General features: G+C 40.3%; 17 protein-coding genes across 23 annotated transcripts; 10 read left to right on the top strand and 7 right to left on the bottom strand.

Annotated features, from left to right (window-relative positions):
• The first annotated feature begins 576 nt into the window (after window positions 1–576).
• pde4a (phosphodiesterase 4A, cAMP-specific) lies at window positions 577–19,273 on the top strand. 2 transcript variants are annotated; one of them, XM_053338775.1, is made up of 15 exons: window positions 577–1,475; window positions 3,087–3,272; window positions 3,613–3,649; window positions 3,812–3,882; window positions 4,664–4,713; window positions 5,598–5,710; window positions 10,967–11,060; window positions 11,177–11,340; window positions 11,798–11,896; window positions 11,986–12,150; window positions 12,320–12,419; window positions 13,384–13,538; window positions 13,637–13,759; window positions 14,799–14,981; window positions 15,184–19,273. In XM_053338775.1, exons 1-15 carry the CDS (start codon window positions 1,285–1,287, stop codon window positions 15,700–15,702), a joined length of 2,250 nt encoding a protein of 749 aa, XP_053194750.1. In that variant the 5' UTR covers window positions 577–1,284; the 3' UTR covers window positions 15,703–19,273. The 2 variants fall into 2 exon arrangements, with proteins under 2 accessions (XP_053194750.1, XP_053194751.1); XM_053338776.1 differs by lacking the exons at window positions 577–1,475; window positions 3,087–3,272; window positions 3,613–3,649; ... (1 more) ...; window positions 4,664–4,713; window positions 5,598–5,710 and adding an exon at window positions 8,480–8,582.
• Window positions 19,274–20,534: 1,261 nt separating this feature from the next.
• Window positions 20,535–28,626, top strand: prkcsh (protein kinase C substrate 80K-H). The gene is made up of 18 exons (XM_053338778.1): window positions 20,535–20,592; window positions 20,858–21,018; window positions 21,948–22,064; window positions 22,256–22,351; window positions 22,441–22,498; window positions 22,632–22,749; window positions 23,100–23,229; window positions 23,461–23,545; window positions 24,449–24,527; window positions 24,672–24,755; window positions 24,834–24,992; window positions 25,082–25,175; window positions 25,666–25,735; window positions 25,910–25,999; window positions 26,101–26,175; window positions 26,269–26,368; window positions 26,489–26,648; window positions 28,408–28,626. The coding sequence occupies exons 2-17, from the start codon at window positions 20,928–20,930 to the stop codon at window positions 26,633–26,635; spliced, it is 1,593 nt and encodes a 530-aa protein (XP_053194753.1). The 5' UTR covers window positions 20,535–20,592; window positions 20,858–20,927; the 3' UTR covers window positions 26,636–26,648; window positions 28,408–28,626.
• Window positions 28,627–34,482: 5,856 nt separating this feature from the next.
• elavl3 (ELAV like neuron-specific RNA binding protein 3) lies at window positions 34,483–47,405 on the bottom strand. 6 transcript variants are annotated; one of them, XM_053337999.1, is made up of 7 exons: window positions 47,397–47,405; window positions 40,279–40,495; window positions 40,088–40,191; window positions 37,742–37,895; window positions 37,341–37,569; window positions 35,569–35,607; window positions 34,483–34,831 (listed from the first exon to the last, which is right to left on the bottom strand). In XM_053337999.1, the coding sequence occupies exons 1-7, from the start codon at window positions 47,403–47,405 to the stop codon at window positions 34,483–34,485; spliced, it is 1,101 nt and encodes a 366-aa protein (XP_053193974.1). The 6 variants fall into 6 exon arrangements, with proteins under 6 accessions (XP_053193974.1, XP_053193975.1, XP_053193979.1 ...); XM_053338000.1 differs by having other exon boundaries at window positions 34,483–34,810; XM_053338004.1 differs by lacking the exon at window positions 47,397–47,405 and adding an exon at window positions 35,018–35,020 and having other exon boundaries at window positions 34,483–34,810; window positions 37,341–37,566; window positions 40,279–40,492.
• An 8,619-nt stretch (window positions 47,406–56,024) lies between these two features.
• Window positions 56,025–81,129, top strand: LOC128378229 (dedicator of cytokinesis protein 7-like). The gene is made up of 50 exons (XM_053337673.1): window positions 56,025–56,177; window positions 58,227–58,314; window positions 59,420–59,601; window positions 59,819–59,887; window positions 60,041–60,167; window positions 60,635–60,847; window positions 61,453–61,538; window positions 61,650–61,716; window positions 61,984–62,133; window positions 62,356–62,436; window positions 62,674–62,830; window positions 62,982–63,112; window positions 63,576–63,669; window positions 63,791–63,953; window positions 66,987–67,104; window positions 68,431–68,501; window positions 68,614–68,752; window positions 68,869–68,970; window positions 69,074–69,160; window positions 69,596–69,827; window positions 70,248–70,412; window positions 70,540–70,712; window positions 71,458–71,559; window positions 71,948–72,034; window positions 72,500–72,595; window positions 72,756–72,896; window positions 73,046–73,159; window positions 73,262–73,432; window positions 73,660–73,799; window positions 73,979–74,148; window positions 74,272–74,423; window positions 74,739–74,921; window positions 75,200–75,326; window positions 75,511–75,595; window positions 75,755–75,851; window positions 75,980–76,114; window positions 76,702–76,854; window positions 77,019–77,177; window positions 77,279–77,379; window positions 77,480–77,672; window positions 77,862–78,005; window positions 78,133–78,264; window positions 78,364–78,378; window positions 78,938–79,063; window positions 79,150–79,239; window positions 79,335–79,571; window positions 79,686–79,829; window positions 79,986–80,092; window positions 80,187–80,360; window positions 81,017–81,129. The coding sequence occupies exons 1-50, from the start codon at window positions 56,128–56,130 to the stop codon at window positions 81,057–81,059; spliced, it is 6,363 nt and encodes a 2,120-aa protein (XP_053193648.1). The 5' UTR covers window positions 56,025–56,127; the 3' UTR covers window positions 81,060–81,129.
• On the bottom strand, window positions 64,154–66,139 carry angptl8 (angiopoietin like 8). The gene is made up of 4 exons (XM_053337672.1): window positions 65,637–66,139; window positions 64,977–65,126; window positions 64,674–64,784; window positions 64,154–64,588 (listed from the first exon to the last, which is right to left on the bottom strand). The coding sequence occupies exons 1-4, from the start codon at window positions 65,940–65,942 to the stop codon at window positions 64,571–64,573; spliced, it is 585 nt and encodes a 194-aa protein (XP_053193647.1). The 5' UTR covers window positions 65,943–66,139; the 3' UTR covers window positions 64,154–64,570.
• A 4,149-nt stretch (window positions 81,130–85,278) lies between the features above and the next one.
• kank2 (KN motif and ankyrin repeat domains 2) lies at window positions 85,279–103,963 on the top strand. The gene is made up of 13 exons (XM_053338460.1): window positions 85,279–85,299; window positions 91,569–91,653; window positions 94,694–94,776; window positions 95,087–96,430; window positions 96,783–96,983; window positions 97,068–97,176; window positions 97,706–98,338; window positions 98,463–98,550; window positions 100,051–100,270; window positions 101,315–101,457; window positions 101,720–101,920; window positions 102,021–102,119; window positions 102,466–103,963. Exons 3-13 carry the CDS (start codon window positions 94,740–94,742, stop codon window positions 102,520–102,522), a joined length of 3,132 nt encoding a protein of 1,043 aa, XP_053194435.1. The 5' UTR covers window positions 85,279–85,299; window positions 91,569–91,653; window positions 94,694–94,739; the 3' UTR covers window positions 102,523–103,963.
• A 5,354-nt stretch (window positions 103,964–109,317) lies between these two features.
• LOC128379618 (hemoglobin embryonic subunit alpha-like) lies at window positions 109,318–110,211 on the top strand. The gene is made up of 3 exons (XM_053339305.1): window positions 109,318–109,439; window positions 109,528–109,735; window positions 110,014–110,211. The coding sequence occupies exons 1-3, from the start codon at window positions 109,342–109,344 to the stop codon at window positions 110,140–110,142; spliced, it is 435 nt and encodes a 144-aa protein (XP_053195280.1). The 5' UTR covers window positions 109,318–109,341; the 3' UTR covers window positions 110,143–110,211.
• A 5,617-nt stretch (window positions 110,212–115,828) lies between these two features.
• Window positions 115,829–116,570, bottom strand: LOC128379620 (hemoglobin subunit beta-like). Its single transcript, XM_053339308.1, has 3 exons — window positions 116,469–116,570; window positions 116,080–116,302; window positions 115,829–115,983 (listed from the first exon to the last, which is right to left on the bottom strand). The coding sequence occupies exons 1-3, from the start codon at window positions 116,558–116,560 to the stop codon at window positions 115,855–115,857; spliced, it is 444 nt and encodes a 147-aa protein (XP_053195283.1). The 5' UTR covers window positions 116,561–116,570; the 3' UTR covers window positions 115,829–115,854.
• Window positions 116,571–117,632: 1,062 nt separating this feature from the next.
• Window positions 117,633–118,457, top strand: LOC128379619 (hemoglobin embryonic subunit alpha-like). The gene is made up of 3 exons (XM_053339307.1): window positions 117,633–117,730; window positions 117,815–118,022; window positions 118,298–118,457. The coding sequence occupies exons 1-3, from the start codon at window positions 117,633–117,635 to the stop codon at window positions 118,424–118,426; spliced, it is 435 nt and encodes a 144-aa protein (XP_053195282.1). The 3' UTR covers window positions 118,427–118,457.
• A 1,144-nt stretch (window positions 118,458–119,601) lies between these two features.
• On the bottom strand, window positions 119,602–120,342 carry LOC128378264 (hemoglobin subunit beta-like). The gene is made up of 3 exons (XM_053337718.1): window positions 120,242–120,342; window positions 119,853–120,075; window positions 119,602–119,756 (listed from the first exon to the last, which is right to left on the bottom strand). Exons 1-3 carry the CDS (start codon window positions 120,331–120,333, stop codon window positions 119,628–119,630), a joined length of 444 nt encoding a protein of 147 aa, XP_053193693.1. The 5' UTR covers window positions 120,334–120,342; the 3' UTR covers window positions 119,602–119,627.
• Window positions 120,343–121,392: 1,050 nt separating this feature from the next.
• Window positions 121,393–122,232, top strand: LOC128378189 (hemoglobin embryonic subunit alpha-like). The gene is made up of 3 exons (XM_053337632.1): window positions 121,393–121,490; window positions 121,575–121,782; window positions 122,061–122,232. The coding sequence occupies exons 1-3, from the start codon at window positions 121,393–121,395 to the stop codon at window positions 122,187–122,189; spliced, it is 435 nt and encodes a 144-aa protein (XP_053193607.1). The 3' UTR covers window positions 122,190–122,232.
• A 1,132-nt stretch (window positions 122,233–123,364) lies between these two features.
• On the bottom strand, window positions 123,365–124,105 carry LOC128378265 (hemoglobin subunit beta-like). Its single transcript, XM_053337719.1, has 3 exons — window positions 124,005–124,105; window positions 123,616–123,838; window positions 123,365–123,519 (listed from the first exon to the last, which is right to left on the bottom strand). The coding sequence occupies exons 1-3, from the start codon at window positions 124,094–124,096 to the stop codon at window positions 123,391–123,393; spliced, it is 444 nt and encodes a 147-aa protein (XP_053193694.1). The 5' UTR covers window positions 124,097–124,105; the 3' UTR covers window positions 123,365–123,390.
• A 1,050-nt stretch (window positions 124,106–125,155) lies between these two features.
• LOC128378188 (hemoglobin embryonic subunit alpha-like) lies at window positions 125,156–125,967 on the top strand. Its single transcript, XM_053337631.1, has 3 exons — window positions 125,156–125,253; window positions 125,338–125,545; window positions 125,839–125,967. Exons 1-3 carry the CDS (start codon window positions 125,156–125,158, stop codon window positions 125,965–125,967), a joined length of 435 nt encoding a protein of 144 aa, XP_053193606.1.
• A 1,176-nt stretch (window positions 125,968–127,143) lies between these two features.
• Window positions 127,144–127,884, bottom strand: LOC128378262 (hemoglobin subunit beta). The gene is made up of 3 exons (XM_053337717.1): window positions 127,784–127,884; window positions 127,395–127,617; window positions 127,144–127,298 (listed from the first exon to the last, which is right to left on the bottom strand). The coding sequence occupies exons 1-3, from the start codon at window positions 127,873–127,875 to the stop codon at window positions 127,170–127,172; spliced, it is 444 nt and encodes a 147-aa protein (XP_053193692.1). The 5' UTR covers window positions 127,876–127,884; the 3' UTR covers window positions 127,144–127,169.
• A 1,052-nt stretch (window positions 127,885–128,936) lies between these two features.
• On the top strand, window positions 128,937–129,754 carry LOC128378190 (hemoglobin embryonic subunit alpha-like). The gene is made up of 3 exons (XM_053337633.1): window positions 128,937–129,034; window positions 129,119–129,326; window positions 129,605–129,754. The coding sequence occupies exons 1-3, from the start codon at window positions 128,937–128,939 to the stop codon at window positions 129,731–129,733; spliced, it is 435 nt and encodes a 144-aa protein (XP_053193608.1). The 3' UTR covers window positions 129,734–129,754.
• Window positions 129,755–130,935: 1,181 nt separating this feature from the next.
• LOC128378238 (hemoglobin subunit beta-like) lies at window positions 130,936–131,641 on the bottom strand. The gene is made up of 3 exons (XM_053337680.1): window positions 131,550–131,641; window positions 131,161–131,383; window positions 130,936–131,064 (listed from the first exon to the last, which is right to left on the bottom strand). Exons 1-3 carry the CDS (start codon window positions 131,639–131,641, stop codon window positions 130,936–130,938), a joined length of 444 nt encoding a protein of 147 aa, XP_053193655.1.
• Window positions 131,642–132,653: 1,012 nt separating this feature from the next.
• On the top strand, window positions 132,654–133,467 carry LOC128378191 (hemoglobin embryonic subunit alpha-like). The gene is made up of 3 exons (XM_053337634.1): window positions 132,654–132,751; window positions 132,836–133,043; window positions 133,319–133,467. The coding sequence occupies exons 1-3, from the start codon at window positions 132,654–132,656 to the stop codon at window positions 133,445–133,447; spliced, it is 435 nt and encodes a 144-aa protein (XP_053193609.1). The 3' UTR covers window positions 133,448–133,467.
• The last annotated feature ends 4,972 nt before the right edge of the window (window positions 133,468–138,439 follow it).

Here is a 138,439-nt window from a genome sequence, read left to right as displayed (position 1 = left end):
GAACTAGCTTTTAGTATGACTGTAAAAAAAAAAAAAACGTTAATGCTTGTATGTATGTTTTGAGGAAGCATGTACGTGTAAAAAAAAAACTGTTGCTTGAGGCTGTCTAACATTGCTGTCTCCGATGTCATCACTGAATTAGTTGTGGTTGACCTAATGCACCTTGTTTGAAAGCTATTTCATGGTCTAATTGTTGCTCATGGAGAGCATTAAGGTAGCTCTGTGTCTGTTCACATCTAAAGGGCAAGGAAAGTGCTGTTGGTGAGCGAGGCTGTTGATGTCAAAACACAAAATGTTTTGGGCACAAGCCTCCATGCTCTTTAGTGGAACGTGTAAACATTTACACAGGAGTATGAGTCAACCCCTTTCCCCCTGACTTTTTTTCCCTCTTTTTTTCTCCTCCTCAAACTGGGTTGTTTTCAGTCGCCTCTTCAAATCCCCGTTACACAGGCTCTGTGTGTTGCTCTATTCTGGCGCCTGTGGTCTGTTACTCTTACTTATCAGCCTTCCTGTTGCTGCAGAGGAACTGTGAGCAGCGAGAAAGGATAGTGAGAGCACATGCTTGCTGTAGGGGAGGTGGGGGAAGGAGAGAAAAAGTCACAGATACAACAACGTGAAGGGCGAAAAGCTGGCTAATTAGGAAATTAAGAGAGATCATCACAGGTCCCTTGGTTGTTCCTGCAGCTTGGGTATCCCTGAGGGATGTAAATGTGAGACGGCAGCCATGGCAACGTGAATACCAGAAGAGCACAAAGGTCCAGTTTGGGCTGGCCGGTCCCAGCAGCACCATTGGGAGTCAAGCGGAGCTGAGGTGGTGAAATATCAGAGGAGCTCTTCTCTGTGGGGCTTGCTCAGACACGAAGAGGTTGCAGAAAAGACAAACCTCTAACAAACCTGCACAGGCAAGGATTAAGTAGACCTGCATAAATCCTGGGAACAAATTGAGGATGTGAAAAGAAAGGGGACTGGAGTTTGAGGATCACAACACAGAATATGCATGTTGATGGATTTTGACTCTACTGGCATGAAGCATGTGGGAGAGCAGGACTAAAGGGAGGATCAGGCCTTGTTATTAGATCCCTTCTTTAGATTGAGGACAGTTTGCGCCACATACGGCAGGTGCTGTGCTTGTCTGCCTGAGACGTGAATCAACGTGCTAAAAAGTAGATGAGGGGGACTGCGTGGGAAGGAGACAGCCACGCAGAGCGAGACAACCAGTTTTAAGTGGAGTCTGGGGGAGTTTTCTTTAACTGGTCAGCTATACTGGGGCCAGAGCTTGCAGCGATGAGTCAGAGGAAGCTGACACGACAGCTGAGGTTGTGGGAGAGTCATGAGGGTCCACCTCCTGCGCCCTGCCTCACCTCACCTGTGTCACCGGGCGATCAGTCTCGTGAACACGGGGGCTCTGCTTTTTTTCGGCGTATGAAACTGAACCGCAGTATTCAGCACAGACGCTCATCTCACTGTAAATGCAGGTACAGCCACTGATCTTTAATTTGGCCCACAGTTCTCACTAACCTGTCTTTGTTCCATTAAGCAAGCAGCTGTAGTGATTTGAAATTGTTCACAAACAGCTCAGGTGAGGTGTGAGTATTAAAACCATTTGTGTAATTTGACTGTAATGCGATTTACTGAAAAGATTTTGTAGTGAATTATTCCATGTACATGCTCGACAGATGGATTAGGTTTTAGAAAGTGCTGAATTCAGAATACTGAAGTCTCATAATTACTCTCAAAGTTTGCAGAAAAATAGGGATTAGCACATGCAGCTTGTGGAGCATCCGCCTAGCAGACATTTTTGATGTGTTTTTTCATTACTTGGGGAACTTGTACAATGATAATTAGATCTGTATCCACATTCACAAAGCCTTGTGGAGAAAGAAATGGCTTCCTAATTGGCCAATTTAGAAATTCTAAAAATATCACACTTCACACTCAATTTTAGAAGTTAAGCTGAAAGCCATACATGACTGTGTTGACAACAAAAGTTTGAGAAGTGGAGAGGAGTTGTGGAGATAAAGGTTATCCTACATTAAAAATAGATGCAGCAGCTAAAGCCAATCTGTTTCCTTATCTGTCCTTGCCATCCCAACATTTGACTGCAGCCTGAAAGTGGAAGCGTTGTAGTTGTTTTAGTGTCTAACAAACCTGATAACAATTCAAGCAGAATACTTTACATAAGTATTGTCAGATAAATTGGTATCCATGTGTACTGCCACAATAGAATTGCCTATAATATTCTTATTATATAATGCTGGCCTTTAAACCCCGTTTTCAATCAATACTGACTTCATCTCTTAGCTGCAAGATGCTGCAAATTTTTCTCTCATCAGAACAGACAAAGTCGGTCGGAGTAGCTTTTTCAAGGGCTGTGTAGCTGCCTCATGATTGCGGGTGTTGGGGGGGGAAAAAGAGAGGAGTGCAACCTGAGAAGTGTGTTGCTGTGTCCCCTTTGGCGAAGCGCGCCTTTGAATGGAACTGGCAGATTAGTTTCAGCCTCATGTTTTGGGTGTAATGTATATCAGCAATGTGCCTGCTTGATGCAGTGCAGAGAGATGCTGTGCCTGACTCTCAAACTGAGAGAAAAAGACAGATATTGATTAACAGGACTATAAAATGTCTGAAGTTCAATCCTTATCACTGCAACAATATTTTCTGTTTGGGATATTACATATCTAGTGTCCACTTTGTTTCTTTTTCTTTTCTTCTTGCTGATAATAACTGTAAGGAGATGATAATGTGCAGGCTTGGTCGTCTTAATCAGTTAAAATTTAGTTTTAATCCTTTGGGTCTAAAAGAGATCTGAATCTGACTTGTCAGTAAAGTGTAATTCTCAGGGCAGCCCGGTGGCAGTCTGCCAATCCAACAGCACCGCAGAGTCACATGCTGTAGCCTCTGTCACATCGCTCTTCCTTCAACTTCCTCTCTAAAAAACCAGATACACTAAAATAGGGCTGACTGTTTGGGCGTGTATACTTAACTTTTTGGTGTCACTAACAGATAATAACAGCAGCTATGCAAACATGTAAACTCAATGTATGACGTGTAAAACTATCTTCCTCCCTGTTTTCTCTTCAACCTTTCAGCTTCGATTCAGAGAATGGTCCCTCGCCAGGCCGCAGTCCCATGGATTCGCAGGCGAGTCCTGGGTTGGTGCTCCACCCTTCTTTCCCCCAGAGCCAGCGCAGGGAGTCCTTCCTGTACCGCTCAGACTCCGACTATGACACATCCCCCAAAACCATGTCACGCAACTCCTCCATCAACAGTGAGGGGTAAGTATGGAGACATAACCCTCCCCAGTAACTGCACATTATCCCAATCATCACATCAACGGTTATGATTGTAATTATGCAAGCATCATGCTAATTAAATCATGATGAATCCTCTGTTGTGCTCTGTTTCCTGGCTTGTCTTTCGGTTATCAACCTCCCAAAACCTTCCATTAGTGAATTTCATGACTATTTCTCTGTTTAGATCCACATAGGTCTTCTGTAAACATCCAGCTCACAGATACAGCCTCTCATATAAACTGTGATACTGAGAGCCTCAGCTGCCTGAAACACTCACATTTATCTCACTCTCCACTTGTTGTTTTCACCTTTTATCCTGCAGGCACGCTGAAGACATGATTGTCACCCCTTTCGCTCAGGTATGTTTTCCTTGCGCGTGTCGTCTGACATGTCTAATTGCTGTAAATGACTAGAAAAGGTTGCTAATTAGTGCAGTGAACTTGTCCCCCCGCTCCCTCCTTCCCTCCCTCGCTCCTCCTCCCCCCTCCCTCCTCCTCCTACGCTGTCCATCTATCCCCCAGGTGTTGGCCAGCCTACGAACTGTAAGAAGCAACTTCACCATCCTCGCCAATGTCACAACACCCACTAACAAGTCAGTATCATACTGTCATGACACCCCTCCCCCCCACTTACACTCGTCATGACTGCCTGCTTAGTTTGCAGTGTGTGTTTGCTAATGTCTCCTTTTCCTTTCCCCCATGGGGGAAAACATTTGCCATCATAATTAACCAGTTCATGATTATCAGACTATGCTCAAGGAAAATATGATATTTCTCCAGCTTGTTTTGCTGACTGAGTGCAGAGAAAAACTGTGCCTCAGATGTATCCACTCTGTATCCAGACGATGGAGATGGTCAATAACACTAAAATTATTCTCCTTTGTAATGCAGTAGACAGAGGGAGCTTGAGTTGGCAAGCTTTTAGCTCCACATCAATATGATATATAAAGCAATGCACCACTGAATTATCAGCATCTATAATTATGCAGTGTTGTGCCCTGAAAATGCCTCCCTCACTGCACAATTATGAAGCTATGAAGGCTATTCGAAAGAAGAGCAGAGCTCAGGCTTTGTCTCTGACTATTTTTGGATACTTGAATATTTGAAGGGAAACAGAGGAATTTTTAAGCACTTAAAAAAATTCACACATTGCAAGGTTATTCAATATTCAAAGACATTCCAATACAGTCATGCACTCCTCCATTTTTCACTCTTTAGGGGCGTATAAATGAATAACATATATAAAAATAGTTATATCCCCTATGTGAGCCAAGCCTTTTGTTGCCTCGTGCTGTAATGCTGAGTATGCTCAACCCCAGCAGGGGGCAGCAGCGTGTCGTTCTCTCTCTGATGTAATAATGTGTTTGTCCACAGGAGGTCACCAGTGACAAGCCAACCCACTGTTCCCCAAGCTACACTCTCTGGTATGTTTCAGCTAATTAAAACTCTGAGTCCCTCCCTCCCAGTCTCCTCTCAAGGCTTTAAGGTCAGAAAGGCTCCCACACTCCCCAAATCCAACAGCAGTAATAAAAACGTCTGAAGAATATCACAGAAAAATCATGTGCCTATTATCGAGGAATTATTTCATTAACATGTATTTCATGGGACTGGATAGATGTTAGATAATGAAACTACTTAGCATACAATGCTCAAGCTACAATAGATATGAGGATCAAGAAAATACAAAGCTCATGAGAAGAAAGTTTAATCTCTTTTATACACCAATGCATAAAATACATATGTGAAAAGCTGAGAGGAAATGCAACCTGCTTTGTATTTGTAGAGGGCATGATGACCAGCAATTTATTCTGTAGGCTTTGATGTTTAAAAGTGCCTAGCATCCACATTTAGTTTCTCACCAAACATTTTTAATATTAAAGGCCCTGTCAGTAATTCTTTGACCATAAGTATAAATTAGAAGTGAAAGACTAAATATTTGAATTTCTGTTACTCACTTGATTATGATTCAAAATATTAGCCTGTTTTACAAATATTACCGATATACAAGAATGAGAAATGCCCCAGAAAACACATATTGTCATAAAAACTGGCCGTTATAATCTGTACAGCATAAAATATTCTCTATTCCACTATGGAAAAACTGCTGCCAAAAAAATTTTAATGGGGGGAAAAAAGGAAGAAACAGCAACAAAGGTGGGATACTACTTCCTTTTAACTCTAAGTATGTAAATTACAGTTAGTGTCTGCGTACTGAGCTACAGGACGGCACCTTAACAACCACTAATCACTTTAAATACCTTTTCTCTACTGCAGGTTAATATTTTGTCTATGTGTGTGTCCTTCCCAGAGGAGACATACCAGCAGATGGCTCGGGAGACTCTGGAGGAGTTGGACTGGTGTCTGGACCAGCTGGAGACCATTCAGACCCACCGCTCAGTCAGCGAGATGGCCTCCAACAAGGTACACACCTGTTCGCACACAAACATGTGCATTCACTTTTCTTCTACCCCAACATTAACTCAATATGGATCCAACTTTCTTGATGGATTACATATTAACTGTGTATTTCATGGTTCACAAGGACGACTCATCACACCATGAGAATTTATAACTTTTGGGGTGTAACTGTACAACACAGCGTAGAAAATTCACCATTGTGTCTGATGTTGTGTCAAAGCTTCGGCTCTTGAGGAAACAATGCAGCTCTGTACAGGTGAATTATTGGATTGAAGATCTCTATGTGAGATCTACTCTTATAGGTTTAAGAAAAAAGCATTTGTGTTCTGAAAGCCCACACTGGGCTTCTCTAATACCTGTCACATGTAAACTTCACATTATATTGTGAAATCATCATCTGCTGAAGACAGTTGTGAAAAAGAGGCTTAGAATATTTCTTTACTGCGTTTTTTTTGCAATCCTGTGGTAATTGTATCGATAAATCATTATTGTGGGCTCCACCTCATATGTGGTGAACCACCTCTTTGGGTTTTTATGGAATTTCTTAAGCTAAACTGACATGCATTATTGATGTGTAGTTAAGCGTTTGTGTGTATAACTACAAGAGATGCAGCTGGGTTGCATTGAATTGTGGTCTAGTGTGCATTTTTTATTACTACATTTCTATGCCTGTATATGTGCACATGGGCAGGCTTCTTAAGCATGCATGCATTTCTATTTGTGGGGGAACGGGACAGAGAGAGATAGGGAGAGAGAAGGGAGGGAGGGTGATGGTCTGTGGGTGGGGAGGACATGAGAGGGAGGGGGTACGGGTCCTGATGCTGATGTCTCTGCTGTAACCTTGGTTGCTATCGAACAGCAGCAGGGTCTGCCCATCCCTTTTAGTCATTGGCTTGCCACTCTGACCACAAGCCATGTGGTTTGGGCAACAACCAATGAAAGAGAGGCAATGCTCCTTTAATAGTGTTCTGTCTTAAAGAGACAGCACCATGTACCTTCTTTGTTTTATTCCAGAAATTCCTCCCATGTTGCACTTCACTGTTAATTAATTGACAGAGTTCTTCATGTTTATAATCAGTCAAGCTTATGATGAAAGGACTGAGAGAAAGATAACAGGAGAGTGCAGCAACGACATCATTTGTGTGTGTATATCTATGTGTGAATGTACAATGTGCAGAGAGAAGTCTCCTGGGGTAAGGAGAGTCTCAGTGAATATGTTGCTGCCTTTTATCAGCCGCAGCTAAGCTACAGAAATCCTCCACACTGTGCCAACATGGAGGTACACGCATGAATATTCCCACTCAGTCTCTCACCCTTACTCACACCCTCGCTCACACACATTTTCGACAGACGTACATGCTGTCTTGATGCACATGCGCACTCAGGCTTCGAGCTGAAGCAAGCACAGGCACACACACACTCATGCACGCGCCTGCAGCCACACTGCCTGATTAGCTTGCGAGAGCTGTCTACAGCATCCAGGGAAATGGCGCAAGAGGCAGAGCATTGGAGGAGGAATGGCAGCCTAAAGCGGCAGAATTAGACCTCTGGCATTTTGGCCAGCCAAGGCATGGATTGACTTGGAGCAGGGGACTGGGCTACGGAGCTATCAGGAGGCTGTCTGACTGACTGTGGACTGAGTGTGTGTTGCTGGGATCAGTGTGAGACGGCGCAGACGGGCTGATGCATCGGTAGGACTGGGCCGGGCCTCTGGATCTGTACCGTGGGGGAGGGGCAGCCGACGCAGGGAGAAGGAGCCTGTTTTTCCAGACCACGGCTCTGGTGTGATTCTTCAGCCTGACTGTCTGCCACAGGCCTGCCTGCATCCCTCTCTGTCTCTTTCTCTCTCTCCCTCTCTCTTCTTCTCCATCCTTGTTTTTCTCTTGCCGTTATCAGCTCTTTCCCCATTTCCCTTCCCCAATGTTCCTGCTGTCATCCAAGCTCCCTTTACTTCCATCGTTTAATACTACGGTCATCCTTCTGTCCTGCCGTCACCATCTCTCCATTCCTCTCAACTCCGTCATCTAAATTTTTTATTTCTGTGTGTCAAGCAGCTCAGCTCTCACAGCAACATTTTTTCGTTTACATCTCTCTCACATTCTCACTCATCTCCTCAATAGGCTCCTCTCTGTGCCCTTCAGACAGTCCCTCGCTCTCTCTCCCTCTCTGTTTCCCTCCATCTTCCCTCTTTCGGCTCCCTTCTACCTCTGCCCTGCAGTGACTGTAGATTTGGGTCAGTCTGCTCAGCAAATGGGATGAGATGTAGTCTCCACAGCTGCCAGATCCAGGGGGCTCCTGGTCTGCCCATCACGGGGACCCACATCTTTGGACCAAACTGAGGCTGGAGCCTTACTCTGGACTGACTGGGTGGCCTGCTTTGGGGTGCTGCATGTAGGCAAGGACAGTCTGCACCAGCAACCCCTTCCCTCACCCCCTTCCCCCATTCCTTTGCCCCCCTCTTGGGGCAGCTGTCACTCTGGAGTGTCCCGGCTTGGCTGGCTGTGGCCTCTCCCCACACACCCTGACGACGCCCTCATGCCACTGGGGCAACTGCAGTGCCCCCACCCCGCTCCACTACCGCACCTCCTGCCTGTGCCACCGGCCCAAACCCCCTGTCACCCTCAACATGGGTGTGGTGGAGGCCATTGACCCCGTGCCGTCCCCCTGCCCCTCGCCTGTACCAGGGGGCTACAGGCTGCCCCGCTCCTCCAGCTACAGCCCCCTGCAGGGGAGGGCAGGGGCAGAGCTGGACCTTGGTGCGGCTGCTGGAGGGGTTCTGGAGGGGGGTGGGACGGCGGCAGAGCGCAGGACACCCTTTGTGGACCTGTTCTGTGAGACCTGCTCCAGGCCCTGGCTCATCGGTTGGTGGGACCAGGTAGGGTTCGGGGAGCTTGCAGAGGGCAAACAAGGCCTGGCAGTGGCCATCTTGGATAGATGCTGTGGACTCTTCAAGTGTTACTGTTACATCTATGCATGTATTAACAACTCATCTACTGCTAACTCCATGTTCTTATGAGTGTTTTTGTCATCCCACAGTGGTAGTGTAAGTGTGTGAATGTTATGTGTTTATAAGCTACAATTTTACAATGTGTTACATGTAGATTACGTATATGTATGATTGTGGTGGAGGAAGGTGTTGTGGATTTAACAGTGGCTTTGCAAGAAAATGTAAGGCACATTATTGTTGTGTGTTTATGTTTTCTGTTCCTCTACATAACTTATACACAAATCCACTGAAGGGGAATGTGATGAAGGCACAGAGTTTAACTTGCAGCAGCACTTGTAAACAAAGAGACGATATCACTCATATTCTTCAGCCTTCCATACCTAGTCTACATTTATGTCCTTAGAGAATATAGCTAGATGCCTAACATTTAAGAAATAGCTTTGTGATAAGCAGTCTAGTCGTCTTTACTGCAGGTACTTTGCAGTGTCACATAATGTCCGTTTCTATCCTCCACACCTGCGTCCCACATCCCTGTTTCTCTGATCTGCTTCCCTGAGGCTGGCCTCAACACACACACACACACACACACACACACACACACACACACACACACACACACACAGGGAAGTCAAATGTATTGCCAGTGAAGGACAATGCTTATTGTCTCAGCACTGTTTCCTTTTGTTCCAGTTTTCTTCAGGTGTGCCAACATTACAAATCCATCCTTCCCATGTGTTGGGAAAACATATTTTTCTTTACTGTTAAAAAAAAAATCTAACAATATTAAGCTTAATATGATTTACTGCTGTCATGTTTTCAGTTTGATTCAATTAAATGTACAGGTTCAGTTCAGTGGAAGGTTGCATTTTGCACGTGTGGGTGCATTTTTATTTGTGCTACTCATGATCATAGACAGTTAGGAGAGATAATGCCTTCCTGGATCCATCACACATGCAGGTGTATGTGATTGTGTGTGTGTTCATGGTCATGTCTGTGCGGCGTTTGCATGTTTGTCTCATTAGTCAGTGTCAGAGGAAGAGTGTTGTTTGTCCTGGCACTCGGACTGGCACCGTGGAAGTGTTGGTTGGCAGCTATGACTCAGCGTTACAGCATTAGGGAAGGAAAGAATGAGAGAAAACAAGAGTAAGAGGAGGAGGTTTCGGCCGAGCCTGCTTCCTAAGTGTGCCACTGGGCTTGACTAGCTTTCCTGATTCCTGATGACAGATTCTGCCTGACTGCTTCTACAATTTGCTGTCAGAGTACCTATTTGCTTGGCCTATCATTTAGCAAGTGCCTTGCTGGATGGGATGGGTGGCAAAAAGGAAACATTTGAGAGTGAAAGATGGTGGAAATGCATGTGTGTGAAATAAATGGGAGGCAAAGTGAAACCTGTGAGAGAGGAGGATTTTGGAGCTGGAGGGCAGTAGTGGAGAGTGTTGTTTACCTCGAGAGGGAGGGAGGAGCAGATATAAGCAAGAGAGAGAGGTAGAGAGGGAGACAGCAGAGGAGGGGAGGGTTGACCTTGGTAAAGGTCAGAGACACCTGCCTACTCCCTCAGATTGTCACCCAAGCAGCCACCGCTCTCACATCAAGCTGAAGGACTGACTGTGAGGAGGCAGTTGCTACGGCAACTGCTCCGGTTGCCATGGAGATTGTTATGTGTGAAAGATCAGTCAGTAGGACACAGACTGAGGAGTCTTGTCCGAATTGCACATGACTACCGAGGTTTGGTGTCTTTACATCCCAAAGAAACCCTCTAAATCTTTGTAAATAAGCAATTACATGAAACTGAGAGGACAGTGGGAACAGTGCCTGTTTTCTGTCTGCATGGATGATGCATATGTGTGCGACTTAAACACATCCGTCTGTGTATATGAGGAACCTGCAGAGCAGCAGATCGCTGCATAACATGTGACTGTAGCAGCAAAGTGGATAAACCTGCCATATTACTGCAGCATATCAATACATGACACTTAAAATGCAAGCACACTGAATTGTGGTATTGAACAGTATGTTCTCATCTGAGAAAAAGAAGAGGCATGATTCATAATTGATTTTCTCACCCTTTAGTGAATGAAGCCAGATTGAGGGTGATAATCTATTTTCTCATATTTGACTCACAGGAATGTTTTCTTGTTATGTATCAGTGAAAATGCAATCAAAAAGACAATGTTAAAAATTCTGGAGGTTTATGAGACTGCAGTACCCACATTTAGATATGTATGTATTTTTTGATATGTCAGTGACCTTCATCTGCTTTAGAACTACTAATTAAGTTATTCACTTTCTGTTCCTGTCTGTCCTCCCTACAGTTCAAGAGGATGTTGAACAGGGAGCTGTCCCATTTGTCAGAGATGAGTCGCTCAGGGAACCAGGTGTCAGAATACATCTCCACTACCTTTCTAGGTAAAACAAACCTGCCATCCAGTTATGACTAACCACTACAGCTTTGACCCAGTTCAAGAACAACTTTTAATAGAGCTCCATCTCTGTCTGACCTTTGACTGTTGACCCTTCCCCAGATAAGCAGAACGAGGTGGAGATCCCGTCCCCGACCTTGAGGGAGAGGGAGAAGCCCATGTGTCACATCAGTGGTGTGAAGAAGCTCACGCACAGTTCCAGCCTTTCCAACTCCACCTTGCCTCGCTTCGGCGTCAAGACTGAACACGAGGATGCATTAGCCAGGGTAAACAGATGGAAAAGCAGCTCCAAGATGCAACCTACTGCACATATATGAACACAATCACGAGAGAACAGACTACATGTATTTCCTGTCACTGCTCTCTAAATATTTGACATTCTTCTTACATTTTTTATACATTTCTGGAGCTTTGCTCTGCCATCTGTATTTCCCTGATTTTTGATGTGGTAATACAACTATAAACAAGTCTGAAAGCAGAAAGCATTTTGTTTTTGAGATTGGTCCCTCAGAATCAGAGCAAAGATGTATTGCATAAGAGGAAAAGCCTGTTTCTCTACAGCCTATGTTACATGATGCAAGTTTTTTGACTAATCTCACAATTTTAATCAAAAGAAAACACAGTTATAATATCAAGCACCTTTGTGGGTGGAATTAAGATGGGGGATGAACTTTTAGATTGTTGCACTGACGTGTGTTGTAATGCTGTGTGCTGTGCCTTCAGGAGCTGAACGACTTGAACAAGTGGGGCCTTAATATCTTTCGTGTGGCAGAGTTCTCTAATAATCGACCCCTCAGCTGCATTATGTTTGCCATCTTCCAGGTGAGAGAGGGAGAGACTCTACTTCAATAATGGGATTATATAGCATGAGTTATTTGTGACCCTGACCCACTGTGAACTGTCTGCGGCAGGAAAGAGATCTACTGAAGACCTTTCGGATCCCTGTGGATACATTTGTCACTTATGTGATGACCCTGGAGGACCACTACCATGCCAATGTGGCCTACCACAACAGCCTCCACGCTGCAGATGTCACTCAATCTACTCATGTACTACTGTCCACACCAGCTCTAGATGTAAGTACCTCTTTAAAGCATTACTGCAAATACCATACAAATTTTTAAAGACCTCGTTATATATCACACATGCTTTCTGCAGAGAAGACAGATGTCGACGGTGTGTTGTACGCTCTAGTTTAACTGATAACAGATTTTTTCCCTCTTCTCTTTCAACACTCTCTGACAGGCTGTGTTCACTGATCTAGAAATACTAGCTGCGTTATTTGCCGCTGCCATCCATGATGTGGACCACCCAGGAGTGTCCAACCAATTCCTCATCAACACCAGTGAGTCGAGACAAGATTAAGAATCACACTGGCATTAAGTTACAAGGATCAGCATAGCCTATGAATTATTAAAAAACTCTAAGTAGCTTTCAACACAAAACATTACAACATAAAAGAATGAAACATAAGAGCATCATCAGGTAAAACAATATAAATAAAACAAAGAGCCTTAGAGCAGAGTATCAACAAGGTTTATAATGTATCAAAGTTAGTTCTTAAAGCAATGGAAGGCCAGAGGGGGGATGCAAGGAAAGGTTAAATGTTCTTGTCTTTCTTTGCTGCAGTTAAGATCCTAGCCGTGGAGTATTACAGTAGACAAGAAGCTGAAAACATTAAAATGATTTTTTTCTAAAGCCAGTACACAGCGCACTACAGTTGACAAGACATGAAGTGATGAATGCACGAATGGCAGTGACCAGGTTGAAATCAAATACAGAGGACCAAGACATTACATAATGAGAAATAGTCAGGATCTCTGTTTTGTTTGTATTTAACAGCACGACATTTGGAGACATCCATGTAACAGCATCTTCAAAGCAGTTTATGAAGGTGTTAATTTCCCTAAGGTCATTAACAAGATCACAGCTGAGGTATACCTGTGAATCATCCGCATAAAAATGGAAGCTGACATTATGACTATGAACAAGATGTCCCGAAGGCAGCATTTAGATAAAGAATAAAACCTGGCCAAGCACTGAACCTTGCGGCACACAAAAAGTGTCAAATCTGCAGTAACCAATGCCCACAGAAAATGTCTAGTTAAGATATAAATTATTCAAAAGTAAATGATGACAGATGTTGTCTTTTGCCAACTCTGTATGTAAAAGTACTGTAACTATTCATCAATTAGCAAAGTACTGGAGGAAACATTTTAGGTAACAATACTACACAGCCTATTAAGGATTGAGATACATCTAATGATTTGGATATCTGAGATGACTGTATTATTTTTTGGTTCCCTTAGACTCAGAACTAGCCCTGATGTATAATGACGAGTCGGTGTTGGAGAACCATCACCTGGCTGTGGGCTTCAAGCTGCTTCACGAGGACAACTGTGACATCTTTCAAAACCTCAGCAAGAGGCAGAGACAGAGCCTGAGGAAACTTGTTATTGATATGGTGAGTCTTTGTCAACATGCTGCTTCTGTATGACGAACATATCTTCGTTCCTCACTTCTTCACGTCACTAATGATGTTAATTTCAATTTCCTTTCCAGGTTTTAGCAACAGATATGTCAAAACACATGAGTTTGCTGGCAGACCTCAAGACTATGGTGGAAACCAAGAAAGTGACAAGTTCTGGAGTATTGCTGCTTGACCATTACACTGATCGGATACAGGTAAGACTTTGGGCCCCACATTGCGGTCGGTGCACAGCGGATGGCAGGCGTGGCGCATGTGTCTTTGTCAGTTTCCCCCGGCACAGTTGTCATTTTCTCGCCCTGCGCCCACATTGTTTAAAAAGCAAATGCACTTGCACCAGTCTGTACGCCTATGGGCTTGTTGGTCTCAAAATGAGGTGTGGTCAGCAGATTGGTGCCGTGTTGCTATTAAAGGGAATGGGAGATGACACTCTGATTGGTGTACCACGTGTTACGCCAAAAATACGCCTATTATTAATGAGGGGACTTAAGTCCGACCCTTTTAGTCTATGCGCCTGGTGCAGTGACCATTTTTCCACCGTTAAAATAGCAAAAGTGGATAGGCCCAAAAGGCACTTGCGCCACACGATTCACGCCATGTGCTTAATCATCAATTTTGCCATTTAGCAAAACAACTGAACACTGCACAAGGACTGGAGAGCATATTTAGTTAATTCAAAGTGCTGAAAGCAGTAATGCATTGTCATAGTGCGTATGAACTGATTTAAATAATTGCTTTGACACTGATCAGTCGTTATTGACATTAGTGGGGTGAAGTGTTCTTGTGCATTGGGGTAAATAGTAGTGGTGACCTAAAGGTATACAGAAATGATGACATTGACAAGAGAGCCACAGGATGGTGTTTATAGTGCAGGATGTCACTGCACTAAAAGATTAACAATTTTAGCATCTTGTCATGGGGAGAACAGAGAAAGAATTTCTGCCAGAGACAATTTTACAGTTTTGGAATATAATAAACTTCTTTGTGAAAGTGAGAAAATTGTGATCAGAAATGTAAAAGGGGAAGTTCTGTAGTTTTAGTGGCAGGGGACTGGATTTTTGGAGATAATATAAGTGAAAGAGGTCATCAGAAGGCTAGGTTTGCAATTCAAAGTGACGGGTCAGATGACCAGTAGGACATATTAAAGGCAGATCCTAATGCATGTGCTAATTGAATATGGCGTTTACAACGTTGCATGCACAGGTGAGGGTTAAATGTGACTGTGTGTTTGTGCAGGTGTTGAGGAACATGGTGCACTGTGCTGACCTGAGCAATCCAACGAAGCCCTTGGCTGTGTATCGACAATGGACGGAGAGAATCATGGAGGAGTTCTTCAGGCAAGGAGACAAAGAAAGAGAGCGAGGGATGGAGATCAGTCCCATGTGCGATAAACACACAGCATCTGTGGAAAAGAGTCAGGTAAATGATCAGCACTGATGTATGGATATGGTTTTGTACACAACTGGACTGCTGTAGATGGGGTGATAACTACAGTGCAGGGAGTGATCTGTCGTCTCTGATCACAGCAGTCATCATACATTTTTAATGCTAATTTGTAGGGAGATGACACCACTGTGCTTGTTTATATGATGTCAGTCATACTCTTCTCTTCTGACCATAGGTGGGCTTTATTGACTATATTGTCCATCCGTTGTGGGAGACATGGGGCGACCTGGTGCACCCCGATGCCCAGGACATCCTGGACACTCTGGAGGACAACAGGGACTGGTACCAGAGCACTATCCCACAAAGCCCCTCGCCTCCTCCACTGAGCCAGGACAAGGAACTGAATGCCTGTATGGACAAGTTTCAGTTTGAGCTTACCCTCGAAGACAGCTCTCAGAGAGAACAGGGAGATGAAGGCGACAAGCCCACGCCAAACCATGTTGCACAGGACTGCAGTCAGGGGGAAGATGAGGAGGGTAAAAAGGAGGAAGAGGAAGACATAATGGCAGAGGAGGAAAATGAGGACATTATAGAGGAGGAAGATGAAGTGGCAATGGAGGAGGAGGGGGTGGAGGAGGACCAAGAGGAGCAGCTGAAAGATCAGTTGGAGGTGAGCTCTGACAAGGAGAGACTTTCTGACACAAGTCCTGTAGAGGAAGAGGAAGATTCTTCTTCACAAGCTGAAGATACATGAGTTCTACTCCTGTATCTCCCTCCTCACTTGCACGCATTATCTTGTTCATTCTTTCAATGGCCAAACCAAGAACAAATAAGACTGCAATGACAATACAGACCTTTAAATATATTTTTCAAAAAGGGAATAAATTAAAATCACTTAAAAGAGAAGTTAATTACACAGCAACTGTAGATTTGGAGTAGTGAGGAGTCCTTCGACGGATTTCACGATGAACTTTAGTCTAAGAGGAATTTAGGAGAGCGTTAATGATGGGCAACTGAAGACAGCGTAGCACTCTGGGACTGGAATGCACACACATAAACACACACGAAGTGGCACACAAACACTTGGGAGTAAGTCATGTAGAATACACTAATGCAATGTGTGTACATGCATGCATCTGTCATGCAGTACAGTATGACTGCATATGTACCCCACTCCTTTCTTGCAAATGCACAAGCAGACACACACACAGACACACTTGACTGTATGTTTGTATGTGTGCATTTACATGAGGGAAATTGATCAGTAATGAATCTCTTTGGAAAAAGCCATCTCTTAATGGAGTATTAACTAGTGTTCAGTCAGTATTAGTAATTCATGTTTAATAGAATCTCAACAGATACTGTTCTCCTCAGAAAAGCTACATGTTCGGGTGACCTTTTTTCCATTTCTGTCGGAAAGAAAAATAAGAAAATCCACAGAGTCGGAGGGGGAGAGAGGAAGATTTCGAAGGAAAGGAAGATGCTGCGATGAAGGGACCGCTTGGTCCCATACCCCTTTTTCCCTTTACGAGGAGAGTGCTACTGGTGCAAGATGGCTCGGTGCCTTTCTGAAACACCAGCTTCCTGAATGGAGCTGTCGTGAAGCAATGCATTGTGGGACAGGAGTGTCTGATTTTGTTGTCATTTTTGATTGTCTCTTGTTAAAGATCTCTCTTTACTGTTCATGGTATTGTGGTGTGTATCTCACACGTACAGTTTCTGTGGTGATATGTTTTAAGCTGTAAGTCTTCCTTTGTTGCTCTTCTGGTAATATAATAACTCAGAACTCTAGACGCAGAGCAATCACAACCGCCACCACAACCACCAGTGGACTCTTTCCAGTTTATGTTTTTTTCTTATTAGAATGATTTTTTTAAACTTTCTGAGAATAAGCCATGTGATGCTTTGAAGCATATGTTTTGCCTATTTTCTAATTAACAGTTGCTAAATACTTTTGACGGGATACAGAATTATTTCATCGGCTGAACAAATTTTCACTCGCCATCTCACACCCACTTGCACTGTGTGTTTATGTCTCCTCATACACAACAATTCTCACCAAAGTACATGATAAGAAACTTCAGTGGGTGAAGTGATTTGAAGGAACACAGATGAATAAGAAAATCAGGGAGGCAGAATGTCAGGGGAAAGTGTGACTTGGCCAAAAGGTGGTCTGGCAGTCCCTAATCATCTTTGTTATCTTTGATGCTTTTTTGCCTTAATGTCAGATGCAGGATAAATACCTGCCAGTATGTAGATTTATAAGATATATAATAGATATCCTAGTATATTTATATCACGTCTGTATGCTTATTTCTGTGAGTATCAGTGTGTCTATACACAATATATCAAGCATTGCATTTGGAGGGGAAAGGGAAACATTGCTGCCAATTAGATGTTATGTTGTTTCTGTGGTCTGACCAACATAAAGAATGTGTTGTTTTTTTAATCAGGAGGGTAAAAATATTCTTATAGCTAGGAATAAGCAAAGGGAGTTAAGATTTTGCAGGAAATTAGAATTATTAAGGAATTAAACTTTTTATTTTATTTATTTTTTTTAAATAATCTGACCAGATACTGATTTGCTGACACGATGGGAGTTTATTGGAGTGCATGTGTTGTACGATGTGTTTGTCTGCCTGGCTGATTGTGTGGCCACGAGTAAGCGAGTGAGTAAACAGAAAGAAGGGAAAGGATGCTAAAGATGTCTTCATATGTGTCATTGTCCACTCACTGGCATCACCACATTTTGTTGAATGGTGTTCAGGATTTGATCAGTACAGCTTAAATAGGTCACAGTTTGTTTAGGTCTTTGTTTTTCACAGGGTAAAAAAAATATATAAATAAAAGAACATGTCTGTGGTTGTTTTGAAAGGTAAGAGCAAGTTTCTGCAGGTCAGTAACTGAGCTTATCTGAAGACACCACAGCTCGGTGCAACGGGAGCCTGTGTGTTTGACCTGCTCTGTCGCTGGATGGAGCAGAGCTGCGGGGCCACCACACAGGCTTTCATCTGGTGGAATGGGAATCCAGGATTACTATTGCAGTTACATAAATAAAGGTTCCCATATGCATTGGCCTTTTACTTTAAATATCTTGCTTTGTTTTTGTGGCTTCTTGTTATGTCATAAGCTATAAAAACATTAATATTTAATTGCCATACAAACACAATACTGTAGCAATTGTTTCTTATTAAGAAAATTATTCAATTGTTTGATTGCTGCCATTCTTTTTAAATGATGAAAAGAAAACCATGGGAAGTGTTTTCTTTGAACAGTTTGTGTACAGTTTATTTTTATATCATTCTGGTGGATGGTCTGGAAAATGAATCACGTATTGATGATATAGCTATAAGCATTACCACTCTTGTAAATAATGTAATATTGGATTGTAAATGATAAATTTATCCATAATGATTGATAAATAACCACTTACGGTTGTTAAGTGAACCATTGAGGCACTGCAGGCCACATCCTCACCGTTTCATTCTGATTATGTTCTTGCTTGCTTGTGCTAACATTTTGTCACATTTTTTTCATTGTCCACATGTATTGATAAAAATCAAATATATTTGTACCAGCACTTTATTTCGTCAGGTTTTGAAGCAGACAGTGTGTTTCGAGTCGTGTACAGTCTGTGCTGGTGGTTTGGTCTTTGGCAGTCACCTGTTGATTATAATCCATTGGGCCAAATCACAAACCCTCATTGTGCAGTTGTCAAAGTTAACCCCTAATAATCAAACAAACTAGTCATTCTCTATTACTAGTCCATGTGAGATTGAATTTATTTGACTTGTAAAGTCAAATGTAAGCTCATATTGTCACACAGGATGTGACACGTTCAAAGGAAATAAATGTGTCCTTATCTATCTTGGCCATTTTAGTACTATCACCACCTCTCTTTCTTAGTAACTTTAATCAGCCTGATAGCCTAATTGTCCCTCTCATGGTGGCCAAACTTGCTGGTTCCCATCGTGAGTTGCTGTCAGGTTACGTTGTCACAGACTGACTCCCTCTGAGAATAGTTTTTTCTGGGCTTTAATTCATGTGTTGTTCACAAGTACGGATGATTATTCAAGGGAAAAAAAACAACATGAAATGATTGTAATATTTGTAAATGATCTTGCTGTAATGTGTAAAATGTGTCCAAGTTATTTTTTATTATATTATTTTTATGAAAGTTTTTCCTCTTGACAGAGCTGAGGTGTCATTTTGTGAATAAATGCATTTAATAAGCAAACATCTATATATAAAACAATATTATAGTATATCAGTATATTTTTCTTTTATTTCACTGTTCGGTACTGTAAAGTGTGTTAAAAATACAAATAAAGTAAGATTTTTATATTAAATGCTACACTATTGTCATGTTTGCTGTCATTACAATGTCCTTGTATGCTGGTGTTTTAGGGGGTCTGGTAGCAAATTGTTAACCTTAATATTATTAATTTATCAGTAAAGGGTCTGGTAGTGTCATCTTATAATTAGGAAACTGGGGGGCCCAAAAGGTCTACCCTTGAAGCTCTGTTGTGAAGAAGATACATTTGAACTCATTATTTTCTACAGCAGGTTGTACCAAGATGCATACATCCTAGTTTAAGTGTTAAGTGTATAATTGTGAGGCTAATACTTTATGTGAAATTTAGCACAAAAATGTATTTCTGAAATAAACAACTTGATTAGCTATACATCATATATGATCTGATTAAAGGATAGCTTCACAATTTTTGAGTATAGTCAAAACAACAGTCAGGCACCACCTGAAAGAGGTTGTCCTTGTAATCATTCCTCTTGCCCATAATGGCTATTAAAATATCTCCTTCAAATGTGTTTCCAATGTAAGTGATATGGATCAAAATCCTCAGTGTGTCCACACAGTCATTTTGTGCAAAACTGCATTCAAAAGTTTATCTGAAGCTTGTATGAGGCTTCAACAGTCTGAATTAGTGATTTCAAGCAGATATCTGCAACATTTACAGTCTGCTTAGCAACAAATTCTCTCTGTGTTTTTCTATTGAGCTAAAAAAAAAGTTGGAAAGTTGAATGATATGGAACCTGAAGCTTCATGTTAGCTTCTGATAAACTTTTAAATACGTTTTTTGCAGTAGAATTGTGGGTTTTAGCCAGAATCACTCCACACACGAATAAGGCACGATTATTATGTTAATTTAGGCACATGACTTTTGTTTTAAGACAGACTTTAAAAATTGTGAACCTGCTCCTTTAATGATAAACCATGCTCGCAGATCATGCATGAAGGTTATTAGACATTTAGGCTAATTTGGAGGCACGTTTTGCATGATTATTGCAGTACTTAAAACAGTATCCGTTCAGTTGCACTTATTTATATTCTTATTTTTACATTCATGTTAAATATAGTGTATAAGGCACGCTGAGATAACAGTGATGAGTACCTGCACTTCTCTAGCATGAGATGGCTGCATCGTCAAGTACACCTACAAATCGCCACCACAGCTCTCCACCAATCAGAATAGAGAAAAAACGTGTTGTCCAATCAGAGCGAAACAAAACAGAGAGGGGCGGGAACATAGGCATGCGCCTTGTGGACAAGGAAGTAGGCGGTGTATGGTAATGACCGGTAATGATTAGCTTCTAGCTTGTTATCCTAAGAAGAAGAAGGAGAAAGGTACACAAATTACGTAGTAGAGGTGCTTTGGTGCTTTTGACATGTAATTTAAGTACGTTTGGTATTTTTGCTTACCGCTACGTCTTAGTTTGTTGCTTACAGCTTGCCTATTTGGCTAAATAGCGTCATTTTGTTAGCTAGGAGCTAACCAACTAGCTCGTTGTACTATATACGCTACGTCGACTTTTATACTATTTATCAGCCCTATCGTGTCACGTTTAATGTGTTTTCTTGTGTTCATGTATAGCTGTCCTGTGTTTGACAGGCGGTTTCCCTGCAGCTGATCCTCGTTTAAAGTCTGAGCCCAGTGTGTGTCTACTAGTTTTACCTTCACAATGACCTGTCAGCACTTCGTCCTGCTGCTGCTGCTGAGTGTCGGAGTCTCAGCGGTGGAAGTCCAACGACCTCGGGGTGTCCCTCTATCGAGTGAGTATTTAGGATAATAAATACAGCATATAAGATCAATGAGTACAGGTGTGTGTTCTCTGTAGTTTTGGAGCTGTCATACAGAAAATGTACTCAAGTATTGCACCCAAGTACCATTTTGAGGTACTCTTACTTTGCTATTTTATATTTCCACTCCATTACACAACAGACAGAAATATTGCACTTTCTACTTCACTACATTTATTTGACAGCTATAGTTACTTTTCAGATGAAGATTTGGCACAGTGGATAATATAACAAGCTTTTAAAATACAACACATTGTTAAAGATTGAACCCGTGATTTCCATCCTTTTGGGATTTTGACATCTTACCAAACGCAGTGTGTAGTTAGGGTCACATTTCAGATGTCTATGAGTTGTTAACTATACAGTGATTTTTCTCTCTAAACTTCTCACATGGTTTAATTTCAATAAATGTTCAAATGATTCAATATTTCACCAAAAATCAAATATTAGAGAAAAATCAGAAAACTGAAAACAGATTAGTGTATCAGAGCTTTATTTTGTCTTCTCTCCTCTTCAATATAATCATCTCACAACCGGTCAGATTTAAATGGTGACCTTTTTGAAGAGTGTCCTCCCCTAGGTTGGGAACAATTGGACTAAACTAGCTAACTGTATATAAAGTAGCTCCATCTCCAACAGATACAACAGTAACATGCTGCTTATACACTGATACTTCAGTCAAAGGGACCAAACCACTGCTTTCACTTTAATACTTTATGCACTTTTTAATGCTAAAACTTATGTAATTTTGCTATAGTAGGATTTCTCATGCAGGCCTTTTAATTGTAATGGAGTATTTTTACATTGCTGTATTGGTACTTTTCCTTAAGTAAAGGGTCTGAACATTTCTTCCACCACTGCTGTCATGGCACTGACTCATTTCCACTGTTCAACCTCTACAGAACGGGAGTTCTATGAAGAGGGAAAACCTTTTACCTGCCTGGATGGCTCTCGCTCAATTTCCTTTGACAGAGTAAACGATGACTACTGTGACTGCCAGGATGGTTCTGATGAGCCAGGTGTGTATATCCAGCATGCTGTGCTCTTTTTAAGTCTAGTTTCACTGTTTGTGCACTGGAGGCCTCAAGTTTCCACCTCACACTCTTGTAAGTTAAACATTGGACCAGAATTGGCTTTGAAACTAGCTGTGATGTCACAAATCATACTCATTGTCCCATCTAGTGTCAAACTCTCACCTATTTACTTGCAGGTACTGCTGCTTGTCCCAACGGCAGCTTCCACTGCACCAATGCAGGTTTCCGACCAGCCTTCATCCCTTCATCACGCATCAATGACGGAATATGTGGTGAGACCTTTTCCTTAGTGTTAACAGTGTTAAAATATGTATATGTAGTGTGGCCAGGATTGTATTTAATGTCAGTGTTTTCTCTACAGACTGCTGTGACACAACAGATGAGTACAACAGTGGGGCTACCTGTCAAAACACCTGCAGGTAGGAACGTTTTTGGATTATACACATTTGTAGCCCGATTTCTCTTCCACAGAAGCTTTAAATAACAAACTTTTTTTTTTGTAACATAAATGTAGAAGCCTATTAATTGAAACATTTCATGTGTGGTTTGCAGGGAGATGGGGCGTAAAGAGAGAGAAAGCCTCCAAAAGATGGCAGAGATCGCTAAGGAAGGTTTCCTGCTTAAACAACAACTTATCCAGGAGGCCAAGAGGGGCCTAGAGGACAAGAAGGTGTGAATGATAAGAAAACCTTTGATGCTGTTATTGAAGAGAGAACCTGTTTAAACACTGAGATGAGCATTTTAGATTTTTGATCAGATGGCTACTACCACCCCAAATTAAGCTACTTTAGAAGGGAGAAGATGTTAGGTCTTTCAAATGCCAGTGAGGTTGTTGGTGACCCACATTTGTTCATTGGACAGTGTAAGGCCCTTTTACTTTCCTAGTACCCTTGGTCAATTATGCTATATGCGCATTAACTCTGTCAAGTGTTGTTGCTTTATTGTGGTGACGTCTGACAGCAGTTTTTCTCTGGAGTAAGCCCTTTGTAATTTAGTTAAATTCTTCTTTTGTCTCATCAGGGTAAAATTTCAGACCTTCAGCTTAATAAGAAGGAATTGGAAGACAAGGTTGAGGCTCTGAGAACTGTGAAGGAGACCGCAGAGCAGCCAGAGAAAGAAGCTAAAGAGCGCCATCTGAAGGCCTGGGAAGGTAATTTAATATCTGAAAGTATATCACTCCCTATGGTTTGTCCTGCATTACAGTTTGTATTTTATCTGAATATCACATACACTAGTAGTACTTAGGAAGAAAAAATGTCGACGTTTGACACAAAGTTTCAATTCTGTCAATAATGTAACACTTTGTGTGTGTGAGAGAGTGATCGAAATCACTGATAATGTAACAGAAAGAGGTAATTAAATTACATTTTTTTTGTTCCAGATCAAAAAGCTGTGATTCGCATGGAGAAGGACAAGGTTAAAATGACTGAGGTGTTTCTTGAGCTGGATGATGATGCAGATGGCTTGTGAGTATCAGCAACCCCCACAATTATTATCACTCATAGTAGAGTAAAGCTTACCAGTGTTTTGCTGCACAGTATTTTATTAATTGGGGGCTGTTGATTAGAGCTGAATGATATTTTGATTGTGATATGAGTCATGAGTTTAGTGGGAATGTTAATTTTTACATTTCATTTTCACGTAAAAAATAGAAAAATGGTGATGCTGGGGTCTGTACCAAATAAACATGTCCCCCTCTATCTGGAGAATATGATTCATAGGCGGGGACATCTCTGTAGCCCAACAATGCTTCATTTATAATGACATGTTGTGACACATTTTACCTTTTATCAAAAAATTGTGGCTCCTGCAATTTGAATATTGCACTTTACCATATTGTGATTTAGATAATATTTCAATTAATTGTCCGGCCTCAGCCATGACTCAAATTGAGTTTTTCTACACTACACGCCAGAGCAAAGAAAAATAAGTACTTTATCTGTTGGAGGTTAGCTGGTTGTCTAAAGCTCATCATCACACATCATCCTCACTTTACTATTTCGAACAGTGTGGGCTCATGGGGAGTGCTGCCTTAAAGAGACAAGAGCAAAAACTGCCTGTTAGACACAGAGGCTGAACTGACGGGCTTCCTAAAGGACCAATATAAGATAAATAAGGATTTTTTTGAACTGTGACTGATGAAAAGCTACTCTAGTGGATTCCCAGAACAAAAATATATAGCTGCTAATGAGCATGATAGATCCCTATTTGAAGAACTGTACATCCATAGCGACACCTTTTCTCTGCAAAGCATGTTTTTTGAGAGTATATTCTCCCTAATTAAAAAGATGGTGTCGTATATCCAGTGGCTGATCATTATGACAGTAGTTATTGTAATTGAGTGAATTATGTGTTCTTGTTTATTTCAGTGTCTCTGCGGCTGAACTTCTGACCCATTCTGAGCTCGATCCAGATTCAGATGGTTCATTCACAGAAGCAGATGCTCAGGTTGGTTGTCTTTTTGTAATGTCTCTGTAGAAACACTGCTGTTTAGGTGTAGTTGTATTTAAATGCAAGTGTTTCAAATATTGTCACAGCTCCTAATTAGGTAAAGAAATCAAAATGTGAACACTGTCTTTGGGTTTTTTTAAGGGACTTTTGGGTGGAGTGGACAAAGTGGATACAATAGCATTTGAGGCAGTTTGGAATAACCTCAAAGAAAAATACATATCTGAGGTAAGAACCTGACTATTCTTCTGGTTATCTCCATGTGTAAAAGCCTTAGCTCTAAATTTGAGTCTTTCTTGGCACCAGGCCAAAGTACCAGCACCAGTGGAGACTCCACAGGAGGAGATGAGGGAGCCAGTTCCCGACAATGACTCTGAGCAGTACCCAGAAGATGATATCCCAGAGGAAGAAGAGGAAGATGATGAAGAGGAGGAGGATGATGATGCAGATGATGCAGACTATAAGGTGATCCCACTGAGTTTCTTTGTTAAAACTATCTGGATGACTCTCAAGTTTATTTTAGTGAGTCACCCTATCTGTGTTTTGATATGCAGAGTCCTCCTACGATGCAGACTCAAGAAAAGAAGGATGAGGATGATGAGGGGACTATGCCACCCTACGATCAAGAAACGCAGAACCTCATTGATGGTAAGTGTGTGTGAACATGTCTTTTTATCTTTGAGATAACCAATAAACCAGCGTTGTTGGGACATCTTAGAGCAGTCTTTATGTACAAGACCGATTGACGTAGCCAGTCCTCAATTATGGGTAAGTGAGTCATGCTGTGAAATACCAGGAAAAAAAGTGACTGCATACCTATGCAATGTTAATGTTTTAACTTAAAACTCATCACTCATTTTGGTTGTTTAAATAAATGATTAATCACAAGAACTAAGTAATTCTTTGGCTGCTGGGTTGTTTTTATGTTTTACTGAATATCGTGATAATTTGGTGGAGGTGGTTTTTTAATATTTTTATTATTTCCATATTACATTTTACAGACCAAATGATTTATCAAGAAAATGGTTGCAGATTAATAGATAAAGAAGAAGTATGTGTGTGTGTAAGACATATATTTATGGGTGTGGACTGAATCTACTGTCAGGGTATATTTTAACTGAGTGCATCTGATTCCCAGCTGCTCAGAAAACCAGGGATCAATTTGACGAGGCTGAGAGAGCTCTCCGGGAAGTGGATGATCAGATCGGGTAAGTACTCAGTCTGAATAAAAGGCGCTTCTTTGCTAGTAATGTAATCTGGGTTTGTTACACAACTACAGTCTAACAGCTTCAGTGGATGATTTTGTTGTTCAGTCAGTGTGTTATTTGATCAAGACTGAAGTATAAATCAGACAACATTTTGGACTTGCTTTTTGTCCCCAGGAACCTTGATAAGGAAGTCTCCTTTGACTTTGGACCTGATGCTGAGTTTGCCTACCTCTATAGCCAGTGTTATGATCTAACTACTAGCGAGTATGTGCACACTCTTTTGGGAGAAAATGGTTTGCATTTCTCAGTTATCATTTGATATAAGCTCCCACTTTGGAAGTACTAAGTTCATCTTTTGTTTACAGGTACATCTACAGGCTCTGTCCATTCAACAGAGTAACCCAGAAACCCAAGTATGGTGGATCAGAAACTAACCTGGGGTAAGAGAATATCTGTGTTTTTGTCTGTTTTGTACTGTTTTAGATGCATATTTGACAGATTCCTTTCAAGTAATGGATATTTGCTCTCTGTAGAACATGGGGGAAATGGGCAGGTCCTGAGAGTAACATCTACGCTGTTATGAAGTATGAACATGGAACAGGATGCTGGCAAGGCCCCAACAGATCCACCACGGTCAGTCTCAGCCAGCTGTAACCACGCCTTTTTCTATGCCTGTTTTTTTTTTCACATCATGAATGATTTTGATAAATGAGTCAACAAAACACTGGAAAATATATAATATTTGTCTTTCAGATTAAGTTAACATGTGGAAAGGAGACGGTTGTGACATCTACCTCAGAGCCTAGTCGCTGTGAGTACCTGATGGAGTTCATCACCCCTGCTGTCTGCCAGGAGCCCCTGAACCCAGATCTAGAACATAATCCACACGAAGAACTCTAGATCCACTTGATTTGTGAGTAACTGCAACGTTTCTTTTCTTTTCTTTTTTTTTTTTTGGCAGACCTTAATGATATGAGACAATCACTGATAAATCACTCTTCTTGGCTTTTTACCCGCACTGGTTTTATTGCACTTACAGTAACATAATGAGTTGTCGTCAACTCTCAAACCCTCCACTACTGTCTGTCTCTCCTCTGCTGCGTCATTGCACACATGGGAAGAGGAAAGAAGCAGCTAGACAGTGACTATAAATGACAGTGAAATGCTGTAGAGACTGTCTTTTTTATGTTATGTTTACCAAATTTATGTGTACTTGTTTCATTTCAGCTCAATGTGAGAGTCTCTACTGTGTTTTGCTGTCATTTATGGTTGTGCTACTCTCCTATGCTCTTCACTGTGGGCAGAGCTGAGCTCTCTCTATGTGCTACACACACAGTGAATGATTTTTGGAGACAGAAAGATCAGATATCATCTAGAAGTCACCAAAAGTGTCTAAACTATGCATTGGAGGGATATATTAATCATTTTATTGTTGAGAAGGACAATTAAAAAGCTTCAATTACAAGCCAAAATGTACAGGTCCCAGTGCAAACGTGATAAACCGCATCTCGTTGCCATCACCATCTCAGACAACATTGTTGAAATCAAAGTGTCACTGAAGTTAAGGTTTTTGGCTCAGAATATGAGAAAAATATAACGGCCTTTTTACCATCTTTACCAAGAGTGTCTCTCCTTTAGTTTGGTGCTACAGTATTTACATTGGATCATTCAGCAGTTTCTTTCCAGCAAAGTGACAATATCAATATATATACAATGTTGACTTACTTTAGAACAGACGTAGACATCCTTGTTATCCTTGGTCTACTGCATAACTTTATCCAAAGAAGACACTTTTCTCGGTTGAGATGTGGCTTAATAAAGGGTAAAAAATACACCCCGTCGCCCATCCTCTCAGGATACTGTGTGTCAGAGTTGCATGTACCCCATGAAATCTCAGAAAAACCTCATAAAACCTCATAAAACCGACTTACTGCAATGCATTTCAATGGACGTGCAGGCAGAGAATATCTGAGTGTATGGGAATGGCTATGCGCACTGTGATTGGCTCATCTCGTTTGAGGCCGGAACTTAGCCATATATCAATTGTTGCAACCATATCTTTTCCTCTTGGGTTCTTGAATTGGTTCTATGGCCAACATTGCTCAGGGTTATGTGTTTGAGTGTAAAAATACTGCCCTTACAGTCTACAGCTGATCACTATTCCTACATGAGGCTTACTGAAGCAAAGTCATAGATGTATAATATGAAAGTATAGCGTGTGACAATTTGCTGCGAGGAGAAATAATTTGTGCAGTTACAGCTTCATCGTAGAAGAAGAGCAGGACAGAGAGGACAAAGAGGAAGGTAATGGCATCGTAATTCGAGTTCACTGTAGTCGTTAAGTTAATAGAGGATAAAGAATTATTGAATGGTAAGAATTTAATGGTATGGTATATGAGTGGAACCTGTACATACTATTGTATTGTGTTGGTTTTATTTTTTTTGATTCAGTATCTATAAACTGGCAACAATATTGTGATATGTTGTACTGCAGTGCATTCTATCTTTAGTGCAGATATCGTAACTCTTTGTTCACTGGTAAATGCTGAGTCTTCGGAAATAAAACCTACCGGGGTTAATTGCAGATAATGGCCCTTCCTTCTAACAGCTAGGAAGTCATGACTTAAACAAACAAGCCTTTGAAATGAACATGTTTGTGCTCACTCTTGCAGGTTGTTCTTGAGGGACCACAGTCACTGCAGCGACGTGAAGTTGCCATGCTGTGAGCTGCACCACCTTGGTGGTTAATCGAGGCTAAACGATGGAAATTCCAAGAGTAGTTTGGTCGTCTACACTTCCAACTTCCTCTGCTACTTGTTGTACTGTTTCACTAATGTGTGTCTAACGTAATGTCATTCCACGGTTTTCAAATAAATTTCCTTTTAATCATATTTCAAATTATTGTGTTCAGTTTTTACTCTGTTGTTGCAGTCCAGTACAGCCATTTAGTTATTACTAAGCTGTCAATACATTCATTAATTATTTCATTAAACCTTGTAGTTGAATTTGCTTCAAAACATGAGTACTGGGAAATAACACATTTCCACAGAATTATTTTAACATTAATATATAGATTTCATACTTATTTAATGGATAAAAAAAACAACCTTTAAATTGAAATCAAGACATTTGCATTTTATCATTGTTTCCTTCAAGTAATCTTAGTGCATGTGGATACATCATAAGTGAAAATTACCTACTTAAGTCATAAAAATCAAAATATTGTTTTGACAGTCAATAAAAATTGGGTCACTCATATTTGTAACTTTTATTTTATTTTTTTCTGGCATGTAAAGTACAAATAATTAAACAATTCCATGAAAAAGTCTTCAAGCGTCTTCAGCTGAAATCCCAGTAATAAATATCCTAGACTAAACTGAAAGGTTTTTTTTTCCTTTGTTAAATTTTGTCATTGTTCATTTGGTCATGTTTGGAAGTATGAGATTTTGTATTTCATCCGCTGACATTGGTGTCAGCAGAACTGTTTTGATCATTTTCACCTTTGATTTGTTCTACCATTCCAGGAAAATGTAAGAAAAACATCACTAAGTTACTGCGTCCCCTCTTCTAAATAAATAGACACAAAATACAGTTGGTTGAGAAACAGAAGGACCACTCGCCCCTTTTACTACCCTAGAGACTCGCAAGAAAACCTTCCTGCAGCTTTTCTGAGCTCTGTAATATTTTGCTGGAGCTCTTGGTCGATTTTCCAAACACATCTTTGCCTTAAAGAACATCTTTGTTTCAATAGCATAAATTGATATGTAATTGATACAGATGATCTCAGTATGCTTTTACAGAAACAGAACCCTTAATATGTGTTTTTTTGTTTTTGTTTTTTTTTGTTTAATGAATCAGCCCATCAGCATCAACAGGAAAGCATCTTGCGAGCATATCAAACCTAGGACATCCCCTTTGTTCCTGGCTGGGCCTCAAATGGGCCAAAGCCTCACTAGAGGGGCTGTCCTCATGTCTCAGGGGTTCACAGAGTGGTTGAAAAAACAAGACTGTGATTAGATTAAATAATTAAAAGATTTTCATTTAACAAGACAAACAGAACACAGGCAGTAAAGGCATAACATCTAGCACACAGCATGTATGTTTATACACTTCAATTAGTTAAATATAGCAGTGCATTCTTTGACTATGGAGAACGTTTCCAAATCGTACTTCTAAAGCTGTTTTTCTATTTGTCCCCCTTTTAAGAAACGAAATGGTGTAACCACAATTTTGGCAAACTTAAAATCTTTTAAACTTGCAAATATAATGAAATAAACCATAAATATACACAAAACATACTTTATACGAGGCAATAATAATAATCATAATAAATAGTTTTTAAGTTAACAATAAGTTAAAACTACAAGCTTAAAGTCGCCCAAATAATACAAGTTTGTTGGCGCTATTTTGAATTTTTTCTGTTTAAATTATTTTATGTTGCAACAAAAGCTACCACAGACTTTTACAAACACAATCGAACACAGTTTGATTGAAATAAAAAAATCTAACTAAGTCTAAAATCTGCATACACTGTAAAAACTGCAATTAATTAAATAATGGAAGAAAAATAACAAACTGTACCCAATCAATGCAACCAAACATAATCTTTGACCCATGTGTGTTCTCTATGGCAACATCAACAACACAAATACGCTAATTCAACAAGTGAGTCTTGATATGTAAATGAAATCAATAAATTACAGGAAAAATAAATGATATTTGAAATTGACATGGGCTAAAACTGATGATATATTAGACAGTATTCCTTTCAAGGTCATTGAGAATTGCTCTATTAAGTCAGCTTTCATGCAGTTTGTTTGAGCTTGCATGGTCAGAGCACAAATTAGGGGCTGAGGAAGTGATTATGGAAAATTATAGATCACAGCTCTCATTGCTTGTTTGATTTTCTTAATGAGTCTGCTCGTTTTAATGTTTTTGTCTGAGCTTTTGTTCCTTTCACTATTCCGCAAACCTTTTCAGTGTGACGTTTAATTTCTTTTTTAAAAAATATATATCATTTGTTCTCAGTCAATATAAAAACAAAGCACATTGCACTTACTGTTCCATAGGAAAGTTTTTTTGTCTTTTTAAATGATTATTGTTGTTGCTCAAGCAGTGTAGTACTGTTTCCTGCCATGGTCCTTTGCTCTCTACTGTACATCAGGTGAAGGTCTTGGTATAGACTGTGTATGTAAGGTCGTTTCGGGCTGCGGGTTTGGTTTGTGGGTTGACTGTACTACATCGGACATGACTGGGTTAAACAACTCCAGCTGCAGTTCAACGTGGACTGTTATCTCGGTTGTTCCTAACGTCTATCACTGGTCTCATCAAGTGCTCGATCCGACTGTGCTTGATCTTACTAACTCTTGCAAATTGCTCGACCCAAAATAGCTAGATTTGTCCTCTTATGTGGTCAGCTCTGAAAACGCCAGCAACAATCATTCAGAGTATTTTGGGGAATGAAACAGTATGAGTAAGATCGAAAGGTGCCAGAATAAGTATTTGAAGTGGTGCAATGTTAACAAGTTTTAAAGGATTAAATTTGTCACGAGACAAAGCAGATGATATAAATGTTGGGGGAAATATATTATATGGATGCATAGGATTTTTCCTTTTTCAAGAGGTGAGTTAATTCATCAATATAACTGATATGCCTTTGTTTTGTCATTCGGTGTCTGCATGAAATGTGTGCAAATGGGATCGCTTGCAACTGTTTCATTTTAGCATTTGGTTTTGTGGTTTTAGGATTTACAAATGCAAACTGATATGCGCAACTTAGATATTCAAAAGTAATGATAACTGAAATTGTAGAGGGTCCTTTTTCAATAAATAACATAGATTTGTACAGCAATTACTCGGGGTATAAGATAGTTAGTCTTAATTTATCCTTCTTGGTACTGACTTGCAAAGCAATTCTTTGGCAAAAATCAAATCTATCTAATCATAAAGAATCATGCTCAATGTTCATTATGAATCTGCGTTTTACCTTTTTTTTTTAAATTTGCAAGCAGCAATTCAGTTTTTCAGCTGGGCAATGAGCCGGTCTCACAGCAGCTTTGTCTGGGATTCTCAAGTCAAAGAACTTCACTTCACTGCACCACCATTGAAGCAACATTGTACACAACTTCAGGACAAGAGATGTGAGTGTGTATAAGCACTCAAAAGTATAGATGTGTCTGTCAGGTTATACCCCCAACTGTTTAGTTTCACTTTTGTTTTTGTTTTTTTTACATCAGATTTGTTTTCGTCAAGTTCGTTTTTAAAATTTTTGATATGGTTGAATGGTTAAGTTTGTATGAGATACAATGTTCCTTCGCCCCCTCCCTAAATCCCCACCCATACACCGCATGCTTGTTCCCCCTTGCTCTGCAAAGATCAGAGGGTTTAAAATAAAGCCATGCGATGTCCCAATTTTTCCAAGCTTAAGAATCTGTAAAAATTCAGCACAAGGTCTTGTTCCTTTGTATGTATAAAAATAGATTTATCTCTAATGTAATCCTTTCAAAGAGATCGTCCTCTTTGGCTAACACAGCGTCATTTAGAAAAGCAAAAGCAAAAATGTCTTGAATATAGTTGACCTTATTTAATCTATTATCATGTGCAGATGTCTTCATATTGAAAGACATTAGCTCTCCCCATGGTAAATCTTAAGTCTGGTCTGTAACAGACATTTCAGCTAGACAGGTTGGCCTTAATGTTTCATCAAGGGTGCCATAAATAATTCTCATGCAATTGGGTTGTTGGGGATATTTTGAGAAACGCTTTTTTTGTGGTAGTGCCAAACAGATCTGAAGCAAATAATTAATAATAATACCTTTCTGTGTTAAAACAGAAGTATAATTATGACACTTATTTGCAGGCTTGATGTTGTTCAGTTGTCTTTTGAGAGGGCAGAAGTTCAAAGTTTCTGGGAAGCTTTTAAGAGAATAGAGGGGTTGAAAATAAAACTGAGGAGCATTTGGCAAAACTGGAGGAACTGGTAATCTTTCTCCTCAAAGGATCTGTGATAATTTTAGCATTGCCAGATATAATCGCTCACACATGTGACTAAGTCAGTTTTAAATGTTCAGTCATTTGGAACTGCAGTTCTCTTAATCTGCTCTATGCATGTTGCTACTTTAGAGCCCATGTATTCTGCTGAATGGTAAAACTTTTAGCTCAAGGAGCTTCTATCTGTGCACTAGAGTCTAGACTGAAGAATAATACCGGTGCTCTTCAGTTTTGGCTCATCTGTGTTATTTCTCTGCAGACCTGGCTAGACCATTAGTCAGTCAATGGGGTGTGTTTTTTTTGACATTTTCTCAGAGTTGCAGCTACCTGGAGCATAGCCATATTGAAACTATTAAATCCCCTGCTTTCATTTTCTGTATCAATCTGAGGATATAAACCTGTCTTGAGTACAGTAACATTAAAATTAATGCATGCCAACAAGAACGATATCATTTGGGTGTCTTTCATGTTTTGTTGGATTTTTCTCTTAACCTCTTGATACTAGGTGAACGTTCAGTTAAAGGCAACTCGCACCAAGTCATGGCTGACAAAGCTGTGCAACGTAAAATGGCCTGTTGATAAAGTAAAATACAGGTGCAATGAAAGAATGATGCAAAAAGTGAAAAGACACCGGTATTTTCCTTTTACGTGGCTGTGTTATGGTGAAACAGTTGTCCCCTCACTCGTCGCTCTCTAGCCTACCAGAGAATTACTAATGAACACTGCCACTCTGCTCTAAGTTCACAGAGAGTCTGCTTGTGATGAATCCATCCTGAGGATAGATAAGAAAATTACAGGAACTTGTTTTGTTTTAGTGGACTAAATATGTGTATATCTTCTAGTAAGTAATTATTGAACTGTGTTTATGTGATACATAAGTGTACTATTGTGTTGTTTGGTGTGAGACTGTGAGGGAAAGAGTGATTCTGATGGCCTTCGGACTACTCTTTTCTGTGACCAGTATTCATTAGTTTACCTAAATCATATTGGGTCTGAGCTACAAGCTCACATAGGGTAGAGAAACTGCCTTTACACTAGGCACCACCTAATGCAGGTCAGGAAACAGTAGTCAAAGTTTCTAGAAAATGCTTACATACTCGGCTATTATAACCACCTTAAATATTGAATATATAGTTATATTTTAATAGACGTATATAAGAGAACACTGTTTTTTAATTTAATTTTCTTTGATCTAAAAAAATCGCTGATTCAAAATGCCCAAGTGTAAAAAAGTGACTACATCCTCTCCAGCAAGATAATGGGAGAGATGGTGGGGTAAGAGTTTGGGTAAATTGCACATATTTGTTCATTTAAATTTTTGATCGTTTTGTTCATCAGTTGTCATTATTTGCCTGAATTCAATCAAAGCACTCAGCGCACATTCTTTGTCACATTCGTTAGACTGTCTCCTAAATAGATAGCTCTCACCCTTACCCAACAAACCAGCTATGTACCCCTTCTAATTCAATCCAGGCAAATATAGGGAAGGACTAGCATGTTGTGTAAAGAGAAAAGAAAAACTCCACTAGTGTGTTTGTTTGAAACTCTGACTTGTATATGCTTGCGTATGAATATGTTTTGTTATGTGTGTGTGTGTGTGTGTGAATCTGCATGTCTGTGTTTGTGATTATATATTATGAATTTGTGTGACAATGTGTCAGAGAGAGACTCAGTCCAGGCCCATATAGAGTGATGGCACAGGGAGCTCAGGTTGCTCTCCCTGCAGGTCGAAGGAGCTGGTACCAGCAGCCTCTCTCTCAGGCCTTGTGCTGCTTGCTGGTCTTGAAGGAAACCTGCAGCACGCGGTCACCCAGGCGGTAGCCATTGAGGCTAGCAATAGCCATGGCGGCTTCATCGTAGTTGGTCATGGTGACAAAGCCAAAGCCCTTACATTTGTTGGTGGTGAAGTCACGGATGACCTTGACGTTGGTGACAGCACCGAAAGGCCCAAAGAGCTGCCACAGGACACTCTCGTCCGCCTCAGGGGACAGGTTGTAGACAAAGATGCACCAGCCGGCTCCAGTTGGACCAGTAAGGTTGACCCCAGCCAGGCTGGTCATGCTGTCAATGGTGATCGGCGAGAATCTGGGGAAGAGAGTGGGAGAGCTACCATGGGTGTCATTCTGAAGTTCCACACAACATTTCAATTCTCTACACTGTCTCTTATGGGCAAGTATCTGTGAGAAATGATAAAGCTTGTAGTCAGCTATGGAGTCGGGGGACCCCATCTCCATCCCCTCTGCTGTACAGTAAGTGGATAAACGTGTGGGCACCACAGTGGCTCCAAACTACCTGCTTTCATACAAAATGACACTGTGTGCCCTGAGACACAAACACCCACAAAATTTGCATATTTTCTCATTTTCTCTGCTGACCAAAGCCTCTGGAAGAATTAAACACATGAATCACAATGTTCAACTGAAATCACAGTATTGAACAAAACACAGAAACCTAGAGAGGGATGAAAAGCAAATTGGAATCAAATCATACAAAAACTGGAGCAAACAGAGGAGACGCAAACGGAATCTGGTATGTCCATGCTGGTGAAAAAAAGGGGACATTAAAGCAACTGAAACTGACAATGTTAGTTCATAAATAAATACATAGAAATTATTTCTATTAATTAAAATAAAAGAACAAAAAGATTAAACAAAGCCATGCCAGAATACCCTGCTGTTAGAGGCTGCATCATTGCTTATTACAGTTACTGATAGTATTTTGTTGTCTGGATTATGGCCATTATATCTGATTTCGAGATGACGTCAGCAGGTGGTATTCCGGGCACTTTGTTTGAGTTTTTATTTTGGCATGGATGCTTTTGAAAGTACACCTTTAGCATTTACCTCTTGACTCCGTAGCTGGCGTTTAGTAAATTGTCGAGTCTGCAACGCAAGAGGGAGAATGAAGGGGATGCAAAAGTTAGTTATGCGATCTACAAGGAAGGGGGGCTTTCAGTTAACATGTAGCTCCTTCACCAGCTGGCCTCCAGAGGGCATCCTTCACTGCAACGCAGTCCCAAACCATCCAACCATAAACTAATAAGGTATTAAATAGTCTTGGGATTATGTGTCTCAGCTGGTATTTATTGTTCATTGTAAATTCAGTTGTTTAAGCTCCAAAATAGATTGCCCTTCAAAAGTTTAATTGTAAAATAAACAAATCCTGTATTCTCATTTCACATCTGCTAATTCAACAAAATTATCCATACTGAGCAGAGAGCATTCTGAACTTAAATAGGTATTTTTTTTGCAGGCATTACATTGCCCTTAAATAACTTACTATTTACAATTGTTTGTAAGTTTCAATGAAAATATTGTACCCATACCCTTTGATTTGCAAACCTTTTGAACCCTTATTCAAAATTACACATATATGTGGCCAGAGTCTGGCAATTTCTTTATGATGCCTATAATGCCTATGGAGCATAAGCAGAATTTAAAGATTCAGTATGATTCTTCGAAAAACCAAGAATTATGTAGCTTTAGGTTTTTATTGTACTTGGAAAAATCTGGTCTCTTACATTGGTTTTGAGCTGTTATTTGGATCTGGTCCCTTTCCAAGTGAAGGGATCACGCTGCAGTTTAAAAGAAAGTCAGAGAAAAAGAGTGAGAAGGAGGGGTAATGCCATATTGCTAATTCCTTCTGTAGTATAAGGAATTCATATTACTTAAATGAGTAGTATACTAATTAGTTGTGTTAATATTGACAAAAAATGTTTTTTAATGTTCTTGGCCACCAAATTGTTCTTATAATAACACTAGACCACATTTGCTGTTGGGGTGTGCCACTTCATCTAGTTGATACATATTTTTGAACATAGCCACTGATATTCTAACAATTCTGCAGTGTAATTGAGGCTTGATAATTGTCAAAAAGGTTACTTGAATCTGTTGACTCAAAAATGATATTCCATGTCATAGTAAAACAATTAAATGTTGACACACCTAACACTGGCATCATAAAATAGTGGGATGTTGAGTTTGCTTAAAAGAGTACTCCACCGATTTACCATTGCTCTCTAACATTGTTTAACTCACAATGGCCTTTTTTTTTTTTTTTAAAGGATCAAAATCGATGCAGCCTAGCTAGAGATACCATCTTTTTTATTCCAATCATTCTTTCTCCAGATCAGTGTCCTTACCCTGCCGATTCACTCAATTATACAAATTTGGATGTCTTGTGCTAGTAGTGGCTAATGTTGTCTCAAGCTGCTAGCCTTATGCAGAGATGAGAAGCAGGCTACAGAGTTCTGGTATCCTCACTTCTTTCTAGATTTTTTAATTTCCAAACCTGTAGTCTTCAGCACCAACAGATGTTGCCTTAAGTGACATCGATTGAGACAATTTATCAGATTTTGCAAAGCTCCATCTGGAGCCACAAATGGCTTTATACAACATTTTTCACATATGCAGTATGTATTCAGTAGTCCTCAAGACCTGTAAACAGACGATGTGTAAAATCGATGGAGTTCCCCTTTAAGCAGACTAATTTTGCTTAAGCAAGGCAACACAGCAGGGTGACCTGTGATTTGGTCTTGGAATCGTAACTTTTTACAGACTATCTGTTGGTTAGTGATGATCTCAAAAGTGATGTGAGGTTGGTAAAGGTTCAGTACCTGAAACGCTGAGTCTGGTGGTGCAGAGGCCCTGTGTAGCGGCGGGCAGCAGTCTGGTACAGCTGAGTCAGTAAGGCCTGGCCTGTCTTCTGGCTGGGATTGTTGGCGAACTTGACAGTGATGGGCTCGGCAGCACCCAAAGGCTTTTGTCCATTCAGACCTTTGATGGCCTCCTCTGCTTCATTTCGCTTGTCAAACCGGATGAAACCCACTCCTCGTGATATGCCTGCTCCGAATAAGAAAACAGACCAATGTTACTACCTTGGCATCAAGGACTGTTGCTGCTTACCAGTCTCATTGGCCTGACTCAGACTAGATAGAGTTCATCAAAAAAAAAAGTGAAAAGAAATAAATAGCACTTCATACTAAATCACTTCATAAAAAATTAAAAAAGACGATACCTGTGACTTGGTCCACTAGGATGCGGGATGTGATAATGCGCCCATATTGGGAGAAGAGCTGTTCCATGTCCTTCTGGCTCATGGTCTTGGGCAGCCCGCTCACGTAGAGGTTGGCATCACGAATAGAAGCCGAGCTTGGCCGGGCATATGATACCTATAAAACCCAAAGGCATTAATCAGTCAAGTGCATTTTCTATATACTCAGAAATCACATTTATCTTGGAGTACTTAAATTTGAGAAAAACAAGCACTTCAACTTAAGACATGTGTTATAAAACTCTGAAGTAAATTGACTGAGTTTGAGAGGAATAACAATATACATTTTTTACTAAGAAGTCTTTATTTTCACCCCTGCTGATTTCTCCTTATTTGCCATCTCTACAAACCCAACTGTCTCTTTGCTATCTGTGGCATTAATCAGTGCCTTTAAGCTCACACTGAGCCACAGTAAGACTGTCACAAACACTGTGATGAGTGTAACCATTACCCAATCTGATACCAATCATCAGTTAACAAGCCAAGTTTCAGCTTTGTTTTGCACTAAAAAACATCAGCCTTAGTTGACGTATTTTCTTGAATTCACCAGTGACTTAATTAGTGCAAGGCCATTTTTGGTGCGTCTGTGTCTATATCCCTTATGGTTTTCTGTTGGTCTACTTTCATAATATTTTACATCTTGCACTGCAGAGGAATATCTGGTTGATTGTAAATGTCATTCATGTTATCTTGTTTATGTTTTTATGGGACAATGTGAACATGTATGATAGATTGTTCATTTCAGCGCATTGTAGTGAGTGTTGTGTATGTGTGTAATAGAGAGACAGAGTGAGTGTTGTCTGAGATAGGCAGAGCAGTCTTCCCTGTCCTGCCTCTTTCCTTTGTCTCTATCCTCTGGGGGAGAACAGCCCTACTGGCAAACAGCAAACAATGTAAATGCATCACAAGACCTGCAGGATCCTTGACAACTTCACAAAACACATAAACACTGGTTTTAGAGATGTTATGTCTAAGATTGGTGTCATAAATGGAAAATGTTAAATTACTTTTTAATAAATATTAAAAATAGTTGTAGCATTGAAATAAATTTTACTTTGCTTAAACAAAAAAGCTCTGATGTGAATGAAAAGAACTTGTAAATTATCTTTTAAATGAATACAGGTGTTCTGATTTCATCGATCAGCAGTGAGCACCAGTGTCTATTGTGTACACAGACGGACTGTATGAGCAGGAGGGTTGTGTGGTGCAGTGATTAGGGTGTTCTGGACGAGTCAGGGGGGAGTTGCTGCGTTTGGGGAGCAGAGGCTGCCCTATAATTAACCCTCTCCCTGTCGCTCCCACAGTACAGATGGTGCCTGAAGCCCATATGGCCTCTAATCCTGTCATTGGCATTCTGCTCTCCGATCTACTCCCTACCCTTCTACTGCTGGCCCCTTCATCACAGCCTCACCCCTCTCTATTGATGCCTTCTGCAAAATCTGGGAGAGAAAACTATTGACTATAGGCGCCATGTTTTAAGAATTAAGAAATAAATGATTGAGAACTTACGAACTGAATCTATGAATAGACCCATCAAATTATTAATGAATGTCATAACATGAGTAGAATAATTTAACAAGTTTAACACTCGTACTACAATGTTTTTCAGTGTATTAAGTTTTAACTTGTTTATCTTGTCTCTCAAAGCTTATAAAATTATATACAAATCTATAAATATTTGTTCTTCAAAAGGAACCAAAGTGGTCTGGAACCAAGTACTCAGCCTTTCCTGCTTATAGCTTGTTATTTGATCAGTCATAAGTCAGAATTAATGTCCTTATTTGTGGACAGCTGTTGGACGATCACCTGCTCTGCTCTGTCAGAGATTCAATTTCTCAATACTGCAGTTTGTCTCAGTAATCTTTGATCTACTTTGATCAGTTTGGGGGGATGGAGGGAGGTAGTGTTTAATAATACGCTGCCTCTTTCCCTCATCTGATTTCGGGACAAAGAAGGCCCCTAATTAGCCTAGATTGGAGGCAGATGGGGTAACCTGGACTGACCCTTGTGCACCACAGTCAGCCTTCCTAATTACATTTCCATCACAATAACCTCTGCATGCTGTCCGCCCCTTGCTTTCTGACCTCCACTCTCTCCTACTCTTTTCACTCTTTTCCTCACTTCCTTTGTTCTACCCACTGCTCCCTTCTGCCTCCTCCTCCCCGTTTTCCTCCCCTCCCTCTGTCACGTCTGTCGCCACCTCTCTCAACCCCCCCTTGACAAAATCTCCACTTCCTTTCTTTTTGTCTACCAAGCTGTCAAGAATAAATAAAAAATAGCAGATATTTCAGAGGGTAGAGGTCTGCTTACCTTGATTGTTTTAGTCTGCAGTTTGAGACCATTGAGTGTGTTGATGGCCTTGTCTGCATCGTTTGGATCCACATAGTTTACAAAGCCATATCCCAAACTCTGACCTGGAGACAAAGAAAGAGGCATGGTATCAGTGATTCTGAAAAAAAAATAAATCAATAATATTTTGTTCAGTGCAGACAAAGTTGTACCTGTTATCTTGTCTCTGACTAGCTTGCAAGACTCGATCTCTCCAATGCTACCAAACAAACTTTTGAACTCTTCCTGGGTCATGTTCTGAGGCAGATAGTTGACGATCAGGTTGGTTTTGCTGTCGTCTGTTGAGCCATTGGTGCTAATGACAGGACCGTTTGGCAGACTGGTTCCGCTTGGACCGTTGGACACCTGGGTTTCCATGGTGCTGATTATCTGCTGAGGAAGAGGGTGGCGTTAGATTCACAATTCACAAAGAAACATATGGCTGTATCAATGTGTATGTCTGATATTTAACATAGAATACATCGACAAATATTAACTATACACACAGCCACGCACACAGTCTGTCCACTTTGTCATTGTCTAAAGGATAGGTCAGGAATCAGCATTGCTAAAATGGAGATGGATACAAGGCCTGATTTATCATATCCCCTCCCCCCATTTCACCCCATATTTCCTCCTCTCTCGCTCCCTGCCTCTGGTCCTGCAGATGTCACAGTCCCCTTTTCCTTACTCCTCCCCTCCCCCTACTCTCTTCCAGGGTCAAACACCATTACATCATTATACAGGGATGGATAATAGTGATGTTGGTGTGTGTGTGTGTCTGTGTCTGTGTGTTGGTGGGGGTGGGGGTGGGGGTGGGTGGGGTGGAGGTGTATGGGTGGCCAGGGTCCAGAAGACGGACAAAAGGGAGAGTGACAATGTTAAATGGATTTAATGCTACAATAAATGGGAAATATCACGGTTTGGTAAAGAAATAGGTTAGGATTACATGTTTGCCCTGTTTGACTTTGATAAGGATTATTTGTGGTCAACTTACTGTAAATGGAGTAAGGGTGTGGGTTAGTGCACAGAATAGTGTTTGTGTCTCTTGTGTTGCTCCGGACTACTCTATGTTGCTTAATTTGATCCACAGAGGATTCTCAGGGAACATCTGTGTGGTCAGAAACAAAACTTCCTGCTCCACTTTGCCTCCCCTTTCTTCAACACCTAGTCTCTCTCTGGATCATTAATCTATATAGAGACCCACTGCAAACTCTGACAAAAAAAGGTTCCTTTTGTTGCAGTGTGTGTATTTCTAGTGTTTAAAATAGGTATAAGAAACAAGTGCTAAAAACCTGCTACAGTTTCAGGCTAATTTAATCTATTTAAACTTTGTATCCCACTTTACAAAGCTCATATTGACAATAATTCCATGCAAAATATCTAATCGTACAAATGATCTTTTACATGTGTTATTTTTGTGTTGTGTCTGTTTTAACAGAGTTTTGTGTCAGTCAAACAGCTTTAGATGAAATCTTTCATTCATTTCACTTTAAGTAAACTCATGCAACTGAAATTAGCCTCAATAAGATTTTGCATTACCTTTTTGAGTGTCCTATTGGAATAATTTGTGCAGTCCAGTGCCTGCATTCCTTGTTACAATTACGTGTCTTGATAAAAAGTTTTAATGAATGTACATGGTGTGGTAGTAGGGCCAACATGTAAATTATGTCAGATTGTGGGTCCACACTGTTGCATATCACTGACTGGTGGGTGTTATGTATGTCAATAGAGCTAAACGAGTCTCCTCTAAAGCTCTTGGGGTCCTACAATGTAGTCCAAAGCAACAAAGGGACTTAATTAATGAATCTTCTATGGCAGAATTATTTCAGAATGATATTCAGGAAATTTCCTGACTTGGATGGATAAATACGAGTCCCTGAAACAAACATAATTATTTATATATATAACAAATATTTACTTGGCAATTAGTCCCTCCAGCTTTTTGGACTTTAACTCGCTAATAACACATAACCAGCTTTATTTTTTTTCTTTACTTTATGCCCCCTGAAGTCTTTTTTCTTTATTGGTAACCAAAGAATGATCACAGACAGAGTAAGAGTAATGGATGAAATTAAGGAATTTCATCTAGAGTGAAAATGTGGACTTTCACAGTCCACTGTTTCTTTTATATCCACCTACTTTTTGTATTTGTCTGTTTCTATGTTACAATAACTTAAAGAATGGGTTCCTGTCTTGTGCTTTCTCTTCTTTTCTAACATCTACGAATAGGTCTGTAACCTGCTGTCTTGCTTTGAGCCTCACCTCGACCAGGTTGCCCAGGTAACAGCCCCTCAAAGACTGCATTGTTTCAAAAGGCTGGATGGCTTTCTTACTTTAAGCTGTGTGTGTGTGTGTGTGTGTGTGTGTGTGTATGTATGCATCTGTGTATATTAGGAGCAGCTGCATGGATGTCAAACATTTTTCCTCCATGTATTAATATGATGTGGCTTTGCAGAAATAGGGAATATTTGTAAGTCAGATTGATGATGACAAAGGGAAAGCATCACAAAGGAAAAGGAGCACAGTGACGGAGTAAAGACAGCCTAAAATAAAATACTTCAAACGCACATACACGGACAAAGGCAGTGCAACGTGGAATAGCAACACCCTGTCACGTAAAGATTTAGACAGACAGCTAAAATGCTGTTTGTCTTTAACATGACTTACAAATGTTGACAAAAAAGGTGAAATCAAGATCTTATGTTATATTTATTGTAATATGAACCAAGTGCATTGTGATCATACTGTGATGTGATGTGTCTGACTAACAGAAATGTGAGCAACTGAATGTGTCCCAAATATGACAAAGGCATTTTAAAGGAAAAAAAACCCATATTAGGGCAAATTTGACTCGCCAGCTGAAATAACCCTCAGCGTGGCAGAACACACATCCCCAGTGAACAGTGTGAAGTTATATAATTCACAGACCCACCGAGTAGGGGCTGGGCACTGAGATTGGCTGACACAAGCAGCAACTGAGATTAAGATTTTATACAGAAATAGAGAGAAACAGCATGCTTTGTAGTTATTTGAAACCAAAAACAGAGTATTATTTAATCTTTAGGGTGTCATATCTCATATTTTACTCCAACAGCACAAATCAAATCATATGGAGTTCAGTAAAGAGACAATAAATCAGTGTAACGTACGAATGCCTAGAGCAGCATGAATAATCACAATATGCTTAGTATAGATCTACTCCAGCTACAGGCTCCAGACACTTTCAACTGCAATAGACAATAAAAATGTTCAATTCAGGGGTACCATGTCACCATCAATTCCTGAGTGTGAATATGTTGCATATCACCGCCTCTTCTCTCTTAACATGTTTCTTTTATCTATTTAATAAAGACAAAAACATGCCATAAAAATAATCTTTCTAAGATTAGATTCCAGTTGTTAGGGCAGCGCTGTGTCCCACACTGCTTTTTTCTATTTTGGGGGTCTGCGAGATCTCCCTTAATATTTAATGTACTGCATCAGCATCGCCTACACATGGTCCCAGACTCGCACGCAAACAAGAGCCCTGCCTCCTCTGCCAAACACATGAACCCAGACTTGCACGCAAACAAGAGCCCTGCCTCCACTGCCAAGCACATGTACCACCTACACTGTACACTATTAAATTACAAAACACAGCATTACATGACTAAATGTAAATGCAGCCATGTTATCTGTCTATCTAGTACATACAGACAGCTTTCCCAATTCATTTCTGCTCCAAATACAGTACTTCACTGCAGGCTGTACTGTACAGAAGACTTACTGTTTCCTAGTTTGTCATTACATGATATATTCTATGTTATATCTTACAGTACATTAAGAATAACCAGAAGTGTAATTTAAATGTCTGTTAGATATACATGACAAATATTTTGTTCTATCCTGCAGTTTCAGCAAAAAAGGAAAGATAACTTGAGCTTTAGCGTAGATTTAAATGCACTTGATGTATGTATGTGTGTGTGTGTGTGTGTGTGTGTGTGTGTGTTTTTCTTTTTGTTGAAAAAAAAAATCTTGAATCAAAACGGACATATAAAAAGTCCATCTGGATATATCACCAACAATTACAGCAATGATGCTAACAACGATTTATCTCATTTAATATATAACCTTGCCTCTTGTCCACATTATTACGTATTGTATATATATATTTTTTTCTTTTCTTTTCTGGAAGGCATGAATCAAAACTGAATGCTAGGCTGAAGTGTAAATGAGGCTTCTAAATAACACAGATTACAGGATTATCCCAAACAAAGGGCATTAGCCACACTCTCTGCAGCTTAAGGGATCATGGTGGCAGCTGTAAAACAACAGGACGACAGGAGTCACAGCTCATGTCAGCCATGCACTGAGGCTCCCTTCTATTCTCCGCTCCGCAGACTAAGATTTCTAAAAGATTTCAGCCCCACTGAGTATGTGGCGCTTTGATAAGATGGGAGCAGACAACGTCAAAGGCTCGGGGAGACAAATCTGTCTCGCAAGTCCTTGTAGCATGCGGAGCGCTATCCAGCGTGCTGAAAAAGGGAGTGGCCTTCGGACGGACCCATTTGAGGCCACAGAGGCCCGTGAAACCAGCAAGAACCACCGAGCTGTTTAATTTATTTATTATTTACCTTTTTTATATTAGATTTTAAAACATTTTAATTCGAGTAATTAAAATAAAAGATGCGCGGCTATTTATATATAACAGAACCCCCTCCGATTTCTCCATGCTTCTTATTTACTCCCTTTTTAAAAGGCAAGACTTGTGAGCTCTGCAGGCATTCATGAACCGGAGCGCCTTTTTGCTGAATAAACGTATTGAAACGACCAAACAAAAGAGCCACCCGTTCCTCCTCTTCTCCCTCGCAGAGGCTATGGCAGCACTATGAATATTAATGTAAACAGTGGCGCTTTGTGTCGTGGCCAGGGGCTGCAGGACGCTCCGGGAACAATGATTGTTACAGTTGCCAGCTCCAAGTCAAAAACGCCATGCTGGGTCAAATATAGAAAAATAAAAACAGAAATCCTTGATATTCTGATGATTTTCTTTTCTCTACCAGAAAAAGCAGTCTTATATTTAGTTGTAAATTCAATATTAATTTGGCGTAAAGGGCGAATGACAAGAACCGTCAATAAAGATTAAAATCGCCATATTTTCATACAATTATCAATTAATAATAACACACCTTTGCAATAAAGGTAAATTATCAGTATTTGTTGTCTAAAAAGATTATTGTTAGGAAAAAGTAACCCAAGATATTCATTTTGCAGTCTCAGTGATGATTCCCTACCTCATTCTTCCCTACAGGCTTTATATTTGTGGTATAATTATATGAAGTCATAGGCAACAGGAGGTAAATCAACCTTACATAACATAATTGCATTCAACGTCTCATAAGTTAGACAGGCCATATCTTGATTGTTAAAATGTAACATGATAAATGTTGTTCAATTTTTTGTTTTTTTTAACAGTCTAAAATGACCTCTAACCTTTTAAATCACTAGCTAAAAAAAGATGTATAGGCCCAACACTTTTTTACTTAACATCAAAGAACTGTTCAGATTGGTTTACAGTGATGGCCTCGGCTGTCCTTGTCCTTGAATTGTGTAAGTGCCTTGCAAAGGTTGTCTGACTCAACGCTTTTATTTGCTTGGCACTGCGGTACAGGCATGGAGGACTGCGGACCATGTGGAGGGGAGCCACAGCCTCTGTCAGCGTGTGACACTGTCTAGGCCTGTGAGGGACAATAGGTAATGTACAACAAAGAGAAAATAAAACTGGGGTTGAAAACATGTCAAGTGGACAGCTTGAGGCTCACAGATAATGAAACAACATGCTGTCCACTTCTATTTTGCGCAATGTTTCAAACAATATCTCTGACCATTTTAAATTCAGTGAGATTAGACCTCAGAGTTCTTAATGGCTCTAAATTCAATTCCGTGGACCAACTCCATCTCTCCCCTTCCTGCCTTTAATAATTTATTGTCTGCTACAGTCTCATAATTTCTAGATATTATTAGAAATGATAATTTGATCATTCCCAAACAGTAGATGAATAAAATGATATAGTAATTTATTATGTTTCACTTTAATGAGCAGGTTTGTTTTTCCAAATCTGCACGTAATTTAAAGTTGGATCATGAGCAGCATCCACGCTGTTTCCACATTTCTTACTCATTTCCCAGCTTCTATAATTTCATGCAAATGTGTCTAGGTTTAATTGATCCTCTTATGTAAACTATCGACTGTCAAGCGTAGGGCATGTCAAGAGGTAAAGCGGAGTAGGCCGTTTGAGGCTTTAAGGCCCTCGTTTGGTGTGCTCAAGTCCAGCAGAGACACGCCCAATCCAGCCGTCGGCACAGAGCAAAGCTAATTTATCACTGCTCACATCTCCTTTTATCCGACAGGCGTAGTGCAAGCATGGCCATCTTGTACGTATGTGATGTGATACTTGGAGAAATGCACTTAAAATGGAGATGTCCGTGCGCGTCCTTACTGTCGCGGCCTCTGAGATTTCCATCCCATTTACTCGGTTGCATCGCAACGAAACCCTGAGGAATTTGGACTTTGTCTGATTCAATGCAAACCAACGGATGCGTAATCTCCCTCCTCCCCCTCCCCCTCCCGGAGTGACTCGACCCTTTTTTTCCTTCGCCTTGCTGGATGGACCCTCAGCCTCCGAGGCATCATGTTTTGTCTCACAAAACCGTCTCCAGCATCCTTGTGCTGCACCAGCCAAAGAAAGCCAGTCCTCCCCCCACTGAACCCTGCGCCTCATCGTCTTTCTCTTTCTCCATCACTACCGTCGTGCGGAATGCCTAGATCCTGACTCCTGCATCATTAAAAAATCTATTCAGAGCTGCGACATTTAGGTAGTCGGAACGGCTGTTTTACAAACAAGCTGTGCTATCTAAAATGGAAGGATAAAGACTTTATCCATCGCCGAGGATGACTGCAGGCTGGAGCGCAGCCTTGCATGGCGCATCTCTCAGTGTGAGACTGCTAATTGCCACTATCGATCGTTAATCTTATCATAATAATATGGCAAAGCATATTGGATAAAAACACTAATCCCAAAGATCCGCTATGTTTTGGCGTGTGGGCATAGCAATGGAGCTCTTTTTAAAACAATCTCCACTAAACATGTATCAGCAAGTAAGATGTGAATTGAACCTGTGTATGGCTACATCACATGTGTACATGTATTGTGCATAACAAATAAAATACAAAGGGTATGACATACAATGCAGGCATGCAGGTGCAACATCCCCTTTACAAATATAAGAGAAATAGAGTCATACGTACAGTAACCATTCTTGACGTACAATGAAAGAAATCTAGGTCCTTCTTTGCACTGGTCTTGAAGCTGAAGGCTGAGTCTGTATATGCTCTTCGGCCTTCAATATATATGGCCCTTCTGTTCTGTCAGGAGTCCAAATTAAAAGAAAAAAAAAGAAAAAAAGGAAAAAAAATACAATCTTCGACAGGGGATCTCAGCCCTTTGAGATTGTAGGTGTCCTCTATAGGATGAAATTGAGGAGAAAGGGGTTTTCTACTAGATGGTGATGAGGGAGAGCGTTCTCTCCGAGTGGCGTGGGCGATGGTTCAGAAAAAAAGAGAAGCAGTGATCCTCAGCAGGGTGTGTCCAGGGGAGGGTGTTCTGGTTCTGCTGTTTTTGTGTGTATAATTCCCTGCTCCTCTCGCAGTCTCCTTCTGTGCCTCTGCTGCAATGTTCTTCTTTTATGCGTCCTCCTGGCTGGCAGAGCGCGCTGCTGATTGGCTAATTGTGCAGGGAGGGTACTACATGGCAGCCATTGCAATGCGCTCCTCTCCCATTATCCCCTTCAGCAGGAGAGATCACCAAGAGCCCCCCCCCCCTCCCTCTTCCATCCCTGCCCTTCCATCTCTCCACTCCCTCCTTCTCGCTGCCCTTCCTTTCTTCCTGCCCCCCTCTTCACACACACACGCAGAGCGGAGTGAATAGGACTCCACCTGCACTTTCAGAACAGATGGGTGCAGCAGAAGACAGCAGACTTGTCTCTCATTCCCCACACTTTGCACTCACTTCTCCCCCAGCACAACCCCTTCTTTTTTCTCTCATTCTCCATTTAGGCCTATTTGAAACCATAGCAAACAACTTCACTCTTTAGGCCTTTTGTTCTTTGCAAATAAAAGCAATTTTGAGTATAGAGTCGGCAGACTTTCCAAGTCCACATTCTTTGCTGATGATCACGCTGTTAAAGCAGTGAGAGAAAAGACACAAAATATGCCATAATTGTGTGTGAATGGCAGCTAGAAACAAAGAAGTAAATCCATAATAAGACCAATGAGTGGATGATTTTTGGACCTCTCATATGCAAGGCAGATGGCTGGCTATAGGGTCAGGTGCAGATATGAGAATAACAAATTAGATACTCTCTGAATTAATTAATGTATATTCAATGTAAAGTTGAGAAAGGTGCAGTTGTAGTTCTCTCAGAGCTCTGTTGTGAATAATGACTCTTTCTTTGCTCTATGGGCACAAATGTAGCCAGCAGTGATTTTTTTTTTGTCTTTACTTTACGACATCCCAGTATCCCCTTCCTGAGGAGTTCTCTTCCCTATCTGCCCACCTCCTGCTGCTCACTCCTGTGTCCCTAGCTGTGTGGTGAGTGCTCACTGAGACATGCTGTTTGGTCTCATCTATAATGCATCCCCTGCCCCGGGACATCATGTGTGACAAATGACCTATTTCTGCGCAGACCCCCATAGGGCCTTGACCTGGGGGGGTGGGTGTGCATGCGTAAATCAGTGTATGTTTGTTTATTTGTGTATGAGTATAAGGTTGCTGTTCATGTGTGGGAGTGAGATAGTGAAGCAGAGATGTGCTTTGTATAGAAATAATGCCTCCTGAGTGTATTTTTTGTGTTGGTGAGTGGAAAAGTGGTGCTGAAGTGAGACCTCCTGCAACAACAGTCACTTCTTCAGCTTTGCTCTCCTTACCTGACCTTGACGAGTCCTCAGATGCCTGTAAGGAAGGATGATGCAAGCAAGGAAACTGTTTGCATTATTGACACTGGCCACTTGCCTGCAGTGGATCTGTGGATGGATGTTTGTCCTTACTCAGATGAAGATATAACACAGGACATACAAGTCAACCATTTTCCCTCTCTCTTATTGTTTCCACCCATGCTCCAGTCCCTTCCTTCTCAATCACTCCTGTATACCCATTTTTCCTTTCTGTCATTGTCCTGCAGCTCTCTTCCAGTCAGATTCTGAACATGGGCCCTGTCTGATATTTTACATAATTGCCTTACATAAGTAGAAAGCTCGGCTCTGAGCTTGGATGATATTAGTGGAGATGAATATTGCATGAGGAAAGCACTCGTTAAGCGTTAATAAGAGGATAGAGATGGAGCCCCACTGTCAGTCTGTCTTAAACCCGCCCCCACCGTTCTGTCAAGCAGTGACTCAACTCAGCCTGGATGCGTTGGAGCCTTTGAGTCAGTTTGTTAGAGAGGGAGGAAGAGTGTGTGTCTGTGTGTGCATGCGCACGTGTGTGCTTCTGCCGGTGTGTATGGACGTCTGAGAAGAGACGACGAGGTTCGGTTATTAGGTGCTTGTGTTTTTTCCGTCTTTGTTGGCTGAATAAAAGCGGCTCTTGTAACACAAAGGCACCCAGGTCCGTCAACTGACTGCAGCCCCACTTACAGTTCACACTTAATGTGAATAAATGGGCTTAATTGTGGCCCCTCATTAGAGCCCTGGTTAGTAGCACGGCAGCTGAATCCTCTATGTGGGTAAGAGGGCATTTGAAGCACCTATTGTACATTACTGAATCAAAGGATCAAGCATTGGTTTTGTTTAAAAGCCTTTTTGTTATTCTACTGATTATTTTCTTATTGTTAAGGGTTCCTCCACTAGTGGTGATTAGAAGTCTTGTTGCAATGGTCCTTTTCTCCTGGCATATCGTGGAATGCTTCTTGGTGCCAGAAGGATGAACTCTAAGCATTTACAAAATTAGTTAACTGATGTTGAAGTTCATCAGCCCCCAGATTAAACACACTAAGTACTGCTAATTGTGCAGTTACTGTAGAGAATACAGAAGAAGGAGCTGAGAAATGCATGTTTTAAATGGCATCTTAAATTATATCTATACAACACTACCATAACATCAATATGCAATCCATTGTGTATTTGAAATCTGGATAGTAAATATGTAATAATATGTGACTTTGTAAATTGCGAAAACCCTTTAGGTCTGAATCCTTTAGCCTGACCTTTTCTATTTCTCATCTCTATTATTCTTACAGTATTACGTCAAAAATGAATGCCTGTTGCCATTGCCCTGCGGTAAGGTAGTGGCCTTGTGTGTGTTAGAGAGAGAGGGGGAGAGAGAGGGAGAATGAGAGAGTGACACTATGACACTGTATCTGGGGGATGGGGAAGATGATTCAGCCTCAGGTCTGGTTAATTCAGTGGTCTATCCACTAGGCCTGGCTCTTGGCAAATCAGGGGTTTGTGGCAGCAGCAGTGAAGCAGTTATTGCTTTCAGGAAAGGATCCAAAATTAAATTAGCCTCTTTTTAAAAGGACATTTGTTGATAATGGCAACTGGCCTAATTCAACCCTTTATGTATTATTTGGCAGTTTTCTTGTGGTCTCCCTCATGGGTTCACTCTTGCACTTTCTCTCTTTCTCTCTCCTTGGTTTTTCTCTATATCTTTCTCTCCCTGTGTCTGTCTGGATGTGTTGTCTCTGGGCTATTATTAGAGTAGACAGGCTGGTGGGAGGAAGTAGACGCTCTTGTCATCTTTTTATTTATGGATTATATTCTGTTTTCCATGTGCCTGTTTAATTCTTTGTATACAGTTATCTGTCTTTTATGTGCATGTGTTTTGTGTAAAATGTTATGTTTCATATTTTGAGGCAGTGTGTGTGTTTCACACTCATTATTTGATTAAAGGAAACATCACATGCATATAAATACATGTTAATCATAGTGTTATCTGTGATGAGGTTGGCTTAAACAGGACTAACCTCCTTAACAGAGACCATGATATACTTTACCTTTTTAAATATAAAGCGTAGTTATTAATTTTTCATTTTGTCCTGTCTGCCTTGGTATCTAGGGAGAGACCTTAAATACACAAAGCTCTTAGACATTCTCTTTGTTTTTCTCTCACTCCTTTTCCTGCTGCTCTCTGACTGAACATAAGTGACAGACATAAAACAAATAGTAGAGGTGCAAGTATGTCTGTTCCTGTTTAGCTGAGCTGTTTTTAGCTTCATGAAGTGTGTTAATGCCCTGACTTTTAATAAATGATAAATAATATAAAACACATTTCCTGCCTCAACATGAATTGTTCTCATTGTGCATTCATGTAGAATTTGCTCGCATTTACTTGACAGCGGAGAAATAGATAAATAGATAGACAAGCCGTCCATCTGGAATATGATAATGTTTCCCAGAAAGACACTGGACTGGTTTAGCCACTGCACTCTATTTCCTCTCCCTCCATCTTCCTTATTTCTTCTCTCTTCTTTCAATCTCTAGCTCTCACTCCCTGTAGTCCAGCTCTCTCCCCCTCATGGCCCTCCCTCGTTTCAGTAATAGGAGACTTGAAATCAATAGCACATTAGTCTGGCCGGAAACTCTTGCGGAATTAAATATGAATGACTGAGATTGCAGCTCTACCTGCTGCTGAGAGAGATGCATGATGGCTCTTGGGAATATGGGAGGTTTTTTTTTTTCGTTCCTCCCTCCAGTAAACAGTCAGGCCATTTTGTGCTGTTCTTACAGCTTACTGGATCCCTGGGCTACCTTGTTTTGTCGGAGATCAGTATGCAGCACTGTGGACATTGATAGGTACGGGGTTGTCATGTCGGCATTTAACAGTGACCAGTCAGATAGCATAATTTGATAGAGCAAATGGGATCGAGGACGTCACAAAGCCGCGACAGCTCAGAAGGCAAGAAGAATCAACCGGCCACACCCATCCTCCAAACACAGCAGCACCACCATTTGAATATGAAAGAGATCTCTGGTTATTAGCAGATTGCATCTTACTTTTTTTCCTCAAGATACAATATGCGCTTTCTCTTTCATTAAGCTTTCAGGTTCGCTGCTCTATACATTAATTCTGGAACTTTTTACATGCAAATTTCATTACTTGGTAGTCTTCCATTTTCATTAATTGGTTCACTGTGTAAAGTGGAATAATTTCTTTTAACATGCTGTTTGGCTTAAAAGCATAATTTGCAAGGTGGTTGGAGAGTGCTGGCTGGTGGGAGGAAGGTAATATGAGACAAAAAGCCACTGCGTATGCTTGTGGGAATTGGCGGAGGCTTGGGTACCAGTAAACTAATACAAATAGATGATATAGAGGTAGATGTATTTGTGAGCTATATTTCATCCCATCAGAGATGAAACGGTTTGTGACAGATGGAGTGATATTGTTCCCCTGTACGCCCGTGAGTGCTGCCCCTCCTGCTTTCCCTCCCTGACAGATGTAGGGGGAGGACCACAGTGCACTCTTCTTTCTTTCAATTGATTTGGGTGCTTGAACCCTTAGGGACTGGAAGATGGTGGTGGGATGGGGGTGGTAGTAATGGTGATGGGGGTTTAGTCATTTCCTGCAGCTAAGAACCTGCAAAAAGTCTAAAGTGAGTACTGCAAAGAACTCATAAACACATTATATGCATATATCTGCATATATTTAAACATGAAGCACACTAATAGCAGTGCGCTGTGTGCACTGCACTGAGAGGAGCTGGAAGGGAATATTTCCATAAATCTTGGTTAGTGAGTGACAGCATAGCATGCATCCATGCATGTAATGTAGGCAGAGGAGAAAATGCGGCTGCTCACACTGGTGGCTAAGACTTAAATGTTTCTGTGCAAGATACATTCAATTTGTTCTTTAAGTTGATTCTTGAATAAGCAAATAACTACAACAAATTTTTCTTCTGTCTGATTAGCTTAATGTATTGTGTCAAGGCTGATGGAGGGGTAAATACCAAGAGACTTGTGTTATCTAGAGTAATTCAGTAGATTTTTGAGTGATTCCACAATGATTACCTTTAGCCCCCCCCCGCCCCCCCAAGCCATGACTGTAGGATAAATGTTAGGAGACTTAACAGCTGCCTTGTAGCAGATGTGTCCTGTTGCTGCACCTTACTCTGTGTCCCTGGAGGGGAAAGGTCAAGACAAGGGTGGAGGTTGACGCAGAGATTTTCCTGAAGATGCTACATGTTGAGGCTTTGAGGGTAACAAACAAATGAGCATCTGCCTGCCCCTTGTATATGACACCACCCCGGGATGTAGATTAGAATTAGCATTATTGATCATAGTAATCAGTCTGCTGTAATTCCTTCACCTACTTTTTAAGAGCAGCTGAACAATCAAACTGATCTACATATTCATTTTTGCACAATCAAAATTTTATATTACATAAACTTCCACAAAAAAATCAACATCCTCAATCTTTCCCCATTTCTTGAAAATTATTTTTCATTTTTATTTTTAAAAATTGATTGTGTGTTCCTCCTTTGCAGGCATTAATATTGTTAAAGTTTTTGCTGCTGGCAGAGTAATCCTGGAAGCACACACCCAGTAAAAAGTGGTTAATGATTTTAATAGGACTCCCTGGTGGAGTGGGATACAGAGGGGATGTGCCCTGGCCACAGGCGCGTGGCGGCGGAGCAGGTGGATGACGGGCAGCTGAGTAGTGGGCTCCAGGGGGAGGGGGGCCTCCATTTTGGAGGACTCTTGGGGTTGAGAGAAACCCTGAAAAAAGGCAACCCCATCTGGAACTGAGGTGGGGGCTCTGGTGTGAAAGAGATCTAGTGGGTGGTGTCTGACACTCTCTCTTTTGTTCTTTGGTAACACAGCAGTGATGGTGGTGTGTGTGTGTGTGGGGGGGGGGGCTCTTGCTGCCGTGGGGGCTGGGCACTCAAACAATAGTGCCGATCTAGGAATTGAAAGCCTTCCATGAACAGAAAGGCAAGGAAGCAGGCAGGGAAGGTGCGGACAGAAGGATAAAGCAGGCATGGGTTCAGCCCTCTTTTAGTAGGTGGGGTTTCCAACTATGCAAGGACACTGCAATGTCACACAAACACAGCGTATCTAATACACTAGTAATTTTTATATTGAAATGTTTATTATAAAGACTCGTATTGTCGTAATCGTAATGTATTGTTTTATGTATGTATATATGAATGCTATTAATGAATAAATCAATTATTGAAATCACCATTGTGCAATAAATTTGAATTTGCTGAGCCTTGGAGCAGCAGAGAAAGAAAGATGAGTTAAGGCATTGTGGTGGAAGCGTGCCTGTATAGAGGAGAGATGGAGAACGTGAGCTTCATTTATTTTCATTAGCAGCGGCTATGGGCCAGAGTCATGCCTGCTGCGAGCTCTGACTGCTGCTCCATGCATAAACATACATCCACGAGACGTCTGTCCTTGCTCGGCTACAGGCGAGTCTCTGTCACGCAAGGTTAATTTTACCTTCATCTCCCCTCTCTTCATTTTTCATATCTCTCCTGTACAATTCATACCGCTCATCAGCCATCTCACAGAGGATAGCCATAGTACCTGCAGCAGCTCTCCAGGGTGCTGAATAGGACGACAGTGGGGTAGAAGGAGTGAGCAGTGGTAGAGGGGGGGTGGGGGGCTGCAGCAGCAAGAATGGCTATATTAATTCCTTATAGTGGCATGGGGGTATGGAGATGTAGACCTGCCAGTACAATAAAATGACAGTCCTCCAATTGTGGGAAGAGTCACTGACAGCTTCATTCCTCATTTGCTCAAACAGGACAGAGACTGGCCCTGTGAAATCCACAGTTTCTGAAATATTTGTTTTATTCACCTTTAAGAATCTATAGCAACAGTTTATAGCTGCTTGTATGAGAACTGTAAAACATTTTTAAAATGATTTGTATTAATTGGCTCACTGATCTGACTCTTATGTATCTTTTTAGACAGCAGTGCAGTAAACAAATCTGCAGCTATATCACATCTCCTTGTAGAGGTCAAATTTGAGGACTGAATCTTAAACAATCACTGATGAGGCAAGGCTTTCTTTCTTCTCTAATTATGGTGAACACCTCCACCCTCTGGTGTAGACTCGGTATAACACGCTTTGTTGGTTTGTAGAGAATTTATGTAGACCAAGCAGTCCTCTAGATGATGCTGTTGAGCACCCCCCCCCCCCCCTCCCAAATAAGATTAAACTTGGCATTAACAACACAGTAGAGCCTCCTTTCAAGGAAACATTATGCTTTTCTACTCTAATGTGTCATTTAATGCCATTTGGGTTAATCTGTAATTACTTAACTGTACAAATCACCTCTAAATCAGATCAGGGCATTGTGAGAGAAAAGTCAAGCTTGAAACTTTTTTTTTTTTTTTTTTGGCCTGCTTCCCTAAATTTTTATACAGAAATGAAACCAGTGAAACCTTAAACTGTGGTGGATGTGCGCCACTATCAGGTCACTCCAAACCGGTCAGGTGAGATTTCTGCAGGAACAGATGGTGGATGTAACCTCGCTATAAACTGCCCAACCTGACTGGGAAAAATAACAAAACCGGAAGTAGGAGAAAATATAATTTCCATGATGATGTGAAATTGAAACACGTCAGTATCCTTATTTTAAATGACTGCCCCTCTCTTTAAAACACGCTTTGGACGACATGCTACAAAACTAATGTCGAGCCACATTAGTTTGCTTAAAAATAAGACGTGAGAAAAAAACCCCGCGGGTTTTATTTTGATGTTTTTTCGGATGTGGAGCGTCTAGCGCGGGTAAATTGACGCTCTACAGCAGCAGTTCAGCTCCCGGCCGCTAGGAGGAGGAACACCGGAGGGGAGGGTTAGGGATCCTAACCCGCCGGTCCCAGCGTGGAGGAGGAAGATCCTCATCTCAACACAGCAAGACGGGACAGAAAACCAAAGGCACACACACACAAGAGGAAGGAGGGAGGGAGGGAGTAGTTATTACAGCTTTTTTGACTTCGAGGAGTTTCTTTTTTTGGTACATGGGGACGAATAATGTCATCTACAGCGAGCGAAAGGAGGGCGTTTGCTCATAAAATCAACCGGTGAGAAGTTATTGTTTAACAGCGACAGGAGTGCGTGAGAGTGACCTGCTGGACAGCCGCCACATATAGCCTGTATGCTAGGGTTTTTTTTTGCAAGGTTTCGCTTACTATAACCCGATATAATCACGACTGTTCCTTGTTGGGAGTAAAATAAAGATACATGAAAGCAGTTTGCGCTCTCATTGACGGTATCTGACACTTTGAAGAGTTTAGTAGCATGTGTTTTTTAGTGTATTTGTAATCCTCGAAAGGGCATAGTCAACAATGATTGGGCTACTTTAGTGTCAAGCTAGTTAATCCACTGCTGTGATATGTCATTGTGCTAAAATGTATTAAGCTGATACCGATCAAAATGCTTCAGAACCAAAATCAAAAAATGGTGATATTAAGATGATTTGTTCTTTTTGTCTTGTGAACGCCTAGCACCATTATTAACTTGCCTGTTTACACTTGTTATGAACTGGTTCTCCTTCTCTATATTAAGTGCTCGTATGAGCTAAAAATCAGGTAGTTCTCGTTATGCTGAGTAAACACTGGTCCAGGTGATATCATTACTGCATGTCACTATCTGTCATTTGGCTCATGGCATAACATGCTTTGACAACACTGGTGTGGTGTGTGTTTCTGTGAGAGTATTTACTATGAAGCTGTTTCTGCAATATAACTCCTGATAAAAATAGAGGGGGCATATCTGGCTTTTGATTTAGGGCTTTACCTGTTGCTGTACACTGCAGTAAATCACCATCACCTTATCTTCATGCTTAATTAAATTGTGTGTGTGTGTGTGTGTGTGTGTGTGTGTGTGTGTGTGTGTGTGTGTGTGTGTGTGTGTGTGTGTGTGTCATGACACAGCTTAGCCTTGCAACTCCAGATCACTCCTCTAGGAGCCTGTGAGAAAACAAACAGGATGACAGTTTCTTATCAATGACCTACATGTGGATTTTGTGACATTTCAGTGAAAACTTTGCTGAAATCATAACGTGGTTGACTTTTAAAAGGGTTTACTTTGTTAATATGCCTGCTAATAATCAATAACCAGAAGAAGTATTAGCTTCATTAAACGGTCTGCTACTGCATTCCCCAAGTCCCGTCTATCCTCTCCTTAGTGGGAACCCAGACCATTGTTTAGTGCCGGATGCAGGAAAGGGTGGGAAGGGGTGTTCTGGCTATTGCTCTTGCAGTCGATAGCTTTCCTTTTTCCTGTTTTAAATGGAGGTGTGCAGAACTGCAGGAACTGTTTCCACGTCTTTTGAGGATATAGTCTTGGCTCATAAAAGTTAAACATGCAAAAAAGGCTGATTTCCAAGAAGGTCATGTCATCGTCAGGAAGGTAAAACACCTTAGCTACATCTCGGAGTTGCGAGTAGAGGTCTTAGATCTTGTTCTCTGCCTTTTGTATTGATGGAATGACCGTCTGAACCATTGCTATGTAATCATGAGGCCCACAGATTGGGAAACGTTGAAGCCTTTGCAGCTGTGTATATGAAAGAAACAGACATTTTGTGGTTGTTGAGGAGCAGCTGCTTGCTGTCTCTGTCATAGGATTGTTTTTCCCGGCTTTGTCTCTCTTTAAGCCCCACATTTGCCGTTAGTCCATAAAGGCCATGGACAGAGCTCTGGCTCGGTGCCTGCTCCCTTGAGCCCACTCGCCACCTCTTTGTGAGTTCTGCTTGAGTCTCTATTCAGAACAGCTGTTGGCCTTCAGAATTGCTACTAGCATCAATAGCTGAAAACTCTGATACGGAGACTTTCAGGTCATGTAGGACATGTCTCTGAAACTGCGAGGTTGATGTAGAATCTTTTGCAGGGGTTTTAGTTCTGGGATCAGTACTTTAGTGGAGCATTCAAACACAATCATAGTTTGGTACATCAACACAAATCAAAGAAACCTACGTTATATTTTCTCTATCATGAACATCACACATCTTCTCCATTAACATCATTTTTATAATTACTTCTCATATAATTGTCTTGTCTTGTCTTGGATTAATTTAGCAATTGTTCTCTTTTCCCATGTCTAACTCCATTTTGTATTTTTCTCGTACTCAGGACTGTTGCTGCTGAGGTCAGAAAACAAGTGTCTAGAGACTATGGCTCTCCTCAACTTTCCAAGAAAAGAGGAGGATTGCACCACCCTGTGAGTCACCCTGTGTTTAACTAGCTGCAGATTTAAGTGAGGAGATTTGAGACTGAGAGTTAGTGAGAGTAGCTGGGTGTAACTTGTATTTAAGTTTAGATGTCAAAGAAAGAGGATAACTGTAGCTTTATTTAGTGCAGACAGTAAGTGTGAAACAAGGTGGTTTTGAAACATGATATACTCTACCTGCTCTTATTCACCTGTGTTGTTTGACAGCAAGGCAAAGTTTCTGCATGGATGCTCACACAAAACAGAAAAAGGCTAGTTATGTAATATGCTGTGTTTTGGAAAGCATATTTTTTCACGGTACAAGGACAACGGCAACGTTTTTAATGAATCAAGCAGAAATGTAAAAATATTCTGTGAGCTGTGATCCAGAAACCTCAAGAAACCAGACATAGTTTGTGGAGTAGAGATGATTTATTCATTGTCTAGATGTGCTCCATAAGGGCAAAGGAGATGAACTGAAATGGGTTTTATGTTAATATTGATGGGATAATCTGAAAAAACATATTTTATATTAATGTTTGAGTTGTATTAGACGCTGGTGTGGCTGTATTCATGCTCAAAAAAGCAGTTTGCTGAAATGTAGACACAAATGTATCTAGAATTATCCCAATTTTTGTTTTTGGCTATAACACAATGAAAAGAAAGTAAACAAGTCTTCAAAAACTGAGAACTGAAAATGAAATCTATTGCTGAACACATCATTGAAGGGCAACACTAATCCTATTCTTTTGTATTTTGTAAACAAATATATATGCCAGTGCTGTTAAGTGATAACATTTTGTGGTACTATGAGTTTAGTAATAATTGTCTCAATTTTAACTTAACAGAAACAATTTGATGCGTATGTAAATTCCCAAGGTTGTAAAATAAGTAGAAGTAGTGTTGACATAAATACCTATGTTTTATTTACATCCACATTCTGTATTTATGATCATTGTATTAATATCAGAAGTCCCATGTTGGTCTATCCTATAGGCTTGCTGTCAACTCTCTTCTGCACCTTGTGAGTCCTGCTGGTCCTACTGATCAGATGAAGATCTGTTATTATGTTAATGTCTAAGTTATTGCTACATGATAGTGTTATGTCGATTGACAGTTGCCTCTGACGGAGGTAGTTGAGCCAGTGGACTTCGAGGAGTATGTGAGCAGTCATGCTCCTGGGGTGGAGCCTGGCCCCCTCAGACAGCTCACAGAGTTTCCTCAGGATGACCTGGAGCTCCTCCAGCTGGACAAAGAGTGTACTACACTGGAGCCCCCACTGCCTGAGGAGGAGGAGGAGTAAGTCCAGCTGCTAATGGCCAACACAGCCGTCATACTGTAAAACACACATCTTACTGTGGTCTTTACAGTACCGCATACAGAGAGGATTAATATTACTGTAGTGGAGGACAAACTTCACTAGAGACAAGAACAAAGCTTCTCTTTATGTGACACTGAATGAACATAAATATTAAAGGCACGCTTTGCTCAATTATTAATGTGTTTTCTTATGTAGTGCACTGGATCCCAGAGTGAGAGATGCCTTGGCGGTCTACACAGATGACTGGCTTGTCATTCAAAGAAAGTAAGTGCTGTCAGTTGTGGCACCAGTTGAATTAACCTACAGTACATGTTTCATCTATTTTCTAATAATGTGCAGCTCTTTTCCCTGTTCAGTGTTCATGTGATTGACAATTACATTATTACTGGGATAACTTGTTCTTTTTTCCCCTTGTAGGTATCAGCGCTACAGCACCACATACACCCCTCAGAACTCTGAGAGCCAGAGGGAGAGGCAGCGAGGGCTTGTCAAACAGACCTTTGAACTGGATGAGGCTGCTGCTGCTGAGCGCCAGGATGATCAGGTAACTCAAGGGCTCGTTATCTTAAAAACTGAGTGACCATTCAGTCATTTTAGGTTAATTAAACAAATTTTATTGATCTACTGTACATGCAGTGTTGCCAAGAATAGAAAGGTTGGGGTTATTTAATACCAGCACATAGAACTGGAGAGAATAGCCAGCCAAAAAGGCATATTCCTCATCATGAGGGGAAGGCAGTACTCTGCTTGCAGCTGTTGTATTCTGCTCAGAGAGTTGATCATATAGAGAATGTGTAATAGATAATGGTCATACCTTCTCACTATCCATTACTCATTCTCCATATGAATCATATCAAATGAGTAATGGTAATAAGGTAATGGGATCTGCAGGTTATTGTTCTCCTTAAATTCAAAAACATCTGCAGGGAGCACTCAGAGGTGACATACTTGCCTGGAAGGGGGAAAAAAACACATGATCTCACTTCTGTGTCTCACTGTTGTGTGGTTCAGGATGACGCAAAGCGGCGGTCAGTCTCCATTGATGAGACCCCGCGGGGTAGCTGGGCCTCCAGTATCTTTGACCTGAAGAACTCCTCCCCAGATGTTCTCCTGCCATCTGTGCTGGAACGCACAGCTGCAGAGGACATGGACCGCCGCAATACTGAGGCACGCCTGCAGGGCCGCCACAGTGACCTGCTGGGCCTCTACCCTCCCCCTGATGAGGTTTGTATCAGTAGCCCTGCCTGTATCTTGTTATATAAATGTAAATAACCTGTGACTTTCTCAGATAATACATGGTTTTTGATTTGAACAATACACACCCTGTGCATCTGTTGGGGAAATCACACAGGCGGTGATGCATTTAGAAGAAACAGTGGTTAAAGAACAACTTAGTGGTTAGCATTTGCAGTAATAACCATTCTGGCTGAAAAAGCAAAGAGAGCACATTTCAGAAACCCAAATGTCATCAACAGAAAGTCAAAAGAAAAGGAGACTGATTGCAACGTGACCTCAGAGATCACTGCTTAAAACCACCACCAGCAGAACACTCTGGTGGAAATAATAGTAGATGTAGTTGCCATTTGTTCAGCTCGGAGAAACATTATTGAATGTTCTCATGAAGTGAATGTCCATTATTTATGGAGACTCAGCCACTTCCAGGAAACTGTTTGCTTTTCTTTCCTCTATGTTCGCCCCTTCTCTCTCCATCCTTCTTTATATCTGTGTACACATCATTGCTCTGTGTGCTGCTACGTTGCCATGACAGTGTGTAAATGTTGTATGGGTGTGTGTGTGTTTTGTACATGACTTTGTTTTCTTTGTGGCAGGATGAAGCGGTAGAGAGATGCTCTGCCCCTGAAGTACCTAAGGAACACTGTGGCCAGAGGATCATGGTGAAATGTTTGTCTCTGAAGTGAGCGACATTTGGAGTATAACAGCTGACATTTGTATTTCTACTATTATTATTAGAAAAACCCAAGAAACTTTCCGCTCATTTTTAAACTTTATTTTGTATGTTTTTCAGGTTTGAAATAGAAATTGAACCAATATTTGGAACACTTGCCCTGTATGATGTCAAAGAAAAGAAAAAGGTAAAAAAAAAAAAATTAAAGTAGATCATTTTTTATTTGGTGCAATTACATTACTTCAGTGACTTTTATTCTGTTAAACGACATACGTAATGCTGAGCTCACGCTTGACTAATTGAATTTCCACTGTCTCAAAATGGTCTAAGTGATCTTGCGGTTTAGATCATTGAGTCAAAACTGAATTAAAATCCTTTGACGTGCATTTCCATTATCATCTTTCCTTCCCCTCCCTTCACTGTTTCCTGCTTATCATGATCTTGTCTCCAACAGATATCTGAGAATTTCTACTTTGACCTGAACTCGGATCAGATGAAAGGACTGCTCAAACCCCACACTCCTCACGTAGCCATTTCCACACTAGCCCGGTCTGCCATTTTCTCCATCACATACCCCTCTGCCGATATCTTCTTGGTCATTAAGGTACTGAGAATCAAAACAATCTGACCTAATGTTGAGAGTCTAAGATTTCTTATTTGCTCATACAGAAGCTAATTTTCCCTTTTATTCAGCATGTTATGATGTACTTAAAATTACATTTGCACTCTATTATTACTCTGCATACACTCTGGAAATGAAATTCAAATATTAAATGTGATTGACATAGTGCCTTAATGTGTTAATAACGGTGTGTCCCTCTTCCAGCTGGAGAAAGTCCTTCAACAAGGGGACATTGGAGAATGCTGTGAACCCTACATGGTCATGAAAGAATCAGATTCATCTAAGGTAATGGATCCAGAAATGTGTGTAAAGCTGTTGCAATGCTCATGGCCAGCAGCCAGTATGCACGTGGGACACTTTTACTGTCTAGTCACAGGAATTACTCAATTCTGTCTGGATGGCTGCAATGCTTGCTATCATTTTTGGCATGTCCACTTTGTTGGCCCCTGTAGATTATTTTAAGCCTTTCTGTGTCTTTTAATTTTGTTTTATCATATATTGTCCACTCTTGTCCTGCTGCAGCACAAGGAGAAGCTGGAGAAACTGCGCATGCAGGCAGAGCAGTCGTGCTGTCGTCTTGGCCATTACCGCATGCCTTTTGCCTGGACGGCCATTCACCTTCTCAACATAGTCAGCAGTGTGGGAGGACTCGATCGGTCAGATCCTGATTCTGACTCTGGTACTGCTGACTCTACCCATGTCCTCATTTTCCCACACTGTCTCACGTGCATGTACACAGACATGTCACATGTCATATGTAACATGCATAATATCACATACAACACACATGCACATACCTCTTTTATTAATATATGCTTATACTCTGCCAGAGCGAAAAGGCCATGGAACGTGGAATGAGAGGAAGAAAAAGGGGTTTGAGCGAATGAGTGTTGGGGATGACATGTGCAACTTTGCCACTTTCCGTCCGGCAACGTTGACGGTCACCAACTTCTTCAAACAGGTCAGACGCTTACTCAGGGTATTGCTTATGAATCATATTGTAGTCAAGTTTTCCTTTCCGTGATGTGTGATGTAAAATGGCCAAATTACTCATAATTTCGCCAGTGAAGCTGGTTAGACACCCACTGGCAGCAAATGATTTAATGATAATATAATATAGTAACACACAGAATCGGTCACCAGTAAGCCATTTACCATAAAGATAAAAGTAAACTATACAACTTCAGGGAATATATGTTCTGTTTTAGTTTTTTTTCCAGCATTGATTGTGCAGTCAAATATATTTTGTAGTTGATCTGAGTGATAAAATATGCAGTTTTCCCAAAAAGAAATGTGCACAAGACATTATGCTGTGTGTTCTGTGATTACTGTGTGTAGTTCAGTTGTGACAGCAGTAACCTTATTCTGTAATGACATTTTTGTAACCCCCTTACAAACTGTGCTTTCCTGCTTGTGTCATAAAGGAGGGGGACAGACTGAGTGATGAGGATCTCTACAAGTTTCTGGCTGATATGCGCAGACCGTCCTCTGTTCTCCGCAGACTGAGACCTGTCACAGGTGAGCTTCGTGCGCTCACAAAGTCAATATCTTTATGTGATATTGTTTGAATTCATGTGTTTTTGGGTGTTTTGTGATTCACAATTGAAGTCTTTCTTCTGTAATGTATTTTGTCCCTCAGCCCAGTTAAAGATTGACATCTCTCCAGCCCCGGACTCACCTCATTACTGTCTGTCACCGGAGCTGCTTCATGTGAAGCCGTACCCTGACCTGCGTGTTCGACCCACCAAAGATGTGCTGGAGTTCCCTGCTCGCTACGTATACACACCGCACACAACTTACAGGTGAGGGTAGATATATATATATATATATATATATATATATATATATATGTATATGTACACACTCTAAGTCGACCTATACAACAAATGTACACTTACTCCTTTACTGCATCTATGTTTCACTGTATTTGTTTGGTTCTTTTTTTCTGTCTTTATTGTCAGACAGTCAGTAGTTTCAAGCAAAGAGGACAACAGGTTCTCTATTTCAAATATAAACACATTTTTATTGGTATCCATGTCTTGTAAAATACAAAAACAGAATTTTAAGTTGAGTTTTTTCTGTATATGTATTTACAACTAACACAAAATGTGTGATGATAAAATAGGATATTTGATTATTAAAAAACTTTAATTTAAATGGTTCTTGTTAAAATAATGTTTACAAAGTACATCAAGGTCAACACAAACAAATGATACATAAAACATTTTGCACGAGAAATAAATGAGAACTGCAACATAATCATAAGTGAACTAGCAAACATAGTTTCTGTTATAGGTATACTGCAGATATATAGCATATAAAGCCGATTTGGAGGGGAGTGCAGAGAAGGTACAGTGCTGAGATGTAGATGGACTTCATTCAGTGTAGACTGGGAGACCTCAGTGGTGACATTTAACAGCTATGACATGTCGTCACTCTGGAAGACAGAAATAATATGGTTAATCTACTGAACAGCAACAACAAAAAATAGTCCACCCACATGTTTTGAACAAGTGACTTACCATCTTCTGCAGTGTTGAGAGCTTTTCATCATTTGTCTCAATATTCTGTTTTTGGAATTCTGTGAAATGCTGTAAAATTTTCAGAACGCTGGAGTGCTCCTCTGCTTTCTCCTAAAAAGATGAAAAAGTACAAGTGAACCTTTTTAATTCTTGTTGTTATGTAATGGCCCAGTGTATGCATTTGTGAAGCTGTCTTTGCATCAATCAAATGAAAACGCTAGCTGGCTGTCGTGACAGTGAATGAAGTGATAGACTTTGAAGTAAAAGTTGTTCTATCTGTATCTGATTTGGGCTTTGTGTTACCTGCAGCTCTTTGATGCTGCTGGGGAACGCGTTGTTTATATATGTTTCCATCCTCTTCACTTTTGTCTTCAGCTCCACCTCTTCCTGCTCCATGCGGGCTAGCCAGTCTTTAGTCATCATCGTCTGAGCCTGTTGGTTGACCATCTGGGCCTGTCAAAAGAGCATCTGTCCATATTATCGTCTTCCCCCACCAACGTTCACAGTGCAGCTGGCAGCTGCCTGCCCCACAGTGTGACATGCAGCTTTCTAATGGCACTCTCGCTCTTTTATCTTTAGATAAAAGAGTTAGATTTATCCATATACATCAGCAAAATCAATTGAAGAATCATGTGAGGATTGTGGATATTTCAGAGGAAGAAAAATGAGGCGCCCAAACACAGAATAGTTGCATAAGAGACATAGTATAGAAAGATTGTGTTGTTTAACATTTTTGTAAATCAGCAAAGAGCTGTTTTGTTATGTCTGTTCAGCTCTTTTTTTCCCATATAGCCGATAAACAAAGAAGCTCAGTTTGATGAGGATTTTTGATACTTTTTCTGTTCCAGCATGTTGTGCCTTTCAACCTGCAGTTTGAATTTTCTGTTATCTCTCTTGAAATAGCACAACCATTCAACGGCACGCATAAAATCCGTTGTTTACATATTTCTTGTATCTTCTTACCTGTAGCAACTGTATCACTTCCTTCATCTGCTTCTCCACCTCAACAGCCTCCTCAGTCTGCTTCTCCAGCTGCTGCAGAGCACCCTCACGGGTCGTCACAGTCTTGCTGAGTTTATCTATCTTTGCCTCAGTGTTTTCAAAAGCGTAGTTCAGAGACTCGCTGAACTGAATGACACCAAACATGAGCACGTTCACTTCTTCCTGTGGTGCAGCCTTGACTTCTATCTTACTGGTCTTCCTGAGTGGGACTGCATGGATTGCTCTGAACGCCCCAGCCACACAAAGGAGCAACAAGCCCCAGATCATTGTGATAATACTTGTCGCTGTTGTCTAGTCTTCTGTTTGACTGAAGAGATCAAAAGCCTGTGATTTCTTCTCAAGCAATACAGTCTAGTCAGGAGAATGACTGTCCAGTGTAAAATCAAAGCTATCTTTTCTCACAACTTTAAAAAGATTGCTGTAAAATGTGTACTTGTCTGTCACTGCGGTGCAGATGTTTTCATCAGAGCACACAGGATGATGAATGTGGAGGGTGGTTGGCGAGCCTTATATTGGAGGTGTACGTGGTAAAACATTAACTCAACTGTGGTTCGATCTAAGGTCTTGTTGGTGGCCTTAGTCTCACTGACCTTGCCTTGAAATTTAAACCCTGAGGGACCCATTTTGTCATGTAGGTCACAAACACATGTGAAATACATAACAACATGTATGGAGCACTCTCGTGTTTGGTGAAAATAATGTATGGTTTTCAATGAGCAGTATGTGAAGGTGCATAATAAATGTTACTTATTGTTTAAAACATGTAAGTGGTCATGTGCCGAGTCGTTGCCTCTTGGCAAGCAGATAAAAAATCAGCTGTTTCAAAATAAGCACAAAAGTAACCTCCAGTGTTTAGCTTGGAACGGAGTTAAGGTGACTTTCACCATGCAAATTCCACTGTTGGGTCATACTCTTCCCACATGAACACACAAAACTTTTTTTTTTTTTTTTTTGGGGGTATCAGTATACTGTATGTTATGATTTTGTTTGTTGTTAAAATGAATTTGTCTCCATACAGATGATGTGTGATATTGCTGAGAAATGTTTAAAAAAAAGAAATTGGTCATTTAAGTGCAATTTACAACCAAGTAAGGTTTGAAAGCTCCTCTCTGTTATGTGAAATAAATCCTAAAATAGGCAATCCACTTGTCGCTGTGGTCTATAGACTAAACAAACCTCGTAAGAAGACTTAAAACCCCTTAAGTCCTTAATGTCTTTGCTGTTTTTTTTATTCTGTCCTTGTCATCTTTCCTTGTCATGTTCATCTTTCCCTGTTTCTCACTCTACTCTGTGTATCATTTTGCCTCCCAGGAACTTGCTCTATGTTTACCCGCAAAGCCTGAACTTCAGCAGCCGCCAGGGGTCTGTGAGAAACATTGCTGTGAAGGTTCAGTTCATGGCCGGAGAGGACCCCAGTCAAGCTTTGCCGGTGAGTCACAGCCAACCATAATCAAGTGACTGATGTTCTCAGGAAAATGTAATTCCAGTCACAAAGAACAGCTTGAGGCAGTGAAATACTATACGTCTTCGTGCTAGAGTGAACTTCTTCAAGGCAGCACAGTTTTTGAGCAGTACAGTTGGATCGAGGAAGGTCTCGTAAAATTAGTTTTATAACTTTAGTTTTGTTTACTGTCTACTTGCTTGAAATGATTTCCCACAGAAAATTTTATTTTAGTATCAAACACTAAGCCGCTGTAGACTTTGAAGGTTGCTGGTAAAATAAGTAGTTTGCTCCATGGCGATGAATCAGTGCAGTAAAAAAATGTTAGAACGTCCAAAGAAAGTCTCAGACCTCTTCTACAACATAATCCATGTCTCATTTGTCAACCACATACTCAGACAGAATATCTCACAAATACAGCTAAATGCACTGCATGGGCATTGTGGTCTTATTGCAGTCACTTACATGAAATGGTTAGCATTAGCTTTCCTATGCTACACTTTTGAGCTACTTATCATCTTTGTAATTAATACAGATTTGGATGGCATACCCCAGTTTGCTAGTTAGCTTAACACAGCAGCTTTTAAACAATGTCAGGCTTATTCGAATTCTCAATCTTGCTAAAAGCAACGAAAATGGCAGTGCACTGTTTTCCCATTGGGGACACGATTGGAAGTGTTGTGGAGTCAGTTTGGTGAAAGCCATATCAGTTATCTTTCTCCTAAATATGATCGGGCAGACATTTATTACATAATTAATATCCTTGCTTAGCCACGTCTAACTGCAGCCCAGTAACAAGAGAAAGGAGAGAGACTTTCATAGTTCACTTTACATAGAAATGTGATGTGAGGCTATGCTCTCATATTCTTTACTATATGCACGTCAGATCCCAAATTACATAATTAAGAGCCAAGCATGGATTTGCATTTAAGGGGCTTTAAGCCTAAAGGTAGCCAGTGTTTGATGGAGTAATCCTTTACATTTATTAATCCATTTCATCTACCTGAATGTTACCAATCTTATATATTTCCTGGTTTGCTTCCCAGAAAATTTAGATTTGATAAGAAGATCAGTGGTTGCATTTTTCGTTGGTTAATGTTGATTGTTGTCTTCGCACAAAGTCTAAAATCAGATATTTAGTAGCATGGTTCAAAAGTTATCAACACACAATGAAGTTTTGTGTATAGAGCTGAAAACATACTGACAGGGAAATTCTTTCAATGATTGACAACACTGCAGTGAAGTCAAGTGATTCTGTGAAAACATTGCCCTCTGTTGTTCATGGTAAACTGTTTTTACTGTCATTTTGACCAGGTCATCTTTGGGAAGTCTAGTTGTGCAGAGTTCATGAAGGAGGCAGTGACACCTGTCATCTACCATAACAAGTGAGACTCAATCCTTTGCACCCCTCACTGTTGACCCTCCACTAAAGTCCATCCAACTTGTCTTCTTTCTGAGCGTCTTCCTTCAGCATTGCGTTTAACTCTCGCCCTTTAGGTCCCCTGAGTTCTACGAGGAGATGAAGATGAAGATTCCTGCCAATCTAACAGATAACCACCATCTGCTGTTTACCTTTTACCACATCAGCTGCCAGCCCAAACAGAACACTCCTCTGGAGACCCCTGTGGGCTACACAGTGAGTAAACTCCTTCAGCTGGCCCAGATTTAATACTTCCACCCACATGCTGACTTGTTTGAGAGCTCCTTCTGTTGTCTTGCCATGGGAAAAAAATCATGTGTCTCTACTTGCAGTGGATCCCTCTAATGCAGCACGGCCGACTACGCACTGGCCCCTTCAGTTTGCCTGTCTCTGTGGAAAAGCCTCCACCCAGCTATTCTGTACTCACCCCTGACGTGAGTGTATTTAAAGAGAATGTTTGAATATCAGTTTGCCTGCCATCACCTACTTCTTTGTGATGTGACTGAATGTTAAATGAGTTGAATGTCACTGTGGCAGGTTCAGCTTCCAGGCATGAAGTGGGTGGATAATCACAAAGGAGTTTTCAATGTCGAGGTGACGGCGGCCTCCTCAGTTCACACACAGGTACACAAATATTCTTTTGATACCAAAGTTTCTGCTTTTTCTTGTTTTTTTCTCCTTATCTGTAAAAGCCCTTTTAAAACTTAGTTAGTGATACTGCAGGAGGTCTGGAAATCAAGGACAAGTACTACATACATTTCATCTATGTGCACTTAAATTTATGTTTCCAACAAATTAGATACAGACAACCAAGAGGTATTTATACATACACCATCACCATGTACTCATTTATAACATTTCTATATCTTTGCAGTACATATAATGTGAGAAGTATGCGCATGTAATTTAATAACACGTAACATTTGGAAAATCACAGAAATGCCAGATTCTGTGGTAAAAGTCTCTAGAATTTCAAACGTATTAAAAACTCTTGCTGCAAAATGAAAATTCACCCAGTTCAAGTGGTATATATGATATTGATTGTGGTTGTACTTCTAGGATCCCCACCTGGATAAGTTCTTCACTTTAGTCTATGTCCTGGAGGAGTACTCTTTCCCCTTCCGCTTGAAAGATGTCATCATTACTGAGGCAAACATGGAGGGAGAGCTGAAGGCTAGTATGGCGGCACTAAGAGGGGCTCTGCTGGATACCTGTGTCAGGTTTCTGCATCAGCTGCTCAACAAACTTATTCAGCTCATCGTCTACCCACCGGTGATCGCGGGTCAAATTGGTGAGCATGCTCTGTAGGACAGCTGTCTTACAACAGTTTTAGTGCTATAGATTTAAAGAGCACCTCTGGGAACAAGGCTAAAATACTAATTTAATTAGATTTTGATTTGATTTTGATTTGATTATGATTACTCATAATATAATAATTCTTGACCAACAAAACTGTTTTTATGTACTTTGTGGATCTTACATCAAAATGATTTTTTCAAGGGAGAACATCAGACATTCTAAGCACCAGTATATAGTACCTTTCATTAAATACATCAAACTTAATGTTTTGATATGGCCAAACATTACAATTTATTTCTGAAGCATAAATAATCTCACTTAAAAAATTGTGTCCACAATCCTGTATCATTTATTCTATAGATGTAGTTTCAAGTTCTGCCTCATGTCCCTCTTATTCTTAATTTATCTACAGTGAACCTAGGCCGGGCTGCCTTTGAAGCTATGGCTTTATTGGTAAACCAGATTCACAAGAACCTGGAGGGGAACCAGGATCAGCACGGTCGGAACAACTTGCTGGCATCCTATATCCATTACTGCTTCCGCCTGCCCACTGCCGAGCCAGCGATGCCCCCATCAGGTGAGTTATCAGACTGAACTGTACAGCTTACATCTGAGAAGCAGAAAGAGAGCCTGTTGCACACATGACTGTTGATTTGCGAATATCACCCAAATAACATGACTGTTCCCTTCATCTCCATGAGTAGCAGGCACTCAGTCCTATGAGATGCCGATGCAATACGCCACCTTATCGAGGGCAACAGCCCGTCCAAGCAGCCTGCACCTGTCTCGCTCCAAGAGCATCAGCAACTCGAACCCCGACCTGGCCAGCACACCAGTTTCCCCTGATGAAGAGGTGCAAAGGATTATAGGGAGCAAAGTGAGTTGTACCTGTCTTTCTAAATGTTATTTGTCAGAGGTGAAGTTAGTGTGTGTGCAACTTCTGGAAAGGCTTTTAAAGTGATTAAATATACATTTAGTTTAAGAGTTCTTGAAATTATGCAGTTTTATGTGAGATCTGCACCAGTTTACTGGCTCCAGATCATATGCATAAATTATTGGATTTGCACTTTTATTTTATTTGCAAAATGTCTTCTATTTTATTTTGTCTGCCATGAAAAGGGTAATGTTTAAATAATGAATCACCATGTTGTCATAAGTTATTCGCTTCCCTACTCATGAAAAGAAACAGCAGTGAAAAATGATTAAGTCTGTCTTTTAATGAATTTCATGCTTCCACTGGTGCCATATTCCCATGTTATTTTGTTGTAATGATAATGTCACCCTGCTTTACCGATCTCTTCTCAGCAGATTCAATAATCTGAGTTGACTGAGAACTATGTGCCAACAGTTAATGATGCCGTTTATGTCAGTGATGCAGTTACGCTTTGTGCCTCTTTCTCTGTCTCTTGTGTTTCATACAGTACCTCCAGCCTTTCCTTTGGTTTCCCCTCTCCTGCTTTCTTTCCTGGTTCCAGTTTCAGTTTTCTATACTCTACATGCCCTTTTCCCCCCAGTTGTCTCCCTTATGGTAATTACCCTTCCTCTACTCACTGTACCTTTGCCTCTTGCTACACTGTGTGTGCGTGTGTGTGTTTGTGTGTGTTTGCGGTGGCTTGTGGCAGGGCATTGACCGTTCCCACTCCTGGGTAAATTCTGCTTATGCCCCTGGGGGCTCCAGATCTGTGCTACGCCGGAACCCCAACTCCAGCTGTGAGCTCAAGCAGGTGCCAAATCCCTCCTCCTCCTCCTTACCTTCACCTCCTCACTACCTCCACCTCCATCACCTCCTATCGGTCATTCCCCACGTCATTTCTCAGGGGTTGCATCTGTGTCCTTTCCGCATCTCATTCTGCTAGCCGAGTCCTACCTATCATACTTCTCCACTAAGAACTAAAACTTTGTAAATTTTCACAATTCAGCCTCTCACTGCTGCTTAACAGAGCATATCTGTTGTGTTTGAGTGACATAATCTCTGCCTGGGGCTCCTCACCACCATTGCACTCATCAGAGTTCATAGAGGGTTCTGTGGCCACCCATCCATTTCCATTCATCCATTCTCACATCACTTTGTCCTCATCTCTGTGTGTTCACCTCACCATCACTCCGTGTCAGGCAAACGACCGCAGCTGCAATCGCATGTCTGCCTTTCTGGACAGCGTGGCCTTGTTTTCAGTTCCCACAAGGCAGATTGCCAAGAAGGTAAAACTGGCATCTACTATAGCAAACTGTAGAACTCTCTTCCACTTTAACAAAATAACATATTTTGATGTCCTAACATTCATCAGCGTTTAGTGCCATTCATCATCATCATTATCATCATTTTAACAATTGTGTCCGTCTGGAAGTTATCGTGAAAATTTATGTCTTTATATACTAACATTAAAAGAGTCAATTACTGGGTTTGTCTGAAGATTTCCTGATTAAATCGGTGCAAAAGGTAATGATTAAATGTGCTAAATTTGTTTTTATTTGAATTTGTTAGCTTATGGTAATTTATTTGAATAAAGCTGATTTTATTTCAATTAGTTTAACCTGCCTGAATAAGTATGTATCAGTACAAACCACAGTTCAAATCTTGCTCTTTAACAAATCAAACACAAACCACTTTACTGTGATTGTTTTCTCATGTGAGCTAAAGCTTGTTCTGTGTTGGTTCGTGTCTAGCTGCTCCACGAGGAGCTGGCGTTACAGTGGGTAGTCAGCACCAGCACAGTGAGAGAAGCAGCACTGCAGCAGGCTTGGTTTTTCTTCCAGCTTATGGTCAGTATACATTTCTAAATTTATATTACTTTTAAACCACATTCTGAATGGTATAAGGAGAGTACTGCAAAATCAAGCCACAAAACACACAGAATGGCATTTGTAATTATAGCAGGAAAGGTAATATTTTCACAAAGTGACTATTTTCCCTTTCCTCCAGACAAAGAGCATGGCCCATCACTTGTTCCTGACCTCAAAATTGGACATTCCCAGGCGCCAGCGTTACCCAGACCGCTTTGTGGACGACATTGCTGCACTTGTGTGTGCCATCAGTGCAGACGTTGCCAGCCGATATCACAAGGTAGCCCACAGAACTACAGCACAAGAACTAAACTGATGAAAGGCAGCTAAGCTATACTTTGCTTTCCTTTTGATATCACACATTCCTTTTATCTAGTCAAATCCATCTCTCTCTCTCTCTCTCTCTTAATGAATGGATCTCTCTCTCAGGATGTGGAGCTTGTGGAGAGGTTAAATAGCAGTCTGGCCTTCTTCCTGAATGACCTGCTGTCCCTCATGGACCGGGGCTTTGTGTTCAACCTCATCCGCTCCTACTACAAACAGGTGCCTATTGCACCCTCCCCATTCTCCTTTAATCCCATTGCACCCACACATATTGTCATATCTCTTTGACTGTCTCTAACAACAAACTTATGTGTTAAACAGATTTCCAACAAGCTCCACACAGCACAGAATCCCAGCTCACTGAATGCCCTGAGGATGGACTTCACCCGTATTGTCTGCAGCCACGAGCACTACGTTATCCTCAACCTACCCTGCTCCACTCTCAGCCCTCCAGCTTCCCCCTCCCCTTCCACCTCCTCAACCACCTCACAGGTACTGGAGCAGGCTGGAAAATGTGTTTCAAAAAGTATATTGCTGTGTTCAACTAGTGTACTGCTGTGTTATTTCATGATTAGGTTAGGTTTGTTTTGCTGTATTTTTTAGCCATTCTGGAAAAAATCATCAGATAAACACCTAAAATGTAATTTGGTTCAATGTGTTACCTCAATATGCTTTCCTACTGCTCATCCTCACTCTTGTATTTGTTGTTGGATACATAGAGTTCAGCATTTTCCAGTATGGTCCAAGACCAGGGTGTGGCCACCATGTTTGAGCTCTCCGTCCCTTTTCGACAGCAGCACTTCCTATCTGGCCTGCTGCTTACAGAACTCTCTCTGATCCTTGATCCTGAAGGCGAAGGGTAGGCTATTATTAGCTGTCTATATGAGAGTCATTCAGTTGCATTCAGTCCTCCCATAGGGATGATCAGAGATTTAATTCTGAAAATTAAAGTATAATATAGCATTAAGTACTGTATATGTGTGCACTACCAAAATCATTGATGTAGTTTTATGTTGTTTGTTTTTTTTTTTACCACAGGGTTTTCTTCCTTCATAAAAAGGCCATTAGTTCCGTTCACTCCCTGCTATGCAGCCACGATGCAGACCCTCGCTACAGTGACCCTCAGGTCAGAGCCCACATCGCTCAGCTCTACCTGCCCCTTGTCTCCATCGTCATGGAGACCTTGCATCAGCTCCACGACTTCTCTGGTCAGAGGAACATACAATACATGCTACCCACTAATACTGTTACAGCTATCTGCCTCCTCCAGATTCTCAAGTTTCATTTTCAGTACTACTGCACCTGAGAATGCTTTTCTTATTTCGTTGCAGACTCCTCGCCTGCTCGGGTCCGCCATGCCTCAGCCCACGCTGACGATGCTGACCCAGACGGCAGCAACACTATCAGTCAGTCTGTTGCCATGGCGATCGCTGGCTCCCCTTTGCCGCATGCCAAAGCCAACCCATTTGCTCTGCCCACAGTGGTGAGTGATAGCGGCAGGGGTCAGATCGTTCCCCCGGGCCCTACAGACTGACAGGTCACAGATCGGCCCATGTGTGGGAGGCTGCTGCCTCTGTTTGACAGACGATCACTCTGGCCTTTCTCTAACTGCACACAAACACTTGTTCAAAAAGCATTTACATTTTTTCTTATGTTCTTTTTTAAAGTACAACTCCTCATCTTTGCCTGTAGGTGGCTCTCTCCATTTTCTTTATAACTCACTGTAAACAGCCATTTTGTGCTATTCTGAAGCAGGTTTAAAATACGGGCACTGAGTTTATATGTTTGTCCTTACCAGGCTGGGCGCCAATCCAGCTCTCTGTCTGCTGAGTGCAGCAGGACTCTGCTGGTGTGTTTCCTGTGGGTGCTGAAGAATGCAGATGCAGCTCTCCTGGAGCGCTGGGTGTCTGATTTGTCTATACTGCAAATCAACCGCCTGCTGGATCTGCTGCATCTCTGTGTCTCCTGCTTTGAATACAAGGTACAATAACTAGACGCTGACACTGTCACTGTCAATCCAATTTTTAGATACTGAAATTGCACAAGCTACAGTACATTATTACAGATAGTCCAATAGTTGTTCCAAGAAAGTTTTGTCTTGATAGAGCAGCTCAGTGTTTTGTTTTGTTTTGCTTCCAAAGGAAATATTACCAATCAGTTTGTTTATGTTTTGAGTTTCCTCTTTATTGCAGTGTTTACTATGTGTTTTATTGACTTTTGTTTTATTTGACTCTGCCATGTGATGGTTGGTGGTCGTAGGGGAAGAAGACTCTGGAGAGGATCAACAGCCTGACGTTTAAAAAGTCTCAGGACATGAAAGCTCGTCTAGAGGAGGCCATACTGGGCACCATTGGAGCGCGTCAGGAGATGGTCCGTCGCTGCAGAGGTCAGAAACACAAGAGCACGGTTGTGTGTGTGTGTGTGTGTGTGTGTGTGTGTGTGTGTGTGTGTGTGTGTGTGTGTGTGTGTGTGTGTGTGTGTGTGTGTGTGTGTGTGTGTGTGTGTGTGTGTGTCACTGAGGTGTTAATATGTCCGTGTTTATGGAAATTGTACTTTGTTTACATTTCCAGAAAGGAGTCCCTATGGCAGCCAGGAGAACGTTAGGTGGAGAAAAAACGTCTCTCACTGGAGGCAAAATACGGACAGAGTGGATAAGTATGTATATTCTTAAATATACATCTAACCTGATGTTTGCCTGTAATAAAAGAAAGTTACTAACAGATTTCTGTATTAAAATTTAAATTGTAAACATGATTTGGTATATAATAATAACATACATGGTATTGATTATTTTTAAATAACACCTCTAACCAGGACTAAGGCTGAGATGGAGCAGGAGTCTGTGGTGGATGGAAACTTAGCTACAGAGGCCTCTCTGATAGTACTGGACACACTGGAGATTGTAGTCAAGGTAAAATGATGGAATAATATCATCGTGCTAAATGTGACACCATTTGTATACAATACACATACAGTAGTACTTTCTGTTTTATGTAGAATTTCCTCTGTGTAATTTGTTGCGCCTCTGTCCTCTTTCAGACTGTGGTGGCATCAGAGCTGAAGGAAAGTGTGTTAGGCGGGGTGCTGAGAGTGCTTCTCCACAGCATGGCAGGCAACCAGAGTGCCCTCTTCCTGCAGCACTGCTTCACTACACAAAGGGCTTTAGTCTTCAAGGTACATATAGTATATGGCCACATTTCCACTGCAAGAACATTCTACAGGGACTAAGAACTTTTTGAGGAACTATTTTCCTCTGCCTGCATTTGTACTGGAGAGATCGAGGTCTAAGTGAAGTTCCAGGATGATTGTTTTACCCTCCAAAAGGTCCCTGCTGGGGGGATTTAACTTTTGGGGACAGGGGTCAAAAACAGACTTAGCTGCTTCATTAATAAAACAAGGATTCACTTTTATGTCTGTGTGGGATAAAGGGAGGATATTTCTTATTGTTCATTGAAGTTTAAAAGTTGTCAGCTTCTGGACTCTTTTGCTACAATCTAATTTTAATGTAACTTGAAATATTGTCCCAAGAACCCCACCCCACACCCACTACTTTGATCCTCCAGCTCCCTTTTGCACTTATTAGGGAAAATCAGAATAAACAATGATACAAGCACAAGCATGAACAAAATAATTTAGTTCTTGACTATTCATCTTGCTTTTTATCATTGTGCCAAAAAAAACACTTGAATATTAAAGAAACACAAAGTAAATCATACCCAACGTCTTGTATATAAAGTGAAAGAATGTGTTTTTGTGTGAAGTTCCCAGAGATGCTGTTTGAAGAGGATACAGAGCTTTGTGCCGACTTGTGCCTGCGTCTCCTGCGTCACTGCAGCAGTAGCGTTGGCTCTGTCAGAAGTCACGCCTCCGCCTCTCTTTATCTGCTCATGAGGCAAAACTTTGAGATTGGAAATGTAAGTTGAAACACTGTTTGTGCGCTGTAGGTAAAATGAGTTTTGAGATCTTATTAAAGACATATCATGAAAACAGAAATATATTAACATGTACAAGACTTTTGTGGAATAGATGCTATCATAATGTCGTGAGTCACAATGTCTTATTTCTGCACTCGGACCAGAACTTTGCACGAGTCAAGATGCAGGTCACCATGTCACTGTCCTCACTGGTGGGAACGTCACAGAACTTCAATGAGGATCATCTTCGTCGGTCACTCAAGACAATCCTGACGTATGCTGAAGAAGATCTGGAGCTGCGTGACACACCCTTCCCAGAGCAGGTATGTTACAACCATCACACTGCCTGTTCAGCATCCAGATCCAGATCTGGAGCAATTAAAACTTAAACTGACGGGCTGTGTTGTATCTTTAAAAATTGCAGGTCCAGGATCTGGTGTTCAACCTGCACATGATTCTTACTGACACTGTGAAGATGAAAGAGCATCAGCAGGATCCAGAGATGCTCATTGACCTAATGTACAGGTACTGTGGTGCACATCATTAAGGCTGGCATATAAAAAAATAGCTTCACATTTGGAAACCACTGATATCCACAATAACATTACTTTCTCTCGTTTTCAAGGATTGCAAAGGGCTATCAGAACTCCCCGGACCTACGTCTGACGTGGCTTCAAAACATGGCAGGGAAACACTCGGAGCGAGGGAACCATGCTGAAGCTGCCCACTGTCTGGTCCACAGCGCCGCACTGGTGGCAGAATACCTCAACATGCTGGAGGATTGCCGCTACCTCCCAATTGGTTGTGTCACATTCCAGGTCAGTGAATACTGTTTAAATGACTCATTCTTCTTATAAACAACACAAGTAGGCAGGATGACACATGTATAGGAGGTTGTCGCAAAAACTGGAGCACAAAGATTTAGGCCCACTATTAATGAAACATTGAAATTAATATTTTTTTGTGTTGTTTTTTTGTTTTTTTTACTTTTCCATTTTTTCCTGCAGAATATTTCATCCAACGTGTTAGAGGAGTCAGCAGTATCCGATGACGTCCTGTCTCCAGAGGAGGAAGGCATTTGTGCTGGGAAGTACTTCAGCGAGTCTGGCCTAGTGGGCCTCCTGGAGCAAGCAGCTGCCTCTTTTAACATGGTACGACTCACATTCTCCGACCACACGGTGACAGACTGCATGTTAACACAGCACAAGGTTACATCATTAATATGTCTGCAAGAGTATGAAGTGATAGAACTGGCTTTCCATTGCGCTGTAACTCCAGGCTGCCATGTACGAGGCCATAAATGAAGTGTACAAGATCCTCCTGCCCATCCATGAAGCTAACAGAGACTTCAAAAAGCTGGCTACCGTCCATGGGAAGCTGCAGGAAGCCTTCAACAAAGTCTACAACCAAGTAAGTTGATTTAAAATCACCAGCAATTATTTGTCTTGAAGAGAAAATAAACTTTATCCTGGATTCTGTCTCATGTGCTTTTTTTCCGTTCTTCTTCAGAGTTCAGGATGGGAGGTAACAACTTATTTTGTCATATTCAGTATATTTCAGTCATCGATTAATTGTATTTTGTATTGACAATGTTTTCTCTCTTTTCCGTTGCTTGATCTCTTCTTCCCTGCTGTGGAAATTACTGGTGAGTGACACACAAGTTGCTTTCACCATTTGACACAGTTGAGTTGAGCCACTGTTACAAAAGACTTTTTATTCCTATTTGCCGCCTTGCTACTGTGGTGCAATTACTTGTCAGTCTAAATATAGCTTTTCCCTGTGTCCCACTCAGATGTTTTTCTGTCATCATTATTCAGTAACAGGAGAACAGTCATTTCAGACTTCACATCTATTCTGATGCTTGAAAATGAAATGGGGCTGAGTAGCAATGTCTGAAAAAAATAAGTGACTGGGTGTAAAATCTCAAATCAGTCAAATAATGTGTCCACAAACTCCATGAATGTAGTTTTTAATAGAGTAAATTGATACTTGAACTATCTTATATGTGTGTTTGTAAATGTAATGTGTTCAACCAGTATACTTTTTAATTGTCTGATGTTTTAAACACCCTTTCAGTGTTTAGAGAATGTTTGGGACCTACTTCCGGGTGGGTTTCTACGGCTGTCGGTTCGGAGACCTGGATGAACAAGAGTTCGTTTACAAGGAGCCATCAATCACCAAATTAGCCGAGATCTCCCACAGACTTGAGGCATGTTAACTACTAGTGTTACTAATACACATGTCATTGGTGATTTATGAGAAAAGTTTCTAAAGATGACTGTCTTTGGTTCGCAGGAGTTTTACTCAGAGAGGTTTGGGGATGATGTGGTAGAAATTATCAAGGACTCCAACCCAGTAGACAAAAACAAAATGGATCCCAACAAGGTAACAAGATATGTTTACAGGACATGTGACTAATTTAAAAAAAACACTGCAGACATCGTCATCGTCGGGGTATAACTGAAGTGTGTTTGTTTCAGGCCTACCTCCAGATCACCTACGTTGAGCCTTTCTTCGACACATACGAGCTAAAGGAAAGAATCACCTACTTTGACAAGAACTACAACCTGCGCACATTCATGTACTGTACTCCTTTCACTCTGGATGGCCGTGCCCACGGTGACCTGCACGAGCAGTACAAACGCAAATCCATCCTGACAACATCTCACGCCTTCCCTTACATCAAGACACGGATCAATGTTATCCACAAGGAGGAGGTGGGTATCTGCCCAGGAGGGATTCTCGTCGGTGGCTATACTGATGTATGAATGGGGGAAAAAAAGAAGAAACAATGTGAAGTGAACTCATACGGTTGTTTTTTGGTTCTTCAGAACATTCTTGTCCCCATGGAGGTGGCCATTGAGGACATGCAGAAGAAGACGCAGGAGCTCGCCTTCGCCACAACCCAAGACCCTGCAGACGCTAAGATGCTGCAGATGGTGCTGCAGGGTTGTGTGGGCACCACTGTCAACCAGGTACTTCTTAGATACATACTAATAATGATAAGGGAGTTTAACCCATATCATCCGGGAATATAAACCCCATCTGAATAAGATGTAAAGTGTGGGTCGTTGCTTTAAGTAGTGACAGACATTCTTTAGCAGATATGTAACACTTCCTCCCCCTCACAGGGCCCCCTTGAGGTGGCGCAGGTCTTTCTCTCCGACATTCCTGATGACCCAAAGCTGTTTCGCCATCACAACAAACTGCGCCTGTGCTTTAAAGACTTCACTAAGAGGTGATGACACACTCCATGTCCCACATGCAGACAGCTGTGTAACTAATAAAAACAAATGCTGACTCCCTGTGTCTACTCTGCTCTTTCCGCGCAGGTGTGAGGATGCCCTGAGGAAGAATAAAGCTCTGATTGGGCCAGATCAGAAGGAGTACCACAGAGAGCTGGAGAGGAACTACAATAAACTTAAAGAAGCTCTGGGTCCTCTCATCAACCGCAAGATCCCACAGTTATACAGAACACTGCCAGCTCAGACTACGCAAACACAACGGTAACTTGAGAGACATAAGACACACGCTCCTACGCACAGACACACTAAATAAGCTCATGCTGCTTCTCTAACCCCATCAAACCTTCACTCAAGTAGAAGAGCAACATAATACCAAACTGTATCATATTGTACGTACTATTTCATCCTGTCACGTTACAGCAATCCAACATTAATTAACAAAAGGAAATCGGTGCAGTTCCTGTTTGAAGATGGAAAGTATCACCACATGTTTTTTTAATTTTCATCTGCTTTTGGCATCAGCTCTGTTTTTGCATGTGAGAGTCTGTGGACTGCTGGTTTATAATCAAAAACAGAGCTGCAGTCAACAGCACCTGTCAGTGATACTGTGTAGAGCCTGACCAATACTTGAATTTTGGGGCCGATACTGATATTAGGGAGTAAAATATCTGATATCGATATATAAGCCGATAATCTTATATATGCAGAATACATAAACACACTTTTTTTCTTGCAATGATCGCTCACATATGGTTATCAAACACAAGATATGTAATGGAGGCGTGATATTTTACAGTTTAACAGTAAACTTTACTACATTCACTATTCTTCAAATGGTTATGCAGATATTAGGATACATATTTCATAAAATAAAGTGACGTAAAATATTCTTTATGGTCTCCTTCTTTCCTTCGCAGGAACTCCTACAGTAGGTCCAGTCTCCGCAGAGTAGACTGCTGAAGCAGAAAACGGGAGAAAAACGCAGAAGAACATCCCATCCTGTCTATGCCCCCCCCAGCCCCCCCGCTGCAACTGTCACAAGCACACACCCACCGTCCTCTCCCTCCTTTAGCTCGTTATTTTACCCACCCAACCACCACCTAGCCAACCCCCTGCCTGCCACCCTGTCATGCCATAATCCCGCCCCCCCCACCACTTCCACCACACACTTGTCACCTGTTTTCTTTACTGAACCACCCCCCCCTGCTCTCCGTCACCACCACTCTCACACCTCTATAGGACAAAACCCTCAGCTGTTTATACTGGAAGGTTATCTGCACTGTAAACACCATCATTTGAAGTAAAGCTCTGACTTGTCAGCATTTAATACAGAGCTTTCAAACGTAGTCTCATCACTGACAACCCAAAGTAAATCTCTCTGAGCTTGAACTGGTTTTAACTTTGGGGTTTACAGGACTAGAGCTGCCAAACTCATTTTGTATCCAAACCGATCGGGATTCATTCTCGAGTGTTTTCTGTTTTTCTTTTGTTTCCTTAGTGTTTGCTTTTTGAAGAGGCTGCAGGTTGTTAATCTTGTTTCGTGGCCTTATTCAATTTAAGACTTTTTTTTTCTAAACTATGCCTGGTAGTAACCAGCGCCAGGCATGCTTATTAAATATTCCCAGGGAGTTTTCTTTTGTTATCAGCAGGCCAAATAACTAACATTCCTTCTTCCTCAAGTTGTCACATTTATCTGCCCATCTCTCATTATAGGAATTCATTGTAGAAGGAAGGTGGGGATGATTCTGTCCAAGCTCAGACCTCAGGTCCCAGTCTTGAGTCCAGCTGGGACCGAAAGCATCATTAGTGGGTGGGCTAAAAGGCCGGTTAGGATGTTTAAATGTGTTTTTTAAACTGTGAATTCTCTTCTAATGCACTGCAGTCACGTCAGATGTTTATCACAGAAGCGCTGCCTGCGGCCTGGCCATCTCCTTCACCCACACAAATATGTTGAAACTGTGACATTTACTATCACCCTGCAGCACAGTCTGATAACAGTCTGTGTGGTGACTCTATTTGAACTGCTGTCAAAAAACACTCCAAATATCTTGTATATGTGTGCACCACCCTAGTTGTGGACAGTTTATAGTCTATGTAGCCATTTCCAACTACTGTATCTATTATATTGCACTATTGTAAACAAACTGCAGCACGTTAACACTGTAGCGACTAAAATATCTGTGCTTTTGTTATTTTAAAAGGCTGGAAAATGTTTTTTGTTTTTTTTTTACCATAGATAAAGATTTTTTAATTTATTTACACTGTCCTTTTTTTACTGCCTTCTATTAAATTTCTCTTCCTACACTTCTGGTCAGCTTTTATTTGTGAGGCTACAGAGCCAAAGAATAGACACTGTAAAACCTTGAGTTGACTAAATGCTCATTTCAGTCACATTATTTACACTGTTTTGTTGGAACAGTTATTTGAAAATCTATAAAAGGGGATTTGTCTGTACTCTTCAATAATGACTTTATACAGTTAGTTTTACACTGTATTTAAACGTAGCTTTAATTAATTTTGTGACTGTTTATGGTGCTGTCTCATGTTAGACTGCTGTAATACTACATAAAGGACTTACATTTGGTTGATATTTATCTGCATTATAATAATTATTAATATTGTTCTGTTGTGGTAGTTCATTTTAAGCAGATGTGTTTTTTACAATACATTTTATGATCAGTTCTTTATTGTATATTTAAACAAACAGAACCAAGTGTAAATAAATATATTTCACAGACAAATTCAGACTAAGGATAAAGAAAGTGTTTAAAAATGGGTAGACAAATGAAAAAAACACTTTCCCAGACACATCTATCTTTACTGAATGTCTTTTATCAAAGTTGGATTTTAAGTCTTATTATAAGGTTTAGGAGTTTATGTCAGAGGTAAGGAGTCATGAATATATCAGGATATAAAGTATAAAATGTCTTCATATCTTTCAAAATATTTGAATGTTTCCACTTTGGGTACAAGAGCACTTAATTGAACACCTTAATACATTGATCCCTGTGCTGAATCATACGGCTTTCTACATTTGCACAGGCCTGCACTCGTCCCTAAAGTTTAAGTCATGTAGTTATAATGACGAGGCAAAGATCTGTTTTTCATCCAGATGTCTTTCCTTGCCTTCATTTACTCCATTACTCTTATATTCTGTGACAGTAGGTGATCCACATTACAGACTGCTGTTTTGTCTAATTTACCAGAACTAAAGACCCCTCATTCATAATCAGGCATTTTACATCAACTTAAGATGGCTTAGCTGAGCAAAGCTGGAAGTCGTCCAGTTAACAAGATCAAGACTCAATCTCTTGTTTGGTGTTATTAAAGTTTATTATATATAATATGTAGTATCTCAGAATAGGGATTACATATCAGCTGTAGTAATAGAAAAATACAACTATCAACCTTAGTGGAAACATGATTTTAAAATGGCTTTGCTCCAAAGAATGAACTGCAGTGTCAGGAAAACTGCATGTAAATAACTACAGTATATTAAACTGTGGATATTAGGTTAACTCACAATCTTCACTTCTAAATTTGGGTGGTACTTCTGACATGTTTTGTGGGTGTTCTTCCTTTATTAGATATGATAGTCTTTTATTTTAATCTGATCAACAACAGTCCCTAACTCCAAAGATATTCAGTTTACTATCATATATGACAAATAGAAGCCTCAAATCATCATATTTAAGGAGCTGAAACCAGTTTTAACTTCATTTTATATTCTGCTTTAAAAATTGATTGATTGATTCTGCCATCGAAATTGCATTGTCTAACTTTGATTAATCCCCTAGTTCTTGCAGCTCTATGTAAGATGATGGACCTACTGTAAACCTTTTTTTTCTATGATGTTAAAGTCCTGACCTGCCCTACTCTTGGCTACTTACTTGTTACTTTAGATTAGTTAGGTTTAGGTTTGAGAAGTGAGATTAGTCAGGGTTAAGGTAAGAATATCAGGGTAAGCCAATCAGAGGCAGAGAAATCACCGTTTTAAGAAAAAAAACATAGGCTACTGTAGGAGGATCTTGTGTTGATGGTAACCCTAGATTTGTGATACACTTTCTGGTAAGGAAGTAGTAACTTTAACCCACACCACATTTCAAACGCTCAGGACCAGTATGTATGATTAAGTGGTAGCAGTGAGGTTGCAGATTGCCCTCACCCCAATTCTAAGTGTACTGGAGGACCTTTGGTGGCTGTAAAGCTCTAAAAGGCCCTCTAGAGTTTGGGTGGATGTATAAAGAGAACTGGATAGCTACAGTATCAGAAGCGGGCACTGTTCATTTCTATGAAAATTGCTCAGTGGTAGGCTACATGAAGAAAAAAAGTCATTCCACTGTAAAGAGTTACCTGCCTTCCACTAGTTGATATAGCTAACTTCTGCTAACTTGTAGCACTCCAGAAATCTTGAATAGAGATAAAACAATTCAATCATGTGGCTCTAGACTTTGAGATGGGATTGGATCATATTGATCAAACTCTAATATTGAAATGAGTCATTTCGGATGTGACGCTAAAAAAAAAAGAAAGAAAAAGTATCCACAGTTTAAGCGTCTCCTTTACTAATGATTGTATAGGCTATGGGGGAAATGCTTTTAGAGCCCCATCAGATCCAGAAGTTGTAATTCCACAGTTTGACCACTATGTCAGATCCACTCTTCCTGGGGGCTTGAAGGCGACCTACTCCTGCGAGCCAAATTTACCTGCGGGTACAAATAAAGAAATCTAATCTAATCTAAACTCCCTATGTTAACATAAAATGTTCATTGTGAGGTAACAAAAGCGCAGTGATTCTTATTTTCAGGTGATTATACACTCATTGACATACTAATGAATATCATATTCCATTTCTTCTCAGTTTGTTCAACTAGATGCCACTAAATTCTACAAACTGCACCTTTAACCCAAACCATGCTCTTTCCCTAACTCTGATCAAGTGGTTTTTGTGCCTAAACCTAACCTTCATCTTAGCGTGGTCACATCATAAAACAGCAAGTCCAAAAAATATTTAGACGCTGCTTTAGAGGGTTTCTCTAATATAGGGTTACCATGTGGACATGACCCCTCGTGGCCGCTGGCCCTTTAAGATGAGCGGGAGGGGGGCGGGGGGCGCGGAGCATCTCGGCTGCGGTGTTTTTGTCTCTCTGTCAGTGAGCGCTCCTGGGCCGAAGCTGCTGAAAGGATTTCCAGAGGGCAGGTAAGAGCAGCAAATAACTTTAACATTTCCTCTTTTTTTTTATTACCTTGGACTCTCTTTGTCACATTGTGTGCAAAGCGCTTCAGACGAGGCTCCTTCTCGTTGAGTGTGACTTCTTTTGTGAAGCTTCGGTCCTGCCCATTCCCCCTGGTGCTCTCTCCCTGCAAAGTAACGGGTCTTATTTTATCCTCCTAAATCACATCACTTCTTTTCTGCATCTCTGCTTTATGTAGTGTATAATAGTGCTCTTTCATTTCTTCTATTATGTCCTCACCTTTTAGAGGAGTGTTTAATTGAGTGTCGCTCCTCCAGTCCGGTCCGTGCCTTTTTGTTAAGAGCATCACTCCCCCCGCTCGGTGGCGAGGAGCGAAAAATATAATACCATAATAATAATAATAATAATCTCATAGAGGCTTAAAGTGAGTCTGTGTTTACTGGAGTCTGTCGACTGTGACCTCATGCTATTTAATTGGGTTCAGCTATTATCACATGGGAAATGATCCCTTTGAAAGCTGTGGTATTTTCCATACAGTATCCATGTGAAATTCATCATATAGCCTACAGCCTGTAGGAGGCTTTTGTTATTTTCATACAGGACTCATAGAGGGTTTATCTTTAATTGACTGAAACAGGAGTTTGAGCTTACAGCATACTGTATATAACATATTTCATATTTCATAGCCAAATATTTTCCCCCCACGTCATTTCTGAACGAGCAAAAAGAAACATTTGGATGTTATTTTTGTGTTTGTGCTTCATTAGGAAACTTTTTCCATAGGATTTATTGCGATGATCTAGCCACACAATTTTATAATTTCATTTCTTTAAAAAAGTGAAAAGCTCAGTGAAAGCTGCAGACTCAGGGGAGAGGGTGGGTCTGCGCATTCTGCAAGTTTTTCATGACTTCCAGATGTTCATCAGCAAGTCGTCGCTGCTTCTTTTGCCCTCAAATCATGCTCGTCTCACCTTCTGTAGTTGGTCAGTGGTCACTGAGGGTAGTTTATATCCTCCGGAGATGGATGAGGTCTGCTGGAGCTACATGACAACTGGGATAGAGTAAACCAGCCTAAAACTCAACCTACCCGCATATGTGTGGCTCTTTCTTGAATGCAAAATTAAGGAGTACTTGCTTTTCTTGACCCACACTGATGACCCTAACTCATTTTCCTTAAGAAACACATAAGTAGGGCTTAAATAAGGAAAAAGGGCAAACATTTAGCATATGTTTTTCCCTTTGAACATGTTTGTTTTGTTGTCATATAAATGAAAGATATATGAGAGGATGCGTCATGGTATGTGTGGTCCAGTTCACCAGTAAACATGTCAGATGTTGTTTTGATGAAGGACATGCAGAACTTGGCAGGATGTGGGAGTGTAGTCATCAGCCTGGCACACTGCATCTTACAATACTCCACTGTACTGCTGTTGTGTAATGGGGCCACCGTCTGTATTAAATCACCTACCAGCAAATAGCCAAAGATTGTAGCAGCTGCATGGCCCATCAGATTGTCTCGGTCCTGTCATTCATTCTGTTACAGGGGTAGACTAGTGGTCTGTGGCTCCAGTATTTAGTCTACACTCAATGAAGTAAATGGGTCAGGCAAAATATTAGAAACCTCTCAATATACCACCACCACAGCTTCCAAAATGACCACAAAGTGAAATCAACACCTCTAAAACACTTATAACCTTCGTGAAGGTGGGATTTATTGTGGCGCTGTTGTATTAAGTTGCATTATTCTTGGCTAGGTGTGCCTATTAAACAGTCAGCTGAATATTTCCTCATTGTTATGAGCTCAAGTGAGCGTAATAATGTCGAAAAACTGACTCTTCCTCCTTTGCATGGGGACCCCCTGGAATCCCTTCGGCTCAGGTTCGTCTGCAGCTGGAGTTTCCTTCAGCAGGTTTTCTTTCCGGGCAGGAATGTGATTGTCTCATTACAGCATTTGGACCCAGGGGTGCTGTGGTGGAATGCAGGGTTATAAACCCCATTTGCACACTGGGCCACACGCCGGGCATTTAAATGGTTTAGCAAGGCTAATGAAATTACACCCTCAACCTGCATGAGACTGTCTGTCACTGTCGAGGGGTCTAATACTGATAAGCCATGTTGGACAGTTTTACTGGATAATGAAGTATCTGTTAATGATTTTCATCAGTTGAAACATGAAAAGTTAGTAAAATAAGGTGAATAAAGGTGGTATATTGGGCTTCTCTCAGTATATATACATTACGTCAAATTGTGTTTTCCTTGTATCTTGTCTGTATTTGTCTTATTTATATCACAAAACCAAAATACTCAGTTATTTTACACATTTCTGTCCTCTTAATTAGCCCATTTATCTATGAATAAACACTTTTTCACAGCATCACAACATCATTTTCCCTCAGATTAGACAGAAAGGTTCTTTTGTTTATAGGTAGGGATAAGCATACGGTCCAGTATTGCAGAAGTAGCATCAGCCAGATTTGGTACGGATCATAAGGGTTAATATACTCACATTAACGTAAATTGATTGGGACACGCGCTGTTGTAGTATAGCTATGTGTTCAGTGAACATATGGTCTAATCTGGCTGTGAAGGTACTAGGGACAGTAATTCATTATCTGCCTGAATAATCTGACTTGATCTCAGTTAATACATTAATCACTTGGAAAAGCAAGATGGACTGTTCTTTCCAGTAAAGCACACAAGCATGTTAGATTAGTCAGAGTTGTGGATGTTTATCCTGGCCTGTTTTGTTGTCTTTATGTCTGCATTTTGACCAGTGGCTTTCATTGAAACAGGAAGTAATTGATAAGATCCCTTAGAGGGAACCACTTAACTACATCACCAGTGCAGTTAGATTACTTCCTCTGCTCTGCTGTGCCATGCGCTCAGTAGTACAACACACCCTGACCTGAGCTTTTAACCCCAGCACTGCTTTGACTGGCTCTCCACCGCTCATCTTTACTGCCGTCTGGACTTCATCTGCCTCCCTTGCAGACCTCACAATTTCCTCAAAACAGCCTCTCTGCTCGGCATCATTCTTAATCCCCACCTCCACAACTGCACAGGAATTTTCTCCCAAATGCCCTTTTAACTTTTTTTTTTTTGTCTTCTTCTTTTTTTCTTTTTTTTCCGGTGCCGCTCCTTGCCTCTCAGCCCCACCCTTGCTCAGTTTCCTGTTGGAGGTCAGCACAATGACCAATAGCAGACTGGCGGGTGTTTACTCTGCTCCTGTTCCAGGAGTAATGTGAGCTGGCCGGCCCCTCCCTTTGGCCTGACTCTAGCCAGCACCAGACTGCTCGGCCCAGCGCCGCCTGCTCCTCCATACCACCACTCCTTAATGTAAAAAACAGGCCTTTTTGCTAAAGGGCAGAGTCCTAGAGTCCCACTGGGCTATGATTTCACTGTCCTGAGTTTGAAGCCCAAGTCAGTCAAAAAAATACATCCACCAACAGCACAAGAGCACACTGTTGCCATGTTGATATGAGATCATCTGGCCTTGTTGCACATGTTGAAGGCCCCGTCTGTCAAAGTGTGACGTACGCCGTTCAGCCACATTATGCTTGCTGACAAATGGCTGTTGTTGCGTCTACATTAAGCATTCTTTAGCTGTTCAGGGGAGCAATTTGTTGTAATATTTTCTCATTTATTATTAATGCAGGACCAGTTAACTGAATGAAGCCATCTGTGCTGCAGAGTGAAGAGGAGGACAAAGGGAGTCTTAGTGGACAGACACATTTCTACAGCACGCACATCAACAGCAGCGTCTCCTGTTCAGATCTCTATGTAACATTTAAAACTATTCTGCACGTCTATATTAAGGTCTTTGCGGCCTGTTACCCAGGCGAAAAAAAACCTCTGAACAACAATTAGCTTTATTTAGTTAGACAAAGTACTGCTTCTCATAGGGATTCTCTATTGTTGGCCTATTTTTAGGGGTGGAATGCACAAATGATGGTAATCTTCTAGGCGGAGCCATTTAAGATTATGAGGAAAGGTCCTTTGAAACTTTATTTACTCATTGTGAGTTGCTCTTGTGACCTCGTATGTGGTCTTTCTGGTCTTCCTCCCGCTTTAAGAGGAGCAGACTATATTTTGGTGGCAGCAGCAGGGCTCGCAGTGATTCATACAGATGGAGTCAAAATCTGAGAACAGTCATGGTCTTCTCATTCGCAAAGTTTCCATTTAAAACTCTCAACAGCTTTTCTTTTTTTCCCCTCCTCCTCTTGCAGTTTTGCCTTTCTTTACTGACATTCCCACTCTTTATCTCCCACCCTCCCTCGTACTGTACTACTGTGCTCTGCTTTCTCTCTCTCTGCTCCCCTGCTTCTTTATCGTTTACGTTCTTCTTCTCCTTGTTACTTTTTCTTTTGGCCTGGGAGGAAGTGACTGAGTTGTTTCTGGATCCTCAGGGAATAGAAAGATGGAGCTCCCTTTCCTGTAACCCTTTCTTCATCAGGCCTCAAGACTATTGCACATATTGTCTCTGTTTTGCTCCTTTGGTTAGCTTGGTGTGATGATAGTGGCACATGTGCTGGAAAAGGAGTGACAGTTGGCCTCTAAAGACTTCGTAAAATTTCAGACTGCTGTCATGATGTAACTTTTTTAGAGAATAATATATCAGGAATTTATCACAACACTGTGAGATTTATCACCATGTAGACTAGATAGGGAAATTAAAAACAGCTTCATCATAACGCTTCATGCTATTTTTGCCCATACCTGAATAAATCAAAAGCTACAACTCTGTTTGTTGATCTGAGGGAGCCTGAAGGCCACGGACAGTGTTGGTGTGTGGAGGCATCTGTGGGCTTTCATCTGTGCTATGTGGGAGTCAATGGGAGTTCAAACTGTCTCCTTTTAACATTAAATATTAGTCCTCTATAAGTATTTGCCATCTGCACCAACACTATGTTATAACTAAAGGCTCTACTTCGGTCATCTAATCCTTTGAGAGTAGGTCTTGACATTTATTTATATGTTTCATTCTGCTTTTATACCATGTATTTCATTCAGTATCTTAAATAATTAGGAGCACAGATAGAAGTCATTTTTAGAGTCTTGTACATTTCAAGATCTAGACATCAATCACTTGAAAGTCCTGTTCCACGTATTTCCAGTTTCTGTCAGTGTGGGGGTCCACAAAAACACTTCATCAACTGTTTGTTTGTTTTGAGGTGAAATTTCTCGCCACACACTCACACACACATACACACACACTGTTTCTGTCTGTCTGTCTCTCTCTGAGATGCCCCTCCTCACTTTATATTAGAACCAGCTGTGGAACTAGGGGCTGAATGAATGGTTCTTTGTGATTTTGGCTGTCGTTCCAGTCTAAAAGGTCTGTTTCTCCCCCTACCACTCCACCCTCTGCGGTATTGGCATGACAACAGTATGAGACAATGGACTGAACAACAACAGGTCTTGTTATGATATTATGCAAAGGTCACTCAAAACCATTAAAAGGCTACAAGACCCTCAGACAAAATGTCGACCGCACTTTCACAGCACAGCAGCCCGGCTCTTAGCAGCCTCAGCAAAAAGTATGAGAATCAGCAGACACAGTCATGCAGCTTATCTGTTTGACATGCTTGCAGTAGTTATAGTGCGAGCTTCAAGTCTGCTGTCCATGAAGGGAATGCATTATAAGGCTTATGAAATCAGTCTAGCCTTAAGTCTTTAAAGGTGATCTGTGCAGACGACGGCTGTTCCCACAAAACTGGAGGGCGTGTGTGCTGTTGGATTTAGCAGTAGTCACCGAGGCAGGAAAAAACAGAAAGCATTGCCCAATCACATGACAGGGAGACTCCCAGCCTTAAATTGATTAGAGAGCCTTGAACTGGTGAGAGGATTAGGGTGGGGGGAAATTGTTTCTTGAATGTTGGGAGAGGGGAAGAGCAGCTATGATCAGGCTTCACTGAGGCTGCTCCACGAGGAGGTCAAAAAGTGATTGGCATCTCATGGGGGTATATTGTTCACATCCGTAGTGTCAGTCAAAACTACTGGAATGTTTTGGAATGTTTTTTCTGGCTTTGCAACCTGTGTTTATAGTCTTGCGGGGGCCAGTCTTTTGTAACCTGTCATAAGTCTGTTTTTATCTCTGTGTCAACAGTGCTACGCACCTTTTAATGGAGTTTTACTGATGTCCCACATGAAGACTACTTGTCTTCATCCCACCTCTTTTATTGTCACGAGATTTACATTTTTCTGGCTTAGACGTTTTCAAATCAAAAACAGTGTCTGCCAAAGTTCAAGTTTCCTGTATTCTTGTTTCCCACAGGTGCTGACTGTAAGTGTGCAAGAAAAGGAAGGGAGAGCAAGGAGACTGGGGAGGAGAGATCCCGTCCTTGCAGTGCAAGCAGCTGGTATGAAGCGGAAAATAAATCCCACTTTTCCTAATTCACAAACCATTCCTAAGCTTGAGCAGAATAGCAATCACCAAAAGGCTGAGATACTTCTGTAAGGCAGTGGAAAAATCCATAAAGATCTTCTCTGGGTGGTGGGAAGAGTGGTATTTCTGAGTTAGCATTACTGAAGTATAATCCTTTGTAATGGCAATAATAATAAGGTGACTCAATGAATGGAAGCAATGAGTTTAAAAAACTTGGGAGAGTTGACCTCGAAATGAAGCCTAGCTTTTTAAATTACTTTTCGGGGTGGTCTGAATCCTCTGATATAACGAAGGCACTGGGATCTGTATACATACTGTAAATCAAATCCTCTAGATACCACCACGTGGGAATTTGGTTGTAAATGAGTAGACCTGGACCTCCCCTATAAGAACAAAAACAAACAATTTGTAGTTGCTGCAAGAGGCCAAAGAAGCGACAGTGTAACACAGTTATTCTCGTGACATCCTACAGGACATACCACAGACCGAAAATTTGTGCTGGGTGACCTGCATCTTACCCCCCGAGGGTTGTCTTAATCTTAATGGCAGGGAGTGGAGGGGGTAGAACAGTCGATGTTAACATCCGTTAATGTGGTATGCAGCTGTATGGAGAGGTAGGGGGGTTTGCAGTGGGGGCAAGGCATTTGTCCTGGATAAGGCTAGCCAGGGAAAGTTGTTGTGAAGAATGGTAGTGTAGTGCTGCTGAAGGGCGCACACTGGTTTCTGTTCAGATGTCATTTCAAAGGAACTCTGTTTGAGTGCAGAGAGAGGGAGGAAAGTCAGCCACTCCACCCCAGCAGCACACACAATCGGGGGAGTACATACACACTTGCTAGCACATCTGAAACACCCAATGAGCCGCTGTCGGAGAAGCAGATGTGGAGGCCTGTTGGCGTGGGCGTCGTAAGGGGGTGATGTGGGAAGAATGGCACCCGGAGAAGCTTTGGGGGGAAAAAGAGGGAGCAGGGAAGAGACATTAGAAGCAGAGAATAATGTGAGTTTGTGTTTGCGGATGTGATTTTTTAGGAGTTCAAAATTGCGTTTGTGTGTTTTTTGAAGTTGAATCAAGTGGACATGTCAGCCACCATGTCTGCTGGGCCGGGATGTTTGGTTGCTTAACTGCAGGCTCTAATTATATCTCATCAACTGTCCCCTGTCAGCGCTGTCCTCCACCCGCCTGTACACACACACTGTCACACTCCGTTTCTCACACATACACACACACATGCTTTCTCACTCCCAACCACTCCCTTTCTCTCTGTCTATGTCTCATTTTCTCACACATGTAGTCAAACGCAGACCACACTGTACAACATGCAGCACATAATCAATCTAACACTTTCATTCCATACTGAGGATAAACAGACACTGCCCTGTGAAGGCATGGAGCCAAAACTGCCATGCCAATTACTCCACATCCGTAGAAGCATTTATGACGGTGACGAAAGAGAGATTTTGTCCTCTTTTTTGGGTGGATTCTTAGTTTTTTTGGCAGCAGTCTCAACCCTCCTTTTTTTTTTATTCAAAAAAAATCCAGGGTTAGGCATACATTTATATCTGGCACATCTGATGAATTCCTCAAGTGTCAGTGCAAATATTTTTGGCTTAGTGTTGGTACCCTATCCATTTAAATTTAACAATGTAATCTGGGTATGAGACAAACTTTTAATTCTGCCTGTGTTAAAATGGCTGCATCTGTGTATGCGTACAGTGTGTGTGGCAATCTTGGTATGAGAGGGCGATGAAGGCCACAGATAAGGGGAATCACACCGAGACATTAGACCGACTACAGGACTTCAAAAATACCAAGTCAATTTAGTCAGTGTTTCCAAGTGCCCTACTTTTCACGAACGACCAAGCACTGACTACAGTCACAAGATAGCGCGCGCGAGTGAGAGAGAGAGAAAGAGCTCGACTTAGAGAAAGGAGACTCACTTCTTGCTGAAGGAACAGAAAAACTTAACTAAAGTGAACTGCGTATGCCCTGAAAAACAAAGTTGAGGTTTGCTGCCCAAACTTATGATCTTAGCTCCTTAAAGTCTCAGTAATATAATGATGTTCAACCGGCTAATGCTAGGATGGCTTAAATATTACATCCCCAGTTCCCACAAACTGATGACCTAGAAAGTTAATCTTTTCCAAGCAGACACAAACTCAGAGGCATTGGAATTGCAGGCTCGACATCGTTGCTGGCAGCGTGTTGCTGTCTGTGGGAGGAACAGGCACAGTCTTTTGTTTATAAGGAGTCAAATGCATTACCATTGGTATCAAAAATATATTGAAGTTCACAGTAATTCACTGTGCTTTCTGTGTTAAAGTAATGAGCAAATGCATGCAGAGGGAATGAGAGAGACAGTGACCTGCCCAAACCTCCTGATCATCAGCTGACGTTGAAAGAGGGAGAAAGCACCAGAAAGACATAAAGAGAAGACGGGCAGAGAAGAAATAGAAGGTGGTGGGGGGAGGGGGGGGGGGGGACGTGGAGAGTGTCTGTAAACCCCAAATTGAGAGGAGAAGTTAGCGTGCACAGATGATTCCTAATAAGGTTGTAACTGGCAGTCTCAAACCTCTGTCCTGGAATAAGCTGCCAGGAAAATTTCCCCTGTAACTCCTCGTCTCTGAATGCTAAGAACAGAAACAAACACACCATCGACTGTGACCCACAATGCTTAGAAAAATGAACAGATAAAATTTGACCGGGTTGCACCAGGCTGAACTAGAGAAAGGAACAATAAAACCATCTCTAACCATCATACGAAGACAACAATATGGTCAAAAAGTTATTGCTGGATTAATATGTAGAGGAATACTCACATCTACTGTTTATAGGTTTATAGATTTATAAGATATGAATACTGATCTTGTCAGAGTTTTGTTTGGCATGAGAAATCACTTAAATGGGAATGATTTATTGCATTATTATAACTACTCTTGTTGTTACCATGTGAAAAGCCTTTATTCTTTTTATGTTTATACTGTTCTTATAAATTCATTTTGTGTCTGTCTCTCTACAGGTGAGAGTTTGTGGGTGACTATTTGAGTAGCAGCCACAAGCTCATTATGGCTCAGGTGCTGCACATGGACCCCAGCTTCCCAGGTGCAGCTTCTCTTTATTTACTGTATACTAATAATACTCAACTTAATACTAATAATAAGTTATTTTTAAGATAATTTTAGGATTCTCACTGTCAGACAACTTGCAAGTGCTTAAAACGTTGTATATTCTAACACTTACAAGGTCAGGTAATAGTGAACAGCACAATTCCACTTTGGACCTAATTTGGTGATTGTTTCAGAGTACACACATAAATACACAGTCGCTCAAAGGTAATGCTATTTTCTAAAGTCTGAGCCCAAGATTAGACGCAGATTTCCGTTTGTTTCAAGTTGATTTCCTTCCCCCTTAGGGAAACTCAACCCGCCTGCTCCCCCTTCCCTGCACGGCAAGGAACAGGAGGCGCCCTACTCAGTGGAGACCCCCTATGGCTACCGTCTGGACCTAGACTTCCTCAAATATGTAAATGACATAGAGAAGGGAAACACTATCAAGAAGGTGCCTATCCAACGCCGGCCGCGTTATGGCTCCTTGCCCCGTGGTTATGGCTACACTGGCTCCTGGTGGACCTCCACAGAGTCTCTGTGCTCAAATACCAGCATGGACAGTCGGCACTCCTCCTTCTCCTACTGTGCTCCAGGCTACCATACATCACAGAGGCCCAACTTCAGCACTGCCCGGGTGGAGAAGACCTTAATGGATGCACGCAGGAAGCTGGAGGAGGAGAAAGAGGGGCGGAGATTCTCTAACCTGGGCAGCATGCATAGCAGCATGGCAGGCTCTAATACCTCCATCAGCAGTGCGCACAGCTTCAACCGGGCCCAGGGCGGAAGTGGTTCCTTCACCCCCTTGAGTTCTGGCCTGTCAACCCCAGTGACCCCAACCCCAGCCCACCTGCAGCATGTCAGAGAGCAGATGGCAGCAGCCCTCAGGAAGATAAGGGAGCTAGAGGAGCAGGTGAAGACCATCCCGGTGCTCCAGGTCAAGATCTCTGTGCTGCAGGAGGAGAAACGGCAGCTCAGCGTCCAGTTGAAGAGCCAGAAGTTTCTTGGCCACACACTGGGTTTTAGCCGAGGCCGCCCTCGAGGAGAGCTGTACATTGACATCCCTGAAGAAGAAGTTAGCACTGGAGCTAAGAGCTGCATCAAGCCATCAGGGTCACTGTCTCCCACCACAACTGAGAGCTCCAAACAAGACTCGGGATGTGAGATTGAGGACACAGTGATCGTGGGTGGAGCTCGACCAGATGCAAAGCGGGAAGTCCGCACAATTGGAGTGGGACCAGAGGTTGAGAGGACCAGTCATCAGGTGGGAGTTGGGGTTGAGGAGGTTGATCTTGGGTTGCTACCAGAGGCAGAGGCTCTCAAGAATAAAGTGAGTCTGCTTGAAGGCCAGCTAAAGAGGATGATGGAGGAGCGGCAGGCTGCAGTCCAGAAGGGCCCTCAGGCAGAACACCCAGTAATGGCCACCAGCATGGGCTGGCAGGAGATGCAGGACTGCAAGCTGCAGACTCTGGTCAGCTTCACACAGCAGCCCCAACAGAGGGAACAGAGAACTGTGGGAATCCAGGTGTACACACTGGAGCAGCCTACTGTGGTAGAGGTTGGCACACTGCTGCGAGCAGTAAGCTGCAGCTCTCCCTCTCCTCAGCCAGCTGTTGGAGTCATGGAGGACCACCACAGAGGACAAACTGAAGGTAACGTATGACCATAAGGAGTTACACATAGATGTTTTCTGTCATCCTCATGTATGCAAAGTGGAAGTGACAAAACATTCAAAACCAATACAAACCACAGCCTGAAAAATACCACATAGCAGCACTTTTGTGACACTGTAACTGATCAACTTTCACAAAGTTAGACTATCATCTTAGATTTAATTAGATTTTACAGCTGTAACAAATACACTAATAAATGTGTGTATGTGCCTCTGTGTTAATAACTTTTAATGCAAATTGTTGGAGAAAGTATTTAATTTGATTATTTTATGACATACAGTATGTAATTAGTTAAGCCTGAAATGTTGGAAGTTCCTCTTTCTGTCTCCAGAGGCTCCAGTTGAGTTGCCGATTGCGGTCAGCTCCAAGCAGGTACGCGATGTCTTAAAGAGCGAGCTGTCCACCTCAGTACCTGTGTCTAATCCTGCCATCGCTGTAGGCAATAAGATTGGTTTGATGCATTTTAAAGAAGGAGAGACACACCTGGATACAACCACAGAGACTGTCCAGTCACTCGAGGGACCTAAGCCAGGTAACTGGACCACCTGTCATTAGAAACTTCTTTTAATCACATGAACAGGACATATTTATATCTGAGAACTGCTCTATTTTCCAGCCTCATCTCCCCAGTCCTCTTTGAGGTCCATTATGAAGCGGAAAGCAGAGGGTGAACCTGGCTCCCCCTCTACGAAGAAAAACCTGCAATTCATCGGAGTCAATGGAGGGTAGGTATAATATATGTTTTAGGAGTTGTAGATTAGTTTTGACTGATTTTCATCCACCTGTAATGTTCCCACGTAACCAAAAGTTGAGTGTGAGTGTTTACTCCTGTAGGTGGAAACTGTTGAGTTGAACTTGAGTTCACAGTTCATAAAACACTTCTAATAACATAAAGTTAAAAAAACTTGAATTGTGAATTAGATGCTCTTATTCCTCAAAATTAGTAATAAAACTGTTGATATTTATTTTTAAAACCTTTAACTGGAGGTCTGTATTTTTATTGATTTATTTACTATGAATCCCAATGTATTCCCAGATGTTTAAACACCAATATAATGAGTCTCAATGTGTTCATGTATGATACTATTTTTCACACATATTTGTATGTAGAAATAGTCAGTTTGTCATCATTTTATAAATGTGTTTGAGCCTTTAGCCTGTCCCATCACAGATTTTGGGTGTGGTGTCTTTCCTTCATATGTATGGCAATTAATTGTGTGAGAGTTGACATGTAGATGTGTTCTCGTCTTGCAGCTATGAGTCTACATCCTCAGACGATAGCAGCAGCGAGAGTTCGGATGAGGGGAGTGACTCCAGTGAATATCATGAAGCCAGAGAAAAATTACCCGAGTCTGCAGTCCAGCACCAGCAAATAACCCACACCAAGGCCTCCCAGCCCCAAGAAAGCAACGGCGTACCTCAGCAGACTGTCGTCAAACCAGCAGCCACAACCACTCCAGACTCGCAGCAGAGTCTTAGCCAGTCTTCAACTGTAGACACAACACTGCCAGACAAAGCCCCCCTGTCACCAGCACTGGACACTGTTGTGCAAAAATGTGCCTCACAGTCACCAGCATCCAGCTCCTCTCAGAGTCCACCATGTCCAGCAAACAATTCTGCCTCTAAAGAGACTGTCAGCCAGTCCTCGGAAAAGCACACAGTCACCCAGGAGATCACCTCAACATCATCCAGCACTGAATCCACTTCTGAACAAAGCTTCAAGTCCCCAGTTACCTGTCCTGCACTGCCGTGTGTCACTAAAACCACTGAGATTACCAAGCAGCAATACACCATCCAGTCATCCACTCTCTCCAGCCAATCAGAGTCCAAGCCAGCAGCTGAAAGCATCACGAAGGACACTGCAACTGCATCTGCCACACATGTCAGGTAAACATACTCACAATTAACAGACATAATGATCCTGTGGTGATGTAAATGTATAATAGTAACCATATCTGATAGTATGTATGAGCATCAGTGACTGATTTTGTGTTACCTCACTGTCTGTCAGACCGGAGCTGAGTGACAGCCTGATGTCAGCTCTTAATGCTCTGCAGAAAGCCCTCGGAGAGCCCAACGCCTTCAGCCAACCAGGAGCAGTATGTGTTTATTTTAATTCACTTGATTTAAACATGACAATCCAGTCAGTATCAATACAACTTCACAGGAAACTCCAAATAGTGTTGTTTTTTTATAAGCAGCAATCACACTGACAACTACAAGCAGCTTGGCATTGGTCAAACATAATTTAACCATTGGTGATAAATGGGGCTTGAAATAGACAAATATTTATGTTAGATATTAAGTATTGGAAGAATAAACACCAAACTTCATGAGCGAAGTGCACTTTCCTAATATAAATATGTTTTGATGTTTAAATCATGTTGTTTTGATTGACCTTTCACAATTAACTGTGAAGCAGAAACAATGGAAAAATGGCAATTGAATCTAATATTTAACATATTAGTCAAGTCAAGTCAAACTATATTTGTATAGCACACTTAAAACAGCCACCGCTTAATATACCTAAATAAATAAATAACAAAATGGAATAAAAGAAAGAAATAGAAATAAACGTAATAAAATAATTGCTGCACAATACAAGAGTAAGTCAAGGTGTCAAGCTCAACTGGAATTGAAAGCCAACGAGAAGAGGTGGGTCTTCAGCAGCAACTTAAAAGTTTCTCAAATCTGAGCAGTTCTTATATGAATAGGTAGCTGTTCAAGAGATTAGGGGCAACCACAGAAAAGGCTCAGTCACCTCTATTTTTGTGCCTGGATCTCAAAACATCCACTAGCATCTGGTTGGACGACCTGAACCTCTACCTAGAGAATGACGATGTGAGTGTGAGTTCTGCTAGATAAGGTGGTGCCAGACCATTTAAAACCTTAAAAAACAGCAATAAAGTTTTAAAATCAATCCTAAAACGGGTGGGAAGCCAGTCAAGAGAAGCCAATGCTGGCGTTATGTGATCACACTTTCTTTTGCTAGTTAGAAGACAGGCAGCTGGATTTTGAACTAACTCCAGACAACGAATAGACGTCTGATTCAGATAGTGATACACACACGGACACAAACACACAGTGTCTACAATAGTCTAACCGAGAAGTGATAAAAGCATGAAAAAGCTAGTTTTGACAACTGAACCGATCTGTTTATCAAATTTGAAGGAGCAGTCAAAAATCACACTAAGGTTCTTAACAAAAGCTCTTTTGTAAGAAGCTAAAGGGGCCAAAAGTACCAGCAGAGTCATCCAACAGGTCACGTAGTCCAAACATAACGATCTCAGTTTTACTTTCATTAAGACTGAGAAAATTTAAATCCATCCAAGTTTTGATATCTTTTAAACAGTCCAGCAAATGCTGCATTGAATCTTTACTACTTGTTTTTGTAGGCAGATAGATTTGTGTATCGTCAGCAAAACAAAAACAGTATTAAGCTACTAAAAAATTGCCACGTCATGTGTTAAAGCAGCATTGATCTTTCAGTAGTCTTTAAAATAATGAGGTCCACTGACTTGCCAGTGAGCTGTGCTCTTTGATTTACCCGACAGTCTGTCAATTGTGTCTCTAAGTGTCCTCATTGTGTCTGATCACAGAGGGCGGCCTACACCACTGTGCTGCAGGAATGGCTCCGTGTGTCCTGTCACAAAGCAGCGGATACAGCTGTTGTCAAGGCCTATATGGACACCTTTGCCTCACTCTCCCCTCAGCTGCTGGAGTTTGTGATCAACATGGCAGATGGCAATGGCAATACAGCGCTTCACTACACCGTCTCCCACTCCAACTTCCCTGTGGTGAAACTGCTGCTGGACACAGGTGAGTTGTGTCTGTGTATGTGAGGATAAATAAACAAAGAGATATAAGATTACATGAGGATGATAGAGGTGAGTCCTCTGGGTACGGAGCCAATCTGGCGACATGGTCAAAAAAAAATTTAAATTGTGGCCAGAATATAGCTATAACGTGCACACAAAATACTAATTAATAATAATAATATCATTGCTAGACAGCTGGGTAAGCAAATGGAGCGCACCTTGTCTAAGGTCTTAGGTAGAGGCATTAGAGGGGCTAAAGCTACACGATGGACAGGGACAGTATGATAGAGTTTTATTTTAGCCTGGGAATGAGCTACAAAGACATTCTGACTGGCATTGCAAGGAACCATCATTACTGAGAGACATTTAAACAGGATATTGAGAGCCCGGTTCTAGAGATGGTGCGCTCGATTTGCTTACCCTGCTGTCCAGGAATGATATTGATATTATTAATGAGTATTTTGTGCGCACGTTATAGCTATATTGTGGCCACAATTTAATTCTTTTTTTTGACTATGTCACCAGAGGGGCAAATCAATTTTGATCCTCTGAGGGTCATCCCAGTCAAAACTATCCAAAAATGGTACCTGCTTGCTTACTCAGCAAATATCTTTGCTACCAAATTCTGTAATGTTGTATCTAATATGTCGTCCTATGATGACATGGAAATTGTATTCAATCAACGCACTAAACTGGTTTTAGATAATATAGCTCCTGTTAAAATGAAAGTGCTGTCTGGTAACTGTGAAAGTTCTTTTTTCTACTGTAGATACATCTTTAAATAACTGAAGCACTTCAGTCTCATGTTATGGTAAAAACGTATTATTCATGTAGATATGACAACTATATGAGATGACATAAGTTGACTTCCACAATACCTTAACTATAATATACTGTACATAATATAATGTAATGACTCACCCTGCTATAATTAGAAGTAAAAAGATGTGATCATGAATTAATTTGTCAAATATGTCATACATGTCTCAATGTTTGTGCTGCTGCTGTATCCCCTGCCACACTGATTGCTCTATTTACCTGACAGGCTTGTGCAATGCTGACAAGCAGAACAAGGCCGGCTACACAGCCATCATGCTGACGGCTCTGGCTGCATTCCACTCTGACAGTGACCTTCAAACTGTCCTGCAGCTGCTGCGCACAGGGGACGTCAATGCCAAGGCCAGCCAGGTGCGCCCTCTATTGCTCATTAGTTCTTACTGCACCTCCATACACAACCATTTCAGAAATGGAGTCAAATCAAGATCAGATCAAATAATATTAAGAGGTGTTTTTTCTGTGCTCTCTAATGTGTCTCATCACTCAGGACAGTTTGTCAGCAGATGTTCACTGCAGCATGTGAAGGCATTCAATTTTGATAAAAGCAGCTTGGTTCTGAACTTAGATTTTCATGTTGAAGAGGTTAAAATGTTTGCATAATGCATGTCTATAGGCCGGCCAGACAGCGCTGATGCTAGCAGTCAGCCACGGTCGGGGGGACATGGTGCGGGCCCTTCTGTCCTGTGGGGCACAGGTCAACATCCGGGATGATGACGGCTCTACGGCACTCATGTGTGCCTGTGAGCACGGTCATGTGGACATTGTGCGTCAGCTACTGTCTGTACCGGGCTGTGATGCCACCCTCACTGATAATGTAAGCGCTTTTCATCCTTTTTCCTATTCCTGTCTTTTTATTTCAACAACTCCTGCCCAAGCCCATTATTTTACTGTCATGCACTCATTGTTTGTTACAGGACGGCAGCACTGCACTGTCCATTGCTCTGGAGGCCAGCCAGAATGACATTGCCGTTCTTTTGTATGCTCACCTCAACTTTGCAAAACCTCCTTCCCCTGTGAGTACTTTAACCACTGCTGCAAACCCACACATATAGTAATTTCCCAGGGGTAGCATTTCCATACTTAATACTTCAGTTGAAAATTAGCTTTTAGTAATGTATCATGGATTGTTAAGAAATGTATTAGTTTAAAATGTATTATAATGATTGTTTTGGAAATAACTATTGAAGAGGAAGGTACAACAAAACCATTTATTGTAGCACTTCATCCAAAAATAACATGTATGTGTCTATACTTGGTACCATCTTAGGATACAAGTAGCTGTGCCTCCAAAATGTAGCAGCATCCATGAAAAACAGTCCTCAACTAAAATACCTTGTTTGTTTTTTTAACCTTGGCTAGGTTTCACCGAAGTCTCCTCTCTTGGGTTCCTCTCCTCCTGCTGGCGAAACAAAATAAAGCCCTCTGCCTCTGAAGCTTTGCAGCCTATCCACAGCAACAGAAACATTGAGTTTGTGTGTGTTTGTTTTCACCCTCCATAATTTAAGTACGTTATAACATGCAGATAATTATTTGTCAGCTTGCACCATTGTTATCCATTGCTTTCTGTACACAGTGGTCTGTTTCTCATCACGTTGTGGTTGAAGACGTGCATTTTCTCATGTGGTACAATCTGAAAAACTGAACCTCTAGATCAGCTGTGTAAATATTAGTTCAGTCTTGCAATAACCCAGTTGTCAACACTGTTTCTAGTGGCATAAGTCAAATTTGTTCACTAAATGACATTATACATTCATTATTTTACATGTTTTGTTCTATTTCATATGGATTTCTTACTAGTTACTTTATAGAGTGAAATGTTTTCATTGTAATTTGTACAATAGCTGTTACACAGTAGCATAATTTTATGTGAGGCCATCACAGTCATTTGGAATAACAAAAGCCACCCCTCTCATAAATAAGTGTCCTTGATCAATTGCATCAGCTAGTTCATTGGTGCTACAAAAAATATAATCCATAAAACTCCACTTCAACAGTATACCAGTATTTATACACAAGATTTATTTACTCTAGAGTATTTTTGATATTAATTTTTTTAAATTCTGACTTTATTCAGGACCTCCAAGGACGATGATTTTTATTTCCCAGGCAAATTATTACACCTTTTTAACCCGAGGACAAACATTTATTTCAGGTGCTAAAACCCCCTCCCACCCCCCACCCCAAACAAACCCAAAGCTGTATCACCCCTATCAGACCTATGACACTGTAAATTGTAGTAATAATATTATGTGGATGGATCAGCAACAACACTAGCCTAGCATCAGTGTGGAAGAAGAGTCAGCATTATTCTCTGAAGGCTACGGTACTACGGTCTTTATATTTTGTATGTGAAGGTATTTTAGATGGTCATAAGGAAATTTTATCTGCATTTGTAATATTGTGAGCTAATAAGATTTAACAAGACTGTGGAGAAATGACTGAAAGCACTGCTGAAGCCACCTCCGCCGTGGTTATGCTGGGAAGATTTGTCAGGGAACAAGAAAGTGACTGATTGGAGTCTTAAAAGGACATGTCATGTAAAATATGAATATCAATTAATATATGTCAATTTAAACTGGTCGTTGTTATGCCTAAAATCAAAATCCTTGAGCAAAAGTGCATTTCTATTACTTTTTAAAGATTTTTTTTCACAACTTTCATATTCACTTTTAAACTGAATTTTTATAAACTTTCAATTTTTTTAATTTAATTATCTTATCTTTTATACATTTAGGATTTTTAAGCTCACAACTACTTTATGTAATCGCACAGCGCTTTGTTTTATGAAGGATTATGTAAAATTTTAGATTGTGTTTCTCTTCTTCTAATTTGTGCATTTTTGAAAAAAATAATGAATTAATAAATGTGGACCACACTGTTTCTATTGTTTTTATTCAATATTATTTCAACATTACTGTTTGCATGTACAATAAGGTGACATAAATTAAGTAAAACCACTTTAACATATAAGTTAATTGGCCAGAATACTACATCATAGGAAGTTGTGCATGTTTGGAAAAATCCACTAGAGGGAGCTCCAATACAAACAGTTGATCAGGTTTTTTAATCTACATCACAACTCTGGTGTAGTGTAGCACCATTTAAAGGTCCACCAGTATCATTGTAATCTGATCAGTTTTCCCAGTTGTAGCTTGTTTTATTCCACATGTACATTTGAACCAAGATTCATCCTTTTAAATCTGAACAACATTATAATGTAAGATGTATTTTCTAATGATGTTCCCAACAGAAAATGTCTTTAATATTTTATTGGTTGTCAATTAGGGATCTGTGTCCCATGGTATTCTGTATTTAGTCGCCAATTATTACATACCAGTATTTTGGTATTATTCCTGATACTACTTGCATAACAATAGTAATAATTCTATAATCAATTAGTAAAAATATAGGCCAAAAGCACCTTATCACGTTTCTTGAGTCTGATAACAAGAAGGTCGTTCTGCCCGGAGGCCTTGTGTGCTATTGCTGTGCAAAAGTATATTTCATCAATTTCTCTGTGGAAAGCTGCAAAGCAAAGGATAGTACAATTAATAATAATAATAATAATAATAATAATAATAATAATAATAATAATAATAGTTTATTTTTGGATAGGGACAGTGCATATTGATGAACATCGATGTTAGACATCTCTGTAAATATGCCGGATTATAGCAAAATTGCTAATTTGCATCCGTTACAATCCACCATGATAGCCATTCAGGGCAACAAACAGATAGCCTCACGTAGCCAATAGAAAAGTCCTACATGGTGTTCCCTGTACAGTGAATGGGCAAATAATGATACTGCCAGAACTGCTGTGCATGCTGTGTAGCATGACACATTGGTTTCCTCTTTTACTCATTGGCCGTATTGCTGGTTGTTAATAGCACTGTTATAATGCTGCCTGTTATTTGATCGAGACTATGACCCACATTATCGACTGCTCAAAGCTCTTCAGTTCAAGATGAGGTTTGTTTCTACTTGGCACAGTGGATGCAGAAGTTGGGTTGTCCCCATGTTGATAAAACAGAGGTTGTGGAGCAGAGGTTTTATAACTTGGCACACTGATCTTCTTTTTTGGTCCAAGATAATGCACTCCACTCCAACATGACTCTTAAAAGTTCATTTTCACTATAAAATAAATGTTCCTCTTGCTTTGTATTTGCCGTTTTTACTGGCAGTAGCCAGGCAATGGTTAGCCATATAATGTATATTTATTTGAAAAAAATGCAATTATGTATAGCATTTTTAAATTGCCCTGGTCACAATCTCTAAAAAAAATACTGTCACAGCGCCAGCTGGTTTCTTCAGACAGTTACTTGTCTTTGGGAGGAGTTGATGAGATAACACGTCAGGGTAAGTGGCGCCTTGAATCAGCACAATAAAAATGCTGTGATGATCATGTTTAACACAAAATTAAAACATTTTGTGGAGACCTACCAGCCAATAAGAAATGGGAAGGCTAGTTTTAAATCTCCAGAGGAAAAGTTGTCACTTAAGCAAACAAACCTTCTCACTGATTTGTCTATTCATATATAATTGTATTTATTTTTTAATTTCAATTTTTGAATGAGCTTATCTTCTATCCAAGGTACCAAGTGAAGTGGTGTTCTTTGATTATAAGCATTGTGAGGATAAATTCCAGCTGTCTGGATACCTACTGCATGTTAAATGTATCTGCATTAGTTCTCTATAAATGACACATTATTATATAAGGAAGCTGCCTACAGCTTTAATATCAGCTGAACTATACACTGGAAAGAAAAAGAAATAGGCACTTATCTCTGCCCACATTGGCTCCTCCCTTACTGCTGCACTGCACTGGGTTAGATAAAAAAACACAACATGTTTTGGCAAGAAACATGAAAATATGTGATCACATGGGAAGATGCCCAACTGATAAACAAATCCATTAACATTACTTGGTTATAGAGCCTAGATTTTAAATCTGTTTGAATTAGGTCTGCTGTATATTTGAAAAGTTAGACCAGAGAAAATGATTTAGCCTTTCATGTCTGACAACAATAACTGCTGTAAATAAATAAATGACAATATTTCTTCATTTATTTATTTTTGGGTAAATTTTGGGTAATTTAGTTCTGGAGTAATTACTGAAAGTGTCCAATTTTGATCATAGGATACTTTTGCCCAAAAATACTAATTAATGAGTTAAACAATAATTAGTTTTTTTATTATTTCTTAAATATTTAGCTAGTTGTCTCGCTCACTGTTTGAGTCACTCATAAGTCACTCACATTTAGACTGTCAAAGGAAGTTTAAATTGGAGAATTCGAGTTATTGAGGTTCAAAGTTTTGACATCCTACAGTCATTAGCAAAACTAATAAACAGTACAGTTCTCTTTTATTCATCAAAATAACAGACACACTTACTGTATTATAAACATATAATATCATAATCCTATCACGTTTGACTTTCAGATGATTTAACCACATTCACAGAGAGCAGTAACTTGAGGTCACAAGGTGGATCCTGATTGGTCCCCCCGTGTACATTCCAAGCAGATCGATCCTTATAACATAATGTTTAAGGTTTGATTTTTTGATTTTGAGTCTTTTCTCAGATTATAGGGCCAGTAATGCTGAAATAAAAATAAAGATAAATAAAAAATACAAATGCTAACTTGTCAAAGAACAAATTCATGTGAGTAGCAAACTTTTTTCCAGAATCTCAGATAGATCCTTATATGGTCATGCTTTGTTTATCTTATGCAAGCTGCAGCCCACCACCTCACACAGCCTATCTCGTAGGTGGGCCTGGGTGTGTCTTACAGTCAAACAAAGGAAAAATGACCAGTCACACATACAGTACACAGACGGTACCGTCTGTGCTCCAGTAAAGGGCCTGGAAAGGCAGAGGTCATTGGCAAAGATGCTGCGTCCAGGTGAATATAAACAACTAAGTATACGATGTTGTCTTCAGACTATCATATGAATGTTGACCTCAAGTCATTCTTGCTTTATTATATTGTTGTCTTCAGTGTTCATGGCTCTCCAGTACACAGGGCACATTTTGACATCCACTGTGTTAATAGACCACCTAAGTGACTTAAGTGATTTTAGTGAAAATCAGTGCTGTTAATCTTTCATGGCTATAATGTGTTTCACTTTTGTAGCATTTGATTGGTTAAAAAATAAAATATATTTAGTAAGAATTTAGTGTCTAAAGTGTTCTGTAGATTTAGAAAAGTTAAAATGCTAACATCAAAATAACAGAAGTTGCAGTAGTTGATCTATGCCACAGTAGTTTCTTCTAACAGGAATGACCTTTTTTGTTTCTTTTATTAACTGCCTCAACATAAAAACTCTGGTCATAAATAAAAGAGATTTTTATCCTTAACAATAGAACTATCCAGTGTTGTTGTCATTTGGGTAAGGCAAAAATGAACAGTGTTTTCCTTTTACAGTTTGCTGATAATTTTGTCTTTTACAGTTTATGTGGTATGAGAGGTAAATACTTGTGTTCCAGGAGGATTATAGAAGGTTGTGCTTATTTTTAAGAATGCTGCAATTTAATTATGTCCCCGCTGTGAGAATGCACTAAAAGCTTAGCATTGCAGACCTGTGCTGCAATGCTAAGCTAGTTTTGGAGAGAAAAAAAAAATCAATAAGACTTCGTTGACTTCATTAAAGTTAGAATTTGTGTGAACCGCGGATGGTTTAATGCATTTTCCAAATCTCTGGGAAGACAAAGTATGACATACACGAGAGGTGATGCAAACCTCCTGATATAATGACAGATTGTAACAGTTTAATGCCAATTTTACATGTTTGTATGTTAGAATTGTTTATATCAGTGTTTTTCTAAATATTGGAGTAGAACTGTTGTTTTTATTTGTGAGTTAGGGTACAATAAGAAAGTTCTTAAATATATTATATTATATATTATATGTAGTATCTACATGTCACTGTTTGCCAGACTAGTGAATATAGCCACAGTTTAAGGGCGCTTTCACACCACTAGTGGATTATTTGGTCCGCACCAGGTAGTAAAACTGTTGCTAGGTAGCATACAGACTGCGGTGTGGTCCGCGTTCACACTTTGCAAACGAATCAAAATTGGTCCGACTGACGTTCCCTCATCTTCCGGTAGGTCGGCAGGAAGACAATATCAGTTTAAATGTGAAACAGCAAAGTTTACTTGAGGTCACATACGATGGGCTAAACAAGATCAAGTAATAAAGAATAAAGCAATGATGACTTGAGGTCAACATTCATAAAGTATGATGGTCTATTGGGGGTTTAACAAATATATCACAAATATTTAGCCTTGTTTGCTGGAGTTAGTTGGAGGTGTTATATCAATATATGTGAACGTCAATGCTTTTTGGGGCCGAAGGAGGGATTTTTCACTGCAATACTATAAGTACTATTTAAAGCAACACCCAAAAGCATGTGATTGGGTGGGTGGTGAGCTGCCAAGTACTGATTTACAATGATAAGAGAAAGAAGCATCTGCACACATTAGATTGTTGGTGAGGGAGTCAAGAACACTGCTGTCTGGCCTACAAAATATTGCTTGCTGCCCCAGTTTAATATAATACACAAACCCTCAGACTCACAATGATTCTAATTTAAATTATTAAAATTATTTAAATAAAATAATGATTAAATATGCAGAGGATTTGAGAAAGAAGACCATGCCAATGAGAGACTGAGTAGTGTAATTCAAAGACAGACCATTTAAGTCGTACCCATTTTATAGCCTATATAGTGACAACATTTTTTTATGGCATACATAAATGACTTAAGTAGGTTTGTTACCTAGTGATACATCATAATAACAATCAATACAACACTAAATTGAGGTAGATAATGACTACATAGCACAGGCTTCAATTATTTCAGTATCTTATAGTATAATTTTGAATTCATAACAATAATAATAATATGTATCTGCTCATATGGTGGTTTATTTCCCATTATTTGTGCCAGTAGCTGCTCACAACCTGTGACTGTCCCAAGTGTGTCCATATCTACATCACAAATTTACAAATTTAAAATAGATTTGAGATTGAGTGTTGTAATTCAGAGACACTCTTGGGTCACCATGACAAGATTCTTGTTTATCTCATGTAGGCTGGCATCTTAACATGAAACGCCCTCTGCATCCTATCTTGGAGGTGGTCCTGGGTGTGCCCATGCTTATTTTCACTATAAAAACCCCACTGTCTGAGCTTCAAAGCACTCAGCAAAACTCAACCAACAAGCAAGATGACTAGTCTCACCGCTAAGGACAAGGAAACTGTCAAGGCCTTCTGGTCTAAAATTTCTGGCAAGGCTGACGAAATTGGCGCAAATGCCCTGGGCAGGTAAATATGATCTAAAACTGATTGTTGTAACATGTTCCAAGTGTAATATATTCATTTACATACTCACCTTTTTTAATTTTTCACCTAGGATGTTGGTCGTCTACCCCCAGACCAAGACTTACTTCTCCCACTGGAAGGACTTGAGCCCCACCTCTGCCCCGGTGAAGAAGCACGGAAAGACCGTGATGGGTGGAGTTGGTGATGCTGTGTCCAAGATCGATGACCTGAAAGCAGGTCTTCTCACCCTCAGTGAGCTGCATGCCTTCACCCTGAGAGTGGACCCTGCCAACTTCAAGGTGCACATTCAACTGATTCATTCATGATGCTATCTGTTCCTCAAACTTTGGTCTCAAGACTCGCAACAGCTTCATTTGTCATTACCAGACCCGTAATGTCCTTATGTACAGTGTAGATAATTCTGCTCCATTCAGGAAATCCTGCAGTGTTCAAATTGATCTATAGAGATCATCAGAATGAACAACAACTGTAACAGCAAACATCTGGGACAGATGTGTGGATGGAGAGATAAAACCTCCATATATGTAACATCTATTTGATTACCTTCTGTTCACAGATTATCTCCCACTGCATCCTTGTGGTCGTGGCCACCATGTTCCCCAATGAGTTCACCCCTGAGGTCCATGTGTCTCTGGACAAGTTCCTGGCTGCCTTGGCTCTGGCTCTGGCTGAGAAATACAGATAAACAGCCGGAGAAGAAGATGGAGACTGCAGCATGAGTTTACTCTGCATATACTAAATAAATGCATGAACAAAAAAAGTGTTTTCTTTGTGATTATTTTAGACATCAAGGTTCAATTGTGTTTCCAGTCTGTTCAACAGCACAGCAAATGGGCAGAATTTAAATAAGTATATAAATAATAACAATTAAATCTGCAAGGAGGGTTCGCATCGCGGGCACGTACATGTCTTCATACTTGGGCTGTTATCACAAATTACGGGACTGGGTTAAATACCACTTCCTGTGTACACTATGTGGCACTATAGAACACCCACTAATCCTCGTGTGTAGCATATGATTTGGAGAACACACAATGTGAATTTTGAGTAAATTGATTGATGTCTGTCATATGAGGCTGACTTCCTGTGTCCAGAAGGTGGAGTAATGACTCTGACTCAATATTTAAGCTTAGATGTGTTCAGGATGGGACTCTTCTAAATCATGACAAATTTGGGGCATATCGGAATGTAACTGTTAAGGTTACAGCAAGTGCCTTCTTAATGGCAAGTCATCAAAGTTTGTCATGGTGCCACAGTAAAGGCATTTGATGTAGACTTTAGTTTTTGATAACTTTTCATCACAGAGGTCTTAAGATAACACTAATTTAATTTGGAGACTGGAGATTAACATTTTTGCTTTCAATCCATTTTTGGAAATTTTAAAATTTTAGCAAGACGGCTACAAAAAACACTCCCTAGTGTTTTTCATAGGGATCAGAATAATTTCATTCTAGGCCGGCAGGGATATCATAATGTTAGGAGGGTTTTAAATATTTTTCAGGGTTTGGATAATGTCTCATATGACCCTCCTCTCTTCAGATGCCAAAACATTTTTTGATACAGTGGAGTGGCCTTATCTCTTTAATGTCATGTTTTGGATATGGAAATAATTTTGTAAAATGGGTTTGTTTACTTTATACAAATCCTACAGCAGAAATAATAACAAAATACAATAGGTCTTTGCGCTGGTCAGTGCTCGGACCCTAATAAAAACATATCAGAACCAATTACAATCAAAAGAGGATGCCAGCAGGGATGTCCTTTGTCCCCATTATTATTTATTTTGGCCATTGAACCATTTGCAATAGCTGTAAGAAGACATGTAGACATTACTGGAATAACAATTGGACAAACCGAGCATACGCTTTCAATATATGCAGATGACTTTATTTTGTTCATTTCACACCTTATTAAATCTATTCCTGTTCTGTTAGAATTGATAAGTATTTGGTGGTATCTTAGGATACACAACAAATAACACTAAATCCTCAATTTTACCATTTGATGAGAAAGAAAGGGAAAATCCACCCAGAACAGTCTCCCAATTCAAACTGGCTGACCAGATTACAGATTACTTGAGAATACAAATTGTGCCCAAACTAAGTTTAACTGTTAAAATTAACTATGAAACTTTAATGGAAGACATAACAGAATCAATCAACAGATGGATGTCTCTGTCGGTATCCTTGATTGGTTGAATTAATATCATAAAAATGCAAGTTCTCCCTAAAATACTGTACTTATTTCAAAACATTGCACTGCCACCACCTGAAGATTTCTTTCAGAAACAAAGAAAAAGCTATTCATCAGTTTTATATGGCAAAACAAGCCAGCTAGAATTCGATGCTCTTTGCTCCACCTATCATATAGTAATGGAGGCTTAAAATGCCCAAATATGACCTGGTATTATTGGGCAGTACAACTAAGATCCATTAACTTTTATTTCCCAACAAAGAACATTCCTCAGTGTAAGGAAATGGAATCAGAAGGTTTAAGCTTGCCTCTACCTTTGTATTTATACTCTGACACAAAAATTTGATGAAACAAACTACTAATCCTATTGTTAAAAATATGATTAAAGTGTGGTTTGAAGTGAAAAAATGTATTTAAGACCCCAACTTATTATCTCAATTTAGTCCCATTTGGGAAAATCAGTGTTTCACACCAGGAAGAGCAGAAGCTGTATTCAGAACATGGGCGTCAAAAGGATTGGAAACATTTTTATGACTTGTACCCACCTAATTCAGACAATATGATGTCATTTGAAGAAATAAGGCATAAGTATGATATAGATAAAAAATACTTTTTAAAAATTCCTCAACTCAGAATCTTTATTAGAAAGAGTCAAGATGGTCTCCTAACTCCCAACTGGTCTCCTAACTCCTAACTGGTCTCCTAACCTTGCCCTTCACATCAAACTTGGAAAAATTGACATCTAAAGACAGCCTAAGTAAAGGTGCCTTTTCAGAATTATATAACTTGTTATTATCCAATTAATCCGAGAACTCTGATAACAAAAGAAATGCATAGAGGGAAGACCTGGAATTGGATATTTCACTGAAAGATTGGGAATCAATCTGTTCTAAGGCCCACACCCAAACAATTAACTCCAGATTAAGATTGCTACAATACAAATGGTTAATGAGGACATATATTACGGCAGTTAACTTAAATAAATATGATAGTAATATTCCAGATTTATGTGTAAAATGTTCTGAAATAAAAAGTACTTACCATATCCACCATGTGTTTAACAAACAAAAGGCAGAACCACACAACTGCTTCCTGTATTTTCACTAGTGATGTCAGTGGGTTGGACTAATTATGGGGGGATTTATTTTACTCAGTTAAGTGTTTTATTTGGTATCTTTATGATTAATTTTTTTTTTACTTATAAGGGAATGCTGGGAATGATGTGTGATAAGCAGTGTTGACACAAGTAGCATTGTTAAGTGCCAGTTGGTAAAAGGGAGAGGACACCCCTGCAGTAGTAATGGTTCTGCCTAATTGAGTGGAGGGTATTTAAGGGGAGAGATGTATGTTTAGAAGGGGCTCAGTGGACAGTGTAGCTGTGTGCACATGTTCACTCCTTAGTTATGTATCTGTAGTTCAGTTCATTTTTGATTTTTTGGGCACACATTCTTTTTGTTATTACCTCAGACTGAATAAATCAGTTTTTACTCATTAAAACAAGAGTCTGCATGCCTACCAACTTCCTTGTTGCTCAAACTAGACTACATCACAAAAGGAATCATAATTTGATGATTTTTATAAATGCAGTTAAATACACTGTAGGTGATTCAAATATTTAATATTTATCATTCTTTTGTGGTTATACCATGGGACATTTGCAAGATGTGTTTATTAGTATTAAATTGGTGCTTAATGCCAGTAAACCAAAATTCATGTTGTTTTCAAGACCCAAAATATTGTTTATAATGTTTTGCATATATCTATTGAGTACGGAGCCCCTCTGGTGACATGGTTAAAAAAAGAATTAAATTGTGGCCACAATATAGCTATAACGTGTGCACAAAATACTACTTTGTGGCCACAAAATAGGTATAATGTGCGCACGATATACTAATTAATAATGTAGGTGCCGTATGAATAAGTGTCCAAGCTATTGAGGCACAGTGTTTAGAAGCTAATCTACTGTGAAGAACTCACCTTTTTGGAGAAAACGCGTTAGCCATAAGCTCAAGTGGATAGGTTTTATTGGAAAACCTACAAATAATATTAATATTAATATCATTCCTGGGTGCTCGGTGCACTCTCAATGCCTCCAGTATTTCTGGTGACAGCTGCACATTGTAGAGCTCAGAAACTTTAAACTTGATGCAGCTGATTTAAACATTATGAACAATGAAGCATTCACACCCAAGTGGCGTTGTAATTGTTGTGATGTAATTGTGTGTGTGTGTATGCATGCATGTGTGTATGAGTGCATGTTGGCTCATTTGCAAAAATGAAATGCACATAGTTAATGTTAGGCCTACATACATTAAATAAATAAATGATGTTATTTGCTTGCTATATGTTTGATTTTTTGTATAGCCTATGGAACAGTTATTATTAGCCTAAGTGAAGTATTTTGCTGATGTAATTGTGTGTGGCTGGTGGTGAGTCGGCTACGATGGTGGGGGAGGATGCCGGGCAGACCCAAACGTATTGTTAGGGTTTGCTGGGAACATCTGGCAGAGTCTCCTGTCAGAGAGAGTTTCAACTCCCACCTCCGGGAGAGCTTCGACCATGTACCAGGGGAGGCGGGGGACATTGAGTCCGAAGTGGGCCATGTTCCGTGCCTCCATTGTTGAGGCGGCAGGTGGTGGTCCCTCTTTTTAAGAAGGGGGACCGGAGGGTGTGTTCCAACTATAGGGGGATCACACTCCTCAGCCTCCCTAGTGAGGTGTTCAGGGCACGTCCCACCGGTAGGAGACCCCGGGGAAGACCCAGGACACGCTGGAGAGACTATGTCTCTTGGCTGGCCTGGGAACGCCTTGGGATCCCCCGGGAAGAGCTGAACGAAGTGGCTGGGGAGAGGGAAGTCTGGGCTTCCCTGCTTAGGCTGCTGCCACCGCGACCCGACCCTGGATAAGCGGAAGAGGACGGTAACGGTAATTGTGTGTGTGGGTGAGTATATGTTCGCTGATTTTCAAAAGTGAAATGCACATAGTTAATGGTACAACATTGGTACATACAAATAAATGGTAAAGAGATGACCTTGTATTGAGTTTTCATTGGCAAAATATAGTGTGTCAACCACTTAGGAATGGGGGGCTCATAAAGTCCTGTAGCGGGGTTGCGGGGTGGGGGGGCCTCATAAAGTTCTTTAGCCCAGGGGCCTCCAGTGATGTTAATGCGCCCCTGACCACAGGAACTTCTGAAAAGCTGCCTGGACATCCCCAGTGAAGTCATTGCCCATCTGATATACACACAAACCTCACAAACACAGTAAAAATAAATAAATAAATCAACGACGTTAGCTGGAACCTTACAGCCTACAAAACCAGGTTCCGTGATCAGCACCTTGGCAGCAATGGTAAAATGTCGGTGCAAATATGTAGGGGAGCCTGGGGACAGTTGCAACACCTTTTTACCATGCCCATATAAGTAGAATCTGTGTTCTTTTTTCCCGGCATGCACCTGAAATTTTCAAGATGGCGCTGCCTAGGTTCGATACTATTGGCTTCCGAGCAGCAGTCCACAAATCAATGGGCGTCAAGGATGTTACGTCCATTTCTTATATACAGTCTATGGTCTGGACATGGTACATATATATATACCAAAGTTCGTTCATGCACGTGAATCTCTCACATTTTTATAATCGTAAGGGGGCGCTATTGAGCCATTTTGCAACGGCCATTTTGGCGAACCATAAAATGTCAAATTTTTCGTGAGTTTTGGGGCACGTTTAGGCGTTTGTTTTGTATAATAATGATCTCTACAGATACAATTGGGCGTTGGCACTGTATACTGCTTGGGCCCTAATTAACAACAATAAAACTGTTATGATTATTGTTTTATTGTTGTTATTAATAATCAATTAAATGAATAAGTCTTATTTTTAAAACTAGATGGGGTGATGATAGTTGATGCTAACTGATGCTGTGACTTAAACTCTTGCAGAATGCAGATTTAACAACAGGTTACTCTCATGATATGCACATGGACTATCATATTAATATTTTATCTTCGTTTTCATCCCTTTCTTAATTATAATCCTGTGTATAAAGCTCACGTTTTATTATCTCAGTTACGCTGTTACATTGTCATGTTGATGTCATTTGTTTTGTGTGCAATTACAGACAAACGTTTGGAATATGCTCAGTGTTTTATTTGATTTTGAGACAGGGTGAAAACATCTCAGCAGGTGATGGTCCTCTGTTGCAGCTCTCTAGTGGTACTGCCTTCCCAGGGAGCTCACCACCACCGACAGGAACTTCTGAAAAGCTGCCTGGACCTCTCCGGTGAAGTCTTTGCCCATCTTGGCAGCAATCACAATGGTCAGGCAGTCAGCCAGCAGCTGCAACACAACAAGCACAAAACATCAACATCATAATAGTTGTGCTGATTATTGAATGTAGATAACATTAGTCACAACTGTCCCATAACCCATTACCTTGAAGTTGTCAGGGTCCACGTGCAGTTTCTCGGAGTGCAGCACGCTCAGCTCGGCATATTCTTGCTTGATGTTGTCCATGTTCTTCACAGCCCGGTCCAAACCGTGCAGGATAGTTGTTCCATGCTTGGCAATCATCGGGTTTGCAAGGATAGCAGCGGCATTGTAGAGGTTTCCAAAATTACCGAAATACCTCTCACACCAGGGGTAGACGACCAGACACCTGCAAAAAAGAAAAGAAAACATTACAAACAACTTGTTTGTGATTATCTCAGGTAAATTGTGTACTGACAAAGTATATATATTCCTCATTCTTAAATAAGTCATGTGTCATAAACATTACGTCTCACGTTCGCTCTAATTGATGCAAAATAACAAACACACCTCACCTGGCAAGAGCTGCAGGGCCCACGACCTCATAGTCCATCTTGTCAAAGATGCCCTGGATGGTGGCGCGCTCAAAGTCTGTCCACTCGACCATTTTGGTAGTTCTAGATTATCCTGTGTGTATGTGTGGATAGTGCACTGCTCGGCACCAGATGCACCTTTTAAAGCAACCCTGCTCCGCTCTCTGACGCATGTGATTGGATGGTTGGTGGGCCGGCCATTTACAACAATGATAAGTTTATCTGCAGCACTCAGATTGTTTCTGAGAAAGACAAAAAATAGCCTAAGATAGGAAGCATACCCCACCCACTCATAGGGCCCCCCCCCAATTCAACAAGGAAAAATAATACAATGGCCATCAGTGTCACGTTGATTCATAAAATTCAAAGGATCACAAATTGGTGGTATAGCCACAGCCTGATATATGCACAAACCTGACGACCAGTAGCACAATGTCAGTTTTACCCACAGACTGCACAATAACAACGTAAAAAAGGTTTCAGGTTCAGCACCTTGGACAGCGATCTCTTTTTTGTGTGTGTGTTTGTAAATACTTTGATACTGTCAGCTGCACAATCATTTATATTTTCCAGACTGCTCATTGGAGACAGAAACGCTCAGTCATCAGGTTTTTGATTATAATCACCATTTCATTCAATTCAGTGCGAACTTTAGTCACTACAAGTTTTTCCTTCTTCGTGCAACATTATCATAAAGCAGCAGATCAAGGGTGTTTTCCTTTAATAGGATTACATTGTTGAATGGTACTCTGTGAAAACTGTTTTCAGATTTGAATCACAATTCTATTATTTATATGAATATGTTCATATGGTGGTTTTTATTTCCTCTTATTAATGCCAGTAGCTGCTCACAGCACGCGATTTCCCCGGCTGTGTCCATATATCTACATGAAAAACACATGTTAAATAATGACGTAGATTGCTATCAAACATTGAGTTTGACATTGAGTGTTGTAACTCAAAGAGGCCCTGGGGCCACCATAGGGAGATTCTTTTTTGTTTATGTCATGGCTGCAATCTAACATGAAACGCCCTCTGCATCATATCTTGGAGGTGGCCCTGGGTGTGTCCATGCTTTGTTTGAACTATAAAAACCCCGATTGTTCGGGCTACAGAGCACTCAGAGAAACTAAAACCACAAGCAAGATGACTAGTCTAACTGCTAGGGATAAAGCCAATGTCTTGGCCTTCTGGAGTAAAGTGTCTTCAAAGGCTGACGACATCGGTATGGATGCTATTACCAGGTAAATATGACCTAAAACTCACTATGTAACCTTCAACACTGATGTATTCATTTACATACTCACACGTTTCCTTTTATTACCCAGGTTGTTGACCGTCTACCCCCAGACCAAGACTTACTTTGCCCACTGGAAGGACTTGAGCACCGGCTCTGCTCTCGTGAGGAAGCACGGAAGAACTATCATGGCTGGAGTTGGTGATGCTATAACCAAGATCGATGACCTGAAAGGAGGTCTTCTCAACCTCAGTGAGCTGCATGCCTTCACCCTGAGAGTGGACCCTGCCAACTTCAAGGTGCACATTCAACTGATTCATTCATGATGCTATCTGTTCCTCAAACTTTGGTCTCAAGACTCGCAACAGCTTCATTTGTCATTACCAGACCCGTAATGTCCTTATGTACAGTGTAGATCATTCTGCTCCATTCAGAAAATCCTGCAGTGTTCTAACTGATCTATAGAGATCCTCAGAATGAACAACTGTAACAGCAAACATCTGGGACAGATGTGTGGATGGTGAGATAAAAACTCCATATATGTAACATCTATGTGATTATCTTCTGTTCACAGATTGCCTCCCACTGCATCCTTGTGGTCATGGCCATCATGTTCCCCGTTGACTTCACCCCTGAGGTCCATGTGGCTATGGACAAGTTCCTGGCTGCCTTGGCTCTGGCTCTGGCTGAGAAATACAGATAAACAGATGGAGAAGAAGACGGAAACTGCAGCATGAGTTTACTCTGCATATACTAAATAAATGCATAAACAAAAAGAAAAAAAATTGTGTGCGATTATTTTAGACATTAAGGTTCAATAGTGTTTCCAGTCTGTTTAACAACAGATAAAATAGCAGAATATCAAAATGGGGACAGTCATAAAGATCATATATTTGACCAAAGTTTAACAAAACAAAACAAATTAGTTTTAATTATATCTACAAATGTCTTCCCTATGTGGACATATTTAGTCATATATACGCTTTACCGATAGTGCAATATTTTCATCAGAATATCCCAATACTATAAATATGTAAAGTTTATATTTTTCCCCAAAGGTTTACACAATTAGGTTGTATTTTGTTTTAATCTAATACTCACAGTAACTGTGAGTATGAAACTGTCAATATATGTGTGAAGGAACTGTGAAATAACATTCCTTAATTGACTATCTATTCAATGTAAATTAATCATATAAAATCAGTGACTTAATCATTTATTATTAAAGAGGAACAAATTCATGATAGTAATGCATTCATTCATACATTTTATTTAACTATATTATTTGTACTCTTATTATTAAGTATTAGAAAGATTCCATTAATTGAGGAACAATGATAAAACAAAATACAATGTAATTAGTATTGCATGTATATAATTGATATAAATAATTATATTAAATATATAATTTAATTTAACGATATTTGAAGTTACAGTTGGATTCAATTTCGGGTTTTTGTTACGATAAAACAAAACATAAGAACAATTACAATGATAATATTAACAACAATAAAACTGTAATCATTATTGTTTCATTGTTATTATTAATAATCAATGAAATGAATAAGTCTCATTTTTAAAACTATGGGGTGATGATAGTTGATGCTAACTGATGCTGTGACTTAAACTCTTGCAGAATGCAGATTTAATAACAGGTTACTCTCATGATATGCACATGGACTATTATTTTAATATTTTATCTTCGTTTTAATCCCTTTCTTAATTATAATCCTGTGTATAAAGCTCACGTTTTATTATCTCAGTTACGCTGTTACATTGTCATGTTGATGTCATTTGTTTTGTGTGCAATTACAGACAAACGTTTGGAATATGCTCAGTGTTTTATTTGATTTTGAGACAGGGTGAAAACATCTCAGCAGGTGATGGTCCTCTGTTGCAGCTCTCTAGTGGTACTGCCTTCCCAGGGAGCTCACCACCACCGACAGGAACTTCTGAAAAGCTGCCTGGACCTCTCCGGTGAAGTCTTTGCCCATCTTGGCAGCAATCACAATGGTCAGGCAGTCAGCCAGCAGCTGTAACACAACAAGCACAAAACATCAACATCATAATAGTTGTGCTGATTATTGAATATAGATAACATTAGTCACAACTGTCCCATAACCCATTACCTTGAAGTTGTCAGGGTCCACGTGCAGTTTCTCGGAGTGCAGCACGCTCAGCTCGGCATATTCTTGCTTGATGTTGTCCATGTTCTTCACAGCCCGGTCCAAACCGTGCAGGATAGTTGTTCCATGCTTGGCAATCATCGGGTTTGCAAGGATAGCAGCGGCATTGTAGAGGTTTCCAAAATTACCGAAATACCTCTCACACCAGGGGTAGACGACCAGACACCTGCAAAAAAGAAAAGAAAACATTACAAACAACTTGTTTGTGATTATCTCAGGTAAATTGTGTACTGACAAAGTATATATATTCCTCATTCTTAAATAAGTCATGTGTCATAAACATTACGTCTCACGTTCACTCTAACTGATGCAAAATAACAAACACACCTCACCTGGCAAGAGCTGCAGGGCCCACGACCTCATAGTCCATCTTGTCAAAGATGTCCTGGATGGTGGCGCGCTCAAAGTCTGTCCACTCGACCATTTTGGTAGTTCTAGATTATCCTGTGTGTATGTGTGGATAGTGCACTGCTCGGCACCAGATGCACCTTTTAAAGCAACCCTGCTCAGCTCTCTGACGCATGTGATTGGATGGTTGGTGGGCCGGCCATTTACAACAATGATAAGTTTATCTGCAGCACTCAGATTGTTTCTGAGAAAGACAAAAATAGCCTAAGATAGAAATCATACCCCACCCACTCATAGGGCCCCCCAATTCAACAAGGAAAAATAATACAATTGCCCTCAGCGTCACATTGATTCATAAAATTCAAAGGATCAAAAATTGGTGGTATAGCCACAGCCTGATATATGCACAAACCTGACGGCCAGTAACACAATGTCAGTTTTACCCACAGACTGCACAATAACAACGTAAAAAAGGTTTCAGGTTCAGCACCTTGGACAGCGAACTTTCTTTTAGTGTAAATACTTTGATACTAACAGCTGCACAATCATTTATATTTTCCAGACTGCTCATTGGAGACAGAAACGCTCAGTCATCAGGTTTTTGATTATAATCACCATTTCATTCAATTCAGTGCGAACTTTAGTCACTACAAGTTTTTCTTTCTTCATGCAACATTATCATAAAGCAGCACATCAAGGGTGTTTTCCTTTAATAGGATTACATTGTTGAATGGTACTCTGTGAAAACTGTCTTCAGATTTGAATCACAATTCTATTATTTGTGTGAATATGTTCATATGGTGGTTTTTATTTCCTCTTATTAATGCCAGTAGCTGCTCACAGCACGCGATTTCCCCGGCTGTGTCCATATATCTACATGAAAAACACATGTTAAATAATGAGGTAGATTGCTATCCAACATTGAGTTTGACATTGAGTGTTGTAACTCAAAGAGGCCCTGGGGCCACCATAGGGAGATTCTTTTTTGTTTATGTCATGGCTGCAATCCAACATGAAACGCCCTCTGCATCATATCTTGGAGGTGGCCCTGGGTGTGTCCATGCTTTGTTTGTACTATAAAAACCCCGATTGTTCGGGCTACAGAGCACTCAGAGAAACTAAAACCACAAGCAAGATGACTAGTCTAACTGCTAAGGATAAAGCCAATGTCTTGGCCTTCTGGAGTAAAGTGTCTTCAAAGGCTGACGACATCGGTATGGATGCTATTACCAGGTAAATATGACCTAAAACTCACTATGTAACCTTCAACACTGATGTATTCATTTACATACTTACACGTTTCCTTTTATTACCCAGGTTGTTGACCGTCTACCCCCAGACCAAGACTTACTTTGCCCACTGGAAGGACTTGAGCACCGGCTCTGCTCTCGTGAGGAAGCACGGAAGAACTATCATGGCTGGAGTTGGTGATGCTATAACCAAGATCGATGACCTGAAAGGAGGTCTTCTGAACCTCAGTGAGCTGCATGCCTTCACTCTGCGAGTGGACCCTGCCAACTTCAAGGTGCACATTCAACTGATTCATTCATGATGCTATCTGTTCCTCAAACTTTGGTCTCAAGACTCGCAACAGCTTCATTTGTCATTACCAGACCCGTAATGTCCTTATGTACAGTGTAGATAATTCTGCTCCATTCAGAAAATCCTGCAGTGTTCAAATTGATCTATAGAGATCATCAGAATGAACAACAACTGTAACATCAAACATCTGGGACAGATGTGTGGATGTGGAGTTAAAAACTCCATATATGTAACATCTATGTGATTATCTTCTGTTCACAGATTGCCTCCCACTGCATCCTTGTGGTCATGGCCATCATGTTCCCCGTTGACTTCACCCCTGAGGTCCATGTGGCTATGGACAAGTTCCTGGCTGCCTTGGCTCTGGCTCTGGCTGAGAAATACAGATAAACAGATGGAGAAGAAGATGGAGACTTCAGCATGAGTTTACTCTGGATGTACTAAATAAATGCATGAACAAAAAGAAACAATTTTTGTGCGATTATTTTAGACATTAAGGTTCAATAGTGTTTCCAGTCTATTTAACAACAGATAAAATAGCAGAATATCAAAATGGGGACAGTCATAAAGATCATATATTTGACCAAAGTTTAACAAAACAAATTTGTTTTCATTAATTATATCTACAAATGTCTTCCCTATGTGGACATATTTAGTCATATATACGCTTTACCGATAGTGCAATATTTTCATCAGAATATCCCAATACTATAAATATGTAAAGTTTATATTTTTCCCCAAAGGTTTACACAATTAGGTTGTATTTTGTTTTAATCTAATACTCACAGTAACTGTGAGTATGAAACTGTCAATATATGTGTGAAGGAACTGTGAAATAACATTCCTTAATTGACTATCTATTCAATGTAAATTAATCATATAAAATCAGTGACTTAATCATTTATTATTAAAGAGGAACAAATTCATGATAGTAATGCATTCATTCATACATTTTATTTAACTATATTATTTGTACTCTTATTATTAAGTATTAGAAAGATTCCATTAATTGAGGAACATAGTGATAAAACAAAATACAATGTAATTAGTATTGCATGTATATAATTGATATAAATAATTATATTAAATATATAATTTAATTTAACGATATTTGAAGTTACAGTTGGATTCAATTTCGGGTTTTTGTTACGATAAAACAAAACATAAGAACAATTACAATGATAATATTAACAACAATAAAACTGTAATCATTATTGTTTCATTGTTATTATTAATAATCAATGAAATGAATAAGTCTCATTTTTAAAACTATGGGGTGATGATAGTTGATGCTAACTGATGCTGTGACTTAAACTCTTGCAGAATGCAGATTTAATAACAGGTTACTCTCATGATATGCACATGGACTATTATTTTAATATTTTATCTTCGTTTTCATCCCTTTCTTAATTATAATCCTGTGTATAAAGCTCACGTTTTATTATCTCAGTTACGCTGTTACATTGTCATGTTGATGTCATTTGTTTTGTGTGCAATTACAGACAAACGTTTGGAATATGCTCAGTGTTTTATTTGATTTTGAGACAGGGTGAAAACATCTCAGCAGGTGATGGTCCTCTGTTGCAGCTCTCTAGTGGTACTGCCTTCCCAGGGAGCTCACCACCACCGACAGGAACTTCTGAAAAGCTGCCTGGACCTCTCCGGTGAAGTCTTTGCCCATCTTGGCAGCAATCACAATGGTCAGGCAGTCAGCCAGCAGCTGTAACACAACAAGCACAAAACATCAACATCATAATAGTTGTGCTGATTATTGAATATAGATAACATTAGTCACAACTGTCCCATAACCCATTACCTTGAAGTTGTCAGGGTCCACGTGCAGTTTCTCGGAGTGCAGCACGCTCAGCTCGGCATATTCTTGCTTGATGTTGTCCATGTTCTTCACAGCCCGGTCCAAACCGTGCAGGATAGTTGTTCCATGCTTGGCAATCATCGGGTTTGCAAGGATAGCAGCGGCATTGTAGAGGTTTCCAAAATTACCGAAATACCTCTCACACCAGGGGTAGACGACCAGACACCTGCAAAAAAGAAAAGAAAACATTACAAACAACTTGTTTGTGATTATCTCAGGTAAATTGTGTACTGACAAAGTATATATATTCCTCATTCTTAAATAAGTCATGTGTCATAAACATTACGTCTCACGTTCGCTCTAATTGATGCAAAATAACAAACACACCTCACCTGGCAAGAGCTGCAGGGCCCACGACCTCATAGTCCATCTTGTCAAAGATGCCCTGGATGGTGGCGCGCTCAAAGTCTGTCCACTCGACCATTTTGGTAGTTCTAGATTATCCTGTGTGTATGTGTGGATAGTGCACTGCTCGGCACCAGATGCACCTTTTAAAGCAACCCTGCTCAGCTCTCTGACGCATGTGATTGGATGGTTGGTGGGCCGGCCATTTACAACAATGATAAGTTTATCTGCAGCACTCAGATTGTTTCTGAGAAAGACAAAAATAGCCTAAGATAGAAATCATACCCCACCCACTCATAGGGCCCCCCAATTCAACAAGGAAAAATAATACAATTGCCCTCAGCGTCACATTGATTCATAAAATTCAAAGGATCAAAAATTGGTGGTATAGCCACAGCCTGATATATGCACAAACCTGACGGCCAGTAACACAATGTCAGTTTTACCCACAGACTGCACAATAACAACGTAAAAAAGGTTTCAGGTTCAGCACCTTGGACAGCGAACTTTCTTTTAGTGTAAATACTTTGATACTAACAGCTGCACAATCATTTATATTTTCCAGACTGCTCATTGGAGACAGAAACGCTCAGTCATCAGGTTTTTGATTATAATCACCATTTCATTCAATTCAGTGCGAACTTTAGTCACTACAAGTTTTTCTTTCTTCATGCAACATTATCATAAAGCAGCACATCAAGGGTGTTTTCCTTTAATAGGATTACATTGTTGAATGGTACTCTGTGAAAACTGTCTTCAGATTTGAATCACAATTCTATTATTTGTATGAATATGTTCATATGGTGGTTTTTATTTCCTCTTATTAATGCCAGTAGCTGCTCACAGCACGCGATTTCCCCGGCTGTGTCCATATATCTACATGAAAAACACATGTTAAATAATGAGGTAGATTGCTATCCAACATTGAGTTTGACATTGAGTGTTGTAACTCAAAGAGGCCCTGGGGCCACCATAGGGAGATTCTTTTTTGTTTATGTCATGGCTGCAATCCAACATGAAACGCCCTCTGCATCATATCTTGGAGGTGGCCCTGGGTGTGTCCATGCTTTGTTTGTACTATAAAAACCCCGATTGTTCGGGCTACAGAGCACTCAGAGAAACTAAAACCACAAGCAAGATGACTAGTCTAACTGCTAGGGATAAAGCCAATGTCTTGGCCTTCTGGAGTAAAGTGTCTTCAAAGGCTGACGACATCGGTATGGATGCTATTACCAGGTAAATATGACCTAAAACTCACTATGTAACCTTCAACACTGATGTATTCATTTACATACTCACACGTTTCCTTTTATTACCCAGGTTGTTGACCGTCTACCCCCAGACCAAGACTTACTTTGCCCACTGGAAGGACTTGAGCACCGGCTCTGCTCTCGTGAGGAAGCACGGAAGAACTATCATGGCTGGAGTTGGTGATGCTATAACCAAGATCGATGACCTGAAAGGAGGTCTTCTGAACCTCAGTGAGCTGCATGCCTTCACTCTGCGAGTGGACCCTGCCAACTTCAAGGTGCACATTCAACTGATTCATTTATGATGCTATCTGTTCCTCAAACTTTGGTCTCAAGACTCGCAAGAGCTTCGTTTGTCATTACCAGACCCGTAATGTCCTTATGTACAGTGTAGATAATTCTGCTCCATTCAGAAAATCATGCAGTGTTCAAACTGATCGACACTGCACATATAAAGAATGGAGTACAGAATGAACAGCAACTGTAACATCAAACATCTGGGACAGATGTGTGGATGGGGAGATAAAAACTCCATATATGTAACATCTATGTGATTATCTTCTGTTCACAGATTGCCTCCCACTGCATCCTTGTGGTCATGGCCATCATGTTCCCCGATGAGTTCACCCCTGAGGTCCATGTGGCTATGGACAAGTTCCTGGCTGCCTTGGCTCTGGCTCTGGCTGAGAAATACAGATAAACAGATGGAGAAGAAGATGGAGGCTGCAGCATGAGATTGCTCTGCATATACTAAATAAATGCATAAACAAAAAGAAACAATTTTTGTGCGATTATTTTAGACATTAAGGTTCAATAGTGTTTCCAGTCTATTTAACAACACGATAAAATAGCAGAATATCAAAATGGGGACAGTCATAAAGATCATATATTTGACCAAAGTTTAACAAAACAAATTTGTTTTCATTAATTATATCTACAAATGTCTTCCCTATGTGGACATATTTAGTCATATATACGCTTTACCGATAGTGCAATATTTTCATCAGAATATCCCAATACTATAAATATGTAAAGTTTATATTTTTCCCCAAAGGTTTACACAATTAGGTTGTATTTTGTTTTAATCTAATACTCACAGTAACTGTGAGTATGAAACTGTCAATATATGTGTGAAGGAACTGTGAAATAACATTCCTTAATTGACTATCTATTCAATGTAAATTAATCATATAAAATCAGTGACTTAATCATTTATTATTAAAGAGGAACAAATTCATGATAGTAATGCATTCATTCATACATTTTATTTAACTATATTATTTGTACTCTTATTATTAAGTATTAGAAAGATTCCATTAATTGAGGAACATAGTGATAAAACAAAATACAATGTAATTAGTATTGCATGTATATAATTGATATAAATAATTATATTAAATATATAATTTAATTTAACGATATTTGAAATTACAGTTGGATTCAATTTCGGGTTTTTGTTACGATAAAACAAAACATAAGAACAATTACAATGATAATATTAACAACAATAAAACTGTAATCATTATTGTTTCATTGTTATTATTAATAATCAATGAAATGAATAAGTCTCATTTTTAAAACTATGGGGTGATGATAGTTGATGCTAACTGATGCTGTGACTTAAACTCTTGCAGAATGCAGATTTAATAACAGGTTACTCTCATGATATGCACATGGACTATCATTTTAATATTTTATCTTCGTTTTCGTCCCTTTCTTAATTATAATCCTGTGTATAAAGCTCACGTTTTATTATCTCAGTTACGCTGTTACATTGTCATGTTGATGTCATTTGTTTTGTGTGCAATTACAGACAAACGTTTGGAATATGCTCAGTGTTTTATTTGATTTTGAGACAGGGTGAAAACATCTCAGCAGGTGATGGTCCTCTGTTGCAGCTCTCTAGTGGTACTGCCTTCCCAGGGAGCTCACCACCACCGACAGGAACTTCTGAAAAGCTGCCTGGACCTCTCCGGTGAAGTCTTTGCCCATCTTGGCAGCAATCACAATGGTCAGGCAGTCAGCCAGCAGCTGTAACACAACAAGCACAAAACATCAACATCATAATAGTTGTGCTGATTATTGAATATAGATAACATTAGTCACAACTGTCCCATAACCCATTACCTTGAAGTTGTCAGGGTCCACGTGCAGTTTCTCGGAGTGCAGCACGCTCAGCTCGGCATATTCTTGCTTGATGTTGTCCATGTTCTTCACAGCCCGGTCCAAACCGTGCAGGATAGTTGTTCCATGCTTGGCAATCATCGGGTTTGCAAGGATAGCAGCGGCATTGTAGAGGTTTCCAAAATTACCGAAATACCTCTCACACCAGGGGTAGACGACCAGACACCTGCAAAAAAGAAAAGAAAACATTACAAACAACTTGTTTGTGATTATCTCAGGTAAATTGTGTACTGACAAAGTATATATATTCCTCATTCTTAAATAAGTCATGTGTCATAAACATTACGTCTCACGTTCACTCTAACTGATGCAAAATAACAAACACACCTCACCTGGCAAGAGCTGCAGGGCCCACGACCTCATAGTCCATCTTGGCAAAGATGTCCTGGATGGTGGCGCGCTCAAAGTCTGTCCACTCGACCATTTTGGTAGTTCTAGATTATCCTGTGTGTATGTGTGGATAGTGCACTGCTCGGCACCAGATGCACCTTTTAAAGCAACCCTGCTCCGCTCTCTGACGCATGTGATTGGATGGTTGGTGGGCCGGCCATTTACAACAATGATAAGTTTATCTGCAGCACTCAGATTGTTTCTGAGAAAGACAAAAATAGCCTAAGATAGAAATCATACCCCACCCACTCATAGGGCCCCCCAATTCAACAAGGAAAAATAATACAATTGCCCTCAGCGTCACATTGATTCATAAAATTCAAAGGATCACAAATTGGTGGTATAGCCACAGCCTGATATATGCACAAACCTGACGACCAGTAACACAATGTCAGTTTTACCCACAGACTGCACAATAACAACGTAAAAAAGGTTTAAGATTCAGCACCTTGGACAGCGAATTTTTTTTTTTAGTGTAAATACTTTGATACTAACAGCTGCACAATCATTTATATTTTCCAGACTGCTCATTGGAGACAGAAACGCTCAGTCATCAGGTTTTTGATTATAATCACCATTTCATTCAATTCAGTGCGAACTTTAGTCACTACAAGTTTTTCTTTCTTCATGCAACATTATCATAAAGCAGCACATCAAGGGTGTTTTCCTTTAATAGGATTACATTGTTGAATGGTACTCTGTGAAAACTGTTTTCAGATTTGAATCACAATTCTATTATTTATATGAATATGTTCATATGGTGGTTTTTATTTCCTCTTATTAATGCCAGTAGCTGCTCACAGCACGCGATTTCCCCGGCTGTGTCCATATATCTACATGAAAAACACATGTTAAATAATGAGGTAGATTGCTATCCAACATTGAGTTTGACATTGAGTGTTGTAACTCAAAGAGGCCCTGGGGCCACCATAGGGAGATTCTTTTTTGTTTATGTCATGGCTGCAATCTAACATGAAACGCCCTCTGCATCATATCTTGGAGGTGGCCCTGGGTGTGTCCATGCTTTGTTTGAACTATAAAAACCCCGATTGTTCGGGCTACAGAGCACTCAGAGAAACTAAAACCACAAGCAAGATGACTAGTCTAACTGCTAAGGATAAAGCCAATGTCTTGGCCTTCTGGAGTAAAGTGTCTTCAAAGGCTGACGACATCGGTATGGATGCTATTACCAGGTAAATATGACCTAAAACTCACTATGTAACCTTCAACACTGATGTATTCATTTACATACTCACACTTTTCCTTTTATTACCCAGGTTGTTGACCGTCTACCCCCAGACCAAGACATACTTTGCCCACTGGAAGGACTTGAGCACCGGCTCTGCTCTCGTGAGGAAGCACGGAAGAACTATCATGGCTGGAGTTGGTGATGCTATAACCAAGATGGATGACCTGAAAGGAGGTCTTCTGAACCTCAGTGAGCTGCATGCCTTCACCCTGAGAGTGGACCCTGCCAACTTCAAGGTGCACATTCAACTGATTCATTCATGATGCTATCTGTTCCTCAAACTTTGGTCTCAAGACTCGCAACAGCTTCATTTGTCATTACCAGACCCATAATGTCCTTATGTACAGTGTAGATCATTCTGCTCCATTCAGAAAATCCTGCAGTGTTCAAACTGATCTATAGAGGTCATCAGAATGAACAACAACTGTAACAGCAAACATCTGGGACAGATGTGTGGATGGGGAGATAAAAACTCCATATATGTAACATCTATGTGATTATCTTCTGTTCACAGATTGCCTCCCACTGCATCCTTGTGGTCATGGCCATCATGTTCCCCGATGAATTCACCCCTGAGGTCCATGTGGCTATGGACAAGTTCCTGGCTGCCTTGGCTCTGGCTCTGGCTGAGAAATACAGATAAACAGCTGGAGAAGAAGACGGAAACTGCAGCATGAGTTTACTCTGCATATACTAAATAAATGCATGAACAAAAAGAAAAAAAATTGTGTGCGATTATTTTAGACATTAAGGTTCAATAGTGTTTCCAGTCTGTTTAACATCACGATAAAATAGCAGAATATCAAAATGGGGACAGTCATAAATATCATATATTTGACCAAAGTTTAACAAAACAAAACAAATTAGTTTTAATTATATCTACAAATGTCTTCCCTATGTGGACATATTTAGTCATATATACGCTTTACCGATAGTGCAATATTTTCATCAGAATATCCCAATACTATAAATATGTAAAGTTTATATTTTTCCCCAAAGGTTTACACAATTAGGTTGTATTTTGTTTTAATCTAATACTCACAGTAACTGTGAGTATGAAACTGTCAATATATGTGTGAAGGAACTGTGAAATAACATTCCTTAATTGACTATCTATTCAATGTAAATTAATCATATAAAATCAGTGACTTAATCATTTATTATTAAAGAGGAACAAATTCATGATAGTAATGCATTCATTCATACATTTTATTTAACTATATTATTTGTACTCTTATTATAAAGTATTAGAAAGATTCCATTAATTGAGGAACAATGATAAAACAAAATACAATGTAATTAGTATTGCATGTATATAATTGATATAAATAATTATATTAAATATATAATTTAATTTAACGATATTTGAAATTACAGTTGGATTCAATTACGGGTTTTTGTTACGATAAAACAAAACATAAGAACAATTACAATGATAATATTAACAACAATAAAACTGTAATCATTATTGTTTCATTGTTATTATTAATAATCAATTAAATGAATAAGTCTCATTTTTAAAACTATGGGGTGATGATAGTTGATGCTAACTGATGCTGTGACTTAAACTCTTGCAGAATGCAGATTTAATAACAGGTTACTCTCATGATATGCACATGGACTATCATTTTAATATTTTATCTTCGTTTTAATCCCTTTCTTAATTATAATCCTGTGTATAAAGCTCACGTTTTATTATCTCAGTTACGCTGTTACATTGTCATGTTGATGTCATTTGTTTTGTGTGCAATTACAGACAAACGTTTGGAATATGCTCAGTGTTTTATTTGATTTTGAGACAGGGTGAAAACATCTCAGCAGGTGATGGTCCTCTGTTGCAGCTCTCTAATGGTACTGCCTTCCCAGGGAGCTCACCACCACCGACAGGAACTTCTGAAAAGCTGCCTGGACCTCTCCGGTGAAGTCTTTGCCCATCTTGGCAGCAATCACAATGGTCAGGCAGTCAGCCAGCAGCTGTAACACAACAAGCACAAAACATCAACATCATAATAGTTGTGCTGATTATTGAATATAGATAACATTAGTCACAACTGTCCCATAACCCATTACCTTGAAGTTGTCAGGGTCCACGTGCAGTTTCTCGGAGTGCAGCACGCTCAGCTCGGCATATTCTTGCTTGATGTTGTCCATGTTCTTCACAGCCCGGTCCAAACCGTGCAGGATAGTTGTTCCATGCTTGGCAATCATCGGGTTTGCAAGGATAGCAGCGGCATTGTAGAGGTTTCCAAAATTACCGAAATACCTCTCACACCAGGGGTAGACGACCAGACACCTGCAAAAAAGAAAAGAAAACATTACAAACAACTTGTTTGTGATTATCTCAGGTAAATTGTGTACTGACAAAGTATATATATTCCTCATTCTTAAATAAGTCATGTGTCATAAACATTACGTCTCACGTTCACTCTAACTGATGCAAAATAACAAACACACCTCACCTGGCAAGAGCTGCAGGGCCCACGACCTCATAGTCCATCTTGTCAAAGATGTCCTGGATGGTGGCGCGCTCAAAGTCTGTCCACTCGACCATTTTGGTAGTTCTAGATTATCCTGTGTGTATGTGTGGATAGTGCACTGCTCGGCACCAGATGCACCTTTTAAAGCAACCCTGCTCCGCTCTCTGACGCATGTGATTGGATGGTTGGTGGGCCGGCCATTTACAACAATGATAAGTTTATCTTGTTTCTGAGAAAGACAAAAAATAGCCTAAGATAGGAAGCATACCCCACCCACTCATAGGGCCCCCCCAATTCAACAAGGAAAAATAATACAATTACAAATTGGTGGTATAGCCACAGCCTGATATATGCACAAACCTGACGGCCAGTAACACAATGTCAGTTTTACCCACAGACTGCACAATAACAACGTAAAAAAGGTTTCAGGTTCAGCACCTTGGACAGCGAACGTTTTTTTTTCAGTGTAAATACTTTGATACTAACAGCTGCACAATCATTTATATTTTCCAGACTGCTCATTGGAGACAGAAACGCTCAGTCATCACGTTTTTGATTATAATCACCATTTCATTCAATTCAGTGCGAACTTTAGTCACTACAAGTTTTTCTTTCTTCGTGCAACATTATCATAAAGCAGCACATCAAGGGTGTTTTCCTTTAATAGGATTACATTGTTGAATGGTACTCTGTGAAAACTGTTTTCAGATTTGAATCACAATTCTATTATTTGTATGAATATGTTCATATGGTGGTTTTTATTTCCTCTTATTAATGCCAGTAGCTGCTAACAGCACGCGATTTCCCCGGCTGTGTCCATATATCTACATGAAAAACACATGTTAAATAATGACGTAGATTGCTATCAAACATTGAGTTTGACATTGAGTGTTGTAACTCAAAGAGGCCCTGGGGCCACCATAGGGAGATTCTTTTTTGTTTATGTCATGGCTGCAATCTAACATGAAACGCCCTCTGCATCATATCTTGGAGGTGGCCCTGGGTGTGTCCATGCTTTGTTTGAACTATAAAAACCCCGATTGTTCGGGCTACAGAGCACTCAGAGAAACTAAAACCACAAGCAAGATGACTAGTCTAACTGCTAAGGATAAAGCCAATGTCTTGGCCTTCTGGAGTAAAGTGTCTTCAAAGGCTGACGACATCGGTATGGATGCTATTACCAGGTAAATATGACCTAAAACTCACTATGTAACCTTCAACACTGATGTATTCATTTACATACTCACACTTTTCCTTTTATTACCCAGGTTGTTGACCGTCTACCCCCAGACCAAGACTTACTTTGCCCACTGGAAGGACTTGAGCACCGGCTCTGCTCTCGTGAGGAAGCACGGAAGAACTATCATGGCTGGAGTTGGTGATGCTATAACCAAGATGGATGACCTGAAAGGAGGTCTTCTCAACCTCAGTGAGCTGCATGCCTTCACCCTGAGAGTGGACCCTGCCAACTTCAAGGTGCACATTCAACTGATTCATTCATGATGCTATCTGTTCCTCAAACTTTGGTCTCCAGACTCGCAACAGCTTCATTTGTCATTACCAGACCCGTAATGTCCTTATGTACAGTGTAGATCATTCTGCTCCATTCAGAAAATCCTGCAGTGTTCAAACTGATCTATAGAGATCCTCAGAATGAACAACTGTAACAGCAAACATCTGGGACAGATGTGTGGATGGGGAGATAAAAACTCCATATATGTAACATCTATGTGATTATCTTCTGTTCACAGATTGCCTCCCACTGCATCCTTGTGGTCATGGCCATCATGTTCCCCGTTGACTTCACCCCTGAGGTCCATGTGGCTATGGACAAGTTCCTGGCTGCCTTGGCTCTGGCTCTGGCTGAGAAATACAGATAAACAGATGGAGAAGAAGACGGAAACTGCAGCATGAGTTTACTCTGCATATACTAAATAAAAAAAAAAGTTCTTGTCATTATCTTCCACATCAAGGTTCAATTGTGTTTCCAGTCTGTCAATCAATTCAAAAATAATTTAAAGTCACAATTTGATGCAATATGGGTTATTATACAATAATTGAAAACTTAATAGCAATGTTAATGTTAAAAACAAAACAATTATTAATCACTGTTCTTTGTATAAAGCAAACGATACCTTACCAAGTCCTATTTTTAAAACTTGATGGGGTGATGGTAGTCAGCATTCAGTGACATTGTAACTTAAATTCTAACGGTATGCTCAGATAAAAATAGGTTGCAACGGATGCTTCACAGCCCCAGATGTAACTCAGCTGTTCCCCTCCCAAAAGCGTGTGATCTGATGGGTAGTGAGCCACTCAAGCACAATGTTATGGGTGTGCAACAATGATAAGGGCATCTGCACCACTTAGATCATTTCAGGAGTTTAGTGGTGGTCCAGCACAATTAGGCTTTCATTGTGTCCCGTGTGAACATATGTTTGTTTTTTTTGCTATGTTGTCAAGTTTGTAATAATGGTGGGAATTAATAAATAAGCCTGCAAAAACTTGTCCACACTCAACAACACTGATGTTGATAATATGCCTAATTTCAAATATGAATTCATACTATTCTCTTCACATTTACTCTCAACATAAGACAATTCACTTCCCCTGCATTTTACAGGGCAATTGATAACCATGGCAATGAATGCCAAAAAAATGTTTGTCCATGCAGGCATTTTGTTGTGCTTTATTCATCTTCTGTTCTGATACATCTTCCTGTACATCTTCTTTAAAAGGTCAAATATATAGACATTTCTCTCTCTCCTTTTCAATGACTCAGCACCTACCTACTGACAGTGGCACACTGCTTATGATGCCTTTCTTCTTTGCCTCTGGTCCAAGTTGGAAACACCCCTCACAGTCTTTATCACACAATCTTTGTATATATTAACATCCAGGGCTTTCTATCCCTGACATTTTGATATACAATGATAACATCCCACTTCTAGTTATCCTGACCGACTTTACAGCTCTCTTGGATTCTTGAAAATGCCATAAATTCTTGTCAGCGCTATCACCCCAATAGGAAAATAATAAATAAACTTTATTTGTACCTCCATACAAAAAAAAACTGCAACTAGAAGTGCTTTACAATACTGGGTTGAGAAATTATAAAAAGACATGAATGAACATTAAAACATGTAAATGTACATAAGATGGAAAATAAAACTCACTTGAAAACATTAATAGAAGAATAGATCAAATAAAGTTACAATGTGATACATAGAATGATGGTAATCTGAGATTTAAAACACTTTTTTTTTCTCAAGCTTTCCAACCACTAACCTTAGCAGACATTTAACATAAATAAAACCCTAAAAATAAGAAAATACATTGAATATACACTTCAGTGGTGGTAATTTGAGACTTAAGTGAAAACTGTATACATAAATCTGTCTGTACCTGTTCAGTTACCTTGCGGACTAAAATAAAAACATTTTCAAACTGCTCACTGGTATTCTGTGCTGCAACTGGGTCCTCCCAAAGACACTCTGGCAAGGAATACATGGTGGGGCGGGGTATATACACAGGGAGGCAAGACGCAGGTGAAACAAATAGGTAATCAACTAAGGCGGGAAAAAGAACAAAGACGGGAAGTAAAACTTACAGCGCAGGGGAAGACTACACTTTCAAAATAAAACAGGAAGTGTACAATACAACATAAAATACAGAGTGACAGTTTATGCTTTGAACAGTACTACAGCTAACCTTAACTGTTAAGGTAGGGAAAAAAAGAATACAACTCATATTTAGATATTTCTAGTCTTTGTTGACCAATGTATATGGACCTAAGTACAGTTACAGTAAAAGGCAGGAGTTTAGAGATGCTTTCAAAATTTAGTTTTATTGAGTTGGCAGAGTAATGGTTGACCATTTGTACCAAGCTCAAATTGAATTGAATCAACTTTATTGTTCACCTTAATGAAAATTTGTCTTTGGCTTCCTCCAATACATTAAAAATACAAACAATACACACCATATCATGAAGACATTAAAAACATGCAAAACACAAAGAGCACTACACCAACTGACCATAGTGCAAAGGGGCAGGGAAAAAAGCAACAACCATTGTAATAAGTTAAAACCTGTTAAAAGGTATCTTTAAAAAAACAACAAAAAACTAATCTAACAAGCTATGTTTTGCCAGGTATGTGCTTCACATTAATAGTCATTCTTCCTGGGCCCTGATTTTGGTATATTTGAGGTAGAAGTTGTGTTGGCAACAAAGGCACAAAACACAGCTGTTATTAGTGTGCATGAATTAATAATTTTTAAATTTTTTGACAGGTTCGACAATGACGTTCTGACACGTTCTGTGTACATTGTACCAGCCAATTAGCGGCCAGAATTGCGGGTTGCCAGGGTTGTCTGTTGTTCCAGCGCAGCTACTGTAGGCTGGCACTGGGTGAAATGGACTCACTAAAACCAGCAATCAACTATTGAAATAGAACAACCTCAACATCTGCTGCATCAAGAGAACATAAACAGGAAAAATAATTCCTATAAATGCATTTTTAATCCTTATATAACAATATTGTGTAGTTTAACCTCTCTGATTGCCCTGAGGTTTACATCTGGTGGAGTCTGGCCCTTCCTGGTCGTTTTGCTCCCTAAAAAGGAAGAAACTAATAGATATATCACACATGTCTATGTCAATTTTGTTATCAACAAAGCTTACAACCACATGTAACGTGCTCTTCATACTTTTTAGTGGTAATTATTGTTTTATCAAAAATTCATTGTGTAAAAGAGAAATACTGAAGAGCTGAATATTTCTATTTTCAAATGAAAAACACTAAACGTTCTCTCATCCCAATGTCAAGTGGTTTACTCCTTTACTCCTTACCTTTTGAAGTAACATCTCACCCAAATTCAGAAGCTTAACCCCAGTACCAACACATTTTAACAGCGCCATCTAGGGACCGAGATCTAATGAATGTGACAACCAACCCCATTCTCCCCTACATATCAAATTGACTATACTACTTTTTATAATTAGATGTCTTGCCTTTGGTGCATAGTTTGTCTCAGAGCACAACAAATGACAAGCATAAACAAACAGGCAAATAAAAATATATTTTTTATTTTTCATGAAAAATTACATAATTATAGGTAGAATATGTAGAATGAGCAGAACAACGCCATCTAATGTCTCGAGATCGTAGTTGCAACAACCAAAAAGTAATTCCACACCAGGTCCGGTGCCGGATTTTATTTTAGCTCTAACTCTGTAAAAATACCACTTTATCCACATGTCTAACCTTTTTAGGCGAGAAAGTAGCCTTTTAGATCCACAATGTGACGCTAATTTGTCCAAATAACATCTGCTTAAAGTTTTGTTCCTGCGAATTGGGAGCCACTCAAGTTAGCCGTAGCGAGTAACGCACTTCCGGTCATTTTCACAAAATAAAACACCCGTTGCCTTTTATTATTAAGAAAACCATAACGATAGAGTTGGTGCTTTTATTTTGAAAACAGGAAGCGAACATACCCTCGCTGTAACTGACTTGAAACCACCGAAGTACATTACATTGTAACGCCAGTGGGAGTAGCAGCAATGTCTCTGCATGTACTGCCTAATCCTAAACAACACCGATTGGCTTGTGTGTGGTGTCGTCAGAAGCAGAAAAGGCTCACGGTCGTAAACATCTAGTCACGTGTACTCTGAGCTGGACGCGCAGGTCAGGAAATGACGTAAACGGACCGTATATGGTTTGTTATTAGTGTTATTACATTACGTGTTGGACTAAATACATGGACATATTGAGGAAAATATTCCGGTTTTATGAAAACGGATTTCATATTTCACAAGAATGGATACTTGGCGAGCTGTACAGAAAGTCCTGAGTCATAAGATGATCGTTGTGGATAAAGGGAAGACTTTGAAGGTATGTAGGCATTATAGCTTTTCTCACTTAGCTGAGTGGCTAGCCGAGCTAATCGGTAATACTATTACGGCTGTGAGCAACCATAAAAGTCGTGAGTGGTCTTGAATGAATCAGAACAATCTAAGCTTTCCAACAATGTACGGCATGAGTATATATGTTTAAGGGTTGCTGTTTAAAACATTCAGAAGACCGTGTGGCTACCTCCTAACATCCGTCCCGTCCCGTGAACGGAACAGCGTGCGTTAAGAGGTTAATGATCAAATATCAAAATCCGAATAGCGTCAGAAAGTCAACCCACTCTCCACATTTTCATTGCTACCGTTTTGATACTTCATGGTACACAAACAAATAGCATCTCATATGAAAGCTAAGACCCTGGCGAGTTCAACAGTACCACTATTATTGCGCTAAAAACTCAGTGAACCAGCAGCCAAACAATACAAAGGTAAACAACCACTTATTTACAGTGACTAACAGATATTCTGTCTTACCTTCGAAGTTTTGTGATGAAAAGTTGTACTTGAGAGCAAAAAACGCTGGTTTTAGTGAGTCCAACACGGCCGTGTTTGTTTACAACTCCATTTCACCCAGTGCCAGCCTACAGTAGCTGCACCGGAACAACAGACAACCCTGGCAACCCGCAATTCCGGCCGTTAATTGGCTGGTACAATGTACACAGAACGTGTCAGAACGTCATTGTCGAACCCGTCAAAAAATTTTAAAAATATTAACTCAGACTAAATATTTTTTTTTATGGAAAAGCAATACTTTCATTCTGTACCCCTCAAAACGCTCCGTGGCTGTATTATTTAAAAAAAATATATAGCTTTTAATAAATATTCTACATATTCAACCTTTAATTTAATGCATTGAGTTTATTGTCACATTTCCATACATCAAATTTTATTTAGGATATTTCTGTATTCATTTATTTATGCTTATGTCTTTTTTTTTTGTGCTCCTTACACGCCAGGTTTCCAC

The sequence above is a fragment of the Scomber japonicus genome, chromosome 18, assembly GCF_027409825.1.
Source record: "Scomber japonicus isolate fScoJap1 chromosome 18, fScoJap1.pri, whole genome shotgun sequence".
Lineage (NCBI taxonomy): Eukaryota > Metazoa > Chordata > Actinopteri > Scombriformes > Scombridae > Scomber > Scomber japonicus.
This window is presented reverse-complemented; position numbering and strand designations above follow the sequence as displayed.

Coding starts and splice junctions, on each gene's coding strand:
- LOC128378262 (XM_053337717.1), bottom strand. CDS start 127,875: ATGGTCGAGTGGACAGACTTTGAGCGCGCCACCATCCAGGACATCTTT. Junction 127,618..127,783: donor GGCCCTGCAGCTCTTGCCAG/GTGAGGTGTGTT, acceptor TCTTTTTTGCAG/GTGTCTGGTCGTCTACCCCT. Junction 127,299..127,394: donor TGGACCCTGACAACTTCAAG/GTAATGGGTTAT, acceptor GTTGTGTTACAG/CTGCTGGCTGACTGCCTGAC.
- LOC128379619 (XM_053339307.1), top strand. CDS start 117,633: ATGACTAGTCTAACTGCTAGGGATAAAGCCAATGTCTTGGCCTTCTGG. Junction 117,731..117,814: donor GGTATGGATGCTATTACCAG/GTAAATATGACC, acceptor TTTATTACCCAG/GTTGTTGACCGTCTACCCCC. Junction 118,023..118,297: donor TGGACCCTGCCAACTTCAAG/GTGCACATTCAA, acceptor TTCTGTTCACAG/ATTGCCTCCCACTGCATCCT.
- LOC128378229 (XM_053337673.1), top strand. CDS start 56,128: ATGTCATCTACAGCGAGCGAAAGGAGGGCGTTTGCTCATAAAATCAAC. Junction 60,848..61,452: donor TCTACCCTCCCCCTGATGAG/GTTTGTATCAGT, acceptor TCTTTGTGGCAG/GATGAAGCGGTAGAGAGATG. Junction 73,800..73,978: donor CTTGATCCTGAAGGCGAAGG/GTAGGCTATTAT, acceptor TTTTTACCACAG/GGTTTTCTTCCTTCATAAAA.
- prkcsh (XM_053338778.1), top strand. CDS start 20,928: ATGACCTGTCAGCACTTCGTCCTGCTGCTGCTGCTGAGTGTCGGAGTC. Junction 22,499..22,631: donor ACCTGTCAAAACACCTGCAG/GTAGGAACGTTT, acceptor TGTGGTTTGCAG/GGAGATGGGGCGTAAAGAGA. Junction 22,750..23,099: donor GGGGCCTAGAGGACAAGAAG/GTGTGAATGATA, acceptor TTGTCTCATCAG/GGTAAAATTTCAGACCTTCA.
- elavl3 (XM_053337999.1), bottom strand. Junction 40,192..40,278: donor AGTCAGAGACAAGATAACAG/GTACAACTTTGT, acceptor CTTTGTCTCCAG/GTCAGAGTTTGGGATATGGC. Junction 37,896..40,087: donor TGCAGACTAAAACAATCAAG/GTAAGCAGACCT, acceptor TGGGTTTTATAG/GTATCATATGCCCGGCCAAG.
- LOC128378265 (XM_053337719.1), bottom strand. CDS start 124,096: ATGGTCGAGTGGACAGACTTTGAGCGCGCCACCATCCAGGGCATCTTT. Junction 123,839..124,004: donor GGCCCTGCAGCTCTTGCCAG/GTGAGGTGTGTT, acceptor TCTTTTTTGCAG/GTGTCTGGTCGTCTACCCCT. Junction 123,520..123,615: donor TGGACCCTGACAACTTCAAG/GTAATGGGTTAT, acceptor GTTGTGTTACAG/CTGCTGGCTGACTGCCTGAC.
- LOC128378264 (XM_053337718.1), bottom strand. CDS start 120,333: ATGGTCGAGTGGACAGACTTTGAGCGCGCCACCATCCAGGACATCTTT. Junction 120,076..120,241: donor GGCCCTGCAGCTCTTGCCAG/GTGAGGTGTGTT, acceptor TCTTTTTTGCAG/GTGTCTGGTCGTCTACCCCT. Junction 119,757..119,852: donor TGGACCCTGACAACTTCAAG/GTAATGGGTTAT, acceptor GTTGTGTTACAG/CTGCTGGCTGACTGCCTGAC.
- LOC128378238 (XM_053337680.1), bottom strand. CDS start 131,641: ATGGTCGAGTGGACAGACTTTGAGCGCGCCACCATCCAGGACATCTTT. Junction 131,384..131,549: donor GGCCCTGCAGCTCTTGCCAG/GTGAGGTGTGTT, acceptor TCTTTTTTGCAG/GTGTCTGGTCGTCTACCCCT. Junction 131,065..131,160: donor TGGACCCTGACAACTTCAAG/GTAATGGGTTAT, acceptor GTTGTGTTACAG/CTGCTGGCTGACTGCCTGAC.
- pde4a (XM_053338775.1), top strand. CDS start 1,285: ATGAGTCAGAGGAAGCTGACACGACAGCTGAGGTTGTGGGAGAGTCAT. Junction 12,151..12,319: donor TGTCCACACCAGCTCTAGAT/GTAAGTACCTCT, acceptor ACTCTCTGACAG/GCTGTGTTCACTGATCTAGA. Junction 13,539..13,636: donor GGAAACTTGTTATTGATATG/GTGAGTCTTTGT, acceptor TTTCCTTTCCAG/GTTTTAGCAACAGATATGTC.
- LOC128379618 (XM_053339305.1), top strand. CDS start 109,342: ATGACTAGTCTCACCGCTAAGGACAAGGAAACTGTCAAGGCCTTCTGG. Junction 109,440..109,527: donor GGCGCAAATGCCCTGGGCAG/GTAAATATGATC, acceptor TTTTTCACCTAG/GATGTTGGTCGTCTACCCCC. Junction 109,736..110,013: donor TGGACCCTGCCAACTTCAAG/GTGCACATTCAA, acceptor TTCTGTTCACAG/ATTATCTCCCACTGCATCCT.
- kank2 (XM_053338460.1), top strand. CDS start 94,740: ATGGCTCAGGTGCTGCACATGGACCCCAGCTTCCCAG. Junction 96,984..97,067: donor ACTCGAGGGACCTAAGCCAG/GTAACTGGACCA, acceptor TCTATTTTCCAG/CCTCATCTCCCCAGTCCTCT. Junction 98,339..98,462: donor GCATCTGCCACACATGTCAG/GTAAACATACTC, acceptor ACTGTCTGTCAG/ACCGGAGCTGAGTGACAGCC.
- LOC128378190 (XM_053337633.1), top strand. CDS start 128,937: ATGACTAGTCTAACTGCTAAGGATAAAGCCAATGTCTTGGCCTTCTGG. Junction 129,035..129,118: donor GGTATGGATGCTATTACCAG/GTAAATATGACC, acceptor TTTATTACCCAG/GTTGTTGACCGTCTACCCCC. Junction 129,327..129,604: donor TGGACCCTGCCAACTTCAAG/GTGCACATTCAA, acceptor TTCTGTTCACAG/ATTGCCTCCCACTGCATCCT.
- LOC128378189 (XM_053337632.1), top strand. CDS start 121,393: ATGACTAGTCTAACTGCTAAGGATAAAGCCAATGTCTTGGCCTTCTGG. Junction 121,491..121,574: donor GGTATGGATGCTATTACCAG/GTAAATATGACC, acceptor TTTATTACCCAG/GTTGTTGACCGTCTACCCCC. Junction 121,783..122,060: donor TGGACCCTGCCAACTTCAAG/GTGCACATTCAA, acceptor TTCTGTTCACAG/ATTGCCTCCCACTGCATCCT.
- LOC128378188 (XM_053337631.1), top strand. CDS start 125,156: ATGACTAGTCTAACTGCTAGGGATAAAGCCAATGTCTTGGCCTTCTGG. Junction 125,254..125,337: donor GGTATGGATGCTATTACCAG/GTAAATATGACC, acceptor TTTATTACCCAG/GTTGTTGACCGTCTACCCCC. Junction 125,546..125,838: donor TGGACCCTGCCAACTTCAAG/GTGCACATTCAA, acceptor TTCTGTTCACAG/ATTGCCTCCCACTGCATCCT.
- LOC128379620 (XM_053339308.1), bottom strand. CDS start 116,560: ATGGTCGAGTGGACAGACTTTGAGCGCGCCACCATCCAGGGCATCTTT. Junction 116,303..116,468: donor GGCCCTGCAGCTCTTGCCAG/GTGAGGTGTGTT, acceptor TCTTTTTTGCAG/GTGTCTGGTCGTCTACCCCT. Junction 115,984..116,079: donor TGGACCCTGACAACTTCAAG/GTAATGGGTTAT, acceptor GTTGTGTTGCAG/CTGCTGGCTGACTGCCTGAC.
- LOC128378191 (XM_053337634.1), top strand. CDS start 132,654: ATGACTAGTCTAACTGCTAAGGATAAAGCCAATGTCTTGGCCTTCTGG. Junction 132,752..132,835: donor GGTATGGATGCTATTACCAG/GTAAATATGACC, acceptor TTTATTACCCAG/GTTGTTGACCGTCTACCCCC. Junction 133,044..133,318: donor TGGACCCTGCCAACTTCAAG/GTGCACATTCAA, acceptor TTCTGTTCACAG/ATTGCCTCCCACTGCATCCT.
- angptl8 (XM_053337672.1), bottom strand. CDS start 65,942: ATGATCTGGGGCTTGTTGCTCCTTTGTGTGGCTGGGGCGTTCAGAGCA. Junction 65,127..65,636: donor AAGTGATACAGTTGCTACAG/GTAAGAAGATAC, acceptor CTCTTTTGACAG/GCCCAGATGGTCAACCAACA. Junction 64,785..64,976: donor GCAGCATCAAAGAGCTGCAG/GTAACACAAAGC, acceptor TCATCTTTTTAG/GAGAAAGCAGAGGAGCACTC.